The 144,179-nt window shown below is 38.0% G+C and overlaps 2 protein-coding genes across 5 annotated transcripts; one reads left to right on the top strand and one right to left on the bottom strand.

Moving 5' to 3' along the window:
- Nucleotides 1-44,677: 44,677 nt before the first annotated feature.
- Nucleotides 44,678-75,148, bottom strand: RabGGTb (geranylgeranyl transferase type-2 subunit beta). 2 transcript variants are annotated; one of them, XM_083130951.1, is made up of 6 exons: nucleotides 74,967-75,148; nucleotides 60,198-60,305; nucleotides 57,649-57,846; nucleotides 54,893-55,051; nucleotides 50,123-50,267; nucleotides 44,678-45,235 (listed from the first exon to the last, which is right to left on the bottom strand). In XM_083130951.1, the coding sequence occupies exons 1-6, from the start codon at nucleotides 74,967-74,969 to the stop codon at nucleotides 44,853-44,855; spliced, it is 996 nt and encodes a 331-aa protein (XP_082987077.1). In that variant the 5' UTR covers nucleotides 74,970-75,148; the 3' UTR covers nucleotides 44,678-44,852. The 2 variants fall into 2 exon arrangements, with proteins under 2 accessions (XP_082987077.1, XP_082987078.1); XM_083130952.1 differs by lacking the exon at nucleotides 74,967-75,148 and adding an exon at nucleotides 74,572-74,673.
- Nucleotides 75,149-75,591: 443 nt separating this feature from the next.
- LOC145995214 (ciliogenesis and planar polarity effector 2-like) lies at nucleotides 75,592-116,314 on the top strand. 3 transcript variants are annotated; one of them, XM_083131777.1, is made up of 5 exons: nucleotides 75,592-75,681; nucleotides 99,320-99,524; nucleotides 100,704-100,969; nucleotides 105,801-105,937; nucleotides 115,892-116,314. In XM_083131777.1, exons 2-5 carry the CDS (start codon nucleotides 99,419-99,421, stop codon nucleotides 116,097-116,099), a joined length of 717 nt encoding a protein of 238 aa, XP_082987903.1. In that variant the 5' UTR covers nucleotides 75,592-75,681; nucleotides 99,320-99,418; the 3' UTR covers nucleotides 116,100-116,314. The 3 variants fall into 3 exon arrangements, with proteins under 3 accessions (XP_082987903.1, XP_082987904.1, XP_082987905.1); XM_083131778.1 differs by having other exon boundaries at nucleotides 75,662-75,734; XM_083131779.1 differs by lacking the exon at nucleotides 75,592-75,681 and adding an exon at nucleotides 82,657-82,773.
- The last annotated feature ends 27,865 nt before the right edge of the window (nucleotides 116,315-144,179 follow it).

Here is a 144,179-nt window from a genome sequence, read left to right as displayed (position 1 = left end):
CTGTAGAGAATGCCGTCCAAATAAAGTCTCTTGTTCCTGCCTCACAGGAAAGTAGTATTTGATACAATGGAGTGGATCGCTGAAAGCTTCTGTAGAGAATGCCATCCAAATAAACTCTCAGCTTCCTCCCTTACAAGAAAGAAGTATTTCATACAATAGATTGGATCTCTGAAAGCTTCTGTAAAGAATGCGATCCAAATAAACTCTCACTTTTCTGCCTCGCAAGGAAGTAGCATGTTATAATGTGGAGTGGGTATGTGAAAGCTTTTGGACAGGATGTCATCCAAAAAAAAAAAAAAACTCTCAACTTCCTGCCTTGCAAGGAAGTAGTAATTCATACCATGGAGTAGATCTCTGGAAGATTCTGTATAGAATGCCATCAAAATAAACTCTCAGCTTCCTGCCTCACGAGGAAGTAGTATTTCACAGCGTGGAGTGGATATCTGAAAGCTTCTGTAGAGAATGCCATCCAAATAAGGTCTGCGCTTTCTACCTCACAGGAAAGTATTTCACACAATGGAGTGTATATCTGAAAGCTTCTGTAGAGGATTCCATCCAAATAAACTCTCTGCTTCCTGCCTCAAAAGGAAGTAGTATTTCACAGTGTGGAGTGTATATCTGAAAGCTTATGTACAAGGGTTGTGACGTTTTTCCACGCAGAACTGTAATAAAAAAACATTTCGTTAATTTATCGCGTGAAAAAGCTTCACATTTCCCTCATATCTTCGGTACGCCGTGCGTCAAGCCATTTATTGAGGACCAGTTGATCGATTGACCGCTAGAGGCCCTCAGTGGTAAATCCTTTTTTTTTTTTGCGCGATCACGATCGACAGGAAAGGTCAGTCCCGATCCAAGGTACAGTTACAGAGGAGTAGGAAGAGACGACCTCGACTTGTGGGAGAGCAGGAACTCGTATGGCTAGACATACCTCATTTTTGCTTCGATGATCTTCGGTAGAAGGGGACCACATTATTCATCAAGCACGACGAGAAGCTGCCCTGTTCGTATTTGAGTGAGAGCAATACGTGAAGGACTTGGTTTATTTGGAGGAACGGCAGCAAGCAGAGGAGACGACCCCGTGAAGCGCTTTTGACCATTGGCCATTTTGATCGTCGTTCTGTCGTGTTCGAAGCGGAACCTGAAGCTATGAAGACGAAATTGGACAATCTCAAGAAGGAAATACAGAAGTAGCAGTACTGAGTACTTTGGATCTATGTGGATAGGACCTCTTCGAAAGGCGTCATTTGGTTCCCCAGTCGCCACCATCCATAAGCCACGTTATCTGATTGTTCCGTCTTTTGAGGTATGTACTTTTGCAATTATTACGAAGTGAACTGTGAAGTGTCTCCCAACCAATGTACGTGTTACTCAGCAACAAAACACGAGTTGGAATATTAAGAGGAATGTCTAAAAGGGAACTCAAATCAAAAGCATTTTTAGTGGTTTTGTCCCCAAATTTTACTGCGTCGTCGCGATTGCACTGAAAGGACGTGACGTGACTTTTGCTTCTTTTCTTCTATATGCAAGGCAGGCATTGACCAGAATTAATTGGGCATAAAAAAAGGAGGGGAATACAATTACGTAAATTCTAGTTGGCACTCTTGTGCACGAACAAGCGCTTTACGTACGTTTGACGAAACTCATAAGAGCATCAAAAAAGGGGGGTCTTTTTTCCTAAGTAACATCGTGTTCCTATAAAAGCCAATGATTGATTTTCATAACCTTTAATAGTATCTTGCATATGTTATATACATATATATCCTTATGTTGTTCGTTTAACTAATTTGTTATATTACTACTGGGGAATGTTAAACTTTTGAACACTTGTTGATATCATCAAAGAAAGAAATGTTGTAATTGTTGATGTATTTGTTATTGATGAGACAAAAAAATATTAACCATTTAGCATTGTGCGGTTAATATAATAAATTTGACCACGCGTTACAAACTATATCTTGTAGTGCATATTTATCTGCCACACAAAATTGTACCTTAGATTAGTAATTTTTCCAAAACGAGGTTGTGGTTGTTCGAATATGGAATCGTGAAAAAAATTTATGTTTCAATTCAAGGTTTAACGCTGTTACGAAAGGAAGGCAAGTCTTTGACATCAGCACGAAGGAACCGCCTTATTTAACGTGTCGTATTGCTCCCCATTAATTGGTTCTCGCTTGAGACTGAGGTGACTGTACTAAATACATGTCGCTAACCTCAAACTACGACTTTTGCAACTGTTAGGTTTGGGTACGTGTAATTTGTCTCCACGGCCTCTTCGCGCGTTCCCCATTTTTGCTATTTAATTGTGCACCCAACTAACTAGTTACAGGGTCCATTAATAGAAACTCTCCGCTTCTTGCTTCACAAGAAACTAGAATTTCATAGCATGGAGTGGATATGTGAAAGCTTGTGTAGAGAATGCCATCCAAATAAACTCTCTGCTACCTGCCGCACAAGGAAGTAGTATTTCAAAGCATGGAGTGGATCGCTGAAATCTTCTGAACAGAATGTCATCCAAATAAACGCTCAGCTTCCCGCTTCACAAGGAACTAGAATTTCATAGCATGGAGTAGGTATGTGAAAGCTTCTGTAGAGGATACCATCCATATAAACTTTCAGCTTCCTGCCTCAGAAGGAAGTAGTATTTCATACCGTGGAGTGGATCTCTGAAACATTCTGTTCAGAATGCCATCTGAATACAAAGTCTCCACTTCCTACCTCGCAGGAAAGTAGTTTTTCATACCATCAAGTGGATCGTTGAAAGCTTCTGTATAGAATGCCATTCAAATAAACTCTCACCTTTCTGCCTCACAAGTAGCATGCCATAACGTGGGGTAGATATGTGAAAATTTCTGTACAAGATTCCATACAAATAAACACTCTGCTTCCTACCTCGCCAGGAAGTAGAATTTCATAGTGTGGACTGGAAGTGTGAAAGCTTCTGTAAAGAATGCTACCCAAAAAAACTCTTCACTTCCTGCCTCACAAGAAAGTAGTATTTCAAAGCATGGAGTGGATATCTGAATGCTTCTGTAGAGACTGCCGTCCAAATAAAGTCTCCACTTCCTGCTTCGCAACAAATAAGTATTTCATACAATGGAGTGGATCGCTGAAAGCTTCTGTATAGAATGCCATCCAAATAAACTCTCAGCTTCCTGCCTCAAAAGGAAGTAGTATTTCACAGTGTGGAGTGTATATCTGAAAGCTTATGTACAAGGGTTGATTAATAGAAACTCTCCGCTTCCTGCTTCACAAGAAACTAGAATTTCATAGCATGGAGTGGATATGTGAAAGCTTCTGTAGAGAATGCTACCCAAAAAAACTCTTCACTTCCTGCCTCACAAGGAAGTAGTATTTCAAAGCATGGAGTGGATCGCTGAAATCTTCTGTACAGAATGTCATCCAAATAAACGCTCAGCTTATCGCTTCACAAGGAACTAGAATTTCATAGCGTGGAGTAGGTATGTGAAAGCTTCTGTAGAGGATATTATCCAAATAAACTTTCAGCTTCCTGCCTCAGAAGGAAGTAGTATTTCATACCGTGGAGTGGATCTCTGAAATATTCTGTACAGAATGCCACCTTAATAAAGTCTAAACTTCCTACCTCCAAGGAAAGTAGTATTTCATACCATCGAGTGGATCGTTGAAAGCTTCTGTATAGAATGTCATTCAAATAAACTCTCACCTTTCTGCCTCACAAGAAGTAGCATGCCATAACGTGGGGTGGATATGTGAAAATTTCTGTACAAGATTCCATACAAATACACACTCTGCTTCCTACCTCGCCAGGAAGTAGAATTTCATAGTGTGGAGTGGAACTGTGAAAGCTTCTGTAGAGAATGCTACCCAAAAAAACTCTTCACTTCCTGCCTCACAAGGAAGTAGTATTTCAAAGCATTGAGTGGATCGCTGACAGCTTCTGTAGAGAATGCCATCCAAATAAACTCTCAGCTTCCTGCCTCACAAGGAAGAAGTATTTCATACAATGGATTGGATCTCTGAAATCTTCTGTAAAGAATGCAATCCAAATAAACTCTCACTTTTCTGCCTCACAAGGAAGTAGCATGTTATAATGTGGAGTGGATATGTGAAAGCTTTTTGACAGGATGTAATCCAAAAAAACTCTCAACTTCCTGCCTTGCAAGGAAGTAGTAATTCATACTATGGAGTAGATCTCTGTAAGCTTCTGTATAGAATGCCATCGAAATAAACTCTCAGCTTCATGCCTCACGAGGAAGTAGTATTTCACAGCGTGGAGTGGATATCTGAAAGCTTCTGTAGAGAATGCCATCCAAATAAGGTCTGAGCTTTCTGCCTCACAGGAAAGTATTTCACACAATGGAGTGTATATCTGTAAGCTTCTGTAGAGAATTCCATCCAAAAAAACTCTCAGATTCCTGTCTCGCAAGGTAGTAGTATTTCATAGCATGGAGAGGATCTGTGAAACTTATGAAAAGGAGAACGATCAAAAAAAATCTCAGTTTCCTGCCTCGGAAAGAAGTAGTGTAATGTCGAGGGGATATTAGAAATTTTCTGTAGGGGATGCCATCCAAATAAACTCTCAGCTTCTTACCTCGCAAGGAAGTAGTATGTCATACCATGGAGTGGATCACTGAAAGCTTCTGTATAGAATGCCATCCAAATAAACTCTCAAATTGCCTCACGAGGAAGTAGTATTTCACAGTGTGGAGTGGTTATCTGAAAGCTTCAGTAGAGAATGTCATCCAAATAAGGTCACTGCTTTCTGCCTCACAGGAAAGTATTTCATACAATGGAGTGGATCGCTAAAAGCTTCTGTAGAGGATTCCATCCAAATAAACTCTCAGCTTCCTGCCTCAAAAGGAAGTAGTATTTCACAGTGTGGAGTATATATCTGAAAGCTTATGTACAAGGGTCCATTAATAGAAACTCTCCGCTTCCTGCTTCACAAGAAACTAGAATTTCATAGCATGGAGTGGATATGTGAAACATTGTGTAGAGAAGGCCATCCAAATAAACTCTCCGCTACCTGCCTCACAAGGAAGTAGTATTTCAAAGCATGAAGTGGATCGCTGAAATCTTCTGTACAGAATGTCATCCAAATATACACTCAGCTTCCCGCTTCACAAGGAACTAGAATTTCATAGCGTGGAGTAGGTATGTGAAAGCTTCTGTAGAGGATATTATCCAAATAAACTCTCAGCTTCCTGCCTCAGAAGGAAGTAGTATTTCATACCGTGGAGTGGATCTCTGAAACATTCTGTACAGAATGCCACCTTAATAAAGTCTAAACTTCCTACCTCCAAGGAAAGTAGTATTTCATACCATCGAGTGGATCGTTGAAAGCTTCTGTATAGAATGTCATCCAAATAAACTCTCACCTTTCTGCCTCGCAAGAAGTAGCATGCCATAATGTGGGGTGGATATGTGATAGTTTCTGTACATGATGCCATACAAATAAACACTCTGCTTCCTACCTCGCCAGGAAGTAGAATTTCATAGTGTGGAGTGGAACTGTGAAAGCTTCTGTAGAGAATGCTACCCAAAAAAACTCTTCACTTCCTGCCTCACAAGGAAGTAGTATTTCAAAGCATGGAGCGGATATCTGTAAGCTTCTGTAGAGAATGCCGTCCAAATAAAGTCTCTGGTTCCTGCCTCTAAGGAAAGTAGTATTTCATACAATGGAGTGGATCGCTGAAAGCTTCTGTAGAGAATGCCATCCAAAAAACTCTCCACTTCCTGCTTCACAAGAAACTAGAATTTCATAGCATGGAGTGGATCTCTGAAAGCTTCTGTAGAGAATGTGATCCAAATAAACTCTCACCTTTCTGCCTCACGAGGAAGTAGCATGTTATAATGTGGAGTGGATATGTGAGAGCTTCAGTACAGGATGTCATTCAGATAAACTCTCAACTTCCTGCCTTGCAAGGAAGTAGTAATTCAAACCATGGAACGGATCTCTGAAAAATTCTGTATAGAATGCCATCCAAATAAACTCTCACTTTTCTGCCTCGCAAGGAAGTAGCACGTCATAATGTGGAGTGGATATGTGAAAGCTTCTGTAGAGGATTCCATCCAAATATACTCTCAGCTTCCTTAATCGCAAGGAAGTAGTATTTCAAAGCGTGGAGTGGATATGTGAAAGCTTCTGTAGAAGATGGCATCCAAATAAAGTCTCTGCTTGCTGCCTCGCAAGGTAGTAATATTTCATACCATGGAGTGGATCGTTGAAAGCTTCTGTACAGGAAACCATTAATAGAAACTCTCAGTTTTCTGCTTTGCAAAGAAGTAGTATTTCATTCCATGGAGTTGGATCTGTGAATGCTTCTGAAGAGAATGCCATCCAAATAAACTCTCAGCTTTCTGCCACTCTTAGCGTGGAGTGGATGTTTGGAAGCTTATGTAGAGGGTGCGGTCCAAATGAACTTTCCTCTTCCTGCCTCGCGAAGCTTCTGTAGAGGAGAGCATCGGAATGAATGTCCTTCTTCCTGGTTTGCAATAAAGTAGTATTTCAACATCTGGAGTAGATCTGTGAAAGTATTTGCAGATAAGAGCATTCGAATAAACTTTCTTCTGCCAACTTCGAACAAATAATATTTAATCGTGGGTAGAGAATTTCTAATATTTTGTGTAGAGGAGACCATCAAATAAATGTTCTTCTTTCTGGTACGCAAAGAAGTAGAATTTCATGGTGTGCATCTGGGAAAGCTTCTTTAGAGGAGACAGTACCAATAAACTTAACTCTTCCTCCCTCACAAAGAAGTTTTATTTCACACTGTAGTTTAGGTCTGTGAAATCTGTAGAGGGGGCTGTTAAAATATGCTTTCATCTTCCTGCCTAGTGAAGAAGTACATTATTATTATTATTACTTACGGTGGAGAGGATCTGCGAGTTTCTGTAGAGATGGCCGTTCAAATAGTACTTTCAGTTCTGGTCTGACAATGGAACATTGTTTCATCCTATGGTATAAATCTTCAAAAGTCTCTGTAGATGAGTTGTTCAAGTCATCTTTCCTCTTCTTACCTTGCAATGGAGCTGTATTTCATACTGTGGGCTGGATATGTGCAAGTTTCTATGGAGGAGACTATTACAGTAATCTTTCCACTTCCTTCCTCACAATGAAGTAGAATTTTTTGGTGTGGAATGAATCTGTTAAAGATTCTGTAGAGGAGAACGTCCAAGTATTCTCTCCTCTTCCTGCCTCCCAAAGAAGTATTCTTACTGTGGAGACCATTATGTAATCTTTCCTCTTTTTTACTGACATCGAAGTAGAATTTCATATTGTGGAGCAGTTACGTGAATATTTCTGTAGAAGACACCGTTCTAGTAATCATTCCTCTTCCTGCCTCACAATGAAGCAGTACTTCACCCAGTGCAGTGCATCTGTGCCCGATTCTGTAGACAGGACCATTCAATTAATCCCTGTTGTTCTTTCTCCCAATGAAGTAATATGTCATACTGTGGACTGAATCTATGTATGGAGGACCAGTCAGGTAATTTTCCCCATCCACCCACACGTAGCCTTTTTGCCCTGTACTATGACCTCTTAATGATAAGTTTTGTCTACATAGATAAAGTAAACTGTCCTTGACTTCCCAGTTTTGGCACCTAATTGCTGCTACTGCCAAGTAATATTTCCTTTTCATGCCTCACAATGAAAGAAGTAGTGCTTCATACTGTGAGGTGGACATGTGAAAGTTCCTGTAGAAAAGACCGTTAATTAATGTTCAATGTTAATTGAACACATCTAGTGCTTGTAACCATACATATTCGAGATAAACAAAACATAGTGTTAGAATAAGTCATCATCATCCTTCGCCGTTTCCTGCCTCTGGCTGGGTCGGCATAGAAGTCAAGTCTCTCCATTTTTCCTGATCTTCCACCACTCCTCTCCTTCCATGGTGTTCCAATCTTGTCTTCTTCTCCTAACACTCTCTGCTATATGCTCTTTCCACCGACATCTTGGTCTCCCCCCTTGGCCTTATTCCCACTCCTTATGCATTGTAAGCTCTTACTGGTAGTCTTTCTGCATGCATCCTCTTCATGTGTCCGAACCATCTATCCTGTCCTGAAGCTTCACCACCCCCATTGTCTGTTGGATTTCTTCATTCCTTATTCCATCCATTCTAGTCTTCCCCAATATACTCCATAAAAAATGTCATCTCTACTGCCTGCTTCTCTCTTTTGTCTCTCTCAGGCATTGTCCAAGTCTCTGCTCAGGATATAATTATTGGCACATAGTATGTGTTATACATTACCTTCTTGTAGTAGTGGCTGCTGCCTATTCATGCACTCACATGTGCACACCTATAAAAAGTGTAATGAAATTAATTTTTATTATATTTATTCATTGAACGTCATTTCTTCAAAACATAAAATGTTCATGGGTCACATCACCTTCCCTTTACTTCCTTACGTCAGCTTTTCTACCTGAGTAACGCACGTCGAATGTGCATGAACAAAATTGGGAAGTGCATAAAGGTAAAGGTAAAGTGCTCCCCTGTGCATAGCACTATGCCATGAAGGCGTATAGGGGGTGTGGGGGTAACACCCCACACTTTCTTGATCCGGTCGTGAGTGGGGGTGATGTGATCAGCATCACGCCCCTGACCGCCTTTACCCCCCAGGGTTTCCCCCAGGTACCCATGTTATTCGACGCTGGGTGGGCGCCGGGGCCGTTTCCATCGTTAGAAAAGTTCCCGGATTTGAACCGGCCGGGGATCGAACCCGGGACCTTTAGCATGGTAGTCAGATGCGTTACCGACTGAGCCAGTGCATACAGGTGCATACCGAAGTGGCACTGTCTTCGATGGCGAATAGAGGAAGCAGAAAGGCTCTTCTTATAGCTTGGATCAGTGGGCTCTCGGACTCAATTCTCACCAAGAATTGACACATATTACCTACGGGCATGCGCTGTTCCCGCTTCATCATGTAGTGTTGCAATCTTTACATTCCTTGCCATGTGACGGAGTCGAGAAAAACCCACATATCATTGCAAATTGAGGATTTTTCTTTTTTTCAGAAAGGGAAATTTCGATCTCTCTAATCTCACACGGTTCCAAGCATAGCATCAAAATCCAAATGAGGGAAGGGTGGGAAAGGAAGTGGAGAGGGGAAACTGGAACTTGAAACAAAATGTTGCATTGCAATAATGAGTCTTTGCTTAGTATAAAGCAAGAAATAATGTATTTGCCGACAAGTTCCAGATGCGATGAGTGGAATACATTGATACAGGTGCTGAAAAACTAGTTTTAAAAAAATGAAAGCTGTTTGAATTTGAAACATTCATATGGAGGAATTGGTGTCATTTAGCACTCTGATTTGTATTTGGAAGTTCAACAAAAATTTTAAATAATCAGAGTTTAATCTTGTACTTTTGTCACAGAAAAGTCAACCCAGTTTGTTATTCAGTGCATATGAGAATCTGTAACTTGTACTATTATGTCACAGATTTGAGATAATTTTTGTAAAGGTTCTGGCAAGAACTAGTTGCATTTGATTAGGGTTTCGAGAATCCTCATGACAATGGCTAAAGTGAATAAGTGCATTAGAAATGGGAATTAACTTAGGCCTACGATGAAATGTTTATGTGGCATTAAACTTGTGTTTCTGATGGGACATATTTACATTGAAGAAAGATAATATACATTATTAAGACACGGTAATTACAGAAAATACTGGATATACTATTATCCCTCACAAATCATAGCAATTTATCGGTATATTGTGATTGATTTTGTCAGGTCGTCAAATACTGGATTTTCTACAGGTCACGAAAGAGACCAAACAACACATCTTCTCTTGTAATCGATTAAAGAAATCACTGGAGCATTTCGAATTTGTAATAAACCTTATTTTTATAAATTTTCATGAAATATAACTCTGCTACCATCTCATTATCAGTGAATGGTATGTCATAACTTGGATTGCTAATATGATTAGCAGAAAGGGGCAAGAATAATTAGGTGGGGGTAACAACACTTCTTTTGGATCCAAAGCCAAGGTGCGCACCCATAAACCCAGACCACCAGCTGCCACTGTCTTGCATTTCATATGTATATCCCTGTTCCATATTAATCTTCGAACGCTTTGATATAGTCAACCACCCATTTGTCCTCTTCTGTTTACCTCCTCATCTAATCTTCCACTTCTCTCAATTATGCTTCCTAGATATTTGAATCTTTCAATTACCCTCAACTCTTCCGTGTCCATTTTATTCTTGGTTCATTTGTGGCTCTTTTTCTTGTAATTAGCACCTCCCTCTTTCCTGCACTGAATTTCATTCCTGCTCTTCTGATTTCCTCATTCCAATTATCAAACTGTCTCTGTACTTCTTCTTCCCTATTTTCCTATAAGTACATTTTCAAATTAACATTGCATGTTAATGTAGAATGTAATGAGGTAGTATTCCGTCCTGTAGAGAGGAGTGGATCTGAGAAACTTTGTGTATAGACCACCCTCCAAGCAATTTTTCATCTTCTGCCTTGCAATGAAATAGTATTTCATCCTATGTAACTGAATGGTGAAGTAGTGTTAAGTCCTATTGAGAGAAATTGATCCATTAATGTTTCTATAGAGGAGAATATCTTGTAGACATGCAATGAAGTAATATTTCATCCTGTAGCTGAGTGAATCTGTAAGACTTTCTGTAGTGAGAACCATCCAAGCAATCGTTTATCTTCCAGCTACGCAATTAAGTCATTTTATTTTCATTTATAGAGCAGTGGGGCTGTGGAAGCTTACATTTAGAAGACATCCAAGTGATGTAATTCATCTCTCAACTTTGCATAGAGCAGTATATCCTCTAGGAAAGAGATATTCCGTAACTGTTTTCCACCCACGTTATTTCTTTCCAATTCAAATCCTCACACTGGACAAGAAGCACAATGTACTTAATTTCCCATCCTATCATTGACACATGGTTTTGTCCACCAAATTAAAATGGGTCAGTGGAAGTTTGTAGAAGAGGCTGACCAAGGAATTGTTCTCTTCCAGCCTTGTAATGAAGTAGTATTTAGTCATCTATAAAGGAGTTTATCTGTGGATGTTTTCACCAGAGACATCCAAAAAATTTTATTCCACTCTCAGTCTCTCACTAAAGAAGTCTTTTGTGCACCTGAGTGTTAGTTCATGAAATGTAGATTGTTCTCAATTCTGTGTTCCTCCTTAACTTCAATGCATTGTAATCACTCATCACAAACAATGCACTTATAAATCTAAATCGCATCATTTTGTCCAAGTTTCTTCTTTGGATAGAAACAATGAAAAGCTATTTTATACAAGGTCAGAAACTTCAACTATACTATTAGAATATGAAGAATTTAAGCAATTTCAATGTTACCTGAGCTAGGTTAAGCAACTTATTGTTACCTACACAAACCAAAGTGCCAAAACTAAGCTATTTAAATTATACAAATAGAAAACCAAACCTACCTAATCTAAAAATTGGACCCAAGCAAAACTATTCTTATTTAATAAAACTTTAGGTAGCCTAAATAAATATTGTGACCTAACCAAATATATATTAATACAGTCAAATCCAAAGTTCACAATGCATAACCTAATCTAAAAAATATCTTATCCTAGCTTAAGCAAACAAGAGCGCATTTAACCCAATTTACCATGCTTTCTGCTGTTAGGTGACATAACATAAATCAAACTTCTTGCCTAGATTCCCTAATAACCTCATCCTCAATTCTTAACTCCCTATTTCAGCAACTTTCCATACTAGATGTAGCACCACCTTGTAGTAAGAATGATTTGTAGTGCACTCCACTGAAATTGTCTTTAGGATCTGTAATAAAAAAATAAAATCAAATTTAAAAAAGTCAATTTATGTGCAACCAGTTCTAGTACGAAGATTTATTGATATCATTACAACAAAATCTCAGCTTAAAAGTCTTGAAGATTGCAACTTTCTCAGTTTACCACATTCCTGACATCAGTAGCTTTTCTTATTTGTTTTTGTATTTTTGTTATCTTACATTATTTTACTGCCACTTTTGGCTAATCACGATGAACCAGCAGTGCTACAGTGGTATACTCTTCAACTTAAGCTTTTTGTTATTGCAATTAGTCTGTTACTGCACAATCATTACCTTGAGTTAGTTACCCATATTATTTTCTGACTAAATTTTAAAATTTTGAATAAAAGAAGTTTGTCACACAAATAAATATAATAGAAAAAATATGTCAACATGGTAGATTGATTAGGTTATTTTATGTCACTTTTTTGCCCAATACCGCATAATAGTGCCTGTAAATGCCTATTTTGCATAATCTTTCCTCAAATTGCCTTTCTGGGATATTTTTACTTGCTCTATCATTTGCTACTTTGTACAAAATTTAAGAATTTCAACCTGGCAAAAAAATTACACTTTTATTCTTATCACTGTAATGCACGAATGCTTTGAAGAACAATCATCAAACTAGTCACCGGTAACAAGATTTCACGCTTCGCCATATGTTCCTTTGGGTGCATAGGTTCCCGTGTCGGTGGCACAAGCAGAGAATCTGCTGCTTGCAATAAGCTGCTGAAGGAGTTTGAGGCCTTAAAATCTTGTGAAATCGATTGCGATGGAAACTAAATAAGGCTAAAACATTAAGTACATTAAATAATATTTTAATAGCGCAAGCAGTGCTTGCATTGCTTGTACTATATCTTCACCGCTGCTACACATGAAAAGCAAATGTACATGGGCAAGACAGCAAAGAGAAGCAGATTGGTTAGGGAACATTATCAGACCAGCAATAACGTTAATACTAAACAGTGTGCAAGAGCTACTTTTACTAATTCGTATGTCACGCAAGATTTATGTGGTTGTGATAATTTGTTACATGGGCAATTCAACACCGATTCTGTTCACAACTTGCGTAACAACTGCTTTTTTGCCACTTTCGGCTAATTGCGATGAAGGTGATGAATACTGATACGATGAGATGAATGAAGGAACAAACACAAAGTCATATGCACGACACAACACAATTTCTACACAGGTTTATCCTGGTGATAGGTCCAGGTGCCACAGCCTCATTAGCCTGCAACATTGCAGTTACCAGGAAGTACTGCATGGAAATGAGCTTAACTTTTGGTTACCTTCATGGAAGATCACCCCATATGTCAACATGGAAATTATTTTTGGTTAATTAATACTACAATTTATATTTGTTAGAAAAATATATTTCCATGGCAAAGTGGTTAGCACAGCATGCTACGATGCCAGGATCCCCAGGTCCGAATCCTGGCCTGGGCATTCTTTGTGAGCGTCCCTTCATCAATTTCATCATATCATCACTCATTCTCATCTTTGGATATAGCCAAAAGTGGCAGAAATGCAGTCAAATCAACCAAAACAATAAATCAATCAATGAATCAATCAAAAATGCATTTATTATCTTAATGTGCTATTAATGAAAATTATATAAATTTGAAATCTCTTGCGCAAAAATATTCTGCACTGCAGAAAAAGATTTTACAAATCTGATATTTAACTTTCACATGTCCTGACTATGTATAAAGGAATGGAGTTTTATTAAATGAGTAAGTAAATTGTTATGATATATTTGGGCAATTCCACGGAAATGCCAACCTCCATCTTAAAACTGAAAAGCTTTGTACATAAAAATGAAGATGATATCATACACGAGTTATAATTGTAGTTAATGGAACATGCCGTTGTTTCATTAAAAACAATACAGCAGGTGGTTAGAAACAGTATTTTTCAAGATGGACGCAATATACATGGCATGATATGTTAATTGCGCATTTTAACGATTCACGAACTCACTGTATATGGCAAGAAGGAACTAATATGATAGTACGGTAAGATTAAAGTGTCCTAGAAGAACAAATTGGTGTATTTTGCTACGTTATTGTGTGTATGTAAACTGATATATATATATATATATATATATATATATATATATATATATATATGTCTTTTAATACATAAGGCAAAGTGGTAATTCCGTCACAATTTCCAGTTTTTTTTTGCATAAAAATGTGGGTTAATGATACACAGAAGTAAAACTTTTCCTGCAAAGGTAGGTTTTGGTACTACTCACATGTGTAACACTTACATGTGCAGCAATGTTCATAGCATGGCTGTACATCACTGTAACGGAATTACCTTCTATGTGTGATGGAATTACCAGTGATATCTGCAAATTGCTCCACATGGTGTTTGTGATATATCATAATGTTAGATTACTATAGGTATATTGCTAACTCATTTTCGGACATTATTGGAATATAATGACTAAGAAAGATGCTGAACGTCAATGCGAAACTAGGCAGAGAAGGTAGAAAATATTTTTTTATGATAAAATGAAAAAGAAAAACCATGAACGGAAGTGATTGAAGAGGAAGCATATGAATTCACGACAACTGATAAGATTAAGGGAACAAAACCGAATGGCAGTAAGGTGCTTCAGACACTCCAAGCAGCAATAGAGACCATCAAGGAGGCTCTTCAAGTGCTTTCTCGCCATACAATTTGCTGTCATTTATTTTTGGAGTTGCTTTTGCAGGAAGCATTTTCATTGTACCGTGCAATCCAAGGTGTTAAATTCTTCTCAGGTAGCCACATCAACCAAAGATACCTGTTTGAAAATATATAATAATATTCTCAGAAACATTATTTAGCTTGACTCTCATGCAATGGAATTTCTTTGCCAGTTGACTGAAGAAGATCGTATAACAAGAACCCAACAAACAGAATTGTTTGTTTTTGAACAGCATGTTCGATATGTTTTTGACAGTCCAGTAATTGAAACTTAGACCTATGCAAACAATTATGCCAATATAGTTTCCAAATATGTAGATTTCGTTTTAAAAAAGTGAGAATTTTGGTTTATTTTTTTATTCTTTCTCACCTGATACTAAATATTTTGTCATATTGTTATTGCATTGTTCAGAGGACCAATATTGTATTACAGTACGATCATTAAAATCAATTTTCAGTTGGACTGCATTATATTATTTTGAAAACAATGAAATTAAATACCTCGATAGCGTAGTGGTATGGTCATCTTCTTGTAATCAAGGGGTCCCGGGTTCGATATCCGATGGATGGTTCGGATCCCACATTAAACTTTAGGTCGTCTCGATTAGCCTTATTGTGCATAAAGTGAACTTAAAACACTAACTCAATCAATCAATTGATGACAATTACATGTGTATAGCGTATTTGGACAAATGGTAATTCTGTCACACACGGTTTGGGATAAAAATAAGCATCAGAATAGAAAAACAATTTCAGTTGTCGTGTCCTGGCAAGATAAGCATGCTTTGAACTATTATTTTCAATATTAATATTTCAGACAAAAGTTCATAATTCACAGAAATTGGAAAATGTCTGTATGCACCTGCTAAGATGGTTTCCGTGAAGGTAATTCCATCACACGGATTTTAAACACAATTATCTGCCTAGTACATCCAAATAATTTACATTTTTTGCAAGCTGGAAGTTGTACTACATTGTGTCAATACATATAGCATGACAAGTCACATATTGCACTATATATGTAATCGTATGAGGGAAATATGTTATTACAAACTGTCCATAAGGTAATTCCGTCATACATGGACTTGCCCATTTAATAAATCTTTCTGGTGTTCTATGGAGGTTTTTTGACATAAATTTACTAGAAAACATCTTACTACTGTTTTCAATCTATAACTTAGGTTGAAATGCACGATAACTTACGTAAACTCTAACTGGATCAATATTACACACCAGATTTTTTGTTTCACTACATTTTTTGCCCTATGTTCTTCTTTACTGCATATTGTTGCCATGGAATTCAATAACAATCAATCAACAATCATTATTTTTTGACATTGTGTGTATTAGTGAAGAGTTGGAATGGCTAATATACAGAGTATCTCTCACAAACTTTCGTGTTTAAATATGTTATTACTGGAAAACTATAAATATAGATTTAGCTTTGAGTTCCAACATCATGTTTGGTGGAAAGGGATATTATTTTGGATGACGGGACAAACAAAGAGATCCATGATTTTATGTGCAAATGTCAGGCGCGGTTATCTGTATAGCGCAAATGTGCAGTGAACCCCCAGTAATATACAAAATAAACAATAACTGAGATGTTCATAAGCGTAGATTGGCAAATTCTGTTGGTGAGAAGGAGAAACCGCGGGCCAGAGCCACTCAGCTCCCCTCTAGTTCCGTTCCGTGCAAAGTCTCCGCTGAACCTCCGCAAGGCAACCCCTACCATGCTAAAAGCATAGGACGGCTAGCAGAAGCTCAACGCGTACATATGGCAAAAATACATGCAGTCTGAGATTGGAGGAAGGTCGTATAGTCAAAACGGACATGCGCAGTTCGTAGGATCACCAGCGAGCTGGAGGGAACCATGCTCTTCTCTCTTCCAGTGTTGCATTGTGTGTTTCAATTTGAATTCATTTGGCATTCTCTTTGTATTATTTATATTTTACAATACTTATTAGATTAATGAAGAGGGTGTAATATAAATGTAGAGGTAACACCGAACGAAAGCTAGAAGTAAAGATGATGGGACAAATAAGATAAATATGATAGAAAACAACTTGCCTACACATTCAGAGTTTTCTTCTTTAAGATGGAAACACTTCAGGTGGAAGGAGCCGAAAAGTCAAAAATAGCGCGAGGGCGAGGGGTCGCTTATCGGACAAGACTTAAACAACCTTTCGGTCTTCTTACGTCAGACGAAATGCTTCCGTTGACATGTTAGGCTTTTTAGGTTTAGTTGTGTTAGAATATATACACTGCAATTTTCGGGGCTTTACCGTGCTTGACCAAAAATGTAGTATTTACTATTTATTCAAGCCTAACCCAACAATGAAGGCATTTCGCACTTACGTCAGAAGACGACCAAATAGTTGTTTGGGTTTCGTGCGATCAGTTATACTCTAGCGCGAGAGGGTGTTCGAGGGGACGCGAGCGATTGACTTTGTTACGTGTCATTGTCTCCATACTTGTTAGTTTGTTTTGAAGTGCGTGGCTGGTGATTGAAATATATTTGGCGTGGTGATACGTTGAGTGGAGTGGGTGGATTGTGTATTGGAAGGAGTGTAGTTGTTGCTGTGTGAGAAGTTAGAAATAAGTTTATTCAAATGGCTAATGTTACGGTGAAAAGCCTAACGGAAACAAAATTTTCGTCACTGTCCCTTGAAAGGAAACTGGAGGTAAAGCGTGTTGGTCGGCCGATGCCCCCCTTGGACATTACCCAACGATCGAAAAGTAAGGACAAGGAAATCATAAGGAAATTTAACATGGATGTATATTCAAGAAATGAATGGATTTGTGGGTGCTGTGAAACTAACAGGTTATTCTGTTTCCCTTGTTTATTATTTAGTGTGGATGGCGAAGTATCATGGACGAAAACAGGAGTTGTTGACCTCTGTCACTTGTCCCAAAAAATCAAGAAACACGAAATTTCCAAGACTCACATGAATTCTGAGTTAGAGCTCAATCTTCTGGGGAAGCAAGACATACGACAGCAACTCGACAACGCGTACAGACTTAATATTCAGAGACATAATGATCAGGTTCGTAAAAACAGGTACATTCTGTCAAAAATAGTTGACTGTGTAAAATTTTGTGGGGTGTTTGAATTAGCGCTCAGGGGGCATGATGAAACAAGTGAGTCACAAAATCCTGGAGTTTTTCGTGGCCTCGTTGATTTCAGTTCTGAACTTGACGTTGCCCTCAGGGACCACTTATCAAAAGCAACTGTTTTTAAGGGCACGTCAAAGGACATTCAAAATGATTTGCTATCGTGCATGCTTGAAATTTGCCACGAAAAGATAAAAGATGAAATAGCGAGTGCAGACTTCGTATCGGTAATTGCTGATGAAACAACAGACATTTCATCAATTTTTCAATTGGTTCTTGTTCTGAGGTATGTTTTGCCCAATGGAAACCCAGTCGAACGGTTTTGGGGCTTTTTCACTCCCCCTGACCATGATGCTAAAGCTCTATCGGCATGCCTCAGAGAAGCTTTAATGCAAATCGTTGGGGACCCGAATAAAGTTATTTCGCAAAGTTATGATGGTGCGAATGTCATGAGTGGTCGCCACTCAGGTGTTCAGACTTTACTCAGGGAAGATTTTCAATACGCGCATTACATACATTGTTATGCTCATGTTTTAAATTTAATTTTGGCACAAGCAACCAGCCAAAATACAGATGTACGAGTGTTTTTTGCTGATCTGAGCGAAATTCCCATTTTTTTCTCACATTCCTCACAAAGAACTGCAGTTTTAAACGAAATTGTTGGGAAAAAAGTACCACGTGTTTCAAATACAAGATGGAACTTTAAATCTAGAACAGTCCAGGTTGTACAAGAAAACAAGGAATCTTTAATTGAGTGTCTTGAGAAAATTGAAAGAACTACTCGTCAAACTTCCACCATAGCTCAGGCAAGAGGTCTTCGCTTAAAACTAGAAAATGAAACTTTTCAGTTTTGGTTGTCAGTTTTCTACCTCATAATGCCCCATGTCGATATATTATATGAGCAATTACAGAACCGAAATACAGATCCTATACAGCTTAAAGATACAATGCTGGGGTTCGAAATGGCAATTCAGAAAGTAAGAGACGTACATATTGAGAGAATTGAAGAATCGTCCCAGGTATTTTCACAATCAGCAAAGCGAAGGTGTCGGGAATCAAACATATCAAAGAGTGTTGCTGCAAAAGAAGTTTGCGACGTTATAATCAGTCACACAAAGGAACGCTTTCAGTTTACCAACAATCTTCTTGCAGCAAATCTTTTTCTCTCACATCAATTTGCCAGTTACGAAAAGAAATTTCCACATGTGTTCCTTCAAAAAACTCTAGAGGCTTACCCCTTTATTGAAGAAAACAAAATTCGAACAGAACTGGAAATCCTTTACATGCGTCAAGACTTTCGGGAGGTGTCGGGAGCTTTAGCACTACTACAGTTCATGATGAGGAACAATTTATATACAACTTTCAGTCAGTGTATTAAGTTATTAAGAATATTAGTGACCATTCCTATGACAACCGCAGAGGCTGAACGCTGTTTCTCCACTCTTAAACGTGTGAAGACTTTTCTCCGGAGCACAATGACAGAAGAGAGGTTAACAGCTTTGGCCATGCTTTCGATAGAAAAGGAGTTCATCGGTAGCATCCAAGACTTCAACGAGGCTGTCATTGATAAATTTGCAAGAAGAAAGGAGAGGAGAATGGACTTTCTCTACAAACATGGACAGTAATGCAAGTAGGTGAACAATATATTTTGTTTTAATATTTCTTGTGCGCTTTGATTCTTGTTTAATTCTGTTCATCGCAAGAAAGAAACATATTGCATAGAATAGAATCGAATAGCTTTGATTTAGCGATATACTTTCGAATAGTTATGTAAGAATTATCTTGTCATCGAGGGGTCTTGGGTTCGATTACTGATAGATGCTCATTTTAGCAGGCAGAGATTTGTATGTTTAACTGTAGGGTCAGGATCCAGTTCCAATAATATAGTCTATTTGACAGTGGTGGGACCAGAAAAGAGTTGGCAAGAGTGGAAGAGGAAAAATTGAGGCGAGAATATTTTCTGAATTCTGAGATTAAATTCAATACTATACGAAAATCTTAATTTAAAATGATCGCCCCCTACACACACACACTCCTTGGTGCTGTCACTGTTATTTGAACATAGAGCAAATTAACTTTGTCAGTAATCTACCGGCCAAAATTTGATAATTTTCCCAGTACTATCTCTACGAACCAAAGCGTGTAGTGTCTCAAAAGATTTAGATAAGTCCACTTTGCATAATTTTGGTGAACCCCCAGGAAAATTATGCACGAGCCGCGCCTGGCAAATGTCAAGTAACATTATGCATACCTATCTTGTTCCTATGCAGTAAAACATGAGCTTGAAAGTTTTGTGTTTGAATCATGCCATTTGTGGCCCAATACCGCATAATAATGTCTGTAAATGCCTATTTTGCATAATCTTTCCTCAAATTGCATTTCTGGGATATTTTTACTTGCTCTTTCATTTGCTAGTTTGTACGAAATTTAAGAATTTCAACCTGGCAAAAAAAATGACACTTTTATTCTTATCACCGTAATGCACGAATGCTTTGAAGAACAATCATCAAACTAGTCACTGGTATCAACCCACTCTAGGAATTGGTTTCAAAGCCCTTAGCATCAATCACAACCTGGCACCTGCGTGGCATGGAGCCAATCACTGAATGAGAGTTCGTTCCCATTCTTCCTTCAGCTCGGGAGGCTGTTTGGCATCTCAGATCAGCCATCTGTGGAGTTCTACAGTGGACCAAGGTGCAGAGGGGCATTGTCAAGATGCCCAAGTCCAGCCAGCCACGTGTGACGGATTCCCTGTACGATCGTAACATTCTCCGTGTTAATCCCCATTTGTCTTCAAGGGACATTACTCGGGAAATAACGGCACCAGGAGTAAAGCCAACATCTGTGGATGCTGTGAAGATGTGGCTGAGGACGAGGGCCAGTGGAACAACATGCTGTGGACTGATGAGAGCAAGTACCTTCTCTTTGAAACAGACTGTGGGGAGTGGGTACGACATCCCAAAGTACTAACAGCCCACCATCAAGCACGGCGGTGGAAATGTGATTGTGCGAGGGATAGGTCCTCTCTACCGTATCGAGTGCAACATGGACCAGTAAATGTACAGGGACATTCTCGCAAATGTCATGTACACATTCGCTCTTCACCACCTCAAATGTATCTTCATCTTGCAGGACGACGACGACTCAAAACTCCAATTGGGGATTACCCAGGAGTGGATCGACCACCTTCACATGACTCGTATGGAGTGGCCAAGTCAGAGTCTGGACTTAAATCCCATCGAATACATGTGGGATGAGCTGGAGCGATGCCTCAAGCACAATACAGCCAAGAACAGTTGCGGATCCAGAAGTTAAAAGAGTTGGGAGAGGCAAATTTCAGTCAGGTACCTCACCTTTCCGAGGATCAATACTAACCTACACATGCACTGTTTTAGACTTCCATGTTCCATTAGCATATGTTTTGCAAAACCTAAGGTTCCTTCCATTCAGTGGCATGCGGTGACATTTTGCGTTGGGGAAGCAGATCCCAAAAAATTAAGAAAACCAAGAATTCATTCCTTTCACATGGTACTTTATACTGAAAAAATTAGCACTCTACCTGATATTGTTTGCTTAACGTCTCTAAGAAGAAAGATGAATGTCCTGGCACAGTTATTCGATCTTCAATTGGTCTGTTGTGAAACGTATTTAATGCAACAGACGATCACGGATGATTGAAAAAAATTTCATGGTTTTCACATTATTACAATATTTACAAATCTACTTGGGCGCTACATAGTTCTTTCCGCAGAAAATAGTAAATAATGCCAACCAGTTGCCCCCCCCACACACACACACACTTTTTGCCACTTTTACCCTCCCACTATGATAAACCTTATCAACAAAGGGAAAGTAAACTTTCCTTGCTCCCCCCTCCCAATCCTTAGTTTTGGAACCCAATCACTGCCATTGCCAACACTAAAGTTTTTGAAGCTTTCGGTTTCCAGTTCCACATAACCATTCGAACTTCCCGTAGTTGAAAGGCGGTTACATTTGAAGCCCTTCTCTGCCAAGACAAATCAGGAATATCTGGAGTTGGATGTCCACTTTACACTTCTGATTTCACAACACACACACACTCGCGTGTAGAGAGGGGGACGGGTCGAGAGAGAGAGATGTGCAAAAAAAAAAAAACATCAAATAGAAATTCACACATCCGAAAAACCTCGCAAAGTACTTGTAAAAAATGTGACCGCGGCCAGTGAGTGCTTCCAACTCTATTTGGCGGCTGTGTCTATGGATGTGGTAGATGTCTTAATAAACTGAACGCTCTGAAACGTTCATTTTCAGATAGAATATGTCATACGTATGTCAGCAATGTATGTTTGTGTTTTACCTGTACTTTTGAAACTTTACAGTATTAAAATTTAACTCACTTGGTTGATATGCTACAACGCTGTCAGTATACATTATATGTGGACATTTAATCGTGCAGTTCGCAACACTGAAGACATCAACCCACTGCTCTGGCTTTCTTTCAGGCCTTAGCGATTGGAAAAGAAAGTTCCCCTCCATGTAAGGTACCCTCTCATTGGTGGCTTCAAGGTCGCCCGATTCCAGAACCAAGCACTGCTTCCATTCCCTTGCCAGGGTGATGGGTCACCCTCGACATGCTTGAAGACAGGGAGAGGACTACAATTCGACAGACTTTGGGATGGTCCCACAACGGGAAAGGACGAACTTTGAAGGTAATAGGAAAGAAATAATCAAAAATTAAAAGCTAAAAAATGTATATTGTAACCGTAATGCTGTGAGCCAGCAGCTGGCCTTGCAAGCTGGCATACTTCCATTAGGGCATGTTTTGCAAAAACTAAGGTTCCAGATTGGAATACATGGTTACTGAGTTTTAAGTCCACTTTATGCACAGATATGCTAATCGGATTTTCAGTTTAAATTGTAATCCAAACCAGTATCTGCCTCCACCGGGTATCGAACCCAGGACTCGTTGACAACGTTATCATTACATCATTGGGGATGTCCAACACAGATGGTTATTATTGTGTGTCGCTTTCATAGATCCTCCTATTGCCACGGTAATCCAAATGATCAGATATGAGGAGTAAAGTGAACATGCAAAGAAAACAAAAAAAACTGTTCTTTCAAGGGGTCTTGGGTTCGATCCCATTTTGAGGCACATTTGCACAGTGGTTTGGATCAAAATTTAAACTGTAGGTCCAGTTCCGATTATCATAAGCATAAAGTGGACTAAAACTTTAAAATATATGTTAATGTGTGTTAAACTTTGTGATGAAAGACAGCACATTTGAGCGTGATGTTGATAAACTTCAAAAATATTAGGAATGATAAATCTATCCAAAAACCTGGCAGTTGGGAGGGGTGAGTGGCCCAATCGCCCTCCCCATGGATCTGCACCTGGCCAAGAATGCCCACGAGAAGTTCGCCCAGCTGAAGGAAGAATAGGGAAAGACCCCTCAGTCGGAGATCAACACATTGATTTACTCCATGCCACACAGGTGCCAGGTTGTGATTGATGCTAAGGGCTTTGAAACCAAGTCCTAGAGCGGGTTGATAATGGTAACTAGTTTGGTGATTGTTCCTCAGAGCATTTGTGCCACGTTGAAAAAATCTAATAAAGATTTTTAATAATTTTGTAAACAGTCAGATCTGGTCTACCACCTGTTGATACGAATGTACATACCTACCTTGCTGTGCAACACACAAAAAATTTGCTTAAATCTATGAAGATTGAAAAAAGTTATCGCAGAAAAGCGTGATGTTGATAAACTTTTGCATGGCACTGTGCATGCCTATTAGAATATACTGAACAGTTGTCTGATTACTTACTGCATTTTCTTTTTGCAGATTTTTTTTTCCATCCTGCTTCTATATGTCCAAATAAGTAACTTAAGTGGGTCAGGTTTGGTGCTCTTAGTGCAACTATTCTCATGTGTAGGCAGTTTATTGCAATAATTATTTGATATTAAGTGTAGAAATAGACAAATGTCACTTAACACAAGACTATATTTACCACAATTACCATAGTAACCAGTAACAATAGAAAAGAACATCAAAATTCAATAAAGTTTGTACAACAGAATTTTCTTAATTCTTTTTGGATTATACAAAAGATAATATATATATATATATCAATTAGTCGGTTCCACAATTTGTTTTCACAGCAATTTATTGGTCAAACAAGACGACAATAGGTGTGCAGGAGTAGCAGTTCGTTACTTATTTTTCTACATATCCACCACCGATGGCAATGCATTTTTCCCACTGTGACACCAATTTGGATATGCCAGTGGCATAGAACGTCGTCGGCTGGTGCTGCAACCACTGCCGCACAGCATGTTGCACTTCACAATCAGACGAGAAGTGCTGGCCAGACAATGCCTTCTTCATACGGTCGAAGAGGTGATAATCAGAGGACACCAGATCTGGACTGTATGGCAGATGTTCCATGATTTCCCAGCGTACCAAGCGATTTTTTCCTTGACCGCAATGGCAACATGTGGCCTTGTGTTGTCGCGTGAAGGAGGCGGATGTGGTCACTCTGTCGTTTGTCATGCAAGGCACGGTGTAGCTTGGTAAGCGTGGCAGTGTAGGACATTGTGTTGATTGTTCCGTCAGCAGGCATGAAATCCATCAGCAGTAACCCCAACATGTCCCAGAAGACTGTGACCATCACCTTGCCAGCTGACTGGTTCATGCGGAATTTCTTGTGAACAAGTGAGCCCGGGTGTTTCCACACCATTGACATCTTTTTCATCTCCAGAGTGAAGTGGTATGCCCAGGACTCATCTCTTGTCACAATGCTGCTCAGGAAGGCCCTCCACCTCGTACTGCAGCAAATGGTCTACACACACCTTGAAGCGTTGGCCACATTGCTCGTCGGTCAGTTGTCAAGGCACCCAGCACGCGCTGACTTTACGGTATCCCAACTTCATGTGGACAATATCGAAATCTGTACCGTACAATATGCCAAATTTGTCTGCCAGTCTCTGCAGGTGGATGCGTTGGTCCTTCCTGATTGCATCGTCGACATCTTGGATTCTGGTAGGCGTTGACTCGTTCACAGGTCATCCGGACCACTCCTCGTCCGTGACACTGGTGCAACCAGCCTTGAACCGCTGACACCAATTCCCAATGGCTTTGCGGCACAGGATGCTGTCCCCATACACCAGCATCATCCTCGCATGAATCTCCGTTGGTGTCTTTCCTTCAGCCCAGAAGAACCGCACCACGGAATGCTGCTCCTCGACCATCGACGATAACAGGCAGGTAGCCATGTTTGTCACTGCTGGAATCTGTGGAAGAGACAAAGGAACATTACAAAATCACTTATTATGACCTTGGGTCGGATGACATTTTCAGTATCCAAAGTTCACCTTGGTGTGATTATCCAATCCTCTGCAACCAACTTACTGATTTGCCCTCGTAAAAATGGATGTACAAGGGTACTAGGAAAGTTTTGCAATACGGCTTACATTTTCACAATCTTTCAAAGTATATTCCACCACACTCTATGCACTTCTACATTTTTGGAAACCAGTTGCCGAACCAGCTCTTCCACGTCTCCTGAGGGAGGTGGGCACACTCCTCTTCCCAAGCCCTTAGAAGATCTTAGTCATTGGCAAACAGTTTCCCTTTGAGCCTGTTCTTCACGTGAGGAAACAGTGCAAAATCAAATGGAGCGAGATTTGGACTGTAGGAAGGATGCTCCATCACATTCATCCCTGAACCTGCCAGATAATCAGTGCAGACTTTGGAGCGGTGTGCAGGAGCGTTGTCATGGTGGAAAGACCATGTGTTGAGCCTTAAGCATGGACAGATGTTTCTGAGTGCTTGAACAATTCTGGGCAGGCATTCCTCAGTGTACCACTTCCCTGTCACTGTCTTCTGTGTTTCCAGCACTATGCGCTCCACAAATCCCCTAGCGGTGAAGAACATGCACACCATTCTCTTTTTCACAGATTGTGATTTTCGCACTGACACTGGTGTGTCCTCATCTTCAAACACCCAAACTTTGTTCTGGGCTTTAGTGGGCACATCATAATAGTAAAGCCAGGTTTTGTCACCTGTTACAATACTTTTAACATAGGGTGATGTCCTGTTTTCAAACTTCTTCAGCATTTTCCGACACCATAAAACACGTCATAGCATCTGCTCGTCTGTTAAGGCATGGGGTACCCAAAGGGAACAAACTTTTCTAACTTGAAGATGGTTGTGTGGAATGGTATGAATTGTAGGTGCAGGAATATTCAAACACTCCTCTATTTGGCGATAGGTCACATGCCTGTCTACCTCCAGCATCTTCCTGACAGCAGTGATGATCTCCTTGGTGACAGACGAGGCTGGGCGTCCCTCCTTTAGAACATCTTCTAGGCTGAAATTTCCTTTTTGGAACTCCCAATACCACCTGCATATAGTCGTATGATGAGGACAATCATCTCCTAGCACAAGTGACATTTCTTCCAAGCACTGATCAACACTTAAACCATGTTCAAAGTTGTACCGCAAAATTGCATGGTATTCTGCCTTTCACCAAGTCGACATCTTGCCTACCTCTTACTGCTACAGCTCAGTGGGAACTAGCAACCAGAGCTCGTCCTGCCATCTACGGTGCAAGTTAGAACCTGTCTCAACACACATGAACTTGTTGGAATGTGCAACCATTAGTTGTGTCACATTGCAAAACTTTCCTAGCACCCTTCGAATGTGTGTGTGTATGTATGTTCCGGCATAACTCTCGAACGCCTGGAGCGATTTCAACCAAACTTGGTACACGTATCACTTGCAATCTCGAAAGAAATTCTGTGGGGGTAAGACACCCCTTGCACCACTAGGAGTGGGGTGGGAAGGGGTGACATGTAAAAATAATCGAAAACGACCGATATTAAATTCTGCACAAACAGACATCCGTGACTCTATGCAATCCCGCACAACTATGGTGTTTCTCGGGTTGTCTAACATTCAGGCTGATATGAGTTTGTGTTGCAAAAACGACCGATATTACTGTGGAATCCATAGTTTACAGGGTCGCTAAGATGAATAGTGACACTCCCAATGCCGTTCAACTCCAAATTCATCACCTATCGGCATGGGGGGTGGGGGCGGGTGAGAGGGAGTGAGAAATTACCTACATTAGTGTCGAATCCATAGTTTTCGGAGTCGCTAAGCTAATTGGTGACATTCAGGATGAAATAAAATTACGTACATTTTACACTATAGTTAGAATTCATTATCTTCCTGTCTAATAGAAGATTTGGATAAATAAATACCCGGGCAATGCCAGGTAATTAGCTAGTAAGATATAATTGTAAATTGTCTTTCATATAAAGAACTGTTGCAGTAGCATCATAATAATGGTCTTATATGCTGATGGTGTTATTATTTATACATTTTAAGTAGTTAGGATTGTTAGATTGCTTGTACTTCCTTCATCTCCTGCACATGAACACAACATTCTCCTTGCAAAAGGAACACTTCAGAGAATGGCAACTAACAAATATGGTCAGTTGAACTATTTCAACGGCATAACCCTGCAAATGAATATATTCTGCATCTTTAAAATGCACAAATAACCTTTACCAGACTTCAAACTTACTTCCACAATCTTTGCCAGTATTCTAAATGCATCGTCCTGCACCACTTGCAAAACCTAATTCAGGAAATGTGTGTTACTTCTCTCTTCATAAAACTTTATCTTCTCGTATAATATCTAAGAAACTAAAAGTTAAAATATACAAAACAGTAATTTTGCCAGTAGTATTATATGGATGTGAAACTTTGTCCCTTACATTAAAAGAGTATTTGAAAATAAAATCCTTACAAAATTATTTGTACCTAAAAGAGATGAAGTGACAGGTGAGTGGAGAAGGTTACATAATTTTGAACTGCATAATTTATATTCATGTCCAGATATTATTAGAATAATCAAATCATGAAGATTTAGGTGGACAGGCCATGTGGCACCAATGGGAGAGGAAAGAAGAGTTTACAGGATTCTTGTTGGGAAATATGATAAGAGACCCATAGGAAGGCCAAGACGAAGATGGAGGGATAACGTTGAGTGGACCTAAAGGAAATCGGTAACAATGGAAAAGATTGGATTGATCTTGCCTAGGATAGGGACAGATGGAAGACTTGTGTTGCTGCAGCCATAAACCTTCGGGTATAAGAAGGCTAGAGAGTTATTTAGTTAGTAATAAAAGAAATAGCCCTTGCGAATGCATACATTCTGTTCAACAAGAATGGACAAAAAATGAAACTAACAATAAAGCAATTCAGAGAGTGTGTTCTTGTGGACACGTTTGTTTCAAGTGAATCCCTTCTACCAGCTTCATCTCAAGGTAAGAAGACTCCAGTGCATCACCTAATACGAAGAGTAGGTGCAGGTGGAAAGACAAAGTAGGGAAGGTGTGTAATGTGTCTCACAGAACTGACATGATGATAATGAAAATGACAATCATTGTTCCATATGGAAGCTGAAGTAACAAAAGCAACCCAACTTTGTATGCAAGTGCAGTGAGTTTTAAGATCAAGGTGAGTACAAGTATGTGGAACAAAAGGCAAATTCAATACAACAGGAAGAAAGTTCGGAGCATAAGTGCAAACAATTGTGACTGGCACAATAGTTAGAATGTTGCGTTATGATGACTTTGTAATATGAATTTATGAACGTACATGTTCAAAAGAAAACAACTGACTATCAAATATAGCAAACACTTTGTAAAAAGTTATGTACGACGTATAAGTGATGAATACAGAAATATTATTATTGAAATCTAGTTTTATGTTGATAAATTTGTAAGGTTTCAATAATTTGGCAAACAATTTTCGGGATTCAAATTAGTGTGTGTTTACCTATGCATTTTCCTCATAATATAGTTAAATAATGACTGATAAAGGAAAAAGATCTACACGAAAAGGGCACATGATTGATGGAAGTTTGATTTCCGACAATGCAGAAATCGGCAATGTTAATTTGGTTTGTTATAAAGATCTAGATAAGAATGCAAAGTGTATAACTAGTAGCAAGTGTGGAAATTTACATCACTTAAATTGTCTAGTTAACAGTGTTGCATTCCAGTATTACTGATACATCTCAACAGTACGTGGGTAAGGTATGCGATCCGATGTTTGGACAGCATGGGACTGAACATAACAAAGACACTAATTTTAATGCATTATTGGAGACAATAATTCATAAAATGGATGATGTTCGGATGAAACAGCAGCTTACAGAAAGCCAAGAGCAGAAGCTGATGAAATGAGAAATCAGTTTTCTGATAATCACGAGAAATTGAACAAGCAGCTCACTGAAAGTCAGGAACTAATAACAATGACTCTTTCAGAAAGTTTCAATCAGTCTATTGTTACTTTTCACATTGAACTTCGAGGAGAAATAAAACAGGTGGCTGATGCTTGTAAAATAAATACCGATATTCTAAAAAATAAAAGAGGAATTAAGTGGTGTACAGTCAGGCATGTGCATATATTCTAGGTACCTAGATCTCTGAAGCCCAGACTAAATAGAGAAAATAATCGACTAGCAAATGTGACTGATGTTTCACTCTCAAATAACGACCGTGGAAGAAAACGATAGTACATGGTGATGGGCTCCTTTCCTTTAAAACTACCACTAGGCTTCATCGGTTAAATTCTTCCCCGACCAGTGCCTGGAGGTGATTGGTGATGTATTTGTAGTGGCTTCCAAACCCAAGCGTTGGACAGGGAAGTCTTCACTTTACAACGGAAGTAAAACCTTACAGCAATGCCAATTCACTAATCATCATGGAATTATTCCCAGAAAAGAGATTTTTTTTTTTTTAAATGGAACTACAATTACAGGAATGGGAAAAGGTGGCAAAATAACAGGGATATTTTTTTCCTCTGGACCAACACTGCCCCATTGAACACATGCTGAAGCGAGAGTGCTGACCTTCAGACAACCATGCTTTACAATGGTGACAAAGTTTTGAACCCCTTGGCTGCTTTATTTATGACTGGGGGAGAGTGGCTGAACGCGTTGAAGGAAGTTTAAGAAAATTACGTAACTTACTGTGCAAAATTTATTTTGTGTATTGAGTGAGTGACAACTGTGCCATAGCCGGTCCTAAGCCTGGTTGAAAAGGAGGAAGGTTGGTGTGGAAGGCGTAGAAAGATCAATAAACCACACCATAAAACATACTAACATCAAGGCCAGCAGGTGTCCAGGCTTAGATGGCAGCCCCATCAGGGTACTAGGGAGCTGAGGACTGATAACCCACACTCACCGAAATTTCAATTATTCAAGAAACCAAAGGGAAGCATAGCAGGACTGATCGATCGATGACGACTTTTGGCCTGAAGAGAAAAATGAGAATAGCTACATGGAATGTCCGTACACTGAGGGAAGCAGGTAAATTGGAGTTGGATTCTTATTGTCGCCTTTAGCCAAGACATCATTACTGAGTTGGCCACCAATATCAGATAGAATTATCATGGCTCGATTCGATTCTATCTGTTATCCAATGTTATGCTCCCACAGAAGAAGCAAACAAAGCAGATAAATAAAACTTGTATAAAGCAATGAAGAACACCCTTAGCAAAATTACAGCGCCTTAAATAACGTAGTGTGGAAAACGACCCAAGAAACTGGTTCCCCGAGACGATGACAAGTAGATGGCAGTGCGATCGACCCAGGTGCTAATTTTGTTATGAAAGTAATGCGGCTTTGTTAGTTTTTGGAATATATTGTGTAGATTTGTTTCTCTAGAAAGGGTAAGTGAATTGATGGAAACAGTTATATTTGTGGAGTGATTTGCAGTCACGAAATGGCATTAATTTGGAAAGAAAAGTAAAATAAAATTAATAAATAAATAGCATGCGTAACACAAGAACAAACCTCGCAATGTGATTCCGGACATCAGGTCTTGGACTGTGTATTAGAGTTTATTTTTCTATGTTATTAGAATATAAATAGTATCCTGAGAGATATTTCATACCGAGGCGACAAACCACAAATGTCGCTTGAAAGCGAGCAGTCGGAAATCAATGCAGCCTTTCGAACCGTAGGGACACAAGCTCTGACTGCACCGCTTCCTCAAGGAGATTTTACACCAAAGCGACACGCGACAAACGATACGAGGATTTCACACCAAAGCGACACGGGTCCTTCGGTCCAAGGCAACTTTCACACCGAAGCGACACATGTTGCTTGGAAACGAGCCAATCAAGAGCAACATTTCACATCGTAGCGGCATGACGGGAAGCACAGGCCAGCGTTCGGTTGGTGAAATCCTCAAGCGATAAGTGTCGCGTGCCGCTTGTCGCTTTGGTGCGCAATCTCACTAAAGCAAGACGCTCATTGCATCGCGTATGCGCGAACAACAAACCACGGCAACATGTTGCAAGCTATTGAGGAAATGGCCCAGTTTGAGCGACGCAGAAGCGACAAAGCGACACGTGTTGCTTATCGTGTCACCTAGAAATGTAGTTGTAATGTGCGGTTTATCGTGTCGCCTATCTGTTGTTCGCAAACAACGCTTGCTAATAGACTGAAGGCACCATGTCGATTGTCACTTAGTTGGGAACTCCCCCTGTAGCGCGTCGCTTCGGTCTCAGCACCCTTCCTTTAAGGAGCTTTCCGACCGAAGTAACAAGTAGCACGCGAATACGCCATATGAACGTGTCGTTTGCTGTTTGGACCCTCATGTGCAATGAATGCTATTTTACAGTCTGGAAGTGTGTGTCACTAGTGTGACAGTGTGAACATCCCGTGTCGCTTATCCCATTGGTTTGAAAGTTGCCTTACAATCATGTCGATGGCACTAAGAAAGTTTTGTGGAGTTCCCCTTGTCGTTTCATGCAATCATCATTATCATCATCGCCGCGATTAGTTTAAAGCGGAAGAAAAGAGACAGTAAATATCAAAAATACAAATGCTTCAGTGTGTATATCTTTAAAAGAAATGATGATGATAATAATAACGAACCTAATTCATACACAAAAATTTAGTTGCCAAGAGCATTCCACGCGTATTTTTTCTCCCGTATTATTAACGAAGGTATGACGATAACAGGATGTGGTCGACTGTCTAGAATGTTCGTTAATATCTTCGCGACCACTGTACCAAATATCATAGCAATTATCACATTCATAGAAATGCTTCATGTAAAAGAATCAGACGTTGCAGCGAAAACTCCATTTACTTCCATTATAAGCAGTTGAACACCAAGCACCGGGGTCAACACCAGCGCCTCTAGCGGATCATTTTCGAGTGGAACCATCCAGAGAGCGCAGAAGCATGTCGTTTTCCACACTACGTTATTCTAGGCGCTGTAGCAAAATACATAAAAAAAACATACAAATAATAATGGGAGATCTCAATGCTAAGGTAGGCGACGATAATTCAGGATTGGAAAATGTAATGGGAAGACATGGATTAGGTAAAATGAATGAGAATGGAAAATTACTAGCAAAATTTTGTGAAAGCCACAACATAATAATTGGTGGAACAATCTTCCCACGTAAGAATTGTCATAAGGTTATGTGGGTTTCTCAAGATTCAAAAACAAAAAATCAAATAGATCATATCATAATAAGTAGAAGATGGCAAGGAAGTCTACAAGATGTAAGAAATAAGCGGAGCGCTGATATCTACAGTGACCATCACATGCTTATAGGACAACTAAAACTCAAAATAAAAGTTGCATGTAATAACGTTCTGCAAAAAAAACAACATGGAAATATGATATAGATAAACTTAAAATACCACAAGTTAATAGAACTCAGAAACCGATATGAATTACTGCAAACAGATCTAATACAAGACCCAGAGGATGCTTGGGAGAGAATTGCTCAAGTACTAAAAACAACAACTGAAGAACTAATAGGTTACAAAATGCCCAAAGGAAAGAATGGATTTCAGCTGATACATGGAAGAAAATAGAAAGAAGAGGATTGAAACAAAGACAAGACAACAAAAACAAGAAATAGGAAACTTATACAAACACAAAGATCAAGATGTTAAAAGAAGTGTTCGACAACAGGATGAAAGGAAATGGGTAGATGAACTAGCAGATCAAGCAGAAGAGGCTGCAAACAGAAATGCCTTAAAAGAACTATATGATATAACAAGACAATTAGCAAGGAAGAAAATACAGCACAACAAATCAATTAACGATCTTAATGGGAAGTTACTTACATCAGACAAAGAACAAATGGAAAGATGGAAACTTTACTTCCAAGAATTATTAAACAGAGAACATCAAGAAGGAAACGAAAATCTAGAAGCATCAGCAACTGGTGAGAAGTATGGAGATTAAAGGCTTGAAGAAAGTAAACACAAATACTCCTAACTTAGATGAGATTAAACTAGCAATTAAACAATTAAAGAAAGGTAAAGCTGCAGGCAAAGATGGAATACCACAGGATATTTTGTTGGTGGATATAGAAACTTAACTACAGTACCGTTTGACACAATGACATCTGGTATTCAGAATTCGATGTCTTCGTTAACCGTTCTCCACAAGTTTTAGCAACTGGCAGCAATGAGAGTATGCAACACACATTAAAACTGAGCAACTTGAACCTACTCCCAAAGTTCGGGGGAAACTTTAAGAAACAAAGTCCTAGAGACTATATTGATCAACTAGTGTCAACATTCATTCTAATGGGAGTTCCAGAAGAATATAGGTTGAATAGTATATTCAAGTGTTTTTACGGCAAGGCATTGCTGTGGTATAATTCTCATAAAAAGAGATTTTCATGTTTTCAGGATTTTGTAGAAAAAATTTTGCACCATTATGCTTCTGAACAAGAAGTACAAGCACAATTGGCAGATCTACGAACACGAAAATATGATTCTGATGTTGAAGAAAACTTAGCTACTTTTTCCTTGAAACTCTATTCTGCCTATTCAAATTTGGAAGAAGACCCATCCGAATCTGATATGATTCAGTTAGTCGACAAATACCGAAAACAGTGTCAGAATATGTGTCTGCCATGACATAACAACTATGAACAGACTTATATCTATTTTAGGTAGAATTGAATTGGTTCATTCTGGTAAAAACAAGCCTTTTAGGGTTCCAGAGAATCAGGAAGAATTTATGAGAAGAAATAAGACAAACAAATTTCTGAACAAAAAATCCAAACAATCATTTAGTGTTGGACAAGTTTCAGTGTTTCATAAGACTCGAAATTTAGCATATTCCCAAAATACAACTTACCTACAACAAGTTGTGGTGTAAGCAGAATTTCGAGCAATGTTGGGCAATCAAAATCATGCTCAAATCAACCGAACCAAAGTACTTTACAAACAGAAGAGGGCTTTTCATCTCCGAATAGTGTTCAACAAAATGCACAGACTGATTATAATAAACGTCCGGTAAGGTACCAACGCAACCTATGGGGTAAATGTAATTGGAATACAGTACGAAGCAACAATGAAAAATCCAAACAACAGTCTCAATATTCTTCAGCTGAACCATGGTTAAGGCCTTCGCAGAGTATGCAGACAAATCCTTCTATGCCGTTACCTCAGTGGAATGTAATTAATCCCAATTCTATGGTACCATATGCTATTCAACCATGGATATTCTCTCCCTAGACTGCACCATTTACTTCTTGAATAGTACGCTAACTCAGCCAAGTACATATTCAACGAATAGCTCTTTATGGTTTGGTAATAATTCCAATTTGCTACCACAATCCAGAACTAGCAGTACTGTGACCCAAAGTCAAGTACCTTTGACTAGTGCAGTGCTCAATTTAACAGGAAGAAGTGAACACTCATCCTTAAACATGTATCCAGTGAATTACAAGGAGCATATTCATTACTACACTCCAAGATCAATTGAAGATAATGACAATTTTCAGACCAACACACCTATTATTTCCAACCACCTGGAAAAGGAAGTTTTTACTAGAAACTTCATACTCAATTGGTATGAAGCTGAACCAGTCGATGATGGTGTTTCTATTTTAAACAGAAGAGTTATTGTGTTGCCAGTTCAAATTTGTGACGTAACCATTAACTGTGTTATTGATTGTGGGAGTCAAGCAAATTTAATGGATTATGCTACTTGGTTAAAACTAAAAACTATTATTCCTACTGATAGATTAGATTCAGTGGATAATGTTAAATTATTTCCTTTTGCTAGTGGCAAAAGATTTAGAGTTATTGGTTCTAAGAATATTAATTTAATAATAGCTTCAGAACACTTTCACTTATATGTTATTAAGCAGTTACATGCTGAAATAATATTAGGATTGCCATTTCTTTGGCACTTTGGGACAATAATTAATTTCCAGAAGTGAAATATCACATTATCAAATGATAAGGGTGTTCAATCTAATTATGTTTTAGAAACGTCTGACACATTTCCTTCACCTTCGTATTCTCTTCAAGTTAACTTTGTAACATTAGCTAACAATTTTAAGGAAGAAGAACATGAGAACTAATTAGCATCAGAGAACGATCTTGAAGCTTCATTAACTGGTAATAGTTTGTTAACTGATGAAATGTATGACATAGTTTTGAAATTATTAAGTTTCAGAACATGGTTTTCTGATAAACCAAGGTAAGCTAAAGTAGAGCCTTACAAGATTAAATTAAATAAATCAAAACCAATTGTGGTTCCCATGGACGTCCACAGGATTTTACGTGGGGGGAGGGGGGGAAGAGCTGGGAGATTTGATATTTTTAAATCCAAGATACGCAGCCAATTATGTGCTCAGAAAATGTTTAACAATTGAGGGGGGGGGGGGGGTTTGGCCCAATTTTTCCCCCCTTGTACGCTAATTTCTGTTTCTCCATTTATTGAATGTTATCTTTAGTACATATTGACAATAAAGATTCCATTTATTGCAAACAGACAGTGCAATAATAGCAATTATTATTTAACATTGAAAATAGAAGTTATTTCTATTTTAATGAAGATATTAAAATCAATATTCTTACCTTAGTCTTGCAAAAGAAACTGCAATCTGCTTGGTGATTCCTTAGCAAATGCTGTTATTACATTTGCAACAAATGTTTCCTTATCCTTTTGTATCTTGCTACGATGGACACTCATCATACACAGGCCATCGAGCCTGTCATTGCACATCGTTGCACGTAACCAAGTTTTCACACGCCTCAATGTGCTGAATGACCTTTCCACTGTAAAGTTGTGGCTGGCAGTGACATAGCAATATTTACGGCCTTTGAAACAGCAGGGTAAAAAAGCTTCCTTTGTTCCAAAATGTCAATATATTCAATTTTGTCTTTGGCATTCCCTTGTTCATACTTGTTTTGCCAATAATCATACCAGCATTTTGCTTCATTCACAAAATTGTCCAAATGATAAAATTCCTGAATTTCTGCAATAATTCTATTACATTCACTGGCAGATAAAGTTTTCATATTTTGAGGATGTAGCTGCAGGAGATTGTAGCTTACATCATTTCTGTCTGAAAACCGTGTGCGTAATGATGAAATGAGTGAGTCCAAATATGAAATATAAATTGCTACCTGGTGATAAACTTCTGGCGATGTGGCTACATGGTTTGCTCTGTGTGACTGTCGAACTGCTTGTCGTGGAACAGTTATCTCAACATTAACGCTAGCTGCTATTTCCTGTGTTTGTTGCAGGATGTTTTCAAACTGCTGTTCTGCTTCACGTCTGTGCTTAACGAAAACTTCCACAAGCTCCTTCAGATGATTCCGAACTGCATTGATATCAATGGACACACTCTGGAGAATATTTGTGATTGGTTCTAAAGCACCACTGTACATTGCTACAATTTTCAGTTACAATGAAAACAGGGGTTGTTGCAGCACACAATAGATGGTGAGCCCTGTGTTTTGTTTTTGAATTTTCATTGTTACTAAGCTGCTCTAGTGCCTCAATAATTACAGTGAAGTTTTCTGCAAAGAGACGAATGCTTTTGTATTTTGATGACCATCTAGTATCCGATAGCATCGGAATGTTGGGGACCACCTTCCGTCTCAAAGTGCTTCCACGGAAAAAGTTAATTACTTCTTTTACAGTTCCGCATGTATTTCATATTTCACTGACATCATTGAGATCATTAATTACAAGATTACGTTTATGAGAAGCACAGTGGAAATATAAAGCATGAGGATATTTGTCCTGAATAATTTTCCTCACACCATTTATCCTCCCGGACATTACGGAAGACCCATCAAATCCTAAACCTACACACTTGGACATGTCAACAACCCACTTGGATACATAAGACAGAATAATTCCTGCTACTGCTTCAGCATGTAGTTCGTCAAGCGGCACAAATCCAATAAATTCTTCACACACTTTTAGCTCGTTCTCATCCACAAACCGAAGTCCAAGGGAAAGCTGCTCTGTGCCAGAAATGTCTGCTGTTTCGTCGGCTAACACAGAAAAGGCACAAGATGTATTCACTTCCCGAAGTAATTGCTCTCTCAAAACTTGACCACCAACCTGTATTATTTTATTCTGTGTGCAAACTGAAGTGTACTTTGCATTCAAATTTGCCATTTTTAAATGTTTATCCAAAACGACATCACCACATTCGACTCTAAATTCAAGCAAATCGTGTAAAACACCAGTGTTAGAAGAATTAACTCGCAGTGGTAAGTCATGTGTGGCACAGACGATGATTGAAGATACAATTGGAGACAGTTTCTTCCTGTTTGATTTAATTTGATCAGCAACAGCCGAATCAATCTGTTCTATAATCGTGCCCTGCTTACTGTTCATTGTTTTCGCAAAATTCTGGGAGCGTTCTACAGCTTCCTTATGCCACTCAGATGCCATGTGATTTTTACATGCTTCGTGAATATCTTTAAATTTTGCAAATGCCCTCACAATAAAGGCACCTTGTACTCCTCGATGGAGTCTTGGTTTGAATACAACACAGTGTCAACACAAGACACCTCTCTCTTTTGCATAGTACACAAGCCAAGAACTGTACTGTTCAAGCCACTTGAACAAAAACGGACACTTTTGTCCCTCAGCCAAATCACCGCGAAAGTCGTAAGAAGAACTTGGTGCCCATGGTTCAGCTATTAACTTCATTTTAATTCACTGTGAGAAGATATTATCAAATATCGCCCTACATCATACTTACAGCTTATGCTATCAACAGAAGATATTGCACTGTTTAGTAGTAATTCACTCCCTTCTGTTGAGGTCACACACTTGTCACTCTCCCCTCCACACACACACTTTCCTTGACACAGCCGGCGTTAGCTGTTACATTTTCGCTCGACGTCCATGGTGGCTCCCATATATCCTAAACCCATGGGTCGAAGAGGTGATTTGGAAAAGGAACTTGTTAAATGGAATTCTTTGGAAGTTATTAAAGAACCAGTGACAGAAATGTCCAATAGTGGTTTGAAGAGCACAACCAAGATTTCCAAGTACTTCCCTGGCCCCCTAATTCCACAGACTTCAAACCAATAGACCATCTTTGAGACCACCTCGACTGTCGTATCTGTTCTATTGATCCTCTGCCATGCACCCTCCAGCAGTTGTAGGATGCACTGCATGCAGCATGGCTCCAGATACCGGTGACAACCTACCAGCTTCTTAATGAGTCACTCCCAGTCCATCTAGCATCTGTCAGTGCTGCACACGGCAGTTACTCTGAATATTAGGTAGTACTTATAATAATGTGACTCGACTGTGTATGTTACATTGTGTTAGTGTTTGGCAAAAGCTGTTTGTAATTGTACCTCTTTAATTGTAAATGTTGTTCTTATTCGACAATTTAATGTATAGTGAATAATTGTCTCACACAGAAAATTTACCCTAAGAGAGGGGGTTTATTGTGACGAATACAATAATAACAATGTTGTGTTATGTTGAGTTATGGTGACTTTGTAATATGAATTTATGAATGTGCATGTCCAAAAGGAAACAACTGCTCATCGAATATAGTAAACAGTTTGTAAAACATTATGTACGATGTATAAGTGATGAATACAGAAATATTATTATTGAAATCAAGTTTTATGTTGATAAATTTGTACGGTTTCACAATATGTGACAAGTGTGATAACCAACCTTTCTTCTGCAGGGAGTGTATCAATAAAGTGCATTGAATGATTTGATTTGGTTTATTTTAATTTGCTTTTCTGCCACTTTTAGCTAATCACAAAGATGAGGAAGAGTGCTCATATGATGAAATTGATGAAAGGACACTCACAAAGAACACCCTTGTCCAATATAGTAAATAAATGCTTACTTCGAAAAAAGTAACTTGCATATTAGAATGATCACATCAAAAACTATGATTGACTGATTGATTGCTTATTTTACTTCGCGTTTTGTGCCTCTTGGCTAATTGTGAAGATGGGGATGAGTGATGAAACCCGGGACCCTTGGCGTCGCACTCGGCCACAGGGTCCGGCTCAAAAACTATGAGCATCATGTAATATGAAATAAGAGATTCTGTCTGTATTATGTACAAATATTCATTTTCACGTTCGTACTTTCTTTTATGAAACTAAGATTCATGTAGAGTATTGCACTTATTTTTAATAAATGCAAAAGCATGTTTCATATTCATTACAGGGTGACAAGAAATAACACGTACAAAGTTTGGCATATCTTGCCAAGAATGTAGTGTACCGTAGCCAAATAACTGTTGTGTTATTGGATTCTCCATAATCTTTTGTAACTGTACCTGTTGTTTCGGCTTCATAACGATTACTTTCTTTGTGTTTCACAATGTCAACCAAACGCAGTGCAATTTTGGAACTGTGACGCTTTCCTTGACGCCAATGTGAAATTGTTCGCTTGCTGGGTGTTCCAAAAATGACAGTCTCAGACGCAGTTCGGCGATCCAAGGAGCTCAGCCATTAAGGCAACCATCCCGGAAGAGGAAGAAAACCTACCGTCAACACGTCCCAGAACCGTAAGATCATCAAAAAGCGAGTTCAGCGAAATTCGAGGGTCTCCATGAGAAAAGTCGCCCGTGAGTTTGTGATCAACCACGAATTGGTGCGGCAAATGGCGAAAAAGAACCTCAACTTCAAGGCGTACAAGCTCCAAAAAGTTCAGCTTCTCACAGACAAAAACAAGCGCCTGCGACTCAAAAGATGCCGCTCTCTGAAGCGCCGGGCCCCAGGTCAGCGATGGGAGCGCATTCTCTTCACAGACAAGAAGCTGTTCACCGTGGAGCAGACGCACAACCACCAAAACGACAGGACCTGGTCTGCAGAGGCTCCCGGTACCTCAGCCATTGTCGAACACCGCCAAAATTCAAAGTCGGTCATGGTGTGGGGTGAAATTTGGGTAAGTGGCAAGACGCCCCTGGTTTTCGTGGATGAAGGAGTCAAAATCAACCAAGAATTGTACCGCCGCGACATTCCAACAAGACTCCGCTCCGGCCCACAGGGCAAAAATGACGCAAGCGTGGTGAAGAACTCATTTTCCAGACTTCATCGCATCGAGGGAACGGCCGCCCTACTCGCCGGATCTCAACCCAATGGACTACAGTGTCTGGTCGATTTTGGAGGCCAGGGTATGTGCTAAACGCCACCACAGTTTGGAGTCACTGAAGCAATCGCTGCATCATTAGTGGAACCGATTGTCGCCCGAGGACCTGCAGCCCATCACCCAAAATTTCAAAGCCCATTTGGACCTCTGTATCGCTGTCCAGGGAGGCCACTTCGAAACCGGCTGAACATCTTGTTCCTAAGGTCCCATGTCATTGTTCTTCAGTGTTCTTTTGCTCAATTGTTTCGGTTTAATAAATTTATGATCACAAACATTAGTATGGGTTATTTCTTGTCACCCTGTATTGTCTTATTCTTGACATTGTCTCATTATATCATTTATAAAACAATGTATGTAAAGGAAGACATTATTTTCACACTTATATTGAGAAAACAATATGCAGCATTAAAAAAAATCACATTGCCCATTGTTGTTATTTGCTTAAACAACTAAACACAAAGTGTTAGAAAATGCAACAATGGATACTAAGTTATCGATGGAACATTAACAATATGTATTGCAGTGAGATATTTTGGAAATATGACCTGGTTTACTGCGACAATTCTTATATATTGTATATATTTACTATATGAAGGGCTCAGGTGTAAAACGTGGTGACATTTTGGTCATTTTTTAGTTACAAAGTAAAATGTGCCACCCTTCAATTTTTGAGTTAAATTGCCATGTCATACAATTTGGATTGGACTCGGTGAAGCCTTGTGAAATTGGTAAACACAACACGAAAACAATTTATCTACAGTATAGCTTCTAATAGCCTTTCTTCTTAATGAACTCAGAAATTACCAAAATGTCACTTACCATGTTTTACACCCGAGCCCTTCAATTATATTACAGTAAAACCTGTCTAGCCCGGAACATGATGGTTAAGAGAAAAATTTTCCGTCTTAACAGTTTTCCTTCTTATACAGGGTTGACTTTAAATACAGTACAGAGCGCTGCAGGAAATAATGGAAAGACAGATTTATATTTCGCATTACTTATAATGTAGAGTACTAATGCATTTACGTACATGAATAAAAATGCGATACATTCATCAATTTCATCATATCATCACTCATTCCCATCTTCGCAAATTAGCCAAAAGTGGCACAAAAAGCGAAGTAAAATGGACACTCACAAACATCCATGCCCAGGCCAGGATTCAAACTCGGGAACCCTGGCGTCGTAGCATGATGTGCATAGAGGGAAAGAGAAAGATTGAAAGATGGAATAAGAGAGGTGAAGAAAGATTGAGATAAAAGTGAAGAAAAAAGATAGAAACAAAGAGAGATAACAAGAAAAATAGAAAGATGACGAAAGAACAGAGGAGAAATAGACAAAGAAAGGTGGAGAAAGAGGATAAGAGATGTAAGAAAGAAACTGAATCGTAACAGCTATGAGTATTGTAGTGCATTCTTTCATATCGACAATGTTACCGATAAGCGAGTGGCAACAGAGGCATGTTCCACTTACAGTATTGCATTGTTTTCTTGCGAGCGAAAAAAATAAAGGAAGAAATTTCCGTCTTACTGAGAATAAAAACATCTCGTTGGTCTTTAAATGGTGTTTCGTTTCCACGTTAAGGAGGTTTCCGCCTTAAGCAGGTCATTTTCAAGTATAAAATCGGTCCGTTCTGGGGACTTTTTTTCCGTATTTACAGGATTCCTTCTTATAGAGGTTCCGGGATATGCAGTTTTTACTGTAATTAGATATAATACATACAAGAAAAGAATGCAGAAGAATAAAAACATAAGTCCGACAACTTCAAATTTTCCAGCAATTTCTATGTATATACATAAAAAAATTTGGTTTATGCAGTAAACCAGGTAACATGAGAGAATACACCACTGATGTATTTAAAACTATATGTAAGGTGCTGTACATAAAATTCCATACACATGGCAGCTAACAAGTTAAGGTGAGTGTCAAATTTTATTGACAAATGATACCTTGGTTTAATCATTCAAGACTACTATTATTAGATTTAGAGATTTTTTTTTTATTTAGAGTGATATTACATAATTTCATATTAAAATCTGAAAACAGCCTCAGCTTTGAGGGTATTATAGCAAATTAACATCTAAGGGTTTAGCTATTCTTTGCAGTTTAAGAGGTATGAATGAATGAATATTCTCTGTATTTGCATTAGGAATGTTTTCATTGCAAGTTAACATGCAACATCTAATATCTATCAGCTACACAATGTAACCATTACTCTAGGCCCACATCAATTAATCTCTTCATTACTAATTCCTGTATTATGTACTGTACAAATATATATATTTTAATGTTTATTACAAAATATTTTTCTGTACATCGATACTTTGGTTGTTCTCTTTTTACAGTTGCTACTCATTGGTGTTCTCGCATACAGTTTGGGTCTTTCATTAAAAGGAGGGAATTTTAAAATACATATCATGGGTACTGATTGTGCCATGTAACAATTTGAGAGCAGTGAAAAAAAATGATACATTTTTTTGGCCATTTAGAATAAGCACTAAAAATAGGCAAACAATCAGTGGTACCAACTTATATGGGCCTGTGGGGCTCGAGTCCACCAAATAATCTGTTGTTATGTTTTATTTCTGTTCTTCTGTTCTGTAACTCCAAATGTAACAATTCCACAACTATTTTCTTCAGAAATAAATGCTCTTTATTTTTGTTTATGAACACTTTTTCTCTTAAATTAGCAGTTTTCAAGTTGAACTACAATAAATACGATGGATATTTTTTCATAAGTTCAAATTTTTGGGGCAAAAAATAACCATAGAGGGAACTAAACACCATTGTGCTTTGAACAGTTTAAAGATATAGACATAAGTGAATACATTATTAATACATTTAAAATGATAAAGCAACAAGGGTTGGTTGAAATGGTATGGAATGGAATGAAACCAACCCAAATATGTGTGTGTAACTCTGAGGGTGTTTTGCACTGAAATAATTGCAGAGGAGGAGGTGTGTTAAGCCTAATATTAATGCCGAACTTTTATTTTCCTGCAAGGATCGAAGGTTAAGAACTTCGAAAAGTGAGGATAACCTTGCGATAGCATCATGGTGACCAGATGGAAGAAATTTTTGAAAACTTTGGGTTGTATGAATAAAAATGAGTGCCTATTTATTAGCCAACTTTTGACACTTACTCCATTTCCTATGAATAAAAATATGAGAACTTACTCACAGAGGAAGCCCCTACCCCCTTCCATGAATGCCTGATTTCATGGTAAGCACGTGCTCTCATTTTGAGAAGAGGAACATTCTGAGAAACTGAGCTGTTGCTTATATATAACAAAAGCAGTTTTAAAAGTTAATCAGTTGCAGATAAATTGCTCAAAAGTAACTTGGCTACAATTACAGTTACTCGCTTTGAAATGTAACTCGGTTACCATTACTTTAAAATGTAATTAAGGTAAGATACACCTCTTACAACATCTTTCTTTCCAACATTAACTGCAAGCATTTTGTCCTTTTTTTACTGATGACAATCCTAAATTTACATTAATTGAATTAAATATGCTTCGTGTGTTTAAATATGGAAATACAGAGCTCAGAAAACTTCATGCTTGAAAAAAAAATTCATCATGCAAAATAATTGTTTGTAACAAATGTGTACATGAAGGTTAACATTCTAATTTTTATATTTTTAGATGATAATAATTTTGTTAATTTACTGTTGTAACATACAGAAAAAGTAAATGTTATGTTTGTTACTTGTTAAATGAAAAGAGTAACCAAGTTAAAGTTATGAAACGAAAAAGTAGCTAGTTACAGTTGACAAAGTTACTGCTACTGCATTACTTCCAAACACTGAAACAAAGGTACGTGGGGGGCATGCACAAATACTGTATATGTATCCCCTAGGACATGAAAAGTTTGATATACTCATGACAAGTCTAGATTAGAAACACTGCTAGGAAGGAGTTTATTCAATGAAAATTGGGAAAATGTTCGCCTACTAAGCACCTACCCAATTTTTAGTAATACAACCCATTAAGTGGATAGTAAGATACACTATGGTAGGGTTATTCAAATTAGAAGCCTACCATATACAGATGCTGAGAGACAGAAAGAAAGATACTGATGATGCCCAGTTTTATGTTTGCAGACTTTACATTTTCTTACAGTACTGATTTAACCTTCATGATTCTAATGGAGCAGAGTGTTATAAAAATTTTCTGCATTTTATATATTTTCAAGTTTTAAGTTTTTTCACCTTGCTCCCGTGAAAAATGTAAATTCGAGGTTCCACTCTAGTTATTAAATATTCTTTTTTGAAGAGAAGAATCCTAATCATGTTTATGTGAAAAAAATTGCAACTATTGGAAACTACTTCTGTTGTTACATTTGGAATAGTTAGAACAGGACATTATTTCATTAACGATGGAGCAAAGTCAAAAAGTTTGTTTAAGTCCACTTTATGGGATCTGATCCACTGCGCAATAGGTCTCCGCCAGTGACTCCTTGATTAATCATGAGAGTATTTTGGCATTTTGATAAATTACATTTATTACATAAACACACAGTGCTTGAGATGTGCAGTACTTTGCTGCAATGAGTAATAAGTTAAATATGTTGTTACTGAAATATGAAGGAAAAAAAGAGCCAATTAGATCAATATAAATCCTCTGAATTTTTTCATTCAGGATTCAGTCTTTACATCCTTAAGCACTCCAAAACTACCGTTAACTGTGCACTTTCAAAATTACTTCTCTTTGACCTATGATAATAGCAGAAGTTGTGTGTCAAAAATAACAATTATGTACAAACTGAGTTTTACAGGGGTTTTCCGACTAATACTTCAACATTTATTAACAATTTATCACGTTGAAAGTCTTTGAGGTCTCAATCCTATTCTGTCAATCACATATTGTGGCATGCAAAATGTGGGGTTCACTGTTTTCACGGAAGTGTCTCCTAACAAGGACAATGCTGCCAAGCCAAACAAAGTGTGGAAAGGGTCCGGCAGATCTCCAGGTCTGTCGCTGAAGCCACCATCCGAGTCTTGGCATGCCAAAATAAAGTTCACTAAATGGTCCTTGTCTATCCAATGCAGTCGTCCCAGGATGCTGAGGGATGCAAGGACCCACCACGAATAGCACACATCTGGCAGTTTCTCCGGACGACCATTCAAACCACCTGAAGGAAGCTGACGTTCACAGAGCCACCACCCCAGGAGGTCTGCATTCACATGATGTAAGTGGCCTGAAATAAATGCAATTGCACTAGTTGGTGGTGGGACTTGCAAACTCTCATGATCCACTAGGCTATACCGGTGGTAGCATAGCTACCAGTAGGGTCTCCCATGTCGAGCATGCTAGCGAGGAGTCAGACTAAGAAGCAACCTACTGATCACAGCTTCAACGTCAGAAGATGGATGGTCATTTCAATGGAAGAGAAGGTGGACGAACCTCAAGGTGTAACACCTCTTTAAAAACCTTGATCCAGTTGGCACCAGTTCATAGAGATTCCTTGCCACGGTTCTGGTGAAGTCCTCAAAGGCAGATGTGGTGCAGAACAAGTCCTTCAGCAAGGCATAAGAGGCAACTCGATCTTACTACAGTTAAGCATTGAGGAACTGCTTCCATTCCATGCAGATGGAAGAGGGATTTTTAAAGGCTAGCAAATGCAACACCGAAAGAAAATCTGACAAGCCTAGAAGCCAAAAGGATGCAGCTCCTCCATTAGACTAGGCTGGCGTAAAGTAAATCACGCCGAGTGAAATTATGGTATTCACAGAAGTCAAAGGACAGAATACAGACCAAATTAGAGGAGGCAACAAGGCAAGGAGAGGATAATAACATTTGGTACATGGAACATTACATCTTTGACAGGCAAAGAAACCAAAATAGCTGATAAAATTTAAAAATACAAAAAATAATGTACTTGAAGTTAGTGAGTTACAAGGCAACTTTTGACAGTACCAGTGACAGCACTTGTAAGAACTGGAACATCTCCCTCACTTATACAGAGAATACAAATTGTATACAAGAAAGTACAAGGAATACTTTTACTTGCCAGGAAAAGATCAAATGAATTCAGGATAGATAAAGGTGTAAAACATTGAGACAACTCTCAGTTCCCTCTTGTTTACTATCCCAGTGACATATTCAGTGGGACGAGTATGTGGAAGGGATTGGAAGAAAGAAAGGGAAAACAACGTCAGAAATCCAAAAACTAGCCTTGGATGGAAAAATTAATAATAAATAGATTTTAAAAAAACAACGTTTAACAGCAAAAGGGAATTGAGAAGAAGGCATGCGATCAGCACATCCAATCACATTGCCACCATAATCTGGATTTCAACATACGATTTCAAGCAGCTCACCTAGTGTCCTCACGATGCTGGATAAACACAGAAATTTTGGAGTTCCTACTGGAGATCGAACCTACATTATAACCTGTACAAAACTCTTTGATGTTATCATGATTCATGTGATAAAAATGTGCATTCATGGTTGATTACATCACATGCAGTACATACAAAGATGCTACCATAGTAATTCACAAAAGCAGCAACATCCAACAATATTCATAAAAACACAAGTCTGCATCAACTGGAAGCAAAAAATTTGTAACCACTATGTACAGATAATCAGCACATTCATGCTCCCCTATTCAACCATCTCACTAAAAAGGTAAATATTAATATGGCTGTAACTGAAAAACTCAAACTAGTTGTGTTGCTCCGAGAACCCTAGAATATAATCTAGCATTTAACATTAATATGCTTCTCTTATTCAATTTAATGCATTTTTTAAAAAAAAATGTAAAATACTAATTTTAAGGTTAAATTTTGGAGAAATGCCATTTTAACAAATTCCACCGAATTGAGCATAATGCAGGAAATTATGAATTCATAAAAGTTATATCCTCTATGTTTTAAAAGGGCCACCATTATAAATCGCACAAAATATATTTTGAGGGTTACGACCTTAACTATCTATTGGTGTGGTACATGTCTGCACCAAATAGCATGATTCTACTAAAAAATTATCCCATATATGCCAATCATGAAAAAGCCACAACATATTTTCCGCACTTCGCTGTTCACTGAACCATACTCTTATTTTAAATAACATAATTTTATAATTTTGCATTGTCATCAATAGAATGTCTTGGACTACAATTACAATACTGACTATGACAACAATGAAGGATAGATTTTTGCTCTAAGCTCTCAAAAATATGTTGAACGGTCTAATTTGTTGTGTTCAAATATCCTGATTTGTTACAGAATAAACTAAACTACACTCCATGGTGCAACTCTCCCCTGAGGACCAGGGTTAAAGAAGCAGCCTTTTATTAGGTGATGCGTGATTATACATTGAGTTCCACCATTGTTGTTTTCTGACTTTCGAGACTTTGAGTCTGCGACTTCCTTAAGAGTAGCTCCCCAACTGTCCTCATAATAAAGGGTCGACATCAAAATTTAGTAGGGTCCCACTGGCAATCGAGCCTGTAATCACCAAATGTGAGATTACCAACCATCTGGATATGCAGGAGCCCTCTACAGCATTATACTTAAAATATTCATGTACAAAATCTTAATCTCAGAATTTGTAAGAAATGCATGAAAACTAATAATTGTAATTAATAATCTCTCCCAACAAAACTTAGCATCCATCACGTGCAGCATAAATACATAGTACAGAAGGCTGGTCTTTTCATACCTTGTCTTCCATATTCTTGTAACTTTCACTGAATTCTGAGACTCATTTCCATTATACATAGCATTTTAATCTTAAACCTCACCAGATGTTGGTGAATATCATCTGGTTCCAAATTCCTTAATATTCAAAAATGGATTTCAAGTTGGATGAATGAAAGAAATCAAAATTTTTGGTGCATCAGCACTTAGGCTATTTGCCCTGTTATATTATAGAGGAATCAGCCCTTACCATAACTAAAATCAATACATGTCTCTGACGACTAAAAATCTCCTTACCTACGTTAAAAGCTGAGACAGTAAAGAGGCACTCGGCACATATAAGAACAAAACATAAGACAACATACAGCCATACAGAAGATAATATTGATTGTAGATCCAGATGCAAGAGCCTCGTTGGCCTGCATCATAGCAGTTACTGGGGTGTACTATACAGAAGTGAGATTGAGTTTTAGGTGCCTTCTCAAAAGGTGACCCCTTACATTCCAGATTTGGCTGGATGCTCGATCATTTTGAAACATGTTCAATGCGCAGAATAATATACAACCATGACGTTTTGTACTTGTAAAAGAGCCTCTGGCTTGGTAATAAATGAGACAACTCAGCTTGCACATGTAAAATCTAAATACAATTATTTACAAATGGCCTATTTTCCAAATACACTTCGTAATAACTAGGGAACGGAACTTTAGGTAAATAAATGTTTTTTCTGCGATAATATAGAGACCCTCGTTTTTGCCAAAATTCTGATCATAGCCTTATATGTCAACTCAGCAAATTTTATTTTACATAAAAACACATCTTTTCCAGTTTTTCGTATGTAAATACATATTTTGCGAATTTTCACTTTAAATGCATAAAATCACTCATTGACTTCAGCTACCACGAAATCCTCGAAGGAAAAATGTTTATTCTCCGCACCTCTTTCATATATTATGAGCAGAACTTAAAAAACTTGTATCTGTTGTAAATGATCTCGACAAAGAAGACACATATAGAAGTCTATAGACATTCTGCACTTCCTTAAAAGTTGAATTGGCATACATCTCAACAAACCTGTCCTTTCTCACTAATTCCATACGAAAGCTTGAAAAGTCCGCGAACTCTTTTGCAGCTTCCGTGGGTGAAGTCCGTATAGTAGAAATGAAACTGAAAGAACTCACTGGATCTAATGCACAAGTGTTAATGTCTAAATGTACATACATTTTTTTGGGAAAAACAAGGTTTTCAAACTTTGTGCTAAATTGCACGTGTTTTGGAAGGTAAAGTAGAGGAAGAGGAAGCTTTGGAAAACTTCAGCGTTAGTGACATTTCGTGCTTCAAATGTGCAAGAATTGTTTTTGTGACGTGGAGCGATCTTTCTCACAATATAAGATGCTTTTTAGAGATAATCGTCACAGATTTACAATGGAGAATTTGGAAAGAAGACTATGGTGATCCACTGCAACTCTCCCAAAAAATAGCTCGCTAAGAGGTAAGCATTTAGAAACTGATTTCAGGTGTTTAAAATGCATGTAATATTTTGTTTTTGTTACCAAATGTTTATTATTTTTGTCACATATTTTCCTGTTTTTATAACATATTTTCAACATTTTTGACACATAAAAAATAAATATTTCTGAGTTTTTTCGCACATAAAGTTCCGTTCCCTATTAATAACTTTATGACGGAATTATATTTATTGTACATGAACACTGTGTGTTATTTGGTGACTTTAAAATCATAAGCTGAACTTAAAAGACACAGAGTGTAATTACCTATGGTGCAACAGCCCATTGAGCCCTACCGACTACCGGCCTCACTCCCACCTAGTTCTACTCACTCACTCACCTGAGGTGGGAGGTCATGCAACCAGTTACGGTGTGACGTGTGGTCTTCGTGTAGGTTTTCATGACCGGGTTATGCTACTCATTTGTAGCTCCCCAAGTGGCCACCGGTTCCATACACAGGGTGAAATCTCATGAGAAAAGTTTTAAACTTCCCCAAGGAGACTCGAACATCGCACATCCCGTAGCCGTAGCCAGAGCCGTAGACTGTGTGTCTTGTTCCAAACCTTGGATACAGTTTGGGACAAGACACAGAGTGTGCATGAATATATTATTGTATATTCTGAACTTATCAATAATTGTGTTATCTACAAATTGTGTCATAATTTAAAATCTGTATCTGGTGCGAGCAGTTGTCGAAATTTATTCCATAGATACACGGATCAAATTTTCAGGTTCAAACTGCAGATGATTTGAAATCTTTGGCTCCTTTGTTCATGCAGTGAGTTGAAGGACAAGTTTACAGATACTGCTGGGTACTAAAATATGTAAGAACAAAGTCAGTGTCTATTTCAATTCACTTAACTTGCAGATGCAAATATGACATTAAAACACATTACAGTACCATACTTATGTATTCCAATGGAGAAAAATTACCTGTGATTGAGAGCATTCCTACACAGCAATATATAAGCCCTGAATGACTTTCAGATCCTGGTCTTGAGCCGAAACCTCCATCAAAATTCATGCAGGAGACAACAAACTTCACAGCTTTCTCCACATTAATGGCTGCCATTTTGCCCTAAAATATAATAAATTCAGTAAATACTGATGTTACTTAAACATTCTTGAAGGGATAACATCAGTTGTAGTTTGCACTGCAAGTGAACCATGATACAGTGAAATTCCGATTCTTACATTTTCCCGCATTGAACATTCAAGCTTGATGGTCCCGACATAGCGAAATGTTATAAAATTTTCCTCGAGTTTACATTTTCCCCGCATTTTAAGTTTTCTTTCAGTTTGGTCCCCTGAAAAACTTAATCAAGGTTTCACTCTATTTGTTTTGTTTGTAAAATGAAGTAACTTTGCTAAAAATTAAATTTGTGAGATACTCTGCAGGCAACATCCATGAGAAGCACGGTATCCTACAAAATATGAAACTTGTTGCGATTAGCCAAAACTGCTACAGACAAACTAAATCAAATCAAGCAAAACACTAATCAAGTGAAAAAGCAGCTGGCTCAGTGCCAAAAATATTAAGTGGTTGACTTTTGATCTTGTCACTGAAAGTTCCCAGCCTGAGCACGGGTGTTCACTGTACGTGTTCCTTTATCCATTTCATGTAATCATCACCTTTCCTCATTGTTGCAATAAGCTCAAAGTGGCAGAAAAGGGACGAAAAATACTGAAATACAAAGAAACAAGTGCAAAACCTATACACGGCAATTTTCTGTAAACGCACAAAACATCGAAATACATCGCTACATTACAAGAATAGCAATAATCCTGCATGAAGTAAACAGCATTGTTTTTTGCAAATACTTCCATTCAATATAAAGGCAGCTACACAAATGGGGCAATTTATCCTACTTATCTGGTCACCGAGCCAAAAGTAAGACTCATGTGCCTAGGTTCTGCTGCTCCGTGCATCTAAGTCCACAGCTATCTACAGGCCTTGCAAATTTCCAAAGACCTACCTAGCTTATCGACAGCAAACTTTTTTTCTGGCTATGCACTGTCATCAGGGCCATGAGGCAAGCAATCACTCTTCCCAACTTTTAGAATCTGAAAGCATTTACTGCTCAACTAAAGAAGCATTTGAGTCAAGGTAGCATTTATCCTTTAAGAAATGTTCACATTTAATCAATTGAAAATTAAGATAAATCAATTTTAAAGTTAGTTTTTTCCATCGTAGAATACTTCGTATAACTGGCACCCATCACTGAATTTTCACACTCAGGTAAAAATAAATGTATCAAAAATTGAATTGTTTTTAAAGTTAATATTTTACACTCAAAAATCCTAATTTTGTTTGAACATTTCTTTTAATAGTCTTGTCCAGTGAATGCCATGGAAAATCTTGATTTTTTACTTCTTATAAATACATTGGAAAGTACATATAATTTAACTTTACATTTGCACTCTCCCCTCCAACATCCAAACGATGTTTTAACACTTTCCCTGACATCGGCATGTTATGTGCCAAAAAGATCCTAACAATTACGTGGTGTGGGAGTGTTTTGATGTCCTCATACACATGCTTGTTCTGTGCTCCCTCTGCATAGCAACTGAACATATGATTGCAAAATCGTTACTGTGTAGTGTGACCTTGGGACCAGCTGAGTCATTATCGAGAAGAAAAAGTTCCATATTGTTGTTCTTGTTCTTGTGTTAGCATGCTCACCGCAGGACAGAACAAAGGCATCTTGTAAGAAAAAGCAGCAGATCCTCACAAGAGTTTGAAAAAGTAGTGATGAAATTTGTGCTGACAAAAAGAGTGAAAATAAAATGTTTATTCCTGGACTTGATGATATGAAAGATGAAATACCTTACAATAGATCAAATGGAAGTGACAGATGATGTGAAAATCCCCCCCCCCCCCAGTGCCTGATGCTGCCATTATTTTGGCAAATAGTAACACTGTGCCTACAATTATCCTTTTTACGGGACATTCTGGAATCAAAACTCACAAACATAAATAATTCATTTCAACATTTGCAATTATTTTTTGGACAAAAAAAATCTCATATGTCACATTACTACCAACCCAAATTGGTATGCACATCAGTATTTGAGTACACAATCATTAACTCCAAATTTCAGAGATCCCAATACAAAGATGTCACAACAAATGATTCTCAGGATTCTTGTTCTTGACAGGAATTGATAAACGTCCAGAAATAGAATATTTTTGGTTCACTGAGCCCTTTTTCCCCACGCTGTGGTATAGTAGAAAAAAGTGTTACCGTGATTATCACGCAAAGAAAAACTAGTAAAATTACTAAAAAGGTATGACATATGCTTGCATTTATTCTCAATTAATATTTATGGTGTGTACAACATAAATCAATCAAAATTTTCAACTTTTGTTGCTCTTAAGAAAGAAAATATATTTTCATGAATTTTAGGATAATTTCATTTAAAGACCCTTGGTGCCAGAGAGTGAGTTAGCAGCTTAGCTTCACAATTGTGTCAAGTATTAAAAAAATGTAACACAGAGGTAAACATTAAAAAAAAATAAGGCATCCATTTTCACCAATCAAGTACAAGTTCAGGGTGTCTACAATTTCATAAAAACAAAGTTCCAGGTTTTCCCAAAGCAAGAAACAAAATTTTCCAGACCAAATCATTAGTGTACATGAACATGGAAGAGTTGAGGGTAGTGGAGAGCTTCAAATATCTAGGAAGCATAATTGAGAGAAGTGGAGGAATAAATGAAGAGGTAAATAGAAGAGGACAAATGGGTGGTGGACTATATCAAAGCGTTCGAAGATTAATATGGAACAGGGATGTACCTATGAAATGCAATAAGGTAATATATAACACATACTATGTGCCAATAATTATGTATAGAGCAGAGACTTGGACAATGACAGCGAGACAAAAAAAAGATGCAGGCAGTGGAGACGAAATGTTTAAGGAGTATACTGGGGAAGACTAGAAGGGATAGAATAAGGAATGAGGAGATCCGACAGACAGTGGGTGTGATGAAGCTTCAGAACAGGATAGATCTGGCACAGATGAAATGGTTCGGACACATGAAGAGGATAGATGCAGATAGACTACCAGTAAGAGCTTACAATGCACAAGAAGTGGGAATAAGGCCAAGGGAAAGACCAAGATGTTGATGGAAAGAGCAGATAGCAGAGTGTTAGGAGAATGGGACAAGATTGGAACACCGTGGAAAGAGAGGAGTGGTGGAAGAAAATAGAGGCTTGACTTCTATGCCGACCCAGGCAGAGGCAGGAAATGGTGAAGGATGTTGATGAACATGTATGGTAGAAAATTAAAATATTTTAGCTGAACACTTATCAATAGAATCCCACTTAACCAAGTACTGGAATAATAATGACATGGAAAGCTCAACACTAATTGCTGTACCCCGTGACAGAGTGGTTAGCACATTGCGCTACGACACCAGGGATCCGGGTTCGAATCCTGGCCTGGGCATGGATCTTTGGGAGTGTCCATTCATCAATTTCATCATATCACTCATCCTCATCTTCACAAATTAGCCAAATTGTCACAATAAGCGAAGTAAAATAAAGCAATTCAATCAATCAACAGTAATTGATTGTTGGATATGAAGCAAGTATCAGGGATGGGTTTTTATGTGATACTAGCCATGTATTGGCTAATGATTAAAAAAAGAATTATCACTTATAAAAAAACAAATTATTGCATACATAATACATAATTATTAACAATCTACCAAACACATACCAAAAATAGCAACAAGAAAGTGGTAAACTCCAATATTGTAGTAATTTCTGCATGACAATAGTTAAAAATTTATATACAATTTTTACTATAACTACTGGTAATACTCAGTATATCAAACTGAAATATAGTTTATCAACAATAACAACAATTTCTTGCATGTCCATCATTTCTTTCATTGTTCAAAAAGCTACCTTTAGTGCACTAGTACAAAAATATTGACTTTTTCCAGAAAAACAGCCAATTTTCCTGTCTTTCCAGGATTTCCAGACTAGTAGACACCCTGAAGTTAGAGTCAGAATTGTTTCTTCCTCAGATTCATTCCATTATGCCTCATCCACAAAGCACCACTAAAGTTTTGGTGTGGCTTGTTTAGTTTTAATAAAATAAAAATCAAGAAGAAAATATACGGCATGAGACAAGTGTCTTTGATTGAAATATGTGATTTATGTTCACAAAATTTTCAACATTTAAACAATGTACGTTTGTAGAAATTAATTATGAAAGCACTGTATAAGAAGGAATTAACTGCAAATATAATACCGCATGAAAGTTTACGAAGTTGATGTTTTGTTCAAATGATAGTACAGGGTGTTTCAGTATGAAGATTCACTTTTTAATTAGGTTCAACTTTTGTCGTTACAGTGACACTGATATATAATAATTGCACCCAAATGCCATGTGAAATGTTGCAATTTACTCTATACAGCAACAAATGACATTGGTATGCCCTTGTTCCAGATGTCCCTCAAAATCTGTCATTATCTGTAACGAATTCCCAACATTTCAAGTGGCATTTGAGTGCAATAATATGTAACTACCACACCACTATGTCCACAGAAGATGCATCTAATTAAAAAGTTGAACTTCCCCACTGAAACACCCAGTATATTTGTAGTAGGAAAATAGAACCACGTATCATACACAGCAAATTCACCACCACAACATTTTAATAAAACATACTCTCTTCAGAAACAAACTTACCAGTAAAGCTAGACAAGCCACTGCACAGAATGAAAATCTGGTGTCTACTTCCCCCCATTTGTCTCCAATGAAGCTTCCGTCTTCTTGTTGAAGGGATTTCACATAATTCACCAGCTTATCAACATCAATGACGTCAACTGCATCATACATGGTGAGGATCTGGAAAGATTACTCAACATTAGGAAAACACAAAACATGATTAACATACATTTCTTACAGTAATATGTAATAAATCCATGCAAGTTTTCCAAATAATAATAATAATAATAATAATAATAATTTAGTATTATTGCCCAAGCAAAAGAATATTTTTAATAAATCCTAACCAGTAATTTTATTGATTTTCCTTGTGTAGATGTAATTTTAAATATTTTTGATTAATCTAGTTCTGAATCTAGATCAAAAGTTACGGAGTCACTTTGGTTAAAAAAAAAAGTACTTTTTAGTTACTTTATTGTAGATAAGTTATAACTTATATATCATGTTGCATGCATGAACTGTAACCTTTTTTATTTTTTTACACATGCCAATCAAAAACTTACACTAATTTTTGTTAAAAATATAATAAACCTCGCATGTTTATATATCAGGTATACATAGAGGTGTGAATATTCAAAATACACTTTTATACTTGAAGTTGGTGTTTTAAGTCCACTTTATGCACACTAAGGCTAATCGGAACTGGGCCTACAGTTTAAAGTGGGATCCGAACCACTATGTGCCTCCACTGGCGTATCAAACCCGGGACCCCTTGATTACAAGGCAACGACACGACCACTGTGCCATTGGGGAGGTCCTACAAAACATTTGCTAATAGCATATATATATAATGGATAAAAGCAAGGAGGGCCAAAAGGGCTAAGTAAAAATCAAATAAGGTAAAAGGAAACACTCACCGGACAGTAGGAAAATTCAAAATTTTCGCTAATTTATAGCATCATCGGTGTGAGAAGAAACAGAAGACGGAACCGGAAGTTGGCGAAAATTTTGAATTTTCCTACTGTCCGGTGAGTGTTTCCTTTTACCTTATTTGATTTTTATATATATATATATATATATATATATATGAATATTGCAATTAAGACAAGCCATAATTTTATTCATTACTGTTGAAATGTACAGAAAAGCAACTGTTACTTTCATTATTTCATTATTCACATGGCTTGATAAAATACCACTAGTACGTATTGAAATGTCACCAATTCAAGAAATGCAAAGTTCTTACGTAAGATATATAATTTTGTTAGCTTGAAGGAAAAAGCAGAATCAAAACCAACCTTTGCCCACACATACATCAGACTTACCAACCTTATCTCAACTGAGGAAGACTTTCAAACAATGATTGATTGATTGATTTGATTTATTTTACTTTGCTTTTTTGTGCCGATTTTGGCTAATTTGCGAAGATGGGGATGAGTGATGAACTGATGAAATTGATGAATACATACTCACAAACATCCATGACCAGGCCGGGATTGGAACCCAGGACTCCTGGTGTCATAGCACAATGTGCTAGCCACTCCACCATGGGGCCGGCACTTTGAAACAGTGGAAATACTATTTAAATAAATAACATGTACCAGAACTAATAATAAACGTAAGTGGAAATTACTCCAATATTATTTATTCTTAGACACTTCGTACAGCATGTAGTTCTTTCTCCCACATATCTTAACACTATGTAGAGTATCATGGATCTACAGCTTTGTTGGTTAACTAAATCAGTGAGATAGGCTTAGTAGCATTCAACTCTAATGACAAGCAAATATGGTATGACCTTTATTTGAAATGTTATGGATGTCAACTGTTGAAGATGATTGGTCAGTGTAATGTGAATGGAGGTCACAAGGATATTGACATCTACTTTGATATTTTACCAAAGCCAAAACCATGAATGTGCTAAATCTTACTTTGAGATAAAAGCATTTTAACATTCAAAGTCCTGGGGGAAAAAAAACAGGTTTTACATTTGGATAAATGTTGTCACTGGAAAATGAGAAACCATGTATAACTGTTTATAACCTCATTCAAGTTAGTAGAGGAATCTATCAACAAAAAGTAGTCAGAAAATGTACTCAGGTGAAAAAGTCACAATTTGCACTCATGGTTTTGGCACTTGTGCAATATGTACTCCAAGTGAATTAGACTATGAATTCAGAATGGGTAAAATTTTTCGAATGTCACATAGATGACTTGTGAGTTATTCTTTTTAAGTCCACTTTATACACAGAAAGGCTAATCGGGACAGGAACTAAAGTGGGATCCAAAGTTTATGTGCCTCTACCGGGTATCAAACCAGGAACCCTTCTCTTTCCATGGATCTGAAGATACTGGAATCCAGTAACAACCATGTACCCAGATTCGCCAAAAATCAGGTACCCAGATTTAGAATTGAAAATTGGGTACCCAGGTTCAGAACAAAAAATGGTGTACCCACATCCACTATTACCAAGAACCTGGACATTTCAGAATCCAGATCTGACCATCCCTATTGTACACCATGGTGTGCTGCTAATGACACACCTTTTATGTGGAAGAAACTTACCTAATCATTCTTCCATTAAATTACCACAGATTAGCCTCCACTTTGTACCAGAGATCTGGATATTAACAATTCCTTGTAATGTTATTACATTGACAGTTTACCAATATCAGTAGAATTTTCATGAAAATACTATACAATTAAAAAAAAAAAAAAAAGTTTAAATAAGCGTATACAATTTTCTGTAAGTTAAATAAATATTTTTCCTGCCTACCTGTACTGCACTTAATGTGTACAAAAGATGTGGATCATGTCCAATACTTGCTGCTACACCTCCAGATTCATCCTGACAGTCTTTTATGAACTTTAATATTTCCTGCTTATTCATTCTGTCTAAGTGGCCCATCAAATCAATGGCTGTCAAGCCCCAGTAGATGCCAGACATCCTCAGATATTCTGTCATAGAATATTCCTAAAAAATAGAAAAATATTACTTACAATAAATGACAGAATTCTCACTACACAATATCACTATCCCTAACATGTCTCCCAAGAGCTGTTGTTGGTATGCCAAAAATACATCCTACACCGTCACCATTGTCTAAGGCATCAGGCTTTGGGCTCAGGGTAAGGGACATGCACTGGTTCGAGTCTCCTGGGAGGAAGCGCAACAACTTTTCTCCTGAGATTTCATCCAGCGTATGGGACCGGTAGCCACCAACTATCATGAGGAAATTGGGGAGCTATGAACGAGTAGTGAAACCCGGTCATAGAAAACCTACAACAGCTGGGAGCTTGTCATGCTGACCATACGTCATCCCGTAACTGGTTGGATGATCTCACAGACCGGCAGTCGGTAGGTAGGTATTGACTCTCGAGGACTTTTACACCATGGGTTATTGTTATTAAGTAACAAATACATAAAAACAGTGAATGAATGAATTGGAAAAGCAATGCAAGTGGCACTGTTGTTCCTGTGCCTATCTTAGCTCCACTAATGGCTGATACTATCAATAAAGTGGATTCAGAAGTATAATTAAGCTATTTAAAAAAAAAAAGACAAAGTGCTTTCAAAGTTTTACTTTTATCGTAATTGCCATTCCTTAATACTACTTTCGTACATAATTTTCATATTTATTGAGGCATATATTATAATGGGATACTAATTTAGGTATTCCCTCCTCACAGAACAAAGCTGCCTCTGAAGATAGCCAATTTTGCATTGATGTTCTGATGCAGTGTGTCCAGTTGGGAAAAAAAAAATGTACTTGTGGTTCACTCCACCCTTCCCCCAGATGGGTACAGGGGCAGGAGTCCCATTGTGTATTTGGAGATGAAGCTTTTGCTTATGGGTTAAAGGTGGCAGTTTTTTAGCTCAGACCTGTTTTAAACATGTTAAAAAAAGAAAGAAGTATTATTTTCAAAATGGCCTCCTCTTCACACCTTGTATTTATTCCTTTCCTTCATTTTAATACTATTTTTACATTTTTAAAAAATATTCTCAAAAGATTGTACATAAAATAATTAATATACATTGACATAGTTATACAAAATACATATAAATTGAATATATTTCATTTTTACAAACAAAAAAAAGTACATCATCAAATACCACTATGAAAAAGAGTGGCCAATATAATATGCAAGTTGTTTAAAATTGAAAAAACGTTACACAAATACCTATTAAATGTCATAACTTCAGACAAAAAGTAATTGCAAACTTCAAACACATAACAAAATTTCTATGTAACCTTTATCCATTCTCACGTGTTTTTCTGTGAAAGGAAAATATTTTTTGTTTACAAAAACAAAAGAAGATAAAATACATTTTTAGAGGATTAAGAGAGACAGGATTGTTATGCCTACTGTACTGCCTTTGTAAGAACTGATTTAGTCTTAAGAGAAACTACATGGAAAAACAAATCGAAAGCAACATTAATGAGTAATAAGAATTAATGCAAGTATAGTTTTCATATTGCATGTCTCATAAATATCGACAAACTTTAACAGAAATTAGAAAAATAGTTCATTCCACATGAAATTCGAACCTGCAATCTGTAGACAAATGAGTCAGTTTCTTTACACTTCCCCACTTGGCTAATAACCTCATCTGAATTTTTCTTAAGATTCTTTAGCAATCTTTCAAGCTTTATTAACATACCTGCTGTATTTCACTAGTTTATTTTACAAGTTGGTATACAGTTTCTGCAAGTTTATAGCCTAGTGTTACACACCCTTAACATTTTTTTGGAAAATTGCTGGTTCTCAGCTCAATCATCATAAAGAGCAGTACTAAAAGTAAACGACTTTATCAGTAGTCACAGTTTTAAAGGACAGTTCTTTAAGAAAGGATGCTGATGCTGTCATCCAAATATTCAATGTAAGAAATGTGACACCAGCTGAAAATTCATTGCCAGACATCCAAAGTTTGCAGTTAAAATGCCATGATGGATAGAGTGGTGAGGAACCGGCTCAGAGAATTCAGTTAAGATAGAAAGAATTTGCACAATGAGACAACAACGTCAGTGAAGAATTGGTTCACTCAGCCTAGGCTTAGCACTCAGAAATTTCAATCTGTTCCTGAATTTTAAGAAACCTCTTATCAAGATGGGTTCCAAAAGTAACTATCTAAGACAGTCAAAGTGATTTATATTTTTCAGAATTGTGCAGGTGCGTTTATTATATATATCATAACAGTATGCTGTTATAATGTATGCTTCAACAAATAAGTATATTTTAATAGTCTAATGGTTCTTATTTTCCAAATATGCCTTATAATTACTTCAGAAATACTGTACATGAGAACACAGAGAAGGAACTTACATAATTATCCTTTCTGTTATTGTAAGTAGCAATGTACTCTGCATGTTTCGGAAGCATAAGCGTCTTTGGACTATCTTCAGGCAAAATAACATCCTTCAAATGGGTTGCCTATTTAAAAAAAACTCACAATGTATGAATTACTTGAATACACTTTATTATTCCTTATTATGAACACAAAAACTTAATTATTTCTAACATTTTACAAAAATATCATACTAAGAAAGAAAATGTGAATGACCAAACATAAAAAAAATTTACAAAGAAATTCCACAAAAAATCAAGATGGCATATCAATATCTCATCAGTTACTAAGAGACCCCAGTCAGATACCAATTAGATGCAATGTAACTTACACTATATTGCCAATAATTACCGGACACCCTCTGAACTGTAAGAAGAATTGCCATTCGTCATCAATACATATCATGAGCCACTAGAATGACTCATGAAGGACAGTGAGTGTGCTGTAGACGTGTATACTGCTGCCAGCAGTCAAAATGAGTGGACAACATGAGCTGAGTGAGGCTGAACAAGGTGTATGATTATCGGTGACCATTGATTCAGGGTGACCCTTTCTCAAGACAGCCAAATGTCAACCTCACTACCACCCTGAACTGTATTTTCTAGACTAGCGAGGCTCTGGTATCTGGACCATGGCTATTATAATCATCTATTGGACTTGTGTTGTGTGCTGTCCTTTCATCCATTATCAGCACTCATCATCATCTTCACAATTAGCCAAAAGTGGCAGAAAAGTGAAGTAAAATAAAGCAAATAAATCAAAAACAAATCAATTTGAGTCGAGCAATCCATCCATGAGATTTCAGATAGCCAGTTGAGTCCTGATCTCAACCCAATTGAACATCTGTGGAATGAGTTAAAGCAGAGGTCTCCAAATTCACCAAGTCATTGAGCTACTTCCCACATGACAAGCTACCAAGTGTAGAATGACTTTCTTACGATCCCTCTTGGTTCATAAAAACTTTGAGATGTTATAATTTTTTACAGCAACGTTTGCACCAACGTCGATTTACTCGCAAGTAAGAGTAAACTCAGAGTTAACCCACAAATCGGCTGATTACACTGTCCAACAAAATTGAAGTTTTTGTCTGTTAAAAGATAAGTTGTGGGTGATTCTAATTGAATTTGATGTGCTGATTTCAAATCTAATTACAGAATTTTTCCATCACCCATGAAATTTGAGTAACAGGGTACATGCAAAATATCAGGTACATACAAATCTTATATAGCTTTATAGTGACACGATGCAATATTATTTACAATGGCATATCAAGAATGACTTCTAACTTGATTTTCGGCTGTACTTTGCCTGAGGAACATCACTTTTAGTGCCAACATATTTGGAGTCCATTTTCCCTGGTAGCGCCTTTCCATTTCACCAATTTCCTGGTGGAAACGTTCTCCATGTTCCTCGCTCATTGTCCCAAGGTTTTGCGGGAAGAAATCGAGGTGGGAGTCTTGAAAAGTGTATCTTCAGAGACATATTACACTCCAGAGCATGATAGTTCTGAATCAAATTACTGACAAGTTCTCTGTAATTTTCTGACTTGTAGTTTCGGAGGAAATTTATGCTTACTTCCTTCAAAGATTGCCAAGCAGCCAATTCCAGCTCATTTAGGCTCTTTTCAAAACCATTATCTTTCATTAGTTTCCTGATTTGAGGGCCAACAAATATTCCCTCTTTTAGTTTCGCCTCAGTAATTCGCGGAAACTTCTCTTTGAGGAACATAAATCCACTACCCTCACGGTCCATTCCTTTTACAAAATTCTTCATCAGACCAAGCTTTATGTGGAGAGGAGGCAGTAAGATTTTGTCTGGACTTACAAGTGGTGGATGAACAACATTCTCCTGTCCTGCGATGAGTGACTCTCTCTTCGGCCAGTTCTTTTTAACATAATGATTTTTTCTATCTCTGCTGTCCTATTTACACAGGAAACAGCAAAATTTGGTGTAACGTAGTTGCAATCCTAAGAGTATAGCAATAACTTTTAAATCTCCACATATCTGCCAAGAGTATTTACAGTACTGGATATTTGATAACAGTTTCATGTTTTCATAACTTTCCTGCATGTCCCAGGAATATGCTAAGGGAATGCTTGGATATTTATTTCCATTGTACAGTACAACTCCTTTCAAACTTGTTTTCCAAGAGTCTAAAAACAAACTCCATTCTTCACTTTTATGTACAATATCTAGTCACTCTAATAGACCATCGATGTTACAACAGAAAACAAGGTCCTTATCTTCAGCATACATATCTGCAAAGCCTTTTTGGCGTTACTGGAAAAAAATAACTCTAGTGTCACTCTCCAATAAATGCCATCCTTTTAATCGCGATGCAAGCAGTTCTGCTTTACCCTTACTTAACTCTAGATCTCAAACTAAATCGTTAAGATCCTCTTCAGTTATTAAGTGAGGTTCAGTTGAAACACTCCCACAAAATCAGGATCATTATGCAATTCACTACATTCATGCAGACATCAATGGCCTAAAGTTACTAGTGTATTGTTGGAGCAAAGACATAAAAATATTTTAAATATTGCCTACCAATCAGCTTATTATGGACTGCATGCTGCAATAATAATGCAGAATTATATTTTTATTGTTACAATAAAATGGTGGGTGATTGACAATTTCTGACTTCATTTTCAAAATCAGCAGGTGGCAAAACATAAAGAACCGTTGAAATTTTACTTTTAACAAAACCATTGTTGGACAGTGTTATCTGTTGCACCAACAGAAACGCCGGGTAAGCTGGGAGTAAAATGAGGGTAGTAAACGTTACCCTCCAAGATGGGTGAGTAAAAGCGGAGTTAACCCACGTGCATTGGAGTAATGGCTGCCATCCACAACCGGTATTGTATCATTTCAGAATTTCAAAACTAAATAAATGTAAAATGGGAAGTAACAGACTCAAACTGCGAATGTAAAAGTGATAAATATATAGTATGTTATTAAGTATATACTTTGGCAGATGCTTACTGTGCACATTCTTCAGTACAGAGTTTCTAAAACTGAACGTGCAATACAAACATAAACATACACCCACTAGCTGGAGAAAATGGAATAGTCCTAGCCATAAATGATCGTGAATACTACGTGAAGGTACATGCATACATCGAAATCTACTGCAAACATCACTGTAAAACTACTTACTATGATCGCAAGCTGCAATACAATATCAACATTTATTCACAAAAATACTTTTCCTCATCTTTATCATGTGCTTGAATTTTCTTGTGGCAGTCCATTGTCACTGTTTACGGAGATACCAAAGTCCCGTTACCGCCACCCTTCCTCTTTTCTTCTGTCATGCATCTGGAAACATGCCTTCTCGAAATAGGTAACCAATCACGTGCTTCCATCTGTATGATGTTTAGGCACTTGCTTTGAGGCTAGCTGCTATCCTAGAGTAAAGCCAAGGTTTCGTGACTCGTGCGGATTTGAATGCCGTTCATACTGGTGCAATGGAAAATTATCATAACTCGAGTGTTACCCTGACCCATGGATTTTCAAACTCGCAAGTTTGTTGATGTTTGTGCAAACGGGCATAAGATGCCACTCGGGTTCAAATTCCAACATGAGCATGTGTCCCTTCATCAATTTCATCATGACATCACTCACCCTCATCGGCGCCATCAGCCAAAAGTGGCATAAAATCGACACTAAATAACAAAAGTCAAATCAAATCACATCAAATTATTATTTTTAATTTCTATGCAACATACAGAAGGTGTCATTACTTAAAGAAAGTCCAAAAAATACTTTTCTTACAAAGCACAGTAAAATTTAAAAACTTGCCCCTAATCATCATCATCATCATCATCTTGCTTCTTCCATGTTAATGAGAAGGATGACACTCATTTACATCCACAATATTTGTTAGGTTGGTTAAATAGGTTGTCACAGACATTGTAACCAGTTGTCCATCTGTCCGCAAAAGCAGTTCTTTCTGCCACTCAAATATTGACCCCCTTATCTACAGTCTATTCTAGCCAACCCCCCCTCAGGAGCTACTGGAAATGACACTTTAAGCTACCAGTAGCTTGTGATCTACAGTTTGGCGATCACTGAGTTAGAGCATCGGTTGCAATCCACGCTAAACTGCCCAAAGACGACCACCGTGCTGTTTGCCATTTTGCAGGAGGTATGGAAGCAACTACCATCCAGCATTTACCATAACCTGGTGGAAAGTTTTCCTTCAAGGGTTAAGGCTGTGATAGCAACGAATGGCAGACCTACCATGTACTGGCACCACTAGACTTCCAGGTAAGCACATTTCTATGGGTGTCCAGCCATTATTGGCAATATAGTGTATCTCAAGTAAATTGAAAATTGATTCCATTTAATATCTACCACTACATGTACTTGTAACTACTAAAGACTAAAAAATAAAAATAAATGAAATTAACGCATAATACAATACAAATTATCTCTGTTTCTCTGTTAATATTTCAATTGTTAAAAGCAATTAATTTGAAAATTTATCTAACTCGAAAAGTTAGAAAGATGAAATTTAGTGGCTTATAAGCATTTGTCATTTTATATTTCCTTCAAGAATCTGATTGTATGCATACTCATATACATACATTTATCCAGGCGCGGAGCGTCCTTGTAAGCCGTGTAAGCCGGGCTTACACTTTATTAATTCTAGTAAAATGTATGTAGTTATATGGCAAAATTCGTAAAAACTTCAAAGTTCATCTCGGCCTGATACCAGTCTTCGAGATCCTGTTTGTTAGATTGCAACACTTCACACCAGATGGCACATGAGAACTCCCGCCTTTTGCTTGGGGAAAGTTGTAAGCCGTCTGAATGTTGCCTTACAAATTTCTGACCGCGAAGGAGCAGTGCCTACCGTCGCCCACCTTATCTGGAAGGAGAAGAACAGGGAATATAGGGAGAAGAGCGCGTCGAAACCCTAGGTGTGTAAACCTACGGGCAGAGGCTTACAGCAGCGTTGCAAACCTCATGTTTAGAAAAAGTGTTGTTCATGGACGTCCGCAGTATTTCTTTCCACCAGGGAGGATTAAGCAAAGTATTTTTTCAGGGGTTGGGGTAAACTAGGTATATTTCCCTTCTCAAAATATGCTAATTCAATTTGAAGTTAACATTTTTCTGCAAAGCCCTGACAATAATTAACAATTTGTTGTGACTGAAATGAAATTATATGTGTGAAAATGGTTGACATTTATTTTTCAGGAAGTGCCTCCTCCCCTTGCCCCTTCTGGACATCTATGGTGTCGTTTAAACTCCGAAATTATGCTACATACTACTAAATTGTTCTGGGATTTTCATATTATAAATATTAATTTATAACAAAAACAAATATAAATTTGAATGGTTCAACCAACGACATGGGTTCCACGTTATGTGAAAAGTTTGAGAAAATTCAACCACAACGAAAAGCGGCCCTGTTGTTTTATTTATATCTCCAACTTACAAATGACTTTTTAAACTTGTGCGAGATTTAGCACAATATGCGTGGGTTGGCTTCACTGAATACGCGGCAGCGAGACGCAGGTCCTGCAAGAGGAGGGGCTCCAGCGTTGTCGGGTATGAATGGTTGACTGCAAAGGAAATTTGAGCCGGTGGTGCTTCAAGGAGTTTTTTTTTTTTTCCAGGAACAGGGAATTCTGAAGCAAAAAACTAACAGGAAGGTTAAAAGGAGAAACCTAGAAATGAGCGGGATACGTAAAAACTAGATACACATTGATGTGCTAAATTCTTGTTGTTTCTGTTTTTCGCTTGTAGGAGAGCATAAACATTAGACATATTAAGACTCTGTTTTCCGTTTATGTATGAACTCAGCTGGTAATAATTGAGCTAAAAAGTGAAATAAATAAGTAAATAAATAAATAAATGTTAATGAAAACTGAAGATTGAACCAATTTTACAAATTTCATGTCAAATGTGAACCAAATATTATTAATTACATAGTCCGTGATTCAAACACTCTTCGAACAACGTACGAAAAGCCTGTTTATGATCTTTTAGGTGCTAGATTTGCTTTTACACTATCCTAAGAAAACACTTACATGTCCTTTGATAGAAATTTCTGGATATATCCCTACAATTTGTGAGCATTTCTTTTATATTTTATATTGTATTTTTTTTTTTTACTAAATATAGGGAATTTTAAGGCAAGAGAGGGAATTTATTTATATCCGAAAGGGATATTCCCCTCACAGTCCGAAAGATCACTGCTTTGAGCAGTGACCGATTTTGGATCTGGTTTCTTTTTGTTTTCCCCTTCTTGCTGTGTGTTTGTTAAAGTCTCGAGATATTGCTTTTGCGAATTCCATCTATTGAAAAGCGGACTGTCGTCCCTGTGCTGTGGTGTAATACAGTAGTGAAGTGCATTATGGAATAAAATGAGTGTGATTGTGCGGTGGGGTGGAGAACTTGTTGAAGATGCCGTTGTCCAGCAAGGATTTTGCTGCCAAGAAGAAACTTGTGGATATAGGTAGGCCCACCCCTTCCTTCTCTAGCAGACATAGTAACAGAAACGAAAAATAAAGTGCGCCGATTTTGCGATTCATGATACGGAGCTGATACTTGGTTATGCGGTTGTAAAAAGTATTCAGCACTTTTCTGTTTCCTTCTGTTTTCGTTTGTTTATTATTTTTATTATTAATTTTATCTAACTTTGGATATTTTTTATCGTTACGTTACTCATTGTGATAGGAATAACACTGACTTAATTATCAGATATCCAGAATTTTTAATTTGGTGAAAAATTCCAGGGAAGTGTTCTGAAAAATTTGGGGGGGGGGGGGCGGGGGTCGATGTGTGTGGATAAATCACTAACCATGTCAGCCCAAAAATAAGCACAACGGGAAATAGTCTTCGTCATGCTAGGCTTACATTGTTGGAAAGGTCACGCTCCGCCACTGCATTTATCATTTCATATGTACGCTATTCAGAGGATGTTTACAAAACTGACTGACTCACTTCACTTTTGGTTTTCTAATAAAATGCATCACTGATGTCGCCCGACCATGTGGCCGAGTGGTTAGCACATCGCGCTGCGACGCCCAGGGTCCCGGGTTCGAATCCCGGTCGGGCTTGGTTGTTTGTGAATGTCCCTTCATCAATTTCATCATTTCATCATTCATCCCCATCTTTGCAAATTAGCCTAGAGGCACAAAACGCGAAGTAAAATAAACTAAATCAATCAAAGCATCACTGATGTCAATTATAAAATTCGTAAGAGGAAAATCTTGCTGCTACCAAAATTAGACATTGAAGAAATATTTTGTACCTGTACATTTTTTGCCAACAAATAGAACAAAACAAAACCCTACATTCAAGTGCTGTGTGGTTCAGTCCTAGACTGCAGATTTGATTGAAAAAATGCAAATTGAAGATGGTAATACACTAATGCTATGTATAATGTTATACAGTGCTTCAATTTAATTTATTTGGTGATGTAACTAGGGGTGAGGAGAGGGATATAAAAATATAGTTTCCTACATAACACTAACATCTCAGTGCTATTACATGTTTGCATACCTTACAGAGATTTCTACTAACGGGAAGCTACATTGAGAAGAGGAGATGACATGGAGGAGGAAAATAGCAAGTCGGACTACGTTCCATGGATTGCTGGGTTCCTTGAGTATCGTGCATGTAAAATTTGTTTTCTTTTCCATTATGTTGAATTTATTATGCTCATGCGAGGAATCAAAATATTCAATTTTGTGATTGGGATTTTCCATGGAAAACATTAGAAAGTAGGTATCACAGTTACAAGTACACGACATGGCTAGTGAATCCTCCTCCATGATAAGCAGTGGATTTGCTTAACTTTTACCATTTGGCATGAATGTTATCTGGAACATCACCAAAGGTCTGGTGTCACATCACAAATAAACATTAACTTCATTATCATTATTGTGCCTACATTTGCTGTCCGAACATAATCAGTTTTATTCTAGTACATTTCCTTTAACAATGAAGCTAAAATATGGTGCAAGTTCCTTTTGTTTTATTGCGATTTCATCATGCTACAAATGCAATTTTAACATGGTATGATTTCAATTTACTTCTGTTAACACATACTGGCGAGTTCTAGCAATTACTGAAGATTTTGTTCAATATATGCTTTCGTAGTTAGGTTAGGCAGGCTAAGTTTGGTTCTCTTAGCATTAAAACAAAGGCCCTAAATGCATTCTACTAAGGTTCCGATTTACTACTATATTAATTCTCACTAGTAAACAAAACAATCAGAACTGTTACCTAAAATATATAAGCCTGGGTACCCTTGACCCTCTGTACCCCTTAGAGAAAGTGAAATTTCATGCATGGTTTATGAAGATTTTGTTGTTTACGAGGGTCACTATTTATATTTTGAGCCTAACAATGAAAAAACAAGAATTTGGCATTGAAAACTGCTTTATTGTTTTTCGAAGTATTCTCCTTTATGGTCAATACACTTTTGCATTCGTTCGAACCATTTGTCAAAGCAGTTTTTCCAATCTTCTTGAGACACCTCCATAATATGGTTTTTGAACGCATCAACGGCGTCTTCCGCCGACGAAAATCGTTGTCCACGCAATTTATTCTTGACATTCGGGAACAAGAAGAAGTCATTGGGTGCCAAATCAGGACTGTACGGCGGATGACCCATCAATTCGATTTTTTGACTGTTCATAAAGTCGGTTGTTAGACGAGATGTGTGACAGCTGGCATTGTCTTGATGAAGAATGATCCGACAGCGTTTGTTTGTTTTCCGTATTTGACCGAAGATCTCTGGCAAACAAATTGTTGTGTACCATTCGGAGTTGACCGTTCTACATTCCTCTAAAGGCACAGTTGCCACATGACCAGTTTTCCGGAAAAACAGGCGACCATTTGTTTCGATGTGCTTCGAGCGCGAACAACTTTTGTTGGATTGGGTTCATCTTAAAACACCCATACAGTCGACTGCTGTTTACCTTCCGGCTCATATGCATATATCCATGATTCGTCACCTGTTGCAATCTTATATACGTCTTTTAAAGCACCACGATTGTATTTATTGAGCATTTGTTTGCACCAATTGACGCGAGCGTCTTTTTGAGTTTTTGTCGAATTGTGTAGGATCCAACGAGAACATACCTTCCTCACAGCTAAATGATCATGTAATATTTTATATATGCTGGTGGAACTAATGCCTAAGGTTGCCTCAATCTCACAGTATGTCACATGACGATCTTGCAGTATTAGGTTTTGCACAGCATCAATGTTTTCTTGAACATCAACTGATTTTGGACGACCTTCGCGAATCTCGTCGGTGAGCAAATGGCGGCCACGATTAAATTCGTTATACCAGCGTTTCACAGTGGCAAAGGATGGGTCTCCATCGCCAAATGTGGAAGTAAGTTGATTGATGCACTCTTGTCTTGATAATGCACGTCGAAAATTGTAAAAAAATCATAGCACGAAAATGTTCACGAGTTAATTCCATTTTATTGTTGTCGCGCAATCTCCAAGGCAACATAAACAACACAAATGAAGCTATTGACAAAACATTTGAAGTACGTTATGGTCAATAATGCCAGACGATTCCGTGCAAACGTCAAATCACACCTAACTTCAATCAGTGTTGCCAAGGCTCAAAATATAAATAGTGGCCCTCGTATGAACGTTTTCAGTTGATTTTAGCTCTCGGAAATGTGACATTACGAAGTAAAGTACGTCTGTTACCTTAGCACGTTACTTTACTGTGAAGCAGAGCAGCCTGAATGCTTCACGCAAGTGAATCTAGCACCCAAAATGACTTTCCACAACAGCAACTATAATTTTACGTAGTTACGTTAGGATTGGTAATGATGGTGGTACCATCGATGCTCCATACCCCCGCAATAATGTGATGATTTTTGTGTCATTTATGAAGATTATGTTCTATACGAACGATTTGTGTTGTTTTTATCTTTAGGAGATGTATTATAGTGGAGTAATGAGAGTTTTTTGATGGGACAATTTATGACGTCATTTTCATCGTTGCCATCTGCATGTGATATGAAGGAACATGTTGCTACGTTATTTGTGTTTTGTAACTTGGAGCCGTGTTGGAAATATCTGAGATTGAAGGTTGGCAATCTTAGTGTTCCATCAGGCCGTGTGAGATTTACTGCAGACGATGTTTCGGTTCATGTCACCTGTTTGCGAGGTGGACGTGCATTTTTAGTGTAGTAAGTGCTATCCATTGAAAATTCATACTGGGGGAGTGTATCGACATTTTCAGTATTGTGGCCAGGCAACCACGTAGCAGAAAGTGCATTGTTTTAAGGTTAATACTTTTTAAAATTATATATTCTCGTTCGTATTGGAAATGGTTGTGGCATGATTTTACAATACCGGACGGTTCCCCAATTTCTTTAATTTTTCGCAGTCAATAATTTTTGCCTCGTAATCATGAATCTGCAGTTAAAATGGTAACAATTTCATACATCAGAGACACATTTCTTCAATTTTACACAAGAAACTACTTACGGAAATGAGTTTCTCCAAGGTTTACAACGTTCGTCAAGGTATTTTCTTTCATCATGGAATATATTTGACCGGGAAATCATGTATTTTTCAAGAGAAATATTTCACCGACGCACAATTGCCATTGCTTTCATTTGCTTGCCCTACGACAACCGGATGCTGCGTACGTTTGATGACGTAAGCCCCTGTCAGTGTTTCAAACTCCTTTTTTTTACTATGCTTGCCTAACGTAACCAAACCTAACCTGATCAGAAATGGTTCATGGGGCTTTCCGTGAATGGTTTGTGGGGCTATCTGTGTATGGTTCGTGGGGCTTTCCATGAATGATTTGTGGGGCTATCTGTGTATGGTTCGTGGAGCTATCCGTCAGCTACCCATGCATAATGTACAACTTGCACAAGTGACAAACACGATAGTAGGTATTTTTCGGTGAAGGATGTTGGAAACACTGCATGCCCACTACGGTAGTCAAGATTTGCCCGCCATATTCTGTGTTATGGAAACGAAAAGAGGAGTCAAAGAAATTACTCTCTATGTGAAAAATTGTGTTGTTTTTATTGTGTAAAAAGCATAATGGCACCTTGAACTATGTTTCGCAATACACAATTGGTAAGTACAAACCATGCGAAACACAAAATATCCGATTTTAATGTGTCTCCGATCTATGAAACTGGTACCGTTAAAATTTGGCGCTGACATCATACACAGGTATCCCCACAAACCATTCACGGATAGCCCCACAAATCATGCACAGATAGCCCTATGAACCATGCATGGTAAGGTTAGGTTAGGTAAGGCAACCATAGTTAAAATTTGGGGTCGTAGTAATGTCAGGATCTGCCAGGAGTGTTAAGTTTTGTTGCTGTTTGGGAAATTTTTATGGGAAAAATGAGCGATAGTAGTCCGGAATAGAAGTTTCTTGTGCTTACGTGGGTCATACTTTGCGATCAAATATCACCGTTATTTGTGGTTATCTAATGCTGGAACCACTTTCATATTATGTAAAACATTGAAACCTGTCGATTACAAAAAAAAATTGACGTAATTCTCAAGGGGGTACACTGGGTCGATGGCCCCCTGATGGTTATTTTCAGTGTGTTCTTTTGCCATTTTAGTGTACATACAAACAGTTTTTACTAACAAAAAGTGGCGAAAGTACTCAGAAATTGTAGGTTTTAACCTACGTGGGCCATTCTTTGCGATCAAATATCTCCGCTATTTGTGATTTCCTAACGCTGGAACAACTTTTACATTACATAAAACATTGAAAACTGTCCATTAAAAACAAATTGATGTAATTTTCGAGGGGGTACAGTGGGTAAACAAGCCCTAAGCCTGTTTAATATATTCGAAAACAAGTGGTAGGTAATATTTTATGAATTTGCCTTGGTGGCCTGTGGCAACAATTGAGTAGTCCATCCTTTACTAGGGTAGGTCGGGGTAATTTGGGTATATAATTTAGCATTTTTCAAAATTAAAGCCTTCTATTTAGTAACCATGATAATTTTTTTTAATGATCTTGATATATGTTAGCAATCTGACTTTCCCTACTGGTTTAATGTCACTTTTATAAACATCTTGGGCTCTGACCTGCCCCCTGTATTCTCTTACAACCGGTCCACATCCACTTTGCTAATTTACAGCCACCCATGACCCTGTTATGATATTACATTCTAATAACCTTTATTATTTCTAATATTCTATATATATGTCCGTGGCCTGATCTAAAAAAAGATCATTGAGGTTAGTTTTCAGATAACCAATTGTTGCACCCAAATTACCCCACATCACTTAATTGTAATTCATTTAGGAAATTATGCGATATAGCCAGAACACCTCTCTCATTTATTTCGTTCATTTTAGCATTGATACTTACCTTTTCTGCATTGCGGAAGGTTCTTTGAGGTGAAGTTATGCCTTCTTCCATAAAATAGTGTCAACTTTTCATATTATGAGTCAATATTTGTCTTCCTTGTTCTGCTTGGGTAACAGACAATATGGCGTGCACTCGTCATGGATCATCGCTCGTCGTGCTTGTGTTTTGTCGTTTTGGAGTGGGTATGCAGTGTTTCAACCTTCTTAACCGAAATACCTACTTTTGTGTTCATTATGTCATCACAAACCATTGATAGATAGCCCCAAAATACCATTCACGATAGCCCCACAAACCATTGACAGATAGTCCCAAAAAACATTCCCGATAGCCCCAAAAACCATTCACGATAGTCCCACGGACCATTTCCGGAAAGATTAGGTAAGCATAGTTAAAAAAAAAAAAAATCTCGTAAAAAAAAAAGCACCTTTGGAAACACTGGCGAGACCGCGTGACTTTCGACGCTCACACCATCTGCATGTACATAATAAAAACAACGGCAAAATGTTGTCGCTTTACAGAAAATGCAAATTCAGGTACTACTTTACTATACCGGAGACACCTATCAATGATTTATTTCACAATTTTTTACATTGCTAACGTACTATTCTGCATTACGGAACATTTCCTAAGGTGAAATAATGAATTTCTAACGAAAATAATGTACATTTCTTACATGAACGAGTACTTACTGTCACAAACCATCCACGGGTAGCCCCAAAAACCATTGATGTTAGCCCAAAAATTCACGATAGCCCCATGAACCATCACGGGGATGAGGTATGCCTACCAGGTTAGGTTAGGCTTTTTAGGTTAGGTTCCATTAGCACTCCTTTCGTTCAATTTAGCATATACGGACAACATCGGCTTGTAGCAGCAGCAATAGCGCGTATTGTGCTCTCATGGAGAAAGCAAATGGCGGCAGCAGCAATAGCGCGTCGGAAATAGATTTTCGCAGAACACCACATGCATTCGCATTAAAATGGATCAAAACGACATTCCCGAACATCTACAACGCTACAGAAAATGATTTGCTTAAGTACTTTCTCCTGTAAATTTGAAGAAATCCGTCTCCGGTATAATAAACTGTTACCCAAATTCCGGAGCGAATTTACAATATAGAGAAAGTCTCCAATTTTGTTAATTTTCGGTATACTAACTAATTTTGACCTCCTAATCACGAATCTGTTGAAAAAAAACGGGGGTCACGTCTGAAAATTTGAAAAAAAGCCGTTTGAATTTTTTTTATATATATAGGTGTATATGCGTAGTTTTACGAACAAAAATGTAATCTTCTGTCATTGTGTCCAACCATGCCGTTATTTTACAAGAAAATGATTTATGATGTTCAATTCTAGTACGATCCCTATTTTTTCAATGAATTTAGGGGTGAAATGAGTGCTAATGGAACATAACCTAACAGGCCTAACCTAACCTCGTGTGAATGGTTCGTGGGGCTACCCGTGGATGGTTTTTGGGGTTAACGTCAATGGTTTGTGGGGCTACCCGTGGATGGTTCTTGGGGTTAACGTCAATGGTTTGTGGGGCTACCCGTGGATGGTTTTTGGGGCTAACATCAATGGTTTGTGGGGCTACCCATGGATGGTTTTTGGCGCTAACGAACAAGTTTTCTTTCATCAAAATGTACAATTTCCAGACGTGACCCCCGGTTTTTTACAACAAATTCGTGATTAGGAGGCCAAAATTAGTTAGTATACCGAAAATTAACGAAATTGGAGACTTTCTCTATATTGTAAATTCTTACCCAAATTCCTTACACAAAAAGTTATTATTTCTTGTTCTGCAGCATTCTATGGTGAAGTTTTCAGTTTCCGCGAAAGAAAATACCTCGAAGAACTTCGACAATGCTACAGAAACTGATTTCAGTAAGTAGTTTCTCCTGTAAATTTGAAGAAATCCGTTCGGGCTTTATTTAAAAACCCTTTTTTGACACATCAGTAAACTTTTTTAATATGTTCCTGAATTATGTAATGTACACATACCTTAATTTGGGAGCTGTTCGATTGATTTTTTGTGAACTGCAAACTGTTAAAAATGGCGAATCAGCTGATCAAACTTTTGACTAAAACTTGTTTATATATTTTTTTTGTAGACATCAGTGTTGCCAACTCAAATTTTTCACATAAAACCATACAAAATACTGCTCAATTTAGTATTAAATATATTAAAATAAATAGCACTTATACCCAAATTACCCCGGCCTACCCTATAGAATATTTTGATAGTACAGTACTGTTCTCATCAGATCTCTTTCTCACAAGAACTACAACTAATTTATATTTTCCTTTCACATTTATTAAAAACAACATATTATCCCTAACTTATTTCATTGTTATCCATGTAGGAGAAACACCTGCCAGCGCAAGAAAATTCTTACCATCTCTCTTGCAACACAAATAGCGACAGATTTCCAAGTTGACAGAACCTTGATGTACCAAAATACTAGTCTATATAGTTCCTGCTCACTTTAAAAGAAATTTCTGATGAAATTGGACGGGTATAAATAAACAAGTGTGAAAAATACAATTCTTCCCTCCTTATTCGATCCAGGATCGGCGGTTCACGATGCTCATTCCTTGCGCATGTGTTCAAAAATTAATCTCTCAGCGATCTGCTACACACCCGCTGATTTTATTTCGTATTATTTCTTTATTACGTGCAATCTGTCCATAGCATTCTCTTCGTGAAAGCGAGAACATCTCTAATCAAGTATGCAAGCACAAAATTATTCAACCTATTTCAGTTGAACCATCTACAAACATTTTAACATGAGTATTTAATGCTATTGAACTGCTGAATACTCACTTGAAAATATGAAGTTGTAAATGCGTATGAGATGGTAATATTAATTGATATGTATCGTAAGCGAGATACGATAATAGCATGTAAAACTTGGTTCTCACAAAGACAGCAATTATTTTTTTGAAGATTGACTACACATCCCTAACTTTAGCATAAAACACTTAATACACATGTACGTATGTAGTACTTGGTAGTACGTACACATCAAAACATACTGATTTGGGTATCTCGGCTTGGGATAAATTGAAAGACCAGAAACACACTGTCGCAAACAGCAAAGAACATGACAGGTACGCAAAGATCTTTCAATTAACAAACAACTTGTAGGTAGTTGACCATGAGGGTAAGGATATGGACCTTTATATCAAATAAGATACATGAATAATTAAAATCTCAGAATAAATTAAATTAAACTGCAAGTTGACACTGTGGTAAAACTAAAATGTGCATTGCATGTATTAAATTTCTGTGGGGCAAGTTTTGATTGTTGTAGTCCACATTAACTTTCGAACAAAGAAACAAAAAAATAAACAATAAAAATCGAATGACTAGAAAGTAATTTCGTTCTAATGATTTCATAAATACTATATTTATGTAGATCTCTACTACTTAATAGTAGTAGTAGTGGTATTAGTAGTATTATTAGTATTAATTTAGCTAATTAATTAATTATAAGTATTATTAATTAATTGTGATTATTCTTATTTAATTAAACTATAATAAAACAATGGTAATGTGAATTTGGAAAAAAAGTTTTAGAAATAACACCCCCCTTGATGAAATCCTGCGTACGCTACTGATACTTGTCATATGTACAAAATAATAATGTTCGTCATTATTCTGTCCTTGAAAAATACGGTTTGTGTGCTTGTTTTCCATTATTAGCTAATATGAAATTGAACGTGTTGGAAAAATATTTCAAATAATTTGTTCAAACACAAATGCTTTAGCACCGACTTCTATCCCCTTTTGCATGATTTACGACGATAATAACGTCTTGTAATGCTACTATTATTACTACCATTACCAGCACTATATTACTATTATTATTATTGGCACGTTTGTCCTGGTACTTGACCCCCCTCTCCAGATAAAAAATTGTGGTTTCGCCTCTGCTCACAAAGAAGACTCATGCCCAGGCTCGAACCTGGAACCCCTGGCTTCGCAGTGTGTTATGTAACCATCCTACCATGTAGGTCGGCTAGTGAAAGATGTAGGACAGCTTACTGGCTCAAATATCAAACACGATGAAAATGTGATAGTGTTTCACAATTATTATTTCGGTTAGAAAGCGATAAAATTTGTAGTTCGATAGGGTTACACTAAGCATCTTATGGAGTGTAAATATCAATTTCAAATCTTATGAATCATTTCTCTATGCAAACGCATCAAATATGGTAAGCAACATAGGTGTGTGTTATGATATCCATTTTATAAAGGAAAAGTTAAGTTTTAACCTTGACTGTTTGCATGATATCGTTTCAATAGCATGTTATATATTGCTCTCAGAATTTTAAACGGCAGTAAAAATAAATGACATTTGCAACTACGAAGCTTACAATGGGATTGCATCCATTAAGGACAGAAGATGCCTATTTTGATTGCTTGTAACATCGAAAGATGAATTAGAGGCGCAAATAGTGACTGAGAAAAGTTGCTTGCCTTGATGTCCTGCACACACTGTGAAAGTTGTCGATGTTATCAGGCGGCACCTTATGAATATAGGTTCAAGAAAATGACAAGTAGAAAAAAGCTGCAGTGAAATAAATACGATTGAAAATCTCTCAAATTACATTCTATTTATTTTCTTATATTTATAATAATAAATTGTGTCTGTAGCAGAAGTTGTCTGTTAAACCTACCTCAGGCACAACCTAATTTTTTGACAAATAATTATGTCAACTCTTCTGCTATGTAGTGGATTCTCCTAATTTTATTCATATATCTTAAGCCATTGTGTGACTGGTAAAAATTAGTATCAGAATAAAAATCCCTGATATTTGGGGTTTGTACTCTTCTGCTCAAAAAGTGGTGACGATAAGCTGCTCAGAGACTTCGTGCCGCGGAAATGGGGTAAAGCGAAGGAGGCCCCTTATATCTTTCGGTTTCGTACCATAGTCATTAAGGAAGGTATTTTTCAAAATGTAAAGAGGATACAGCATTTCCCTCGATAAAACTTGATAAAACATGAAATATTAATGATGACAGTGTAATCCAAGAAGTCGCTGATCAATCAAGGGATTCCTATTTGTTTGTAAGGTGTCAACACAATATTTTGCAAAATGGTTAACGTAGGCAAAGATTGTCTGAAGTGATGCAAGAGTCTTTCATTTGAAGCAAATAGAATCCATGGTGGAGTAAGGGACCCATTTTAATGTTTTAGCAAGTAGGCCTAAAAAAATGTAAATGTTTACACAATTCATCAAAGTGTAGATAATATGTAACCATTATTATTTAATTAATTCTATTTTTCTTGCTTAACACGACACAACGGTGTTCTTGGATTCTCGTTAGATTCCTTTGTGCGTAAAAATCTTGCATACTGGAAACTAGAGGAAAACATTATGAAGCACGATTTATAAACGTCTTCCTTAATCAGTTCTGCAGAGAAGCCCAAAGCTGTTGGTACATATTAATCGTCTATTAACATTATTGACCTGTAAATATAACGTAGATACAGTCCCGATTAGCCTATTTATGTTAAACTTTATCTTTGTATTCTTTGGTAGTCCGAAAAGGTCATTATCGAAATATTGTTATTTGATGTTGTTCGAACTTTTTTTGTTCGTTGGAGTTTCAAGATATCATCCCTTTCCTGTTGCTTATAACTTTTGGAGGAGGGGGAGGGGGCATCTTCCAATGCAACACAATATATTAAAAATTTGCCCCCTCTAGGATTGACTTCGCCCCCCTACTAAAAATTCTGGCTACGGGCCTGCGACACAGAGAAACTGGCTCTGGCGGGATTGTAAACACGAGAGTTGGGGGAAGAAAATGCCTGTAGGACCTTCAAAAGCGGACCAAACCTGAATCAGATCCGCGAGAAGTTTGGGCATCGGGGTAATGGTTGCGGTGTCGTAAACTTGGGAACATTTCGACAGTGAGTGAGTCCTAACTCAAGGTTATCCCCCCCCCCCCCCGTCCTCCTCGAAGCCAATGCGTCGCTATTTTTCCACAGAAGATTTGAATCTGAAACCTGCGAAGATTGACATAACAGCTACTGAAGGGAGCCACGAAAGCTCAATTGATCATGATAATTAGAGACAGTGGCGTAGTGGCCGCCCGGCAATGCAGGGTGTGGCGAAGTGTAGAACCAGCCCCGCAATATTCTTTCTCTCTCTCTGCTTCTGAAATTTTATATAGCTTAGAAATTCAACAGGAAGTGTTGCTTATGAAATAATTTAATTTACAAGACAGAAATCTGGTTTCCAGTAACATATGATACGACATCTTCGATAATAAGCAGGGGCGTTCTGGTTCGGCCAGAGGGGCCCGGCTAACTTAACATATGTGTCCCCTCCGAAATGCAGAATTAACTTCCTTGCTAGCAGGTGGACATCTATAGGAAAAATCCCACCTAGACCTCGGATTTTTAGGTGCTAAAAATCCTGAAATAGGTCCTAAAAATCTTAAGTTAGGCTCGAAAAATCCTAAAATAGGTTCGAAAAACCCTAAAATAGGTTCTAAAAATCCTGAAATAGGTCCTAAAAATCTTAAGTTAGACTCGAAAAATCCTGAAGTAGGTTAAAAAAAACTTAAAATAGTTCAAAATTTCTGAAAAATGCTGATTAGGTATAGTCACCGGCAATGAAAATGGGACACATATATCCTGAAATATGCACTATCTTGCATAACGTTATGTGTGTTGCCTAACCCTACGGCGATGGCAGAACTCAACATTGGAAATTTGCTATTAAATTCCACTCATCGCCGTATAGTTAGGCACCAATCTGTTTTCATGTTATCCACAGTAAAACTCCGCAATTTTGTCTGTGAGGATCATCTTATATTCTGAAAATCTTGCAACAAAAATATAGTGAGTGGTGCAAACTTCAATGCTGAAATGTTAGTTTGCAAGGCGTGAATGCCACAAAGCATGGAAGTGACGCGAAAGTGAGCAAGACCACACAGATCAGACCACTTTGTATCGCACAGGTAACAGTGGAACCTAAAATAGGTTCTAACAAGCAAAATAGGTTTTTAGGCACTAAAAAACTTTTGTTGTGTTTTTTAACGAAACGCTGACATAACTTATTATTTCTTGCATTAATCCATTATAGAAAGATCCAGTTACTCATCAGTCGTTGCTTTGTTGCTGCACAATATAAAGAATTAAATTTGATAAATCATGAACTTTTAACACTAATTTTAATTTTACGTGTGGCATTTGAATGTAACTTCACATCAAATATTTTCAAGATGGCTCTAAGCCTTTTTATATTCAAATAAGAGCTGAAAAAAATTCTAAAATAGTTTACACCTGTTCCATGTTACTTCAAAGTGGTCCCAAAACTCAGTTTGATGTGGAGTCGAATTATCCCTTTGCCCTAAGGGTTCACAGCGTATGGGTTAAATGTTACCATTATTTGGGGGCATTTTGTGAAGTTAATTTTTCTTCCATATTGAAATTCTGTGGACATTTCCTTCTTCCCAGTGTGTTTTTATTTTATGATCTACAGTGCTCGAAGTGGATACTCCTATAGCTGGTATGCTTGGTCGAGGAGGATTGGATTGATTTGGTGTTTTAAGTCCACTTTATGTACAGTAAGGCTAATCGGGACTGGACCTACAGTTTAAAGTGGGATCCGAACAACTTGTGCCTCCACGGGGTATCGAAACCGGGACCCCTTGATTACAAGGCGACGACGCTACCACTGCGCCATCGGGGAGGCCTCTTGGTCGAGGAGGGTCTTTGTGTCGATCAGCATGGAGACAATGAAGAAGTGGGGGATGCTTATGCAAATTATCCTAGCAGGAGGGGATGGTTAATGGAAATGTACGTAACTGGGGGAAAAGCACCCCTCTGCACTCCTTCTCCACACCCACAACTCCAGCACTGATGATCTATTATTAATATAAAAAGGTCTTGTTTCATGAAATATATCGAAAAGAAATGATATTGTCGAAATTATTATTAATAATGTCCACTATTATTAAAATTGAAATCCTTTTCGGAATTCAGTCTTTGCGATCGACTTTCATTGAGTGACGAATTTTCAGTGAATGAAGTCCCATCACCGCCCTATTACCCGTCTTTCAAGGCTGGAGTTCCGCCATATTTCCTTCTACTAGATTTCAATTGAACTTGTGATGCTGGTTTAACACTGGAAATCTAGAGGTCCAGTTCAACCCCCAAAACAGAAATGAGCACATTGTTGAATACATTAGTTACTATTAGTATTAGAAGGCTAATGTGAGGGGATTACTTTATATCATACATTTTAGTCCGATGAGAAGGTCCGGAAAAATGCAGGTAGATACCTCAAAAATTTTTAGATCCAATTTGTGCAATTGAAAACAATATTGATTTATTAGTGCGCAATTAATTTCCCTGAACGCCATGGCATTCTCTCTTTTACAACTTTTTTTAGATCATTCGTGCCCAATAGCTGACTCCCGCCGCCCCTCTGAACTTGATGAAAAAAAGAATAGCAGATAATGCGAGCGAAACTAGCAAGAAAATTTTACAAAATGAATTTTTATTTGCATAAAATTTGAAATCGAAGGGGTAATTGCTCGCATTAGCCCCTGTCTCCCCTGTAGTTGAGTCACTGTATAATGCAGGCATACAGGGTGCTCTGAAATTCCCCTTACAAACTCCTAGGGCAAGTAGAGGGGACTGAGTAGACAATATTTAGAATAGGAACCCATGTCCGGAAACGTACCGTTTCCGTGCTACAACCATGACAATGTGTCGGATGTGCCTGTGTTGGTATGCAACCGGGTAGGCAGTATATGACGTCAGAAGATCACCTGATGACCTAAAGTGTAATCATTTATAACAACCATGTCAAATGAGGTGTTACGTAAGGTACAGAAGTGAATGACGTGTGACTCAGTCCATAATACAAACAAATTTATTTGGTAACAATGCCAAGGGAACAAAAAAGAAACTTACTATTCATTAATCAACACCTGTGTCGACAGTGGAACGCAACAATTTGTAGACGTCACGTGCCATCAGGTGATCTTCTGACGTCATGTACTGCCTACCAGGTTACATACCAACACATGCACATCCCATACATTGTCATGGTTGTAGCACAGAAACGGTACGTTTCCGGACCTGGGTTCCTATTCCAAATATTGTCTACTCAGTCCCCTCTACTAGCCCTAGGAGTTTGTAAGGGGAATTTCCGAGCACCCTGTATTTAAGCAATATATGTTTACTTTGGATACTTTAGGCTCACTGCCATTGTTAGTTAACCTTATTCTGCACAGTTGCTCGACTAACCTTGTGTTAATGCGAATACCACGCACCCTTCCCCCTTCCATCCAAACCGATTCTAAAGGCATAAGAGATAATGTTTTACTTCAACCCTATCGCCGCGATCACCCACAGGTAGGTAGAAAACCTAAACATAATAACCAAAACTAAAAATCAATAACAAGTCAATCAAACGATAGTTTAAAGTGGGATCCGAACCACTATGTGCCTCCACCAGGTATCGAACCCGGGACTCCTTGATTGCAAGGCGAAAACGTATTCACGGCGCAATCGAGAAGGCAGTTATAAATATCTGATACATAAAAAATATCAAATAAATTCCCTTATATGTATTAAATACTAATGTATTTTTACATGTTTAGTAATTTACTTTTATATTTAATAACATTATAAATATTAATCATATAGGCTCTTTCTTGTCAGTTGCTTGGTAGAAATTTTGAAAAGTTTCATGCACATACATAATATATATGTATAGTTTGTGTATGTCTGTGTAGACCACAATCTTCTTGCCCCCCCCCCCCAAAAAAAAATCAATCTTCAATGATTTCGCGCCCTGGTAGGGTATGTAGCTGCCTGGCAAAGTCCTCATTCCGTAAATTCACGAACTGCATGAAATCAGAAAAAGCCATATATTCCCCCTCGTTTTGAGAAAACCTGTTTCACAACCCACCCCTGTCCTTTCTGTGGTGAAGGACACTCCAGTGGGACAATGAATCTCCCCCCCTATTTACTGCGAGCAGCAAAAGAAGACGGCCGCGCCATCTACTGGCCACCGATGGAAATGCAATTTCAAAGGGCAGCGAGGTTTAAATGTGGGGTAATCCTCTACTCCCTAACTCCTCTATGCTATGGCATTATAGCTGCGTTATGTCGGGTGCCAAGATACCTCCTCATATCTGAGGAGGCGCTATAACGTTTGTCACATAAGCAGGTTTGTGGAAGTTGTTATATTATGGATCCATGTGTTCGTTATCTTACTGTGTTTACCTCCTAAAAGCTACATATTTATAAGCCAAGAAAAAAGTCTAATAGATTAAGGACCAAGTTTAAATCCGGGTAACAGTAGTAGGTACTATTATAGTATAAGGGAAACACTTATAAATCATATATTTCGCACTTTTTTTACATTGCTAACGTACTATTCTGCATTGCGGAACATTTCCTAAGGTGAAATAATGAATTTCTAACGAAAATCATGTCTATTTCTTACATTAACGAGTACTTACTGTTGTTCCTTAATTCCCACAAACCATCCACGGGTAGCCCCCAAAACCATTGATGTTAGCCCAAAAATTCACGATAGCCTCACGAACCATCACGGGGACGAGGTATGCCTACTAGGTTAGGTTAGGCCTGTTAGGTTAGGTTCCATTAGCACTCCTTTCGTTCAATTTAGCATATACGGACAACATCGGCTTGTAGCAGAAACAATATCGCGTATTGTGCTCTCATGCAGAAGGCAAATGGCGGCAGCAGCAATAGCGCGTCGGAAATAGATTTTCGTAGAAAACCACATGCATTCGCATTAAAATGGATCAAAACGACATTCCCGAACATCAACAACGCTACAGAAAATGATTTGCGTAAGAACTTTCTCCTGTAAATTTGAAGAAATCCGTCTCCGGTATAGTAAAGTGTTACCCAGAAAGCAAATGGCGGCAGCAGAAACAGCGTGTCGGACAGATTTTCGCAGAAAAAGACATGTTTTCGCATTAAAATGGATCAAAACTAGATTCACAAACTTCCACAATACAGAAAATGATTTCCGTAACTAATTTCTCCTGTAAATTTGAAGAAATCCGTTTCCCTTATACTATAATGTTACCCATTTACGGATAGCCCCACAAACCATTCGATTAGCCCCACGAACCATGCACGGATAGCCCCACAAACCATTCATAAATAGCCCTACGAGCCATTCACTGCAAGGTTAGGTTAGGCAAACATAGTTAAAATTGTCATGTACTGGAAAACAATGGCATCGTTTGAAACACTGAACGGGGGTTACGTCATCGAACGCACGGAACATTTGGTTCACGTAGTCGAAGGTAATGGAGGCAAGAGCTTTTGTGCATCGCAGAGACATTAATGTCAAAAAATACATGTTTACCGGCCGAATAAATTGAACGAAGGGAGAAAACACTTCCACGACCTTTCAAAAGTCTACAGAAACTCAGTTCCGTAAGTACTTTCTCCTGTAAAATTGAAGAAATGTGTTTTCCCTATAACAGACTGTTACAATAAAATCTAACTTACGCAAGCATCCGTGGTTCCCATCGACAAGGTATTTTTTGTTCATAGAAGCAAGATACAGTATCACAGAATAGTAACAATTAGGATGGTAACAGTTTCATATATCGGAGACACATTTCTTCATTTTTACAGAAGAAACTACTTACGGAAATGAGTTTCAGTAAAATTTTAGTATCCGCAAAACATATTTCTTCAATTTTACAGGACAAATTACTTACCGAACTGACTTTCCGTATACTTCTGAAAGGTCGTGGAAGTGTTTTTTCCCATCGCTTAATTTATATCGCCAGTAAATAATGTATTTTTCAAGATTAATGTCTCTCCGATGCACAAAAGCTGTTGCCTATATGTCCTTCCACTACTTGAACCAAATGTTGCGTGCGTTTTATGATGTAACCCTCGGTCAGTGTTTCCAACCACGCCGTTCTTTTGCAAGAACATGACAATTTTGAAGATAACAATTTTAACTATGCTTGCTTAACGTAACCTAACCTTCCCATGCATGGTTCGTGGGGCTATTTATGAATGGTTTGTGGGGCTATCCGTAAATGGTGTGTGGGGCTACGTGCATGGTTCGTGCAGTTTTCGAACCTGGGAAAAAATACGAAATCAGTAACACCGAAGTAGGCATTTTTCGGTGAAGAAGGTTGGAAACACTGCATACCCACTGGTGATAGACAATGCTAGTCAAGACTGCAAGCAAAAAACGAACGAAGAATAATTACTCGATATGTGGAAAATTGAAATTGTTTTCGTGAAAAAAGCGAAATCCCACCTTCTTAGCAATGCAGAATTCGTAAGTACGAATGTGAAAAATAACAAAATAAACAAATTTGACACGTTTCCCAGAGATTGAAATTTTAATGAGTAAGCTATATCACATGACTACTATTCAATTTTTATTCATTTCAAGGTCATTCAAACTTCTTTTGAATATCGAATTTTTCAAAAACCTATATTTTGAATTTTTTTAAAAAATGCAAATAGAAACATATATTTATTTATTTACTTATCTATTTACCAGAGAATTCCAAATACAGCTTTGGCCATTTTACATTGGAATGTAATAACAATAAATAATAATAACATAATCTAAAATACCTAATTTTTCCCCTTCATACTTCGTGTTTGTGCATGCATACATATGAGAGAAAGTGGATTACATGTTACACAGTAGCTTTTTAAAATGTGACTGGTTTTCAAAAATATCAACTTGGTTTGGTAGAGTGTTGTATTGGCCGGGTAGTCTGTGGAAGAGAGAACGTTGTATTAGGCTTAATCTGGGTTTCTGATACATGAAAAGCTGAGTGCTCCTTGTGGTGCGGGATGGTACTCGAAAGTGAATTTCTTGAAAAGGCGATCACTTCTTATGTTCCCATTGGTTATTTTATGGATGAAAATATGGTCTGCAAGTATGTGTCTATCATGAGGGGTATGGATATTTAGCATTTTCAGAAGGATGGACTTTTGTAAATGTTTTGTGGATGGAATTCGGTGGCGAACAATGGCCAGGAAGAAATTTAGAACAGAATTAAGTCTATCTAATTTTGAGGGGCATGCCATAGACCAGATTGGAGAACAGTATTCAAGTTTAGGTGAAACGAAAGATTTGTAAAACGTGCCGAGAGCAGACGAGTTGTTTATTTCAGTAAAACAATAGAGGAGACCCAGCATACTCATGGAACCCTTAGTGACTGCAGAGATGTAGTCAGAAAAGGAGAGTTTCTCATCAATGACGCCTAAGTCCTTCAGTGCAGCAACCCTTTGAACGCAATTGTTTTCTATGAAATATTGCATATTAAATGTGTGTTTCTTTCTGAGGATTAAGTTTCACTTATATGAGGGCGCGAAATTTCTGGTCGCCAGGTCGCCATTGGTGACCAAAAGTTTGGGGCTGGCGACTAAAATTTTGTTGTTTCAAATATCTGTCAAACATGCCCGAACATCTCAATCCAACGTTCATACATGGTTTTGGAAAGCGAGCCAATTGAAAACCCTGCGTCTACTCAACGCGGACACCATCTAATCGGCACAACAGTTCTGAAGCTGTTGGGATGCTACCACTTTGGATGCACATGCAACCCAACCCAACCCATTTTCCCTGCTTTGATTTTCCTCTACTCGGACTTGAGGTGGGGAGGGGAGGGGTAGAGTGGAGCAGACCGTGGCCCAACCGAGGCTCCTTGCTTGTGCACGGAAAAACCCTGTTTTCACAGTTTGAACTGCTCTCGTGCGTGCCAGTGTCCAGTCTTTGTTGACAAAAGAATGCGATAAATGATGTGAAGGTTGGTTGACGTGGTAGTAACGTTCGTTCTGTTTACCTTTTTTTTTTATTTATTTTTTTTTGTCCGGTGGTAGTTGCCTGTGAGTGAAGTGGTTCCAGAGAAATACATATATCAGCCTTCTGATTGATGTATGTGTATATTCAATACGTGGATGCAAATGATTGGTCACATCAAGGAGGACATTTTAGGAGTAATAGAGCTTCCAAACTCTACTTCACAGCCATAACTGATTATTTAGATAAGGCAATAGGTTCAAATAAATACAGAAACAAGTGCTACATTGTAGGCTTGGGTACTGCAGCAAATATGGTCGGGCACATATTGAATAGGTGGCCCATGGAAAAGACAATGATGGTGCTAAAGCTAAGGGTTTGCTGAAAAGTTTGAAGCAATTTAAATTTGTTAAGCTTCTGTACTTCCTTTTGGATTTCTACAGGAAATTAAACCCTTTAAGCGTGGCACTACAAAATAAGAATCTTTTGATTGCATCTCTGAAAATAAGAATTGAACACTGGATGACCTAGACTCTAATGTTGGACCAAGCAAACAAGATTTCTTGGACCATGTATCCATTTCAGGGAAGATCAGGGATGTGCAGCTCACAAACATTCAAAATGGAGAGCAAGAGTTTCAGACTGTTAAGAGGAAACTTAATTAACAATGCGAAGGTGTACATCACAGAAAGATTGCAATCTATATCAACAGATGTGATTGCATCTCTGCATGTTTTCGATACTTTGGGTCGGCCTCCCAAAGAAAATATTCTTCAGTTTCGGATAGAAGAATTAAAGAAGCTCTACATGTACTTGAACCCTAGCCTTCATAATGAGAAAATGGATGTTCTGTTAGCAGAGTGGACAGAATACAAACTTTTGTTTTCTTCTCTGACTTTGAATCATATGCTGGAGAAGATTCACAGTGAGGAGTGTTCAACAAGATTCCCCAATTTGCTCCAGATTTTGACATTTTGTGCTGTTCTACCAGTGAACACAGCTTCATGTGAGAGAGGTTTCAGCTGTCACAACAGACTAAAGACTACTTACAGGAACTCTCTGAAGATTGAGACACTGGATGATTTGCTCCGAGTTTCTGTAAATGGATCCCCCTGTCAGAGTTTGACCCAGCAGCTGCGATTGATAAGTGGTACTTCAGTGCAGAACAACAGCGTTACACAAACATTAATTCTTTTTAATACTTGCTCATATTTTTATTATTTATCAAAATAAAATAGTGGCGACCAAAGATTTTAGTCTGGCGACTGACTTCAAACTTGAAATTTCATGCCCTAACTTATATAGTATTTGACACTATATTTTTAGAGAAAAAGGAGTTAAGAGATCAGCTCTGTCAGGGCCCTCTGTGTGTGCTGAGTCATGCTTAACTTCGAAAGGTATTTGGGAATTTTTCCTTCTAGAGTTGATGAGTGACCAAAAACGTTTGGGATTTGATTTGATGTTGTTTGCGATAGCGCCGATGTATTCACTATATTTAATTTTTTGCAGATTTTTACAGTGGCATCTTAAATCGGTGAAGGTTTTTCGAGTGTACTCGTTAGGAAATTGTTTCCAGAGATCCCATGCTTTTTTACGGTTTCCCAGGGCAAGTAAGAGTTCAGAGTCGAACCAAGAAGGAAACTTGCTTGATTTAGTTTTCTTAAGTGGTACGTAATCTTTTATCGCTGCATGAATTACATCTGTCAGCACGTGACACGCATCCTCCAAACTTTCACTTTCCAGAATCGTCCAGGGGATGGAATCCAGTGCCGAACGGATGTCGCTCCAGGGTGCTTTGTGCCAAACGAGGTGTTTGCGTTCCGGGTTGGTAGGTCGTTGACTCCTCAGGTGGTCCGGGAGCCAGAATTCAGCATATAGCGATTCGTGGTCCGAAGGGATGAGGTTTCTTGAACGGGTGATGTGCGCTGAAGGGAGGGAGAAAACAATGTAGTCAAGGTTGCTGTTTTTCCGAGTATTGTGCAAGTTGTGCTGGTGAAGTCCGAGACCATGAATGAAGTAATCCATGAAATAGTGGTCCTGGTTGTCTTTTGCAATGCCGTTCGTGGAGTCTGTCCATGTGATAGAGAGGTTAAAGTCTTCAAAAAGAATTACATCTCCCATAGAGGATGCTGACAGCACTGAATCGTAGCAAGCCTCTAGAACTGCCGGAGGGCAAGTTTTGTGCGATCTATAAAAACAGCCAGTGAATAATTTGCTTTTTTAGGCGAGAAGCACCTCCACCCATAATATTTCACAATCACGCTCTAGGTCACCTCGCACCACACTTTTCCACTTGCTATTCACACAAAGCATCACTCCCCCGCCCCTTGATACTCTATCCTTCCTGTATATGTTGAAGTTTTGCAAAAATGGCAGTTCGCAATCAAGAATGCTGTCATTAAGCCACGTCTCGGTGATTGCAATGCAATCTTGTTCCATGAAATCTGCAATCTCCATAGTGCAGTCAGTGAGTTTATTTTTAATGCTCTGCACATTTTGATAGTAAGCGTTGAATCGGTTTCCCATCGGCATGGGGCCTGGATTCAACTTAGTGTCCCCACACAACAACACAAGGAAGAGAAAGTTCAACAGCCCGTGAGGCAAGGGCTTACCTTGGCCGATGTCCATACAACGTGTCTCCCTCGGCGAGGCTGGGAAGCATGCCGGGAAGATGCCTGCCGCTGGAAAAACAAAACTTCTCTCACTGCATTTCCATTCACTAAGGCTATTGTTTTTGCCATGGACACTGTTCAGAAGTAATAGCCTGACACTCGTGCACAGTAAAATAACACAGAAATAAACATCGATCACCGAAAAGCCGGTCATTTTCAGAGCACAATCTGACAGCTTTCTACTCCTGGCAGCCATCTTGTGGTATTTCAACATCAAGTCTTAGAAATTTTGTTATGGGATCATAGTTTTTGACATGTATAAACATATACTATACACTAGGTAAGACCATATGACATGGGAATATTACAGTTAAATCTAAAAGTTCATTACACTCTACAAGGAAAACATAATTATCGTACCTTCCTTTTCATGGCAACAACTTTAATTTACTGTACGGTAATTTTCAAGAACCGTGGTTACTGCATCCATTTCTTCCTTTGAAAGGTAGTAACTACAGCCAGTGGGACATCTGGGTGTCACAAGAGTGAGGATATGAGAGACACGCACTTGTAGTTTATATGCATAGTTGCTTTTGAAATTAAATGATGGAGAAGGACCAGCAGGGTGCAGAAACTCAACTTCCACCATATTTGCAGCCTCATTGTTGTCCAAGACTACAGCAAGCCACCAATGATTGTTGTTCTCACATGTTACATATCCTTTCACTTCTGCAAGTTGCAACCTCTGTTTCACGCCTGCTCCTAACATAGTAAAAGTGCATGACTGTTCACTTGTTGAAAATACCTTTGTCACCAACACTGTATCAGACACCAAGATGAAACTGTGGAATTTATGTGTAACTGGTATCGGTTTTGCAGACAGAAATCTATCTGCAAGTATTGTTTGTTCTTCATCGTGTAGTTTTTAATTGAAGATGAAGAACTGTATGGAGTCGATGTTTTCCTCACACCATGTAAACAGCTGTGTTGGTATAATTATTTTGATCATCATAGTGCCGCTGCAAGCTTGCCCTTCCTGCAAGTCTTTTCACAGTACTGCTCAGACCATCACACACTCCTTTCCCATGAGCTGTAGCATAAAAATGCCACTCCGCCACTACTCCAAAATCATTAACATGGTGGCAAATGTTTGAGAAGTTTTTCCTGTTTTTGATTTGCGCAGCTGAACCATCTGAGAAGTAGTAAATTTGTTTCAAATCTCTAATCAGTACCAATCTAAGATGAGAGATAAGCTTTTTTTTTTTTTCAAATAAATGAATAGCACCAGACATGCTGCAGACATTCAGAGATACGTACAATACTTTTGAATTTTAGATCATTGTGATCCTTGTAGTAGACTGCTATTGGAAAAGTAGTTGCTTGCTCATTGTCCAATGAAAAGACTGGGCCTCATCTTGTACTACAACACGAATAATTTTCCGCAAAGGCCATACATACCACAGCCTCATTTTCTTCAATGAACTGCTTCAAGTAATTGTAATAATCTGTCTCTTTCCTTGCAATAAAAGAATATCTCTTCAAAACTAACAACTGTTCACATAAAGATTCTACAAACTCATCTGCAGTTTTAGTGAACGTTACTAAATTACATCTGTCAACAGATACCCATTGCTTGTATGTATTGTAGTTGCAACTGTAGCTCATCTTTAAAATTATCTACACCTGGACACGGAGGACATTCATTAAGGTGGCATGCTGTACCTGGCGCTAAACATAATTTATAGTCACTTACAGCCGTGCCATCATTCAGTGTAATTTGCTTGGATTCCAGCACTTGCATCATTAGTTTTATATTTGATGTGTTGTGCAAACGCAGACTGTGTGGGTACCACTTCCACCTGCCAAGACACGATGTTTTGGTCATAATTCAGCGAATTTTGTAAACCCAATCTTATCAGTAGGATTTTCAGTTTTGAACAGCTCATACAGTTCCTTCAAGTTGCCCAACACTAGCCTCTTTTTAACATGAATTCTACAGTCACCTGTTTTTATTGAAACAAAGTATTTTTTTCCAGGCATAAGACGGCTGACAGCATCACTATTGTAGAAACTGATTACCTTTTCAATGACAGCTTCATTTAAAACCTTTCCAGGTTTAGGATTATGTGTTGCCAAAATACCCTTTTCTTGCCATTCTGTTGCTAAACTGAAATTCTCTTTGTATTTTATTGCATGACCAGCTTTTAGGTAGTACTGTTAAAATTTGCAATTTTTCACTCATGCTTACATTATCTTCTTGAAACTTTTGTTTTAGCTGATTGATCATTTCACATTCTGCATTGTTTTCCACAGTTTCCTCTGCATCTGTACTTGCTTCTGTTAGTATCTTTTCTCTCAAACATCTTTTTATTTTCCTATATTTTTTATCACTGTATCATTTCATTTGCAATTTTCTCTTAGCAACAGGTGATTCTTCTAGATATATTAGAGAGTTATTCAAATACTCTAAACTGACATCTACGGACACAAATGCTTCATCAACGTTACTAGGCCCTGGACTACTGATTGATTGATTTAGTTTATTTTACTTCGCGTTTTGTGCCTCTTGGCTAATTTGCGAAGATGGGGATGAGTGATGAAATGATGAAATTGATGAATGGACATTCACAAACAACCAAGCCCGACCGGGATTCGAACCCTGGACCCTTGGCGTCGCAGCGCGATGTGCTATACCTGCCGCAAAATTAGTTTGGTATTGAGAGCTGAAGGAACACGCGTCACGGTGTTGCCATATCATGCGGTACAGTACGCCCTGCAGCCGTCTGACGCTGTGTCGAGGAAAACGTGTTATGAAAAGGAACAACAATGATGAAATGTGTTATTGTTTTTCGAGGAAAATGGAATAACAATGATGACAACAATGATGAATGTGTTATTGTTTTTTCTATTCATTTCCATCTTCCTTACAACATGAACGAATTAATGAAACGAGCATTGTTTACAGGTTACCTTTTCAATCCATTCTGTACATACACTTTCAATAATCATTTCTTTCCAAAGTCGCAGTTAAAGTCTGCCCGTCTTTCAATTATACCGCAACTGAAGTGCACAAAGTCCAGTTGGTGGGACAGGGCATCTGACTTTCACGCGTGAGACCCGCGGTGGTTTGTGGAACTTTTTCAAATATCCCGAGCGGCTCCGGGGTCGACTCAGCCCAAAAGAGTACCTGGGGCAAACCTGTGGTAAAGGCGGTTGGTGAACCACATCACCGCATTACCTCCATAATATGGCCTAGGTCGAGAATGTGTGGAGCTCTACCTCCACATCTCCATATGCCTCCATACTTTATTTTGGGTCTATTATTTTTGTTTGGTGTGAGAATCCCAGAAAATTTATGACTGTCCTTGAAGATGTTTCCCCACCTTGAAAAAATGCCGAATCTTGCAACGAAACGCGCAGTTTCCCAACAGTGGGATGATCTTTCCTCCTATAATAAGAGTAAATATGGCGAGAATAGCATCTTGCTGAAAAGTATCTAAATTTGTCACGCGTTTACTGATATTCCTATTCTTTCCTGGGGTTTCCAATTTTGAAGCCTCGCATTTATTTATTTATTTATTTATTTCTACCACATTACATTTTTCTTTCCCTATGGTAACAATAGTGTTCTTAGACATGCCAACAGCAGCAGCAGTCCTGTCCAGAACTTTGTTTACAGAAATGATTCGACCCCCCATTGTTTTTCTCTTGCTCAAATTATTTGCGCTCAGAACAAACCATCTCCCGCGTTTGTCCTTTGAGAAGAATTCCTTTTTCTTTTAGTGCATGGCCTCTTTGGTACATTGTCATCTCGAGTATTGCCTCCCGTGCTTGACATTCTTCACACAAGCTCACGACACACTCAAGCAGAACACAGAAAATTATTTACAAAAAATAACACACTAAAACAACATGCTATATACAACAAAGAATACTCTAAATTCAATAAACACTAAACAAACGGACTGGTTAAAATATCACAACGCAACAAACAAACAACACGTCCTCTCCCAACAACATGAAATCTGATCGCAGGAAGAATCGCCCGATAAGCGGCAACACCGAGAAAAACGTTTTCTGTTGCTAGGTAACCAGGGCCTGGGTGAAGCACTGGGAAGATTTTGATTGGCTCGCATGCCAGCAACCCACCCTCCCGCAGTGATGTAGACCCGATTTCAACACGTGGTTCTCAAGTGTCAATACCAAACTAATTTTGCGGCAGGTATAACCACTCGGCCACAGGGTCGGGCACCCTGGACTGCTGCTACTGGGTACTGGTACTGAACAGTCATCTGCCTCCTGATTTGTTACCTGTTGCAATTTCATTTGTTTCATACAACTGTCACAAATTTTCATACCTGCCGCAATGATGTCTGACATGTCGCACATCCATTCAGTAACGGGTCAGAAACTTCTTTTAACACGCTGATGTCTGTCTTGCTTAAAAGGGTTGCAGCAAAAAATCTTTGCTGTTTCACTTACCATACTTTTTCAGCTATATTGGAGAATAACAACACTCGCACAATGTCTAATATCAGTAATAATAACCCTTTTACTGAATCCACTACTTAACTTGCAGAATACATAGTCTTTATGTAACCTGTGCAAAGAGAACTTCACTGCAGGAGAATCTAGGCACAACTGAATGCTGGCTGATGGAAACAGCAAGCATGTATTCGTACACACGGATTTTCAAAGAAAATGTTTTAATATCTGAAAGGAAATACACTCTTTTGAAATTGTTTCTTTACAATTCAATAACTAATATCATTAGGAACATAAAATCTTACCCAAATTCTGTATAACCAATGACAATAATAAATTAAATTAAACTGAAAGAGAAACATGCCATTTTTGTGTACAACTTTTCTATTCGTACACTTAATAATATAAAAGAAAAAGTATATTCAGAGCAAATTGACTGACAGTTCTAATACTTTGATGCGTATCCTTTGGCTTTAATCACTGCTTGACACATGTTCTTCATAGAATTAACCCCTTTCCGATATGTTTCAGAGCTTATTTTATTCCACTCGGCTTGCACATCAGTTTTGAACACTTGTTTGGACTTGACGCCTGCTTTATGGACTCGCCTCTTCAAAATTGCCCATAAATGCTCAATGGGATTTAAGTCTGGACTTTGAGCTGGTGTTTGTAGCAGTTTGGGCACATTCCATATTAGTCAATTCATGTTAACTCACACCTTATGCTTACTGTCATTGTCTTGTTGGAGTCTGTAGAGAGGTGGCATGTCCTTTTTTTGGGCACTCTGCTTTACGTTGTTCTTCAATATGTCCAAATAGACATATGCATCCATGATACCATCAATAAACTGGATGGTACCAACACCTTTGGATGACATACAGCCCCAAATCAATAATGACCCACCACCGTGTTTAACTGTTGGAACTGTGTTAATGTGATCATTGTTGTGATTTGATTTTCTCCAGACCCTATTTATCCCATCTGACCCGTATACATTAATCTTGGACTTGTCTGACCATTTGACACTATCCCAAAATTCCTGGTCCTTGTGGATGTGCTCTTTCGCGAATGAAAGTCTATTCCTGCGATTCACCTTATTTACATACGGCCTCTTTCATGGTATTCTGCCATGATATCCATGCTTCCACAAGGCATGTCAGACAGTTTGATCGGACATCATCTTGCCAGCAACATTTTCTACTAACGGTCGTAACTGAGGAACACTTAGTCGTGGGGTTTTCTCGCACTCTTTTTAAAATGAAGCGTTCATCACGTTTATTCAACACTCTCTCTTTTGGTTTTCTCGTCACATTCTGTGTTGAACCTTTCTCTCTAAATTTGTTTACTATTTATTGCACTGTGGAGTGTGATTTATTGACAGTTTGTCCAATTTTTCTTAACGAATAACCTCTAATGGTTAAATTTATAATAACATCCTTCAGATCAGAACTAAGTTCCTTCACCTTGCCCATTTCGAACACGCTGATAGATAGACGATAGGCCTACAACAATACCTACGCCAGCATTCCGCTTGACGGTGAGCGCCTGCATGTTCAAACTTGTTACGAAGTTGCAAACTGCACGAAATTGCTCGAATAGCGGTGGTGTTGTATGCGAGGAAGATTGAAACTCTTGCCTGTACAAATAACAATGTTGCATGAAATAGCGTGTTTTTCTCTTTATGAAACGATGTTCTATAAATTCATCACATGCAGAATTAAGTTCCTTTTGTAAAAGCAAGTACTGCATGAACCTTTTGGATTCCTGGAATGGAATTAACTTTAGCAAATCGGTCACACAACATAGAAAAATCATACTCATGGTAGGCAACATTGATGAAGTTTTTGCGATTTTTGTAGTGTGCTGCTGCTCCATCAGAAAAGTAAAATAACTTGGCCAGGTTGTCAGAACCAAATTTATCCTTCAAGAATGTAATAAGTACTGTCTCGAGTAAATGAACGAATGCTTTATCATGCTATCTGATATGGCAACTAAATTTTCAGTTATGACTATCGAAGTCCTGGGATTTCCATAATAAATAGTGAATGGACAAGTGAAAACCTTGTGAGGCATCTTGCAACACACAGGAGTAATTTTCTGCAAAATCACAAAGTACAATGTATGTTATGTTATAGTGTAACCTTGTGTTAACAATATATTTCAGTTCCAAGGAAATCGCAGATATGCATCTTCAAAAGTTCAAGGTCCAAAGGTCAAAGTGAAAAAAGAAAACCTTGAAAAGATTTTATTCTAAATATAGTGACGTGATACACCGTTGGAAAGCTTATTTCATGTCCTTTCAAACAAGACTACAACGAGCTCTCTACGTCAATTAGGGTAAGAGCAATTAGCCATGAAAATATCTGGCCCAGACTAAAAATCGACAATTTCTTGTCTTTTCAAGCCCCCAAAACTCCATAACTACGCCACACAGGAAGCTACAATTCTCAGGATTTCATATCTTCATGAAGACTACTAAATAGTAGAGTTTCAGAAAAATCCAAGATGGTCGGGTCAGATATTACCTTTTTTTTTGTTTTTGTTTTGGCATGGAATGACCCTACAAATTTGTACATTTTTTAGATGGGCCAAGACATACATTTTGTATACATTATATATATAAACTATAAATATTACATTTAATGTTTTAAAAATGTTTAAATATTTTTTTTATTTTTTTAAACAAATATTTGTTGAAAATTTGCCCTCCCCCCAAAAAAATTGAGACCCCAAATTATGCCCCTTTCACCATTTCACCAATTTGGTAAACAACATAGTCCCTTTACAAAGGAATGGAATTTACATTGCAATATTCCCGAGTCATATGGTCTTACCTAGTGTATAGTATTTGTTTATACATGTCAAAAACTATGATCCCATTGCAATCCCATAAGAAAACTTCTAAGACTTGATGTTGAAATATGTATGTTTCTATGTGTATTTTTTTAAAAATATTTTCAAAATATAGGTTTTTGAAAAATTTGATTTTCAAAAAAAGTTTGAATGACGTTGAAATGAAAAAAATATTTAAAAGTAGTCATGTGATATATCTATTTAAAGCTCATGGCAAAAGCTACAATTTGGTTCTTATCCCAACCTTCTACGTCAATTCTAGCTTGATTTATGAGGTTTTTTGTGTGTCTAAAATTGTGCTTTTTTCCATATTTCAAAGTTTTCTAACTGGAAAACTACAACAGATACAAATCTGCAATTTTGCAGTTTTTCCTACCTTAGGTGGTACTTCATAACAACTAAGTATGAATATAATCAGAGATGGTCACGTTCAAAATTGACCAAAATTTGGTTCACTTGACATGGAATGACCCGTATGTAAATGTTGGTGTTGTATATGTCATTAGTCATGTGGGTAATTATATAAAAGAGACAGAAAAGCAAATTAAATACCTAAAATGTATTGAAATATACGTATGTGTGCATGTATAAGGTTTACAAGTAAAATGATTATGAGCAGGGAAAGGATATATATGTAAATACATATTTATGTGTGAAGCTGAAATCAGTTATATTTTGTATTGTGTTTGTGCATCATGTCATGTAGACTCGAAAAATTCCGTTTTTATTTTCAATATTTGTACATATGTTAGGTTTTGGCTCATATTTTAGTTATTTTTACATATTATTGCCATATTTCAGAACATTTCTCAACATATATTCCATATCCATGCAATAATTACATGTCTGGACCAAAAAAAGTTGGGTGAATTTCTTGCGAATAACTGACAAAGTCCGAAGTGACATTAACAAAACGAAAGTTTACGATCTTTTTTATACCCTCCAATTGCGTTAATTACAAGGTTTATGTCATCCGAACAATTTATTTTTTTCAAATTTTACACCTCCCAACTGTTTGCTTTTGCTATTGTAAAACATTTGAAATCCCTGTTTATTTACAATTGTTGTCAAGTATAGAGAACGAGAACTCAAGCTACGGCTCCTGGTTGTTACAAATGTTATTTTGGCAATGTTGGAAGAGAATCCCAAGTCAAGCACCCCATTGCTAACCCCACCCTTGCATGCCCAACAGCAGGACAAGATGGAACGATTCTGTGGCACACGTGCAGGATTCGCTTCTGGTTTTATGGTGGTATACAGACTGAAAAAAAAATACAATAGTTGGTGAAATAAAATGTGGAATATCGGTCTTCTCTTCCAGTCACGGTAATACTTACAATGCCGAGACTATGTTATGTTGCTCGTGTAATATCTTACATTATTAAAAAGTTGTTTTTTTTTATTATTTTTTTTTTACAATTTTAAGTCCATATTTTAACACATTTTTACTACATATAAATCCGTTCCCTGATTATGAGTATGGTTACCTACAACTATGCAAGTGATAGTAAGATAATATTTAGTTGTTTGGTTAGTAGTTGGGTTTGATGATTAATAGGGTTTATTTTACTTCACTTTTCTTCCACTTTTGCTAATTGCGAAGATGAGGATGAGATGACGATATAATGAAATTGATAAAGGGACACTCACAAAGAACACCCACACATACCCAGGTTGTGATTCAAACACAGGATCCATGGTGTCCTGTGCTAATAATTCCACCATGGAGGTTGAAAACTAGTAGTTAATATAAAGAAGTATGATTGGACAGTGTTGGGTATAGGTGTAAGATGTTGGTGTTGGAGTTAAATAGTAGGAAGCATTGGAAGTAAGTTGTGGGACTTCTGAAAGAGAAAGGCGATTGGTTTGAAATTGAAATGAAGAAGTAAATCAGATAGTTAATATCGCTCATTGGAATGAGCCTCAGTACAGGGTAGGATGTCTCAGAATTATGAAGAGGCGTAGAAGATTTGAAGCTATGGCTCCCTGGTAGATCTCAAGACCAAGAATAGAAATATAGACTTAAAGAGAGAAAAGGTTGAAGAGAATTTGAGGTATTACAAGAGTAGGAGTGGTTTTACTATACCGGACACTTCCCCAATTTCTTCCATATTTCGCATACTCAATAATTTAGGCCTCCTAATCATGAATCTGCAGTAAAAATTTGGCGCTCACGTCTAGAAAAATAACTGGGTCCGTGATTGTAACCGACACCCTCGATTTCTCAAAAAAAACAATGTTTATCGCAAGATTTTGTGTTTCGAATACTTAAAGAACGAAATATATATTCCTGGTATTATATGACCCCAAATTTTAACTATATTAGCTTAACCTAAGCAGGCTTAACCTATCCGTGAATGATTTGTGGGGCTACCCCTGCATGGACCCCAAATTTTAACTATGTTAGCCTAACCTAAGGAGGCTAACCATGCATGGTTCATGGGGCTATCCGTGAATGGTTTGTGGGGCTACTCATGCATCGTTCGAGGGGTGTAAGGCTAATCGACAAGGTTATTTTACAACTTCTGCACATTATTTTACAAGTTCTACACGTGAGCGCCAATTTTAATTGCAGATTCGTGATTAGGAGGCCTAAATTATTGAGTATGCGAAATATGGAAGAAATTGGGGAAGTGTCCAGTATTGTAAAATCATACCCAAGAGTACCAGGTATTGCTTAATGAAGTTTGTTCTACAGGTGATACACTGATAACAAAAATTGTGACGTCTTCAAAAATCCATTTCTTTGTCCATAGATGGGGAAAATTTGTAAATCATCATGGTGGGTGCCAATGCAGAAAACAAATAAACTTGTGCCAAGAATCAACAGCACCACAGCAAGTAGGTCGGTGTCAAGGTTTCATTAAAATACTCTTGTAAACCACCATGCATGGTGCTTTTGGAAAATGAGCATTTGCAAAGAAATTTAATTGTATTATAGAAATTATGCTTACATGTATTTAAACCAAATTTATAACTTTTGTTTTTAATTTCAGGAAAGTTACTACAAGAAATCTGACACTAGTGGGATTTCAGGAATTTGACATCACAGGAATTCGGTCTAAAAAGTTTCATTTTTTGATAAACCTTCAACAATGAATTTTGGCATGAATGTGGCACTTGACTGGCATAAAACAGCTGAAGGGGAAACTGTATTGCAATACTTCTATAATCCACAAACAACAGGTAGAAAAGCATTTGGTAAGTGGTTTCATAATAGCCCAAATATGGTAATGTTATCTAGCTGGGTTACACTGCATGCAAATTACGTGTGTACTAAAATTCCAAGAAGTAATTGGAAATTTGAAATACCAGGTTATCCATTTGAGTATGGATAAAATAAAACATTAATAGAAACGTAAATGTGATAGTAGGAAAATTTTCATGTTAGTGTTTTCGTGCATAAAACATAGAAGTTTTGCTGTAGTGTATTGGCAGCAATGAAGTTTGAACCGATTCGTTATTGTTAAAATGGCATTTACGAACGAACAAAGGGCTGAATGTGTCCTTTGGTATGCTAAGTGTGAATCACCATTATGAGTTGTGCACAGTTCGCAATGGAGGCCATGTAGAAAACTGAAAAGTGTACCAAACTGTTAGTAGTGTATAAAAATAAGAACTCCCACCTTTCAGTCTTTTGTATACAATATTTCAGGTAATTACATTTGACCAAAAAAATTCCACATCCATTTTATTTTATCCATACCCAAATGGATCAACCTGTATATTCTATATGCTTAACCCTATGCTTAACCCTTAACTCCAGGAAAAGTGTCTAGCGATCAACAGTGCTGGATGTTTTAACACACTTTGAGAGGCATGGCACTGAAAGCAAAATGACTACTTGGCACCGGATTGAGACCAAAGCGATAAGTGATGCATGTCTCTTGGAAACCAACCATGAGAAATAGATACATAGATACCCAACAAAGTTCAAATTTCATTATTTTTTCTTCTTCTTCTATTTGATATAAATGAAAATTGATTTAGTTTTTATGATTGGCTCATGGCATAATTTGTACTGAACAAAACAATATATAGTTTTCAAGAAATAAAATTTTACTTAAACCATGTGTAATTTTAAAGTTTGATAAGAATGAACATTACAGCATGTTCTTTCACATTTTGTGTTCTCATCAAAAAACAAAATATGCATGTCTCTACTTTGTCTGTTGCAGGCAGAGGGTTCTACTACCTATACACAGTTTTCATCAGTGAAGTTAATGTTGTGTTATATCTGTAATTACTGAACCTGAGAACAGATTATTTGAAATTTAGTCTAAACCAGAAATTTCTTGAAACAAAAATTGCTACAATAAACTAAATTGATATTTTGTGATGTTTTAATTTTTTCATATATATATATATTTTCTTCTTCAGGTGTTCTTGAAAAGCCTAGCATACCGTCAAATATGGAAGAGGTATCATATAAATTATTTATATCTGGCAAAGCAGGTATTGGGAAAACATCAACTGTTACTCGCTTAGCTGGCATCAAATGCTCTTCTAACTATTTGGAAACAATTGGAATTCGAAAAACAAATATCTTCTGGCCAGTGAAGATTTGGGACAAGATAATCCTTTTCAAGTTGCAGTTTTGGGATGCTGGGGATGCAAGTATCAAGAAGTACAGCCACATTCTGCCAGTAAGTGTTTCCTAAATAGCAAAATTACTTGTTGCAGAGGACATAGGATAGATCAGTGGTTCTCAATGAGTCTTTTGCAGCATGCTAGTGTGCTCAAGATTCACTAGGTGTGCCCTGAAACTTCCAAGACTAGCGATATTGCTGTTAAATATATAAAAAAATTCTCTCAATATTAATTCTGTAAAGGGAATAAAAGTAAAGTATACAAGAGCTTAAACATATTTATTTTACAGAGGATTTATTGGCTTACAATAGAAGATTTGAGTTTTTAATGATGAACTTGAGCATCTCATTTCTTACACACACACAAAAAAAATGGCTCCCATGGAGAAGTGGTTAGTACATAGCACTACGATGCCAGGAGTCCCGGGTTCGAATCCGAGCCTGGGCATGGATGTTTGTGAGTGTCCTTTCATCAATTTCATCATGTCATCACTCGTCCCTATCTTTGCAAGTTAGCCAAAAGTGGCACAAAAGGCAAAGTAAATTGAAGCAAATCAATCAATCAACACACACACACAAAAAATTCCTGTTCAGCTGAAAGAAGTTTCTCTCATTTCTTATATCAGTTGACCCTGTAGCCGTACTTAAAAATCTCGACTGGTATTTACTTTTTTATGCACATGATTCTAGATATCTGAAGACATGTCATCAATCTGCTGGACAATAGTATTGTTTGACAATAAAAACTAGGATTCGAACAAGTGTTCTCGGGTTACCAGCCAGGTTAAGTTGACGTTAACATCAACGTATCAAGCGCATACATTGCTCTCATCATCAACATTGGATGCTAATTACAATTTAACCCGTTTGGTAACCAGAGAACACTTGTTTAAATCACGTCACCAAGAAAGCTACAATTTCTACTTTGGAACCTAGGATATTTAATTTTTGGTGCCATCACCTAACATTGATTTCACTATTTTCTTGCAGGCAGGTAAAATTAAATGATCAGTGATGGTATGGGGCTGCAATTTTTTTTACTACTATTTCAGCACTTTTATTACTGCCCACTTGTGCTTTATCAGAAATAGTTGCTACCTGACCCATGGCTTTTGCTTGCTTTTCTTCCAGTGACAACAGTTAGCTGAAATAGCTATTTTTTTCCAGATAAGTGAGTACAGTATGTTTGGTATACAAATTTATTTTCAGTTTACTTGCTTAATTCTTCTGTATGAACAACACATCCTTGTACAGGACAATTTTCAGACCCACTGAACACAAATCCAAAGTTGAAATAAGTACAATTTTATACTTTCAGATTGTTCCAATTGATTCCACGTCCATTTGTAATGTTTTCACAACACGTACACTTGGAATTGGTCCATTGTCACCGTTACATTTTGTCACTGACTCATCTTCATCTTTTCTCCTTGTAATAAGTAGGGAACGAATTTTAAGCACCTTTCCAAAGAGATAGCTGTTTTCATATCGATCATTTGAGATATGTATTGTAGGACATGAAATCAAGTAAAATGAACACGCTTCGTTGCACCTTTTCATGAGATTAGTACATTTATCGCCTTTTTACCCCTCTTTGATGCTTCCTTCCTTCCTTTTCTTTCATGGTTTGTTAAAAAGTTGAACAAAAATAAATGATTTTCACTCTTCTTGAGCAGCTACATAAAATCCTATAGTCTCATTTTGTAGAGCAGAACGAGAGCTATAAAATGGTGTAATATAATAATCATTGCTGCCCCAGTAGTTCCCAAGATAATGTAGCAAAAACTGCGAGAGAAAACACAAACTTAACAAAACCAATTTGGCAGAACCACATATCTCTATGCGGTTCGCACTCATTATATACAGAAGGTGCAGTAAAAGAGAGCATTGAATAAAGACATTTTATCAGCATTTTTTTCTGCACCTTTTTGAAAACATTTTCAGAACCTTTTCTTTCCTTTCCCAACCATAATTTTGCACCTTAAAATCCATTCCCTAATAATAAAAAACTTACCCATACTGAACTTAAATTTTAAAAAAGCAAAATTAATACAATATTGCATATTACACTTCTATGTTCTTCTTAAAGGTTCGCATAACCACTTTTTGTAGACGCAAAATAATCTCACTCTGTTATTTTTAGTGGTTTTTATTTTATTTTATCTGCGACGTTTCGTCCTGGTCTTCCAAAACTATTTGAAGCTACACCAAGATATACATGCAACAACACAACCTCACATGACTAGTCACTCCTACACTTGTAAGGTGCAGATAAAATAAAATAAAAACCACTAAGCTTATTCCTAAATCTGCAAAATGTAGTTTCATCTGGTACATCACATTCAAACCCTGTAAACAGCATAAAGTCTAGTCTAACATTTAGCACTTCTTCAAACAAAAATCAATAATGCTTTCTATTGATCCATTTTTTCTCATAAATTAAGTTTTCTACTGACTTGCCAAATTTTTTGCCAACAAATGCTTCTTCATCCTGCCCAACCCACCACCGGACTTGCCAAGCATATCAAATTCCACAACCATAAAATTGAGAAAGTACATGTCAAATACAAAGCACACACTCTCATAGACACAAAAATCAAAGAAACACACGCCATCATGCACTACAATCATGAACTAAACATAGATAGTGGTCAGGCACACCACGCCTGGCTTGCGTTACTGCAGCTATTAACACCAGTGAACAGCAGACGACATATACACAGACATACAGTCGACAGCAGCACACCTAGTGGCGATTTAGGAAAAAACAACAGAAATGTGCCAAGCAACAACAACAACGAATTCCAACGAGGATGGTGGCAGTGGCTACCGAAATTAATAGAAAATAATGTAAAACAGCTTCGCGGAAAACGTGAGTACCTTAGTTATCTATTACCGCGTCTCTCATTCCCATAGTATGAAAAATAACTGAGTGAGATTATTTTGCATATTACACTTGTCAGTCCAACTAACAACCTTAAAACATGCTAAAATATAAACGAAATGAAGCCTAGAAATAACTATTGAAGGCAGTGCTTGTGCAAGTGAAGTAAAATTATTATGTGACTGAAAAGATGAATAATAAAAAAAGACTAATAAGAAAGATGAAAAATAAAAAAAATACTAATAAAGTCTTCTGAAGTGTTCACAACTTGTATATTAGTGTGTCGTGAGGACTCACCACAAAGGATAGTGAACCATGAACAAAAAAAGGGTGAGAACCACTGGAGTAGATAATAAGTTTGAGTTTTTGTGTTAAGTCCTTTTTATGCATTGAGAGGCTAATTGAAACTGGACCTACAGTTTAAGTGGGATCCAAACCACTATATGTTTTCACTGTGTATTGAACCCAGGACCAGAATAGATAATGACTTGGTGGATTTTCTTCTACTTTTTATACAAAATTAACCAACCAATAAATATGCAAACTAAAAAGGATGTACCGGATTTGACATTTTGCCACATTAGACATTCAATTCCAATGGAGAAATATGTTATAAAATATTCTCAAATTTGATATTTTCCTCCATGTTAATTTTTTTTCACCTTAATCCCTTGAAAAATGCTAAATTGAGGCTGTACTAATTTCAGTAACTTGAGTGAACCATTTTTTAAACCATAATTTTCAAAGAATTTTAGAGCAAGTAGTTGCAATATTTTGCTTGGACTGTATAGACTTAAACACACTTGATAAGGTGACACTGCCTTGTTATGTTTGTTGCTCGTCTCATTACCTCTAGGTTTGATTCCCAGCTGGATATGAATGTTCCTTTCAGTGTGTCTTTTCATGTAATCATCATTTATTTTCATTAGCCAAAAATGGCAGAAAAGTGACACAAAATAAGAATAAAAGTTTTCCATTTGACCTTGGAAATATACATAAGTGTGTGTAAAAAGCACAATGGGGGAGCAAATATTCACAAACCATATTGGTGACCAAAATATCCTTTATCACTTTTCATCGTTATGGATGAGACAAATACAGATAGCTAGAAATAAAATTTAAAATAACTAAAATATAACATGACCAAAGGTTTTTCTGATACTCAAAAGACTAAACTATTGTGTCAAGTATTTTCCACATGTGTCAATATAGAGTCTGTCATCCTCCGTGGCCATGCAGTCTAAGGTGCTGTGCTTTGGACTCCTACTTGGGGACGGCATGGGTTCGAGTCCACCTGCATTCAGTCTCTGGGTTCTCGGCCTGTGTATAGGACCGGTGGCAACCCACCATCCTGAGGAAATTGGGGGGCTACGAGTGAGTAGCGTAATCCGGTCTTGGAAATCTCGTACAACAGTGGGGGGTTCAACGTGCTGACTCCATGTCACCCATTACCAGTTGAAGATCTCCACACCTCTAGGTAGGATTGTGGGAGGGATACTGGCAGTTGGGAGATAGGCCAAGGCCCTTCTAGGGCTGTCAAGCCATGGATTATTATTATTATTATCAATACAGTATCTGGCTGTATTTATTGAATATATGCATGGCTTGGAAATTCTGTGGTCAACTTTGTTCTTACCACTGAAGTTCTCAGGTTCAAATTCCAGTCTGAGCAGGAGTGTTCTTCGAAAGTATTATTACATCTATTCATTATACTCATGATTGCGATTAGCCAGAAGTGGCCAAAAAGCAATGCTAAATAACAAGAAAATATAAAATTATTTATGAAAATTATGAAAACATGCCATATTTGTTCACATACTTCTTCAGCATGTTGCTCATATTTTGATTTTCAAAAAAATATGTTTATTAAAGACAAAGGCACACTGTTGAGAAACATATTGCATTTTGCAGTTTAGAACTATGGGGATATGAGTACTGTCATAGTATTAATGGCATTGTGTTATGTTTAAGTTATATTTTACTCATTATTTTCTTAATTTGCAGGCCTGCAAAGAGAATGCCGATGCAATAGTGTTTGTATTTTCATTTGTGGATGAGGCTAGCTTCAATGATCTTCCTCAGCAAATGGGTAAACTGATCCAGTCTGATGAGAATCCAGCTACCTTGGCTATTGGTACAAGGTTGGTTCTTAAAGTTTTATTACTGTTACATTATAATGTAACATGAGTCAAGTGAAAACCTTAAAAGTCCAATAAAAATTGTAGGGCAGACTGTATACAGTTCAAATGTACATGAGGTATCAATTGTTATTTACAAAACGACCTGAAGATTGCAACACTAATCAAGTGAGCTTCAGAACACCATTTTTGTTATTTTAAATATGGCACCTTCTATACACACTTGCACCAGTGAAAAGGAGTAGTTTCTTGCCCCCTGTCAGCCTAAAACTTACAGAAATTTCTCTGCAAATGAAAATTCAATGTGTCTGTGCATGCTTACCACACCAGCAAGTTTACTAATGCAGGAGAAAGTTCGAGAATGGCCTCAGTTTGCAGGCAGATGGGTGGAAAGGACTTCACAGTGGCTCATAAGTGACTGCACATGGACCCAAAAGACTTACTCTTCTTAAGGTATACAGGCACTAACTCAAAGTTGAAAATATATGTAGATCATCAATAGGTCTGTGCTAAAATGCTGCAAACTAAATCGACTAGACAAGAAACAAAAACAAATTAAGCTTTTCACTTGACTCTCCCTTGTATATTAGGTTTTATGGATGACTTGCAACACCTCTTTTCATAATAAGGGCACTATAATATTATTTTTTTGTGAAATATAATTTTGGTAACAGTGAAAAATTGCGTGATGCAATCATGGCCTTTGGCATTCCGTGCCAGTGCGCAACCACTGAACTATCAAGCAAACCTCTCAGCTGCCCAGAATTTCCACTAAAAAGAAACTGAAATGTAATTTCATTTAGGGGGTTAGCTTGGTAGATCAGTCAGTGGTAGAGCATTTGTATGGAATGCAAAGGATCTGCATTGTGATGTGGTTGAACCACAAGTGCATATGTGTAGTTTTGACTTAGTTATTAGTGGACATAATTACTTAACGGGTAGGTCTGATTCACACAATATAACACTCACAACAGAGTACTTACTGTGTTTATTTATCATGCTCATGATAATATACAATATGTACACTTAAATATTAAACCTTGGCACTGATAAATTTTAATTATGATAATGCAGATTACATATCATGTTGCACACATCGCTCATGTGTCACCACCCTCAGTATTATCACATATAATTTAGATTTGGTCTATTAAAACAAGTCCTCTACAATTATATATGCTACCTTAATATTATATAATATTTTACCAGAGTTAGAGGCCTTTTGTGGGACGTACGAAAAGTAAATGTAATTTTCAATTGTTTATTGATGAAACTCAACAAATAGAACTTTTGGTTATTTTTATAACATTTTAAATTTTAGCAACAGGAAATTTCCAAACAACAAGTCAATTCATCAATTATATGACATATCATATATAAATCTGATTAACATGGATAATTGTACGTAATTATAAATACAACCATACTTTATACAGGCGAAAAACACGAGTACCAGAATCAGATTGTAGTTCTTTTCTTGTTTTAGGGTTGGTTCAGTGCATGAAGTCTTATTGTTAAATTGAAAATATCTATCAATTAGCAATTTGCAAGGCAGAAATTCTAAGTCTAAACGAATGTGGAGGGACATGATTAGTAGATATCGGTTAAATCGGAAATAACCATCTGAGTAATGATGGTATTAAACACAAAATAAACAAATAGTGCTCAAACAAAAAATATAATTAAATAACGCATGTAATATGAATAGATGAATCTTTAAGTTAAACTTATTTATCTTATTAACACTACCAGGACAGAGACAATCACTTCAGAAAACACCGAATCCACCAATTCAAGGTAGAATAGAATGAGGTGAACCGAACGGCTGCCAGAGTAAGAGAGAGAGCCATGGTCACATGGCGTGTGTCATAATACTTCCCCAAAAAAGAAACATCTGATTCAGATTTTTGCAAGCGAGGAATAGAGTTCCACATGTCTTTCCAGATTCCTGTCCTCTCACCAAGCGATGTTCTCAGTGGGAGAAAAAGAAAAAGAAATAGCTGAATGCGAATCACAATTAATCTTAAACACATAATTTTCAATAAGGTTTAATTTTGTGTATGGCTCTTCTCCTTACTCTGTGGATATCTCGGAGAGTTGAAACATGTAGGCTGGATCAGTGGCGGCGATTTGGTCCGAAAATCAGGAAAGGGGGGAGGGGGGGGGCAAGGTGCTAAAACTAGGAGGCAAAGACAGTATATTTTCCTTTGTAGATAAGATTTAGCATAATGTGGGGGCGAAAGTGGTGAAAACTGCGGGGGACAACTGCTCCTTCCCCCTCACCGCCACTGGCTGGTTTGTAACCTATCCCTGACTGGAAGCAAACAAAGGAACTGGTGCTACATGGCCTGCTCTTTTATTTGAATATTGCACTCTGCAATATGCACAAGGCATCTCGGAGCTGCCCCTCACTTTGACACCTGCAGTTTCCATAGCAACTGACTGTGTCACTCTACCCTGTGCTGCTGCTTTAGATGCGAGGACCTTAATTCAGTTGAATTATAATTTCTATTTATGAGTAAATACTTATTTGCTATTCTTCATTTGATAAGTAGTTCAGGGACTTACACCATCCTGTGGGACTGTAGTTAAAGCCCAGTACAGAGAATCCATTGCTGCCATAGTGTACTACCAGGTGTTTTGCCTGAGTTTGCAGCATATTACCTGTGTGATGTCATAAATCCAAGGTAGTCTTATACTCTCCTACTTTAATCTGTGGCCGACCTCCGTGGCAGATTGGGTAGAACAGTGTGCTACGATGCTAGGGGTTATGGGTCTGAATCCCATCCTGGGCTGTGTTCTTTGTGAGTGTTCCTTCATCAATTTCATCTTCTCAGTACTCATGCTCATATTGATGCTTATCTAAAAGTGGCAGAAAGGCAAAGTAAAATAAACTATATCAATAAGTTGCTCGAGTTTTGTCTGTAAATTGTTTGAAAGTGGTAGTATGAAAAATGTGTGCTGATATGTTTGTTCAGCATTACAAAATAAGAAACAAGAACTTTGTTAGACAACTACATCATTTTGCCTTGGTGTTTGACAACTGAAGTTAACCCATTTGAGTCCCCACCTGGACATGGGCATTTCTTTATGATTGTAACTTCATTTAATTTCATTCACTCTTGTCATCGTGGTTAGTCAAAAGTGGCAGAAAAGCTAGCAAAAGAAGGAAAATACAACTATATTGTAATTTTTTTCTACCATATGATATATCCTCAAGGACATCAGTGTTACCACCTGAATAACCACAAGTCTTCATCTTATCAACTCTTAGGGCTCAAATATCATCTGCACTCACTTGTGTCTGACAATCTAGAGAAGCTCCCAATAGTTTATAATTATGGAATGATGAATTTACTGCTTAAATCTGCATGCATTGTGACTTCAACTACCACATACTATGGTATTTCACAGGCTTAACATGTAATAGTAATATTGCTTGCATTGAAAATTTGAAGTTGTGATGGCATTCCACACACAGATGATACCACAATATTACCTTAATTTTTAATGCACACAGAAATTTAAGTGAAAGATGCAAAAATTAAAAATTTACCAGGACTCAAATAGGATGTCTGGTATGCTACACAAATACTCTACCAACTGAGCCACTGAAACATATTTAACTGTGTCTTTTTTTTTTTTTTTTTTTTTTTTTTTTTTTATTATTGTTGCCACAGTATGCCAGAGACCCGGGTTTGAGTCCTAGCCGAGCGTGCTTAGAAAAGTTGGTTTTAATATACTGCTGGACAAAAAAAACCGGACACTTGCATTTTTTGTGATAACGCAATGGGTCGATAAAAGCTCTGGTACAAGGGCTAACTAAATGTTGCAGAAACTGAATTAAGTACGAATGCATAAACAAAGTCCGAGCCTATGAATGGTGCATATGGTACTACATGATCTGCCGAACATTCTGTAATATACCTGCGAGCTGTTATTGCAATTCAGATGTCAAATATTAAAGTGTCCGGTTTTCATTGTCCAGCAGTATATAATCTTATTCAAATATTTTATTAATACCCCTAAATTACGTACCTTTAGCAATCCAAAAAAAAGGTATGTTTACCATTAGGAATAGAACCTACAGTCTTTTGCACTGTGAGCAACTATCCTAACTGCTCTGACATTTGACATGCATCTTATCACTCTTGTACCTGTGATGTTACATATATATATATTTTTTAACTGGAAAAGGGATTTAAAATAATCATGTCATTTAGGTAGTGTACTTAACAGTGGCGTGGCGTGACTTTTTCAAAAGTATTATCAGCCATCGGAATGACAATTATGCCTGCTAGACATTATCACCCTCCCCCCCCCCCAATGAAAAAAAAAACGTTTTCCATCTAGATTTTTGTTCATCTCGTTCTTTGTTTTCAATCATCACAGTAATTTAGCCACAAACACTCCTAGCAAGAACTCATGAGAGAGTTACCACGAAAATCCAATGAATAGTGGTTGAGTCTTGTCAATTCTTTATCTCTATTTCTTTGCAATTGCATTGGAAAAGTAAAGAATAATAACCACTCATTTTTAGGGTCAGTTTGACGTTTGTGTGGTGAACAGAGGACAGAACACCCCTCCTCCAGTGACAGTCGATGTGGAAACTGTTGCCAGCTTAGTATTTTGGAGCAAGGTTTGTCCAAATCACGAATCGCACCAAGGAACTATATTTTCGTCTAATACCTAACTGGTCTCAGTTGTAGTTCACGTCAGCATTGGCTTTGCAGTCTACCTCTAGTTGCTTCACAGAAATCGTATCCCCATTTCAGGCTGGATTTAGCTCTTTTCTGCCAATCCAATGTGACAACATTGGCCTGTGTCCAGCAGGCAATGACAAATACTAAATATTATCCTGAAGTTAGCTCGAATACTGATTTTGCAGCTGTCTCACTGGTAACTGGGCCACTAAACAGACATAGGAATAACCCCTGAGCACACTTGCCCCAAAATCTCCCCCCCCCCCTCCTTTACATTGTCGCCTTCTTCTCGTGTTACCTTTTGAGGGTAGCGGTACGGCTTCCCTCTTCGCTTCTGTCAGCTGCAGAAAAAAAATGTCTTCTGCAACATCTGCTCCATGGCAACACTATTGGTTAATGTATTTAACAATGTCGTCATTTTATTGAAGCAACTTTTTAATTCTTTACATTTTGCTGTTACCTGCAGTAACACTGGTTCCATGCATGCCACACCGCTGGTACTTAATCATATTATGCAGCTTTAATCTCATGATGTTTCCAACAAACATGCTCATGATGACACCAGAATAGAAATTAGTGGGGGAGGGGCAGCATTGATTTACATTTATTTTCTTTTTTGCTGATGGAAAGGGTCGACATTTCCCCCCTTCACATGGTGACACTAAATGTTTCCTTGTAAGAAGTTGGGAAAATGGAGATTGATATTTGTTTAGCTGACAACATTTTATAACGATAAAACGTGATTTTATCGTTATTATTTTTATTCTTAGTATTGAGCTTTGCTTTTTAACTACAATTCGATTGAGATAATCTGATTTCAAATATTATTACAGATTTAATGTTTGAAGGAAAGAATAACCAGTTACCTTTACTTTCTTTTATTACAGAAAAAACTAAGAAATAACTTCACAAAAAAAAATTAAAGGTTCACACTGATTCGCTGGTGGTTCTTGGTTTACATGAGTAAACCCAATACAAGAGTTGACACCAGTACTTTAGATTATCTTGGTAAAAGAAATATAAGAAAAAATCACTCTCACATATATTTATAAAAATAACAAATTTAACCTTTTTACTCACGATTACATGGCCGGCCTTTAGAAAGAATTAGCGCTTTTCAAAATTTAGTGGGATTTTTTCATCAGAAGATCAAGCTTGTGGGGATTAGAACACGAGAGCTCTCGTCACTGGGGACCACTTCACTAAAATCCTCGTTGTTCCATCCTCTTCCTCCGACGATCCTCTGTGTCTTGTCTCTGGAGAAAATCCTTCTCTGCAATCTCGGCTTCACTGAATGAAAATCTGCTAAACTGCTGCAGACAGAGTTCACTCCCGCACAATCTCTTTCCGGAGAGCCTTAATGCCGATTTAACGTTTCTTGTGCCTCTGCAAACAATGGCAGACTAGCATGGTCTTCCGACTGAAGACTCTACTTTACCACTACGCCAGAAGAAAATGTCCCCGGAGGTATGCAAAACTCAACAGACAGAGCACTAACTTGCGCGACCACCTTTCAGTCAAAATCTCCGTGCCAACAACTGCTGTAACTTCTCAGCGCCAACTGTTGTAACTTCTCCGTGCCAACTGTTGCAACACACCTTCGCCCGAAATTCACGAGCGCTTACTTCCCTTTGTGTACCGGACTCAGTCTATTATTTCAAAAAGGGGTGTTTCGATTCCTTTTGCTTCTTTCTTCCCAGAACGTTCTGTAAACAATCTGTTACAATTTCATTGTCTTCAAGATATACCATATGGTAAAGGACATTCACATAACACAATTGAATAGGGTAATTCCAGGAGAGACGGTCCAGTTCATTATTTATGAAACTAACTGATAATGGGAAATTAGTGGCACACTGAGTTGGTTTTGTGTTCATTGAGCAATTATTTTAGCCAAGATATCATCTAAATTGAAATCAGGTGAAAACTTTAATTAGTGTGTTCTTTTTGGCTACATGATAACTGCAAAAATATGATCATAAATGTATAGGGTCTACCAATTTCAACGTCAGATCTTTAAAATTATATAGAATGAAAACCACATGTGATAATGACATATATACTCTATGTGATCAAAAATATCCGGACACTAGTCAAAATGTGTGTTGCGCATAGTAGGCCACTCTGTGGTGCCATCTACAGCCAGGTGAGGCAAGCAAGGGACTGCTACAGGCAGCATAGTGCACGAGACAGCAGAATGGATCAGTCGAACGAACTGAGAGACTTCAAACGTGGTGAAGTGATTGGGTGCCACAGGAGTAACAAGTCAGTGCGCGAGATATCCACGCTCCTAAACATCCCGAAGTCTACTTTCGCCGATGTGATAGTAAAGTGGAAACATAATGGGACGTGTACAACCGCAAAACGTTCTGGTCGAGCGCCCATGTTGACAGACAGAGACCGCCGAGTGTTGAATAGGGTAGTACGAGAGAACCGGCAATCAGCGATCGACACCATCACACACGAATTCCAAACCAGGGCAGGATGTAATCCTAGCAGCATGACTGTGCGACGTGAGGTACGACGAATCGATTACCATGAATGAGCGGCTGCCCATAAGCCCCACATCACCAAACGAAACGCGAAGTGCCGCCTCGCATGGTGTAAGGAGAAGCGCAACTGGTCGTTAGAACAGTGGAAATCCGTGATGTGGAGTGACGAATCGGGTTATACCATGTGGCGATCCGATGGTAGTGTGTGGGTGTGGTGAATGCCTCATGAACGACATTTAGCATCCTGTGTTGTGCGGACAGTAAAATTCGGTGGAGGTGGGGTGACAGTGTGGGCATGTTTTTCCTGGAAGGGGCTTGGTCCCCTCGTTGTTTTGAATGGTACTATCACAGCACATCATTACGTTGACATTTTACAAACGTTCATGCTGCCTACCATCGAAGAACAGTTCGCGGATGATGATTGCATGTTTCAACACGACAATGCACCTGTCCACACTGTATGCCGTGTGGGATGGTGGTTTCAAGAGAACAACGTTCCACTTATGGCCTGGCCTGCGCAAAGCCCCGGTTTGAATCCCATTGAACATCTCTGGGATGTTTTGGAATGCCGACTTCATGCCAGACCATGCTAACCAACATCCACTGCTCTTCTCATCTCGGCACTCCGCGAAGAATGGGCTGCCATTCCCCAAGATACCTTTCGCCACCTGATTGCCAGTATGCCTGCGAGAGTAGAGGCTGTCATCAAGGCCAAGGGTGGGCCCACATGGTATTGATTGCCAGTGCATCCGATGGAGGATGCTTCGAACTTCACACCCTAATTCCAGTGAGTGTCAGGATATTTTTGATCAAATAGAGTATATGTTTTTATTTTGAAGAGCAAACAATGGCATTATGTTTTGAACAATATGTCGTTCAAATGTCCTCCTCTGCTTTGGTGGGTGGAATGGATTCTGAATGTTCAATTTTCCAGCACGACTACACACATATTGAGCGGTATAGCCTCAATGGTTTGTTTGATGTTCCGTTTCAGGTCACGAACTGTGCGTACCTTAGTCTCATAGACCTTAGATTTGACGTAACCCCATAGAAAATAATCCAGGGAGGTTAGGTCACATGATCTTGGTGGCCAGTTCACATCACCCTTTCTGGACAGAACTCGTCCATGGAACTTTTCCTGCAATAATTCCATTGTTTGGTGAGCTGTGTGGCACCGTCCTGTTGGAAAACCACATTGTTGATGTTTTGCCAGTTTTGGCCACAAAAACTTCACCACCATATTCCTGTATCGCTCCCCATTGACAGTCATGTGATTTCCATGTTGGTCCTCAAAAAAATAAGGCCCGATGATGCCATTGGCCCAAAAACCACACCATACAGTCACTTTCTTAGGATGAAGGGGTACGTCCATAATCACTTGCGGATTTTCATCTGCCCAAATCCTACAGTTTTGTTTGTTAACGTAGCCATGAAGAAAAAATGTGCTTCATCGGAAGAGATGATTTTTACGGCCAAAATCTGTCGAACTGAACACGAATTTTAATAATAAATTCGAATAATTTGTATGCGTTGTTGCATTTTGTATCTCTCCATGATAACTTGCCACAGACTACTGCACACAGATGTCACAGTTCCATCTCGTCATTCCAGTCAGTGTTGCCATAACATTAACACTCTTTCAAAGTTCTGACATTCAAATTGGTAAATCCTTTATCTAGTGTGCAAGGAAGGAATCTAAAATTTACGAACTAAAGTAAAATTTACAGAAAATTGTGATTATATGTTGTATTTTGTCACAAAGGTTTATTTTGTATGGAAGAAACAGCTCAAATATACTTCCTGATAATATAGTGTTTAATACTAAGGCATTGTTCTATTCCTACTATGACTTTTCGCAGGTCCATCTCTTCCGTAGAGCATGGTCCATCTGACCTGGCATCATGTGGCATAGATGAACCACTGGTTTTTTTTTTAGTTTTTTTTTTAGTGTTTCACATATAACATTATTTAATGTTTGCATATGCCACCAAAATACTGAGGTTCAATTTTCTCACCAGTATTGTCATAAATAATAATAAAATTATAGCAATTCTCAAAAAGAAGGTTCATCTCTCCGACTTACCCTATGTATTTTTCTCTTTTGTGTAGCTTTTCTGCAACTTTTGACTTAATCACGATGATGAATATGAATGGTCATTAAATGAAACTAATGAATGTTACTCTCTTAGAAAACATGGAATCTTAAGTTTGGAGATTGTGAGTCAATCACACAAAGCATTCAGTCACTGAGACAACACAACACATCTAACATGTGCAGAGAGGAAAGTAACTGTACACGATGTTCAAGAGAACCTAATGTACTTGAAGATCAATGCCATTCGCCATCATCACTTTCTCAGAGTAAATATACAGTACATTAAATGTGAAATTTGACTTAAGGACATTTGAAAATGAAGGATGAGTATGAATCTTAAAATATTCAGGCATGGATTTCCAAAATTCTAATGTTTATTAGTCTTGTAAAGGGCAGGTGCGACACATCAAAATAGTTAATTTTTATTTGTTAATATTATCTATAAACTATACTATACTCTGGCTCTGTGGTTCAATAGTTCTTTGAGGGGCAAACAGTGTTTCTGTGTATGATGCATGGTCAGCACATTGAGACTCATTACTGCTCTTTTCTTGCTTTTTAGAGTGGATTCATATCTAAAACCAATGCAGCATTTGTGCACACTTAGAAACAATAGCTCAATACAACAATCACAATATCTCATGCTTTCATTCTGTTGTTTTTCCAGATACAATGTTATGACTGGGTTGGAGGTCTTGTCCTCAGAGACCACTGAATTTGAGAGGAAATGGAGAGTGCCAGTGTTAAAAATAGACAACTTATACGTATCTGAAAGAAACGAAGTACATCAGATGGCTCCACTTTTAAACATTATATGTGAAAGGCTGTGGATGAAAGACCAAGATTATTTACTGAAACAAGGAATTGTTAAATAATGCAATTCATGCATTCAAGAATGCAAAGACAATGGCATGAATATGCCTGAGTTGAATTTGAATTTTTGGGGACCAAGTTTTTTGTGGCATTTGATGGAGGTTTTGTATTTTTATATTCTGTGATTATCATGTACTTCTTTTGCATTTTTATAACAAGATATATGAACAAAAATTATTTATTTACAAAAGTACAAATTTTCAAATATATTTACATAATTTTATTCATGTATTGTTTTATTTCATATTTAATAATTAATGAAATACTAACATTGACTCATTCCTGTTATGTACGGTCTTAAATGTACCTCACTGCCACCAGTAACAGTGAGGCAACCAATTAAAAATCATGTTAGAAGGAATATGCTGATTGGTATGAGCCAATTGAAACATTGGTGAAAGAGAAATTCAAACTCAGAGTTATTCACACAATGGCACAAATTATTCTATACATCATTGCTAACTTGACATTCTGGAAGCTGATCTGTGGTTCATTCTTAAAATAACATAATGCTCCAAGTTTCTAGTTCCATAAAAGAAATATCTAGTTCCAAATCGACCCTTTTGGCCCAAGGGAAGATACAGATCATAATCACCACCCCATCTCTTTTGGAAAATTGTAAAAGGTGTCCCAATAAAAATGCATGCTTTAATTTTGTAATAAAATGCATAATTTATTGAAAAGGTGGTACGATTTATATTTCAAAATGAAGTACAGACATTGCCATTAGTTATAGGATACAATTTTTGACAAATGTCCCCTATGACTGTTCTCGAAAACTCTTACCTTTTTGACAAAAATGTTCATGTGTTTACACATTCGCAACTCAATTTTGCCAGTGAAGCAATCCTTGCTTTCAGATCTGGAATTGTTTTGGGTTATTGGCATAGACTTAGGATTTCACGTACCCTATCCTCTCTTTTCACCCAGGAAGAAATTGCATGGTAAATTGCAAGATCTTCAGTGGTTAATTGTGGTTGGCTTTCATTAAGATCAGGTGGCCACAAAGTTTCTGCCTCAACAGCTGAGACAATTGAGGCGCTCAGAATACTAAGGGCAGATCCCAACCAACCTCGAATTTTGAGACATAAGTATGACAGTATACTGCTGCCAACTACCTTTCATATGCTGAAGTTTTAAAAGAATTGGGATATGCCAAAACTCTCATATTCCACCTTTAAAATTCGACCGTATGGAAAATGAAAATATTTTCAGTGGAAAAATGACATATCCCAACTGTGTGTGCTTTTGTTTATGTCCACTACAAGTTCGGTGGTGTTGTCGACAACATGACTGAGTGTGTTGTTATGCCAGAATCTCTGCAAAAAGGTCAAAAACTAGTGAAAAACTGAACTGAATGGGTAATAAACAAACTGAAGTTATGCAGAAACAGTGGTAAGTCATATGTAACAAAAACTTAAACTGTGGTTCCAGAAAAAAGATGTCAACCATTACAGAAGTGCTGTAACTTTCCAGATTTAACTTGCGTGTTTCAACGTTTGTCTGATGATGTGAAGGACACATTGTTTTTAAAGTATTATGGCCTTGGTGATTATAATAAGCAGAACACCTATTTGTTTAATTTAATCGAGAAAAATGAACCTCGAGAGGCATACAAAAAGGACAGAATAATCAGAGACGAAAGTAGATGCAAGTTTACCTATAAGTATGCCTATCATGTTATGGTGAAGAATGAAGCTATTGAGAAGAAGAAAAGGAAGATGCAGTGCCCCAACCAATGGTGTGATGTCATTGAAGCAGCAAGAGTAAAAAGCCCTTTCACTATTAATAAAATGAACAGGGAAGACTTTGTTGATATTCAAAATTGTATTACTGTAGTTCAAAGTTTGTCGTCAGAAAAAAGATGTTGATGGTATTCCTCTGCTTTTACGTAAGGTTACTTCCATTATTGTGGAACATGATAATCCTGATATTGTAAATTTAGTTTATCTTATTCTGACATTGACGTGCATCAAACCGTTAATTTTAGGAAACGAGGTAAAACTTTAGATGTTTCATTGTTTAAGTTTCAGCAGAAGTACAGTGAACAGAAAAATTAAGAAAGCTAAATACACTGACCTGATGCAACTATTGAAATATATACTACCTTTCTATCATGATTTTTATAAAAAAAATTCTTCTTCATGATGGTGTTAATGTTGAAGAAGAATGTGAAAATCTGGGAATCGAGCTGGATTAATGCAACATGTAAAATAAATATAAACTCAATAAATAAGTTTTACCCCATTTTTTCACTTGCGTATATTTTTTCCTACGAAACAGCACAAAATCTGTAAAACTATTAACCACAATGGTTCAAGAATGTGCATATAAACTTTAAAAACCATATTTAAAAGAACCTAAAAAAAATACGTCCTAATGTTAAAAATCTCCTAAGTTTTGAAATTAAACAGATAATGTCATTTTTCTCAAAATGAACTTTCCTTGGGATCTGCCGTTATTATTCTAAGCGCCTCAATTGATATGATGTGTGACAAGTAGTGCTGTCCTGCTGAAACCACATGTTCTTGACATCCAATTCTAACCACAAGAACTCTGTGATCATGTTGCAATAACATTCCTTATTGGCTACCTTATTTCTGGCTTCATTTTCAAAGAAGTAGAGCCCAAATTCCACACTAAACAATAGCTCGTTCATCCATCAACGTCTGTGTCACTGAAGGAAATTTAAACCTCCAAATCTGACCGTTCAGTTCTGTCTCTTTACGTACCCATTCAGTTGGAAGTGTGCATCGTCACTAAGATGATTTTCAGAGCAAAACACCATCCACTTCTTGATCTTCCAAGCAGTGGTGGCTCAAGGGGTAGAGCCGCCGTGCCATGGCGCTACCCTCAGAAGAAACTCATACCTTGCCAAGTATTGTTAAATGAATACATTGATAGTTTACAGACAAGGAGATTCGAATCTTGCAATCGGTCAAGCTGACGTGACGACCGCCCCAACCTCCTCACTGCATTGCCAGCTGTTTCATTCATACCCTCGCGAGGTAACAGTCCGTGCCGCCCAAGAGCTGGCCTAACCAAGTTGACACACGTGCAGAGGGTTGAAGAAGTCTCAGCGAGGAACAATTCCACCATGAGCCAAGAACAAAGTGGCAGGGGGGCGGGGTTAGCCCATAAGAAACCATGACCGTCTTCGCCTGGCAGGGCGAGGGAACTTTCGCAGTGTTGACACAGTTGCCACCTTCAGAGAAAAGTCGCTAAATATGCTTGATTTGTAAGACCCGTTGGGGAAGGGAAGTAATTTCCGCCTACTTTTGGAGAAATGAACTTAGTACTTATCCGAAGTTAAATGAACATTTTTGATAATAGATAGATGCACCAAGAGGTCCATTCAGACTTTTTAAAAATATAAAAGTAAAAAATCCTGTGATGGTGTGAGTTTCCATTGGCATTTCGTCAATTTCTTTTCATAACAAAGATATTTTCAACATCCAGCTAGAATACGTGTGTATGGAGGAGGAGAAGGTGATGGGACTTGTTTTTCCTTTCCTCTTGGAATTGTTATATGTTTAGGGAAGTGTCCTGTAGTGTATAAAGATAGGTTAGTGAATCGGATTAGTACGTTATTACTTAAACACACGTTGTATTCCACGTTACCAAACGAGGATAAACATCTTGGCCAGTGGCGAAACTGCAAGGAGAGGGGGTGACATTGTGGAGGTTTTTTTTTTCAATTTCTTGATCACGTTAGCACTACCCATCATAGTTGTCAGTTAAATCTTGCAAGCCTTTAAATGAAGATCTTTCATGAGAATTTGCTGCATGGTGCTTCTTGAAATGTCCAAAAAATGTTGTGAACAAGGTTCCTGGGTTCTCATTCACACTTAGATTCACTGATTCATGTTTTCAGGAGACCGGCATTCATTTTCTACAGAGCCATGGCCTCCCTTATCCCTCCCTCCCTCTCCTCCTCCTGGACATCCATTCCTACTCATAATCTACATGTAGATAACACCAGTTTAGATTTTACATAGCTTCTGTAGAAAATAGAAACCACACTTTTATGTACAATACCATAAGGGGGAAGTAAAAATAGTCAATTTTATGTGTCTGTTTCAAGTGGTGTCTCGGCTAGTATACAGTGGCGTAGCAGCTGCCCCCGCAATGAAGGGGGGTCCCGCTATGTTCTCTCTCTGTGATCCTGAAATTTTATATAATCCCAGAAATTCAGCAGTTAGTGTCGCTTATTTAAAAAATGGATTCATGAAACAGAAAGTTGGTTCCCAGTAACATATATGATGACGTCTGCAATAATAAGCAGTGGTGTGTTGTCTCAGCCAGAGGGGCCATCGCAACTTGACATTATGGGTCTCCTCCGAAATTCAGAATTAAGTTACTTGCTCTCAGATTACTATCGATATGAAACTTCTCTCATCTCATACATTTATAGCTACATAATTTTCGAAAACATAGTGTAGTGAAGTGTAGTACAGTTGTGAATCGAGTAGAAAGATTCAGTTGCTCAACCGGTCGATGCTTTATACACAATACCTAAACAAACAAACTTGATAATTTATGACCTTCTTTATTACCAGTAATATTAAGTGATATTTAAAATGTAACTTCCCATCAAATATTTTCAAGGGGGCCCCAAGCCTCAGTATGAGATTGAAATAAGATCTGAGATAAATTTCCCACATTGTCCACAGCTATTACGTTTTACTTCAAAGGGGCCCAAAAACTCAGGATGTAGAGCCCAGGGGCAATTTTCCTTTTGCCCTTAGGTCCAGTAGCCCCAATTCAATCACGCAGGGTATACAACATATACAGTGCACTAAGTGCTTCAATCCCTCCAATCGGCATTTCATTGAGTGACAAATTTTCAGTGAATAAAGTCCAGTCACTGCTTAATTATCTATATCTGAAGACTTGAGTCCATCTCTATTTTTTCGCAGCAGATTGCAACTGACCCTTTGATATTAGGTCGCCATCGACAATGTAGAGGTCCAGTTCAACCCCCGTAACTGAAATGATAAGTTTTCTCACTATTAGTATTAGAAGCGTAATGTGAGCGGCTCTTACATTTGAATCCTGTCCTGACATAGCCAGAGGTTGGCTATAAAAGTCCAAAAAAGGAGTGTTTACTATCCTTTCAACAATTTCCCCCAAAAATCCAAACGTTTGGGTTTACAATGATTTAGAGTCAAAACTACTCACAAGAATTATAAAAGTATTTTAGATTTCAGAATTTGCCAGTTTTTGAGCAGATTCCACTTAGTTTACAAAATCTAAATTTGACAAAATAATTTAAAAATGCTAGATTTTCAGTAACTTTAGAGGTTTTTTAGATTTTGGCACTGCAAGGTGTACGTACAAGAAGGAGAAAAGCTAGGAATATAGGTGATTTTATGCGATTTTCAGTTTTCATAATAAGTCCTATTATTATAAATGTATGTGTATTATATGTAACCTACATTAAAAAACGTTTCGAACAAAAAAAAAATACAATGGATCACGAACAAAATAGTGTGAAGCCTCCACCATCCTTAAAAAAAATTCTGGCTGTGCCACCGCATTGAAGTTAGAGAAGATATTTCTAATTTCTTCATCCAGTTATTTATCAGAGAGACAACCCTGATTTAGTTTCGACAAACTATTAAACTGATATATAGCTTAAATCGATGGCAAAAAATGGGAAAGAAAGCAGAGGCGAAGCGCCCGGTCATCAGGAGATGCGGCGATGACAAAGCAAAATAATAAAAAAAAATTGCTTTTTAAATATTTTAGAGAAGAAGTAAAAAATAAGTCAGAATACTCACATATTTGAGCGAAATTAGTCACTCAACGCCATGAAACAGCTAGAAATACGCAAGAGATTCGCTTAGTTTAGAGAATCGAAAGGAGAGCCCAGTTCTACCCCCCCCCCCCCCCCGTGCCCAACCGTCCCGCTACGTTTCCTGTTGAGTGCAATGGTGTCAGGCGGGCCAACTCATCGCAGCAGGTCTGCGAATCTAAGGTCCTTCCACCGCTTTTCCCCCGCTCTTGAAGGTCTGGTCATAAGAGGCCTTTTTTCAGCCCCCTTGTTTACAAACACGGCAGGCTTTCAGTGACGTCATAAGTAAGCAAAAGCATAAATTTCCCCACGGTTAGTGCTAGAATGAGCTGGGGTGGGGAAGCAGTTCTGGATCCATTGTATTTCCTTCACAGTATTTCTCCTTTCCAATTTTTTTCTTTCTTTTGATCCTTCGGTTCAAATATCGTTTTCTGAAAATAATGTTCTTACTTTACAAAACACGAAGTACTTCAATGTTGTTTTGTGTTTACTATGCTTACGAATGACAAGACTGATCAAGATTTTTGTTCTCGAAGTGACAGACATACTTACTTAGACAGAACCTTTTCCCTAACATATCTTACTTTCACACCAGGAATGGTCAACAACATCAGGATTCCGGAAAATTTAAAATCTCGATTCGGAAATTTTACTACCCGGATTTCGGAGAGAGACGTTTAACAATTTTTCCATTTTTCTGGTAGAATTGAAGAAAGTTTAGTCTTCCTTATTGTACGATCACCCACCAGTCTTCTTGATTTAATTATTTTATTTTTTAAAAAACTACTAGGTGGCTCAGTAGGTAACGCGTTGGATCCCCGGCCGGTTCAAATCCGGGAACTTTTCTAACGTTGGAAGCGGCCCCGGCGCTCACCCAGCGTCGAATGACATGGGTACCTGGGGGAAACCCTGGGGGGGGGGGGGTAAAGGCGGTCAGGGGCGTGATGCTGATCACTTCACCCCCACTCACCACCGGATCAAGAAAGTGTGGGGGGTTACCCCCACACCCCCTATACGCCTTTATGGAGTGGTGCTATGCACAGGGGAGCACTTTACTTTTTTTTTTTACTGCTCGTATTTGTTCACTCTTTCTTGATAATAAGTTGTCAGTTCCACACTGTTCAATGCAGTACGCGGAAAATGCTAGTTGGGGAGCGGGGTGTTTTCTTGAGTCTTGAGGGTAGCTATGCTCTTATGTTTTAACAACTAGGAGGGATGCATGAGTATTTTTTCCTCGCTAAGGGGCGATACATTCCTCCCGCATCCCCCTCCACCGAGCACTGGTTCAATATCAGTGGTTTTAGTTTTACTCATGCCGTTTTACATTTTTCTTACTTCATGAGCAAGTTCACCTTTGGAAAATGTGTTAAGCCCGCATCACACGGAACTGGATTTCCAGTAGGTATACCCTAGTTGGCGCTGGACTGGCTACCAATTTGCTAGTTTTCGCCTCACACGATACTTATCAGCGTACTTGTCGATAGACTTTTTTGTAATGGCGGCCGCGTGAAATGTAAACAATGTATCACTTCACATTTTTAAAAGCCGATAACTATTCAACCGAGAGGAATAACGTTTCGTATAAAACGTTATTAGGTACAAAACAATGGCGCTGCTCAAATACATACTTTACAACGTTTACTGTACACGTATCGAAGAATATTTTAGTTGTTTCAAATGTAAACACCGTGCACTCAGCATAGATGATGTAACTCAACGCGCCTTTCATGCTGTATACGTTATACATTGCTGGAGTAACACTCGGAAACCACAGAAAAAAAACGCTCCTTTGCACACTCGCAGGTTATCTTCACATGGCGAAACTTTGCTCTGATTGGCTGTTCCACAGAATCCAGTCGAGGAAAGCAAGTAGCAATTAGAACATGTCCTATTCTTCCAAACCAGTCAAGCAGTCAGTCAGCCAGGCGGCCATGATTTCTACCTAGAAAGTTAGTTCAGCGCCAACTAGGGCATTCCTACTAGAAATCCAGTTTCGTGTGATAGGGGCTTTACATATGCAACTACGTATTATATTGGTTTGGAAGGGGGTGAAAATCATCTCTGGCATCCCCCCTTTCTATACCGTTAATTCAAAATCCTGGTTGCACATTGAATCGTCTTTATTTAGTTTAGATTCAAAATCAAATAATTCATCGAGCAGGTTGGGGACTAGCAGGTGAAACCTCTCAGAGCAGTTTTATGAACCCGTAACAAGTGCATCCGCCACTGGCCACGAAAAGAACAAAATCATAGAGATTTCCTGACGATATTCCAAACTTTCGCATAGTTGTGCATGAATTCTGTGAGTGAGGAAATGCTTTGATAAAATTAAACCTGCCTGGAGGAGGAAGAAAAAGCTTCCTGGGTACAGGAGAGAGGGGAGAGCAGAAGGTGTTAGCGAAGCACGCAAAATGATTAATGACCTGTCGTTCCCCTTCTCTCTCTTATCGCTGCTCCTGCCAGGACTGATCGATCTTTTCAGTTACGGAACGTCATGATATCCGCTGTGTTGGATTCGAACTGAGAAATTTCTTCAAACGCAATACTGGAGTAATAAATAAAAGAAAAAGTCGATCTCCGCTTTTATTCTTTTTGTATGTATCGCTTGATTCTCAGGTAATAAAGTGGAAGAGGTGAACTTTGGTTGCTGTATGAATTATAACTTTTAAAAAAATGTAACATTCTTGCTTCCTATCAGTTGCAGCTTATTGTGATATCAAGAAAAGTTGGAGCAAGGCACGAAGCATTGTTGCGAGGCAAAGTTATGCAGTGGCCCCTGACACTACAGAACAGAACGATTTGAAACTTATTTCGGGCTATTTTTAAAACGAACTTTCACGTAGCCGTATCAAATTCTGCTAAGCTACTGTTCTTTTTCTTGGTATCACCGGAAAAAAGCTGCCTATTGAGCGCGAATGAAATTCCAACTTAAGTTCAGAGCTAAATGTAGGCATTTATTTGGGGAAATGTCGATTTAATAAAATAATTTTGAATAACAGAAGTAGAGTTTTTGTCAAGGTGGTCAAAACACTTTTTCAGTAGTGCTGATTTCATTTTCACATATTGAACTATTTGAGAAATCCTGAATGTACTATATTTAGAATCAGATCAACATGTCTCCGCTAGTCCGCTTGTTTGTTTGTTTGAGTTCGAGTTTTAAGCCCACTTTATGCACAGTAAGGCTAATCAGGACTGGAACTACAGTTTAAAGTGGGATCCGAACCACTATGTGCCTCCACCGGGTATTGAACCCGGGACCCTTTGATTACAAGGCTACCACTGCGCCATCGGGATGGCCCCATATCTCCACTTGTAATCCTTAGCAGTAAGGTGGAGTCGCGTATCTCCAATTTACTGACTCATTTTAAGAGTTAGACATATTCCTAAGAATTCCCTCTCTCTCTCTCTCTCTCTCATGTAAATTTCATAAATTGGAGTTTAAATCCCTCTGTTCGCACACGACGATAATATGATGATGGCGACGAGAGGAGGATTATTTAGTTGCAGGCTTCAGAACTTTGACTTGGTAGTTAAAAATGGCTGCATCGAAAAGCAGAGCTGCCCTACCATAACACTGGTCGACATTTTGAGAAAAAAATTCAAATATTTTCAAATCTATAGGTGTTTCTGGAAGTATATGCTGATCATGGAAATAACATCCATTTTTTCCCATCACGTCAGAATTTTTCACGATTTACAATCAAAATACTCATATTCGCCATTACATTACATTTATCACATAACGCAACAAAAGGGAAATTTCGGTTGTTTCCAAATCAGTAAGTGATTCTGGAAGAATTTTCAATGCTGATCACAAAAATGACATCCATTTTTTTGCATCACGACAGGATTTTTCACAATTTCACAATCAAAATTATGATATTCGCCATTCCATTACACCTATTACAGAATGCAAGAAAAGAAATTTATACAAGGGAAATTTCGGTCGTTTAGAAACCAATAGGTAATTCGGGATGTTTTTTTTTTTTTTTTAATTCTGATCACGGAAATGACATTTTTTTCCCATCATGTCAAGATTTTTACAGCTGACGAGTTTTATCCACGTCACTAAGTTCAATCAACCCACCATATTATATTAACATTGAGTATTGGACATTTTGTGAAGGAAATTTTCGAAAACAAAATTACGTAATCAAAGTCCATTCAATTTTCATGCCAATGTGCCATGTGAAGGTGCAAGGTGGGGCTAGAGTCTAGTTTACGTCCTTCTTGCCCACTCCTTCTTACCCGTTTACGTCTTTCTTGCGCACTCCTTCTTGCCCGTTGACAAAACCGTGCTAGCAGACAGCCGGTGTAACGGGGAATTTGGACTCCGTAGAAAAGTGACTGTACAGTCAATTTTCTACAGAGAAAAATGACTGCCCTTTTCAGTTCCCGTCAATTCAGCAGGGGGTAAAATATCCCCGTAGAAAAATGACTGCCTGTCAATTCCCACTTAAAAGAGGGGGTACAAATTCCCCGTAGAAAAGTGACTGCCCAATTAAATCCTGCTTATATTAGGAGGGGGTACAATTTCCCCGTAGAAAAGTGACTGCCCTTTAAATCCTGCTTATATTAGGAGGGGGTACAATTTCCCCGTAGAAAAGTGACTGCCCCCTTATATCCTGCTTATATTAGGAGGGGGTACAAATTCCCCGTAGAAAAGTGACTGCCCCCTTAAATAATGCTTATATTAGGAGGGGGTAAAATTTCCCCGTAGAAAAGTGACTGCCCCCTTAAATCCTGCTTATATTAGGAGGGGGTACAATTTCCCCGTAGAAAAGTGACTGCCCCTTTAAATCCTGCTTATATTAGGAGGGGGTACAATTTCCCCGTAGAAAAGTGACTGCCCCATTAAATCCTGCTAATATTAGAAGGGGGTTCAATTTCCCCGTAGAAAAGTGACTGCCCCCTTAAATCCTGCTTATATTAGAAGGGGATACTATTTCCCGTAGAAAACTGACTGCCCCTTTTATCTTTAATATATATGGAGGGGGTACAAATTTTCCCGTAGAAAAGTTACTGTCCTAATAATTAGTTCTTAAATGATAAATTGCATACAAAATGCTACGGAGAAAAGTTGCTGCTTACTTAATTTACTTCACAAAACAGTAGGGAAATTAGATGTACTATACTGTCGTATAAAGTCTTTATAACTCTGGTATCTGGCTCATCATTGACTTAATTATTACGTACAACTTTCTCATTTGAATGTTCATCAAAACATTTAAATGAGTCTACCATATGAGTAGGGTGATAAAGGTGTCCTGGGTTCAATACCCGGTGGAGGCACATAGTAATTCGGATCCAACTTTAAACTGTGGGTCCATTCTTGATTAGACTTAGTGTGCATAAATTAAAACGCTAACTCAATCAATCCATCAATCAAGACATTTGAATTGCATTTTCTTGAAACATTTTGGACAACAAATTTGTACACAATGTGTGTGTGTACTGTCACAAATAAATAGGTTTCTCATCATAAAAATACTTCTTATATAATCTATGCATAACTAACAAAAAGTAAAACACTTTGTCCCTTGTGGTAATTATATTTATTTGAAAAGCACGACGAGAGCCCGTAGAAGCGATATTTTAACATGGAAATATTTTATAACTTGTAAAATATAATTGAAAGTGGTTGCTTCCACATATCCGTAGTAACTCTCGAATTTAAAAATTACATTGATGCATTTTATGATAGAACCTTTGATCAATTTTTAAAATAATCGAATACACACGTTATTCGTGTTATGAGGTTGATAAATCATAATTTTGTTACACAGAAACATATATTACATATAAACATACTTACACACACCAACATATTTATGTACACACTAATCATATTTTCATAGGAACAAATAACAAGATACATCTACACACAGACTATAGTTTTAATTGTAACATTTTGATCAGAATCAATACGATTCAGAAACACCAGGAGTACACAAGTCAAATAAAACAATTGTTTTAACTTCAAAAAAATTGAACAAAAAGATAATATACAATGCACATAGCATGAGAATTATGATTTATCACCTTTCACTAAATATGTATTTCAATAATGCTGTAGTGCATTTTAATATAATATGTGATGTATTTCAATTTATACAAAAACTTTATCAAATACAGACATTTATAATTTCGTTGTGGTTTGCAACTAACCTATTACATATTATTCACCATGTTTAACACATGAAGGAGTCAGTGGATGATATTCTTAAGCCACATGTTTGATTTTTATGTTGTTGTTGTTGAACATACCATCATGCACAATAAGCAACCCACTGTCCAAAAAGTGCGAGACATTGTCATTTTTCTTTTCGAATGGCAGTATAATATGTACATCACTGAAGTTTTTGGCTCTCCAACCAGGTGGTCATCTGTGTAGTGATATAGTCATAAGCCACACTTTCCCGCTACGTAGGCTATACATGCACCGTTAGAAAACATGGATTTTGGAGACAATAATGAAGGAAGTGACGAGTCACATCTTTTTGATAGTAATAGTGGAAATTTCTGGCACCCGTCAGCTAGCAGTTCAGTGTGGAACTCATCCTTCTGTACGTGTAATTATGAAATAGATTTGTGGTTATGTCCGCTGTGGCTTGTGACTATCCGTTGAAAGTTTATATGCTGCATAAAACATTGATTACTACAATCCTCTGATCACATTAACTAAATATAAAGTATATTTTCTTTCAAGCTAGTAAATATCTATGTCAAACGTGATTAATTAAGGCAGACGTCCCATTAACTTGAGCCGACCAGCTGAAGCATTGCCACAAAAATCCACACTTTCAAGGAAAAGGCAGCTGAATCGCCCACGATAGAACAGAGGGAAAGCAAAATGGAGACGTAATAGCGGATGCCAATAAGTACCCGATAAAACAAAGAGTACGGGACATGCTGTTAGTTTAAGACATTCCTTCGCTTGTTCCAAGAAATGTACGACAAAATGCTGAGAGAGTATGTAATATCTGCATTCATCTTGAGACCTGGGTGATTTTAATGCTAAATCAGCATCGTAATTTATGGACACGGGATTGAGGTGAATGTAAACCTTAATATGTTATTAATGATGCATAAAATCAGTAAACCTGAATGCCCATGTCTTCCTGTAGTTTCTAACCTAATAACTTTGAGAAAACCTCGAATTTGGCTTATGACTATATTCTACAGAAAAGCTGTGCGATATGATAGGGAGGTACAGTAAGGGCTACATTAATTTTCTCGAAAGATGAGCACGTTGGTACCATGCATTCTTTACAAGTTGTTTATGTATCATGTGTAGAATGATGCACGATATATACAAGTAACTTACAAACATTACACATGGAACTAGCTTGTTGCAAACTTCTTTCAAGGCAGTTCTACGACAGTCAATCCACAGTCATGTATGCCGTAGTTGTATGTCCAAAGTGTTCTTTCGTAAAATGGAGAATGAGCACTTGATTTTGGATTTGGAAATGCGTTCTGCATATCTATTGCTATGGTGTGGATTTTCCTTTGGCGAAGTGGTTAAATCCATGATTCACTTTAGCCCAAAGTCAGCCTTTTCAATGTAATTCCTTGCTCTTTTTTCAGGTATTTCCTCTGGGGACAGTTCTGAATTACACGTGTATTTTGAGATGGCATTATTAAATCATGTACAGCTTTTCCGGGAAATTTATGTCCATGATTAACAAGTATATCCCTCTCTTCCTGTTTTGGTATTGTTAAAGTTTCCTTCATTGGGTGTTGAAAATTTATCTCTTGCGCATAGTTCTGCAAATCATGGACAGTCAAAATAACCTCTTTACGGATTGAAAAGTTTAAGGTCATGAACTTGTAGATAATACGAAAAGTTTACTGATCTTGTTGATTGTTGTTCTCCATCTTTCTGTGACACTTGCTTTTCTTTGGCATCATTTCCAGGCAGCCATAAGCTTAGCATTCTGTTCATTAAAATCACCCAGGTCTCAAGATGAATGCAGATATTACATACTCTCTCAGCATTTTGTCGTACATTTCTTGGAACAAGCGAAGGAATGTCTTAAACTAACAGCATGTCCCGTACTCTTTGTTTTATCGGGTACTTATTGGCATCCGCTATTACGTCTCCATTTTGCTTTCTCTCTGTTCTATCGTGGGCGATTCAGCTGCCTTTTCCTTGAAAGTGTGGATTTTTGTGGCAATGCTTCAGCTGGTCGGCTCAAGTTAATGGGACGTCTGCCTTAATTAATCACGTTTGACATAGATATTTACTAGCTTGAAAGAAAATATACTTTATATTTAGTTAATGTGATCAGAGGATTGTAGTAATCAATGTTTTATGCAGCATATAAACTTTCAACGGATAGTCACAAGCCACAGCGGACATAACCACAAATCTATTTCATAATTACACGTACAGAAGGATGAGTTCCACACTGAACTGCTAGCTGACGGGTGCCAGAAATTTCCACTATTACTATCAAAAAGATGTGACTCGTCACTTCCTTCATTATTGTCTCCAAAATCCATGTTTTCTAACGGTGCATGTATAGCCTACGTAGCGGGAAAGTGTGGCTTATGACTATATCACTACACAGATGACCACCTGGTTGGAGAGCCAAAAACTTCAGTGATGTACATATTATACTGCCATTCGAAAAGAAAAATGACAATGTCTCGCACTTTTTGGACAGTGGGTTGCTTATTGTGCATGATGGTATGTTCAACAACAACAACATAAAAATCAAACATGTGGCTTAAGAATATCATCCACTGACTCCTTCATGTGTTAAACATGGTGAATAATATGTAATAGGTTAGTTGCAAACCACAACGAAATTATAAATGTCTGTATTTGATAAAGTTTTTGTATAAATTGAAATACATCACATATTATATTAAAATGCACTACAGCATTATTGAAATACATATTTAGTGAAAGGTGATAAATCATAATTCTCATGCTATGTGCATTGTATATTATCTTTTTGTTCAATTTTTTTGAAGTTAAAACAATTGTTTTATTTGACTTGTGTACTCCTGGTGTTTCTGAATCGTATTGATTCTGATCAAAATGTTACAATTAAAACTATAGTCTGTGTGTAGATGTATCTTGTTATTTGTTCCTATGAAAATATGATTAGTGTGTACATAAATATGTTGGTGTGTGTAAGTATGTTTATATGTAATATATGTTTCTGTGTAACAAAATTATGATTTATCAACCTCATAACACGAATAACGTGTGTATTCGATTATTTTAAAAATTGATCAAAGGTTCTATCATAAAATGCATCAATGTAATTTTTAAATTCGAGAGTTACTACGGATATGTGGAAGCAACCACTTTCAATTATATTTTACAAGTTATAAAATATTTCCATGTTAAAATATCGCTTCTACGGGCTCTCGTCGTGCTTTTCAAATAAATATAATTACCACAAGGGACAAAGTGTTTTACTTTTTGTTAGTTATGCATAGATTATATAAGAAGTATTTTTATGATGAGAAACCTATTTATTTGTGACAGTACACACACACATTGTGTACAAATTTGTTGTCCAAAATGTTTCAAGAAAATGCAATTCAAATGTCTTGATTGATGGATTGATTGAGTTAGCGTTTTAATTTATGCACACTAAGTCTAATCAAGAATGGACCCACAGTTTAAAGTTGGATCCGAATTACTATGTGCCTCCACCGGGTATTGAACCCAGGACACCTTTATCACCCTACTCAAATGGTAGACTCATTCAAATGTCTTGATGAACATTCAAATGAGAAAGTTGTACGTAATAATTAAGTCAATGATGAGCCAGATACCAGAGTTATAAAGGCTTTATACGACAATTTAGTACATCTAATTTCCCTACTGTTTTGTGAAGTAAATTAAGTAAGCAGCAACTTTTCCCCGTATCATTTTGTATGCAATTTCTCATGTAAGAACTAATTATTAGGAGAGTAACTTTTCTACGGGGAAATTTGTACCCCCTCCATATATATTAAAGATAAAAGGGGCAGTCAGTTTTCTACGGGAAATAGTATCCCCTTCTAATATAAGCAGGATTTAAGGGGGCAGTCACTTTTCTACGGGGAAATTGTACCCCCTTCTAATATTAGCAGGATTTAATGGGGCAGTCACTTTTCTACGGGGAAATTGTACCCCCTCCTAATATAAGCAGGATTTAAAGGGGCAGTCACTTTTCTACGGGGAAATTGTACCCCCTCCTAATATAAGCAGGATTTAAGGGGGCAGTCACTTTTCTACGGGGAAATTATACCCCCTCCTAATATAAGCAGGATTTAAAGGGGCAGTCACTTTTCTATGGGGAAATTATTACCCCTCCTAATATAAGCAGGATTTAAAGGGGCAGTCACTTTTCTACGGGGAAATTGTACCCCCTCCTAATATAAGCAGGATTTAAGGGGGCAGTCACTTTTCTACGGGGAATTTGTACCCCCTCCTAATATAAGCAGGATATAAGGGGGCAGTCACTTTTCTACGGGGAAATTGTACCCCCTTCTCATATTAGCAGGATTTAATAGGGCAGTCACTTTTCTACGGGGAAATTGTACCTCCTTCTCATATTCTTCTTCTTCTTCTTCTCCCTTATGCCCACTTAGGCGTCGGGTCCTTTCAGCCACTTCTTGAAAGAAGTTCTATCCTGTGCCAGTCTTTTCACTTCGTCCGGTGTCTTCCCTCTCTTCTGTGCCAGTCCATAAATGTACTGGTTCCAGTTCAACCTGGGTCGTCCCCTTCCTCTCTTTCCTTCTGGTCGGGCCTCAAATATTTGTTTCGGTTTACGCTCTTCCTCCATCCTAATAAGATGTCCCAGCCAGCCTAATTCCCTCTTCTCGATGATTTCAATCAGTGGTTCCTGATTCAAGCATTCTCTTCTTATTGTTGTGTTTCGTATCATATCTCTCCTTGTCTTTCCTACAGTTTTTCTTAAGAATTTCATTTCAGTAGCAGTAAGTCTGCTCTCCAATTTAGTTTGCATTATCCAGCTTTCTGATCCATATAATAGCGTGGGGAGATAGACTGTTTTATATATTTTCATTTTTGTTTCTTTACTAATCTCCTTTTTACCTATTTGTACCCCCTCCATATATATTAAAGATAAAAGGGGCAGTCAGTTTTCTACGGGAAATAGTATCCCCTTCTAATATAAGCAGGATTTAAGGGGGCAGTCACTTTTCTACGGGGAAATTATACCCCCTCCTAATATAAGCAGGATTTAAAGGGGCAGTCACTTTTCTACGGGGAAATTGTACCCCCTCCTAATATAAGCAGGATTTAATAGGGCAGTCACGTTTCTACGGGGAATTTGTACCCCCTCCTAATATAAGCAGGATTTAAAGGGGCAGTCACTTTTCTACGGGGAAATTATACCCCCTCCTAATATAAGCAGGATTTAAGGGGGCAGTCACTTTTCTACGGGGAATTTGTACCCCCTCCTAATATAAGCAGGATATAAGGGGGCAGTCACTTTTCTACGGGGAAATTGTACCCCCTTCTCATATTAGCAGGATTTAATAGGGCAGTCACTTTTCTACGGGGAAATTGTACCCCCTTCTCATATTAGCAGGATTTAAAAGGACAGTCACTTTTCTACGGGGAAATTATACCCCCTCCTAATATAAGCAGGATTTAAAGGGGCAGTCACTTTTCTACGGGGAAATTATACCCCTCCTAATATAAGCAGGATTTAAAGGGGCAGTCACTTTTCTACGGGGAAATTGTACCCCCTCCTAATATAAGCTGGATTTAAGGGGCAGTCACTTTTCTACGGGGAATTTGTACCCCCTCCTAATATAAGCAGGATATAAGGGGGCAGTCACTTTTCTACGGGGAAATTGTACCCCCTTCTCATATTAGCAGGATTTAATAGGGCAGTCACTTTTCTGCGGGGAAATTATACCCCCTCCTTATATAAGCAGGATATAAGGGGGCAGTCACTTTTCTACGGGGAAATTATACCCCCTCCTAATATAAGCATGATTTAAGGAGGCAGTCACTTTTCTACGGGGAAATTGTACCCCCTCCTAATATAAGCATGATTTAAGGAGGCAGTCACTTTTCTACAAGGAAATTGTACCCCCTCCTAATATAAGCAGTATTTAAAGGGGCAGTCACTTTTCTACGGGGAAATTGTTCCCCCTCCTAATATAAGCAGGATTTAATTGGGCAGTCACTTTTCTACGGGGAATTTGTACCCCCTCTTTTAAGTGGGAATTGAGAGGCAGTCATTTTTCTACGGGGATATTTTACCCCCTGCTTAATTGACGGGAACTGAAAAGGGCAGTCATTTTTCTCTGTAGAGAATTGACTGTACAGTCATTTTTCTACGGAGTCCAAATTCCCCGTTACACCGGCACTCTGGCATCCGTAGAGAAGTAAGTTTTTCTTTTTACACTTTCTGTCACTAACCATTCACGGGAACGAGGTATGCCTACGAGGTTAGGTTAGGCCTGTTAGGTTAGGTTCCATTAGCACTCATTTCACCCCTAAATATGTGCTTGCTTCATCATCGAAAAATGTCCTCAGTACGTTCAATCAGGAGAACATCGGTTTTTCTCGATTTTCTCCTCCAGGTAACTTTTCCTCGCCTTGGGATTTACTTTGTTGAATTCCTTATAAAATAACCTTTCCAACGATATATGACACGTATTCCTTAGGAAAAGGACGTAAACTAGACTCTTACCCAAGGTGGATTAAATGCACACAATTCTACATGCATTTATCGTTCAAAATTGAAGGAATTGTATTGTAGAAAATCAATATTTTACCACCATCTAAACAGAACCATCTATTGGGGAAATAATGGAACTACATATTTTATTGTGAAATTAAGGCAGTTAATACATTGCTTTTTTCTGAAGAAGAAAAAAGTAGACGTGATGGGTAAAAATGGATTTCATTTTTGGGATCAGCATGCTGAAATTTTTCAGACAACAATCATCTGCGAGACATCGAAACCCATGTCGACCAGTGTAATCTACGTACAGGCATTAGCGTAGTCTGATTTATCTAAACGTAGATGTAGACAAGCGAGGAGAAGAAACGATAAGAGAAGGCGCAACGAATGAAAAAGGAGGATGACGCATCACCGATGATTATCCTCACTGCCGCTTCCCCATTCCCCTGTGCCTCGTTACCCTGCAATTGCCATTCCAATAGGCGAGAGTGCACAGGGAGATCCCTCGTACCCTCCGTCGGTTATATTGCAACTGGGATAGAGTTTTTGATATAGGGATTTACAGGGGCTTCGTAAGTACCGTCCGACTCATTCATCCCCCCTTCTTTGCGCAGTTGAAATGCGTTCCTCCACTCTCGAGATCCAGCAATTGCCCCTTGCGAGAGGGGTGAATATGTATGGGGGGGGGGATTATATTAATCCTAACAGACTCGTTTGACAAATGCAATGGGAGGAAGTGGGAAAGGGGCTACGAAACGAGATATCATATTGATTAGGAAAAAGGGGAGAGTCACGAAGTAGAAACAGTCTTTTTTTTTTATTCAAACAGCAATGGATCAGTGGTGTTAGCTGGGGAGAAATTTACCAGGGCCCAACCATCAGGGATGTATGTGCGTTTACTCGTAAACAACTTTTGTCTACATTATACGTGTAGACTATCTAATAAGTGCAGACAATGTAGACGGGCGTGAGCTTAACAATGGACGGTGTAGAAATGAAATAGAATTATCGTGAGTTTCAAATGAACAGTGAGAATTGCCTTGCTCTCTTCTTTGCAATTGCAAACAATTTTCTAGTAAGTGTCAAACAGAATGTATGATATATTCTTGTGATTAACTGAAAAATGTACTATGATTTTATCCATTTTCGCCGACGTCCGTGGCAGAGTAGTTAGAACAGTGCTGCAACGACAGGCGTCTCGGGTTCGAATCCAGACCTGAGCACGGGTGTTCTTTATGAGCGTCCCTTCATCAATTTCATCATATCATCACCCTTCCCCATCGTCGCGAATGGTCAAAAGTTGAATAAAAGCGACGCTAAATAACAAAAAAAAAACCCATCAAAATCAATCCATCAATTTTTTTGTTATTTTCAAACATTTTCAAGACTTACGCAGACTGATATTAAGCTGTAGTGTTGCTCACGGGACGGGACATGCCTTTTGAAATTCGAGACGGGACGAGACGGAATGCCTTTCTCGTCTCGTTTTCGAGACGAGACACGAGACGGGACGGGACGGCTTTTGAAAAGTCTCGTACCGTCTCGAATGTCTCGAAAAAATAAAAGCAAAATTTTAATTCAGTTGCAAATACTTGTTTGCTTGGAATTAAGTTAAAATAAGAAGACTATTCTAGAGAGAGGCATGAATGAATACCTAAACTTATTTCCTATACTCTTTCGAAACACAGCGTAACTCCCCATTTTTTTAAAAAAAAATAACTTTATGTTACGATAGTACTCCAGATACTAATACAATTCTGAATAACATCAAGTAAAAGGGCAGGTAGAGAAGGTGGAAGGAGGGGCCAAAAGATCGTTGAATGTCGGCGTCCGAGGTTTATCTTGTAAAAATAGTCTCAGCTCTATAGGTTGGAAAGATAAACGGACCGACGGATATGGTTTATTTTTATTATTTAATTTTTACATCAAAGGGTGTACAGAAGTGATTGTTATTATACGGCGTACGCTTTTAGAAGGAACATGAGTTCGGCCAATACCCAGCCAGTGCTACTGCGCTGTTGCCAAACTAACTGCTAGCGCAAGGGTAGGACAGAAAATTCGCGTCCATTATTTTGATAATGCATGCACAGTATATATGACTATGAGTACAGTGAAAAAATATAGTGAATATTTCTACACAGGATTATAATATCATATCACTGTAGCATATACGAGAAACCCACACCTGAAAGAAGCTTGAAGGTATTTATTGTAGAGAAACTGCAAGGTCATCATCACCGCTCTCGTCGTTTTCCACGGTCTCCGTGTCACTGATTTCACTAATTTCCGAGTCACTCTCCTGGAAGTTAATGATTAGATTTTGCACTATGCTGTCTCGAGCCACTTCCTTGTCAAAATCCTCTTCCTGAAGCTTTTCGACGTGCAAGGATTATCACCAGCCGCTCTCAGGTTGTGCATTGTTCTCAAAAATTTAATTCTCGCACAACTATATCACCATTTTCGAACAGAAATTTATGCCCATTGTTTTTTTTTTATATTTGAAGCCCAACCGTTTTAGTATTAACCCCATAGAAGTATAGGAACCAGTGTAATTAATTATTTCCCCCATGACGCACAATCATCTAAGCTATTAACACTTTTCTGTTTTCTGGCATGTTTCCCAGGAGATTTAAATAAGGGTTCACCGATTTCTGTGGTGGATGTTTTACCCTGTTTTAGAATATGCTACACAGTATGAACACTTACAACACACGCTATAGCCGTAAGTCCTCTACTATGTGAAAACACTGGTTCAGCACGCACTTCTTCCGACGCCAATTCCTTGAACTACGAATACAATTTAAAAATAATATTTCTCCCTTGTGAATGTATTATTGTACCCTTGGTACCTGTACTACTGGTGCCAGGTTTTCAGAGTGACATTATTTAAAATAATGGCCGCGGTGGCTCAGTCGGTAACGCGTCGGACTACCATGCTAAATGTCCCGGGTTCGATCCCCGGCCGGTTCAAATCCGGGAACTTTTCTAACGTTGGAAGCGGCCCCGGCGCCCACCCAGCGTCGAATAACATGGGTACCTGGGGAAACCTGGGGGGTAAAGGCGGTCAGGGGCGTGGTGCTGATCACATCACCCCCACTCACGACCGGATCAAGAAAGTGTGGGGCGTTACCCCCACACCCCCTATACGCCTTCAAGGCGTAGTGCTAAGCACAGGGGAACACTTTACTTTTTTATTATTTTAAATAAAAAGAACACACACTATTGCACGAAAGGGCTGTATTTAATCTTTTCACAAACTGTTCTTTGTGGCGCACGAGTGAACGATAAGCGAATAATTTTAAACCGGCCTTGCTACGAAAACGCTGAACTAAGTGACCCAGACTTTCAATGTTCGAGAACGCCCAGAACAATGAAGGGACATTGTTTATATCGAGACGAATTTAACACCCACAGTTTTTTCTAGACACAACAACTCAGCTGCGTCAACACGGTGGAAACGAAAAGAACAGGTGGAAGGAAATGAAAGGTGATGTTTCCCTTGTTTCTTCAAGGAACGATAACTCCGGCTGTAGGCGACGGAAATTCATGGGACTTGGACAGTCAGGTTCAAAATGTCTTTCCCCATCTTATGATGAACCTTAAAGAGGCGAGTTTTATGAAAACTTTTTGCGCGTAAGAAAAATACAGAACATGGCTTTTAACTTCCGCGCCGCTGTCTCCTAACCGTACAACGTTGCACTCCTGCCATTGGCTGATCGCCACGCACACCCTCTGCGTGGCCCCACCCGATATCGCTTCTAAAAGCGTGCCTCGTATAGGAAGTAGGAAAAGCATTGTAGGAAACATGGCAGTACAAATTGATAAGGAGTTGTTGGGAAAGTTATTAAGGAGTCCAAGATATAAGCAAGACTAAGAGAAGGAGATAATTAGGGACAAATAATCTTGCATTATCCCACTCCGAACAGCTGAGAGCTAAAGAGGAGGAGAAAATGCGGGAAATATGGAAAGAAGTAATTTGGTGATTTTAGTGTTTACAGGGAACCACGACAAGATTTTACCACATGATTATTTGCACGGGTTTCGAAATTATTATAATGTTATGGAAATTTCGGATATGTCTTTGTTGAGAAAATTCTTGTTGTTTCCCTCAGGCATTCTGCAGGTGGTTGGATTCGATTTTGAAGATTATTTCCAATGTTTTTTTTTATTTCTTTATTTCTTATTTAAGGAGAATACTATTCCTTGGATTGTAATAACGAAATACTGAGGTTGATATACAATAGATTTCAAATTAAGGAAATGCACTAAGTTCTGTATAATCGTCGTAGAAGGAAACTTTGTTCTATGAGGGGACTCCCCGATGGTACAGTGGTAGCATCGTCGCCTTGTAATCAAGGGGTCCCGGGTTCGATACCCGGTGAAGGCACATTGTGATTTGAACCCCACTTTAAACTGTGGGTCCAGTCCCGATTAGCTTTTCTGTAAATCAGATGAAGGAATGTTGTAGCTGTTCTTTTTATTCTGTAAATTTAGCCTTCAAGTTTATGAGCAAAATACATGTAGTATCTACTGTCTACATTTTCACTCGTTATTAAACACATTTCACAAAGTAGTTTTATCGAACTTCAGAGGGAAGCTGACAGCAATGTCAGGGTGGCGGGAGCTTGTTTACGACCAGGGTGTATTCCGAGACTATTTTTCGCCGTTCCCACTGACAAAGGTTTCGCTTTGAACAATGGACACCTTTGCTTCAGGGGACAAACACCAAACATGGGGCGAGGTTGACCTGCAGTAGCGGGTACGTGCCATAAATCCAGGCCTAAAGTAGGAATGAAAGTTGATGCAAGGGAGGGGCAATAAAAATTTTGTAATTTGGTTTGCTTGCTGACAGGAAGTTTTGCAGGAAAAGCTGAAAAGGAAAACGGCAGACTTTGAATGAAAGAGGGACAGTGAACACAAGTTCTTTGTATTATTCGCCGACACACAAGCTTCCATTTCGAAGGTGAGGCTATCAGCTGCGAAGTTATTAGAGGGTTGGAAGCAGTGACGACGCCAGAGGGGCAGGGGGACGCCCCATGTCAGACACTTCGCCCCCCTCCACCCGGGCCCCCCAACTGAAGTTAAGTAAATATCGAATAATAAGAGAGTTCATTTATAAGAGTATGACGATTTTCACCTTTTCAAAGTGGTGTATTCTGCATGATATCACTTTCCTGCTTATAATACCAACTTGATTAACAAATATTAATTTGTTTCGTCCAAGACCTGGGCATAGGTGATTTCTCATTCATTTATGTCCTGTAATAGCCGAGATTAACCTAAGTTTTAACCAGTCTTAAGAACTGGGAAAAAGTGTTGAATGTGGATGATTTTAAAACATCACGAATATTTTCAGGACCACAAGAGTGGTAGAATAAGAGTAAGTATTGCCAGGGTCAGAATATTTCTTGAATTATGAGATAACTATAACCTTTGTCTGATTTTTTATCCCGTGATAACATTTCCCTGAAAGGTGAAACACAAATTGTGCCCAAATCTCTTCAGCGTTACGAAGATGGTTGTCCTTAAAAGCTTTGAAAAGGCTTGCTCGAAACAGGATGCTGGATGCAAACTGCCTCATTTGGCTGTTCTTGCCATTGAGAAGAAATGTCAAGTCCTGGACGTACCAAAGGTGCGCAATGAGTTCTCCAAAGCACATAGAGCAGAATTCTCCTACAGGAGAATTGCACTTCACTAAGTGCCTCACATTGTTTCTAATACTTAAGAAGATTCATTTCTTCCAACGTCACGTTTATTTTGCAAGAAAATTAAACTCTTAGAAGCATTATTTTCATCATTTATATTATTATCTTATAACTTAAATATTTATATCAGTAGTTTCATCTCAAGAAAGACGATGAATTATAAAATTATGAATGTCTTTCAATACTGAAATAGGCCACTAGAGACCACGCAACTTACCAATAAAAAAGAATTAATGTCTTTATTAAAACGAATCATGTGGAGATAAACTCGTAATCAAGAAGTAAATTTAGGCAGTAAACGTCCACTCTAAATAAAATACACACACAAAACACCATACATGAATATAATAATAATAATAATAATTATTATTATTATTATTATTATAATTATTATTATATAAGTATATATATGTGTAGAGTTTTCGGGCGTTTTAATGTGACTGCCCCCTTACAATATTTTGTTGCCAACCTTCCCCCCCCCCCCAGTCAAATTTCCCTGGCGCCGTCACTGGTTGGAAGTAAATTTATTAGGACGAGGAAAGTAACATTAGCTGTTGACAGTGTTGCACCAAAGGACGTGATATGTGCTACTGTTTGTATAAATGATAGGAAATTTAAGCAAAAATTTATAATTGTTGAGACTTGAGAGTTGTTTCCTTCATTTGATCGTAGGAAGAGGTTTTCTGAGACAGAGTGGGATTAGTTTACACATACATGGGAAAGGGTGGTTGTTTAAAGATAGAGACGTATTTTGCACATTTTTTAAAAGTTCAGATAAAACGAGAATTTAGCCTTACTGTTATGAAAAGAAATAACGCAGTACGGGAAAATAATAACTTCACATTTTTCGCACCTGGTGGGATGCAACACAAGAGTTTTGCAGGAAGTCTATGAACGAGGATGAAGAAGGATATGTGAAATTTGACTTACCTGCGGGTGAATTAGTTTATTCTAATATTCTTAAGGTTGATATTGTCTTTTTTTGTTTTTTTTAAGTCCACTTGATTCGCAAATAGGCTAAATCGCGAACCGACCTACAGTTTAAAGTGCGATCCGATCCACTTTGTGCCTCCATTGAGTATCGACGCGAGGACCCTTCATTACAAGACATCGACGTTATTACTACGCCATCGGGGAGGCACCCAATTTACACAAATATGTTGATTCCAATAACACGTTATATGCATAATCTGATAATGATGCACTTTGGGTGCATCTAAACATATTTTTTTCAACTATAGCATGTCTAAAAGAATCATTGAAGTTGGGATTTTTATAACTTCAGGAGGCACGGCTCTGTAAACGTGCGATATAAAATTAATGCAGGTTTGCCTTCCATACGTGGTGGTTTTGTCACGTTTCTTCGCTTCGTAAAACATACACTTTTGCAGGAAAGGCTTCTTGCATCCTCCTGGGGCCTTGCTCTAGCTAAACAAAAAATATATTCGTTTAGCATAATCGAGGGTTACATATTCCTGCCGAACGTACTAGAAAACAAGGATTCTATTGGGATCATACTGCTTTGAATGACAGTATCAATGAAGTTTTATGTACGCTACTACTTATAATAATGAGCATAAAATATTAATCAGGAACTTTATTTTTCGTCAACTGGATGTAACATCTTTTTTTGTTATTCAGCAAATATTCAATTAATCACCTTTTTTGACATTAATTTTCTTGCCAGGACAGCTGTTTTTATGCAGATTTTGACGATCTTAACTACACGTAAGCTAGATATTAACTAATATTTGTGCTGTTATATTACTATTCTTCTACCATCTTTGTAACATGTCATGCAATAACAATAATACAATTTATTCATTTACATATTCAAGTGAATAGACCTATGAATTATATTAATGCATTAATTTAAACATTTGCTTAATTGTTGTCGTTAATGTTATTATTATCATTTTTTCTTAAACAATTGTCTCAGACACCCTCCCCAGACATATATTTCTAGATGCGTGCCTGCCGAAGGATAAATTAGATCAAGCGGTGGTGGTATCGGACTTAGAGGCTAAAGGGAAAACAAAGAAGTATGTGCGTCATAAGCTGAGCATAAGAAACAGCACAAAGAAACACTTTTTGAAACTTATGTCATAGAAGATGTTTAACAATATTAATAACAATAAATGCTTTCTTTTTGTAATATACTAAATATTGAAATTTTAAATAGTCTTTTGTGTTCGTACTACACATTTAAAAACTTTTTAAAGTAGTAAAAAGTTTTTTAAAATTTTTTAAAGAAAAAATGTACATTTTCATAGTGCACGGAAGTTCGACATTCAGAAAGAAAGAAGGTATATTGGAAAACATTTCAAGACTTCCAAAAGGTATAGCAGTAATGAAAAAGAGCACTCACTTATACCATGTTTGTTACAACCTGTCCGGCTTCCCGCGGTAGTTGATCGCTGGCTTTTCTAGCATTAACCAAGCGGTGTTGCTGCTGAAGACCGCCTAAACTCCGTGCTAGGGAAAGCCAAAGCCAGGCAGCAAATTAAAATACGCAACGTGGCAACAACGTCTACGTAAGCTCCTCTCTTCTGGCTTCCATTCGCTCCTCGCTGCCCAGCAGACGACTTTTTTCTCGTTTCTCATTGGCACCAAAACTGTCGAGCGATCGCTAGCGCGGGAAACGGGACAGGTTCTAACAAACTTGGTATAAATGGACGATGGATAGACAGTTGTATGAAGCGAGAACAACCACAAGGTACAAGGTAGAATCAAAAAGTAAGGTAACAAGTGCCCTGAAAATGTAGAACGATATGCTAGTAACTGTTTTTTTTTTGTTTTTTTTTTGTGGATATTGATGGATAGTAAGTATCCCTGGTGACCGCTAGAGAGCAGCACGGTGACACAGTTGCAGAGAATCGCAGTTCGAAGATGGCAGGGTTACTGGAAACATGGTCAAATATGGAAGTGCGAAGTGTGATCAGGTTTTTGCATGCGAAGGGGAAGAAACCAGCCGATATCCATCGGGAACTTGTGGAGGTGTATGGAAACAACGTGTTATCCAGGAAACAAGTGTGGTGTTGGTGTAAGGAGTTTGAAAATGGTAGGACTGACATTAATGATGATCAGCGAAGTGGCAGACCGTCAACTTCAGCTACCGACCAGAACATTTGTCAGGTGGAGGGAATGATTAGGGAGGATAGGCGAATCACACTGTCACACATTGCAGATGCACTGAACATTTCGTATGGTTCTGTGCACAGTATTGTGCACAACACGCTTGGCTACCGCAAAGTGTGTGCACATTGGGTACCAAGAAATCTCACTGATTATGGCAAAGGCAGACGAATGGGTATGAGTCTGAACTACCTGATCCGTTATCAACAAGAAGGGTCGTCATTTCTGTATCGCATCATTACGGGTGACGAGACACCTGTGCCAGTGTGGACACCGGAATCCAAACGTTCCTCCATGATGTGGAAACATCCATCATCGCCCCCATCCAAAAAGATCTTTTGGGACCACCTTGGTGTGATTCACGTGGAATTCCTTCCACGTGGTACCACTGTCAATGCTGTGACCTACTTCCAGACATTGGACAGATTGAGAGAGGCCATACGTCGGAAACGACCTGGAGCACTCAGGGAGGGTGTATTGTTGTTACACTACAACGGTCGACCTCACACAGCGCAGCTCACCCGTGACCATGTCACACGTTTCCACTGGGAGGTTTTGGAACACCCCGCATTCAGCCCTGATCTTGCACCCAGCGATTTCCATCTGTTCGGACCAATGAAGAAGCATCTTCGAGGACGACGCTTCAACACAGTGCAAGAGGCACAGGATGCAGTGAAAACCTGGTTGGACAGCCTTGACACTGATTTCTTCACTCGTGGCATTGATGCATTGGTCACCCGCTGGAACACGTGCTTAGACAAATATGGT

This window comes from Lepisma saccharinum, chromosome 11, assembly GCF_977018435.1.
Source record: "Lepisma saccharinum chromosome 11, izLepSacc3.1, whole genome shotgun sequence".
Lineage (NCBI taxonomy): Eukaryota > Metazoa > Arthropoda > Insecta > Zygentoma > Lepismatidae > Lepisma > Lepisma saccharinum.
Note: the sequence above shows the minus strand (reverse complement) of the source record. Positions and strands in the feature narration are given on the sequence as shown.

Bases quoted from the DNA above. Each gene is read 5' to 3' on its own strand.
- RabGGTb (XM_083130951.1), bottom strand. The intron at 55,052-57,648 runs GTAGGCAGGAAA...TAATCTTTCCAG, and splicing joins ACACATTAAGTGCAGTACAG to ATCCTCACCATGTATGATGC. The intron at 45,236-50,122 runs GTAATTTTTCTC...CATTTATTTCAG, and splicing joins AGGAATGCTCTCAATCACAG to GCCACTTACATCATGTGAAT.
- LOC145995214 (XM_083131777.1), top strand. From the start codon at position 99,419: ATGAATTTTGGCATGAATGTGGCACTTGACTGGCATAAAACAGCTGAA. The intron at 100,970-105,800 runs GTAAGTGTTTCC...CTTAATTTGCAG, and splicing joins AGTACAGCCACATTCTGCCA to GCCTGCAAAGAGAATGCCGA. The intron at 105,938-115,891 runs GTTGGTTCTTAA...TTGTTTTTCCAG, and splicing joins ACCTTGGCTATTGGTACAAG to ATACAATGTTATGACTGGGT.